This window comes from Rutilus rutilus (assembly GCF_951802725.1).
Source record: "Rutilus rutilus genome assembly, chromosome: 12".
NCBI classification, from domain to species: domain Eukaryota; kingdom Metazoa; phylum Chordata; class Actinopteri; order Cypriniformes; family Leuciscidae; genus Rutilus; species Rutilus rutilus.
The window spans coordinates 4,279,122-4,423,300 of record NC_140217.1 but is presented as its reverse complement, the minus strand read 5'-3'; the positions used below and the strand labels follow the sequence as shown (position 1 = coordinate 4,423,300).

The window sequence follows — 144,179 nt, the reverse complement described above, 5'->3', positions numbered from 1 at the left end:
AACGATGACTTGAAGTTAGCCGATTTGCAGAGCCTGGTAGCCTCAGTTCTCCTAGGTTGTCAGTGAGATAATCAATCTCTTTGTGACTGACTGAATGAGAATGCAGAGGGTCTCCTCGTGAATCTACAGGCAGTGCCCTCATGGGCTGAGGAAGATCGTCTTGATCTCTAGGCAGAACTGGCCTGCCCTCAGTGGCTGCTGTATATGGACTTGAGGAACGAACTCTCTGTTCTGCATCAATTATTCGCCTTGGAGAAGTCAGAGTACGGGGCCTTGGTTGTGGCGGTGACTGCGGCAAATCTTGATATGTCTCCACAAATGAGCTCCTTTCACTTGATCCAGTGCTCATACTTTTCGTTGGTTCTGGTCCTCTTTCAGTACATGGGAACTCTTTAAAGGCAGGCCTTTTACCTGGTTCAGGTCCAGCTGCACCATTTGTAGGCTGTTCATCAGAATGAAGTAGCTGACATGGCATTGTGTAGTCAACATAGAAGTCATCTAAGTATCTTGGTGGGATGACTTGTCGACGTGGTCGAACCGCTGGTAAATCTGAGGTAGCCTGTCTTTCTGTTCTGGACATGGTGATACTGTAGTAGCAGTCAGATCCGGCTCGAAGGACCAAATTTTGTATGAAAGTTGTTGAGGTGCGGATCTTAAACTAGGTGACAACCGTTACAGATTGTTCAGGCAGAACAATAAATCACTTGGTCCATGTCCACAATAAAGTTTTTTACTGTTGTCTTTGCTTCATACATCAGTATGAGTGTGGTTCTATAAATGAACAACAATAACAATAATGAATATACAGTATACAATGAGGCAGAAACAGTACTGAACAAAATAAAAGTAATGCAATAGCATAAAGATAAGGACATATTATAGAGTCCAGCAGCTGTGCATTTACCTCAGGTTTATACACATATTAACTTTAAATAAACTATCACCTAATATTACATCACATAATATTCAAAAGGTAACATTCGAAGTCTAATTCAGCGTGTTTTAGGCTGAACTGAATGTGCGATCGAGCTTGTGTGCATTGACTACCTCAAAGGAATAAACAAACTTTTTAGAAATGCAATATAACGTAGCAGCAACTAAATCTACCAAAATATACGTGAAAGAGAATTTAACTACTTACTTTTAAGATGTACGCACACAGTATGAGCAAAAATCTGCAAGAAATCGGACCAAATCAGCACGGAGATCACTACAAAACTGCCGCGACATTTAGCAACATTACATGTCTCGGCATGAACACATTTTGATTGACATTCAGTTCTCCCGATCTAAACCAATGAAATTACAGGAATGACAGTCAGGTGATTCAGAAATAATATAAAGTGCAACAAATTAAATGTCCAGCAGAGGGCACCAGCGTCATTAAAGCTTAGCCTTTTGTACAGAACTTACTAACAAATAAATGGAAAGAGAGTGTGTAACATTTGTTTTCTTTATTATTATTATTTTATTATTATTTTATTATTTATTATTTTATTATTATTATTATTATTATTTTTTAGCAAGTATTTCTAAAAGCTGAAGGAATCTTTCCTCTCTCTCGTCGCTCTTTCTTTTCTTTCCTCCCTTTCATTAGCCACTCTCCACTCTATAAGAACACAGGTGTGTTCATCAGCCCCCTGCAAAATCAACACAGAATTTAACATTAGAGATGAACCATGGTCAATCTATATTATTACATTAATATTAATGTTACATGGACAAGTTGAGGTACGTTACACTTGAAACAGTAGCTTGCTATACGTAGCCAACACATATTACATATCAACACTGGTAAAGGAGAAATAAAATCGTTGTAAAATAAAAAAATAAAAGTTTTGTAACTCTCTCATTTAACTGAGAAACAACGTCGTTGTTTAAATAAAACAGTGTTAACTAACTTAGCTGACAGGCATTAACTTAGCTCGTTCTGTTCGGTAATAATAATAATGATAAAATTGTCATTTTGCAGCCAATTCACAAACTTGTACCCTCGATTTACATTATTTAAACTTTTAACAAGTCAATCGTTTACTTATATGTTAAACGAATACAATTTAACCACAAATAAACAAAAAGTGTTTTGTAAAGTACTTACACTTGAAAACCATAGACAGTATAAGAAGTTGAAAACAGCCGCATCTTCGTTTTCCACCATTTTCAAATATAACGACGACAACTCCTCTCCCGTGGCATCATGGGATAGTAAAGTGTCCATCGTATGCGCACTTCAGAATCTCGTCGGATGTAGTAGGTCATCCGGGTACTTTTCGCCTACTGTTTTTCGAATTCTATGGGTGTTTCCAGAGAATGTCTAATAGGAAGAGAATTGGCACTCTCTGCTTACTTCCGGTTTCTGGACTGGCTGCAGTAACACGTCTCTGTCCATGCGGGGGCGCTCGCAGGCGAGTGCAGAATGAATGGAGGTCTATGGCGAAAAACCCTCAAAATCCCCTTTTCTCAGGATATAATTTTTTGTCTAGTAATTTGAATGTTGTATTCGAAAGGAGATGCAAAGAAATTACACATTGCTGGGTGTTAGATTTTTTAGAGTCTCTTATTTGGTTTAAAAAGTCTTTTAAAATGTCAATGACGTCAGAATGCTGACGTCATTAGCAGAATGCTAGCGTGTTATGGGCAACAACAACTCAACCTGTAAGAAATCGAAAGGACATAAGTACTCGTTCATTCAACTTTCGACCTATAACCCATGTTGAACTTGCAAAACCTACAATAAAATCTGAGATTTCTCAACGGCAATCGGGTGAAAGAGACACATTTAGCCGTCTAGCCCCATAGACTCCCATTCATTCTGCACTCGCCCGCGATCACCTCCAGTGGAATTCTAATGGAATTGCAACCAAGATCGATACAATGGGGCTAATAGGAAGTGCCAAGGCTCTCCGTAGACGGGCTCTGGTGTTTCTCAATATGCGTTCTTCAGCGATCTTGCGTCCTTGTGTTCTCGTTTTACGTCATCATTAACCGTCGAAGTTCAGACCCAATTCTCAAGAACGCAAGTACAGAGGACGCATGAAAGAACCCGGATGTGTTCTTGATACCGAGGATGCATCGAATGCAGACTTGAGCTAGTACTCGCCTGGTGTCCCAGAAGTCATTGCGGCCGGTTCCGAGTTCGTTCTTCCAAGGAAGCTTGGCAAGACCGGTCTCCACGAGAACACAAGTCCGTTCTCTGCGTTCTTGGAATTGAGAAACAGCCATTGATTTCGGACATACTACTCTGCTCGCGTACTGTTTTTCGCATACTATAGATCTTATGTAGCCCCGCCCCTTTTCAGTGCTGCGCTCGTTGTCTCTTGACTTCCTGTCTGTATTTTCACAGCGATTTTGCGTGTTTATTAATGAACGGCTCGTTTTAAAATCTTCCCGGTCGAGTGACATTTGTTTAGTCATCTGCTTTAAACATACAGACCTCATGATAACTTTCGTTAACTTTACATTAAGTAAATCCACTTCAAAAGCTAATTACTCCTGGACAGAAGCGCCATAGAGATATACAGAGCGACCGCACAAACGGAAGTTAAAAGACAATATTCTAAAGATGGCGGCGCCCTCGTTTCTCTGGCACATAAGGTCTATATAGTAGGGAAGTATTCGATTTCGGACGCAGCCTAGGTGTTTGCCTTTTTTGCCGTTAGGTTAAAACGTTATTTTGAGCAGGAAAATAATTTGAATAGGAAATGAAACGTACATATGCCAGTGTTTTTTTCGGGGGGAAAACTAAAGATATCAGACAACAAAAGAAAAGCTTTATTCAGTCTAACGTTACCAAAAGTAAGTGACCTCTTTCTTTGGTCCAGCATCTGTAACGTTAACCCTACCGGCGACAGCAGCGGCCGAACCCCCGTCACAGGATGCTAGCCAAAATAAAGATAATCCGTCTTCAACAAACATCAACTTCAAACATCGTTTTTTATTCATTTATGAAGTTCGGTTCAGTGTCAGTCAGACACTTTTTCTTCTTTGCTTTTGTTAAATAATTCAAGTTGAAGGGGATGTTTGAGCTGTTTTTCTTTTTTTTTTTAAGTCAGCCCAGACAGCTGAAAATATAACGTTAGTCTACTGCGCAAATCAATTAAGCAGTGAAGTTGCCCTGCATGAAAGGGCGAGGCTTATTCCAACGTAAAACGCTGTATAATTGTATAGTTTAAATCAAATATGGTTGGATTATTTCTATGTTGAGCTGCCTGTTCATGAAGCTGAAAGTGCACGTAATAAAATAACATACCATTGATGCAAACCAACAGGAATCCTTGCTTTTTCTGCTCTATTATGTTTAAGTTTTATGTGGGTAGGGCCCCATATTAGTTATTGAAACGGGCCCCCAGATGCTTAAGGCCGCCCCTGTTAAGAACTCTAGTAGTGTTAACCACAACAAATGAACGCCCGGTGTTACCATAGACAGTAAAAGAAAGGGTGTTACACTGTTTTTCAAAAGATCTTCAAGTCAACTGCACTGTCTGTTCTTGCTTTGAACACGACGTCCCTCCTTACAGCCTATCAAGCGGAGCTATTAGAGGAGATGGGTCGTCAGCTGGACTCCGGATCTCCCAACCCAGTGCTCTGGGAGGAGATATGCGTCATCGCAGATTTAAACCTGCGCACGTCCCACGGAGCAGTTCAAAGTTGCGGTCGGAGTATGGGCTTAGCAGTTGTGGGGGAGAGATCGCTGTGGCTGGGTTTGTCAGGACTCTCTGACAAAGAGAAAGTGGAGTTTTTGGATGCTCCTATAGATCCAAAGGCCATGTTCGGTGCGACGGTAACGGCAATGCGTCAGCAGTGTGACCTGCGGAAGAAGGAGGGAGAAGCTTTCCAGGTCTGTCTCCCCAGAAAGCCGGCTCCGTCCCATTCTGGATTTACGGGTCCTCAACAGACACCTCAGAAAATACAAATTCAAAATGCTGTCTGTCAAAACGCTGTGTCAAAATATTCGGCAAGGAGACTGGTTCACCTCGGTGGATCTCCAGGACGCATATTTTCACATAGATATTTTTCCTGCGCACAGGAAATATCTGAGGTTCGCCTATCAGGGCACAGCATACGAGTTTATGAGAATACCGTTTGGCCTCGCTTTAGCCCCTCAAGTATTCAGCAAGTGTGTGGAAGGGGCCCTGACTCCATTGAGGAGATTAGGGCTCAGGGTTTCATCATATCTGGATGATCTTCTCATCTGCGCGCCGTGCCAACGGCAGGCAGAGAGCGACACACACACACTAGTGACGCATCTGGAGAGATTAGGTTTCAAAATAAACCAGACGAAGAGTTGTCTATCTCCGTCCCGAAAAATAGTCTACTTGGGTCTCAGGTTGAATTCTGTGACGTTTCGAGCTTTCCTATCAGAGGATCGCATCAAGACGATTCAGGCATTCGCCCCATGAGCCGTCTCAACCGCAGAGTGCGCGTCTCACCAGAATGCGAGAGCGCTCTCTGTCATTGGAGAGCCTCATCCTTTCTCAGGACAGGATGCCCTCTAGGTCCTATTGTACTGAGAAAAGTGGTGACGACGGATGCATCTCTCACAGGCTGGGGCGCAGTGTTCGAGGGCAGAACAGTGAGAGGAGTTTGGTCTCCGGCACTGAGAGAGAGGCACATCAATTTTCTAGAGCTACTGACAGTGTTTCTAGCTCTGAGACATTTTGTGCATTTTCTCAAGAATCATCACGTATTGGTCAGGACAGACAATACAACGGTGATTGCCTACATAAATCGGCAGGGAGGAGTTCGTTCTCACATGCTTCACATGTTAGCGAAGAGACTAATAATGTGGAGCAGCAGGTCTCTCCTCTCATTACGCACGACGCATGTCCCGGGAATAATGAACAGGGGAGCGGATCTACTATCCAGAGGGAGTGCAGGAGACTCCACCCCCAGGTGATCCTCATGTTATGGGAGAGATTCGGCCAGGCTGCCGTAGATCTCTACGCATCGCGCGAAGACACGCACTGTCCCCTGTTCTTCTCCCTGGCCGGCGACGATGCACCATTGGGTGTGGATGCGCTAGCCCACGAGTGGCCAGACGTGTTGCTGTACGCGTTCCCGCCGTTGAGCTTGATCGAGCCGACATTACGGAGGGTTCGGGAATACAGACATGTGATGATTCTGATCGCGCCTTACTGGCCGGGGAGACTGTGGGTGGCGGAGATTGCGCAAAGTTCTGCTCTACGACCGGCCATGGCCGTTACCAGCGCGCAGGGATCTTCTCTCACAAGCACGGGGGGAAATATTCCATCCCTCCCCTCAGAAACTAGCTCTCTGGGCCTGGCCCGTGAGAGGGTGAATCTGAGCGCAGCCGGGTTACCTCCGAGGGTTATTGAGACGATTCAGAACGCGAGGGCTGCCTCGACACGAAAAATTACTGCATCTAGGTGACTGTTGAAGGCCGTATGTAATGCTGAAATCATGACTGTCGAGTTAATAAGTAACTTTAAACCGCAGACACCTAGCAAACACATTTACATTGTGGCAACGTCTGTGGCACGTTGCATTTCCTCTGTGGCAACGTCGCTGTCTACGTGCTCGCAACATTGTAACAACGTAGAATTGTAAGACGCGACAGGGCTGTAGCAACGTTGCTACCCAGGCGGGTAATCCATCGACCGGAAGTTGAAGCCGGCCGCGTGCCGCCATCTTGTAGCAGAACTTCACTTGCGTTAGCATTCCATTGTCTCCCATTCATTTTGGCGTCACTTTGACAGCGAATAACTTTACATCTGAGGCGTTTAAAGACATTTGTCCATTATTTATTTCTAAAGAAACACGACAATGTATAAAGGGCTCCATTACCTTCTATGTTACATTATGGCCCCGTAGAAACAGTTTTTGTAAAAATAGGCTAACGATTGCGTCATAACCACTCGACTCTCTGTCGCACAGTAGAGAAATTACCGTACAGACAGGAGGAGAAGCTCGCAGGCAATCGGGGGGACGTCAAGGGAGAAGCCCTGGCGTTACATTTTAAAATAAATACTAGGCTATACAAAATAATTAATCAGAATACTTACTCCTGCTTACTCACGCCAAAGAACTCTTTGCTCAAGCTCGCCGTCTCTGCAAGATTAACGTTGGCAGTTTGCACGCACAGCTACTAGAAGATTTACATCTGTCAGACAGGTTGCTCACGTCATCAAGCTTAGTTTGAGTCGGTTTGAGTCTGCGCGTCAGGAACGGCAGTGCTAAAAAAATTAATTTTAAAAAAAATCGCTAAAAATGAGCTTCACTTGTCTCAATTGAGTTCCAATGAGATGGCTCTGTCCACTTCTTATACTGTCTATGGTTGCTACACGACATTCAGCAACTGAGAGATGACGTTCTGACAATTAATTTTTTTATGCTAGATAGTCTATAGATATTCCCCATTTAGCATGTTATGTTTTGTGGTTAATTTTTAATTAGTCATATGTTATAAAATTATATACTTTTTAAATATTGTTTATCCTTATTATTATTTATGGGCCTAACAGTAAATTCATTATAATCAACACCTGCAAGTGTACACTTTGAAGAGTAAAAATGACATAGAAGGTTAGCTAATTCAACTTTATTAAAACTGCATATGGTAATCAAATTGCACTTCCAAAAGTCATACATTTGTGAGAAGAAAAACAAACAAACATATTATACAGGGAGTGGACTAAAGCATGAGCAAACATGCGAAAATCTGGCAAAGAAACGAACGAGACGACAAATCAAAGGAAAAAATAAACAGGTGTGCGAGCAGCTACAAACAGGCTTTTTTCTCTGTGCATTTCCAAAAAAAAAAAAAAAAAGTAAAAAACATTAACGTGCAACAAGTAGGCGTTGCTGGCTGTTCAATGAGTGCTGAAATCAATTAACGTTGCATCATTAAAGGCATAAAGTTAAATATTTGTCATACCTGACCAGAAGATGTTCAAAAAAATGTCACATCAGATAAGGAAGTTGTAGGTTGTGTTTGAATAATTACGTATCTTATTTAGCGGAAGTGAATTAAACGCAATACTCACGTATGGATTGCTTGATGAAGAATGAGACGGCCCAACGATCAGTTGAAATTCAAAAGGCTGATTTTTGCGCTTCAGGGCAGTGACGAGTACATATGTTGTCCAGTGGTTGTCCACACTAGGCACAACCTTAAGCAATGGCCCTGAACGGTGGTTTGATGTCAACATTGTGACAACGCTGTAACAACCTTCACCACACAACGTAGTTATAGCAACCTTTTGGCCATGTTGTTAAAACGTTGTTAGAAGGTTGGGTACATTCCCAGATAGCAAACTGACATTGAACCAACATGGAAACGACGTCTCTCCTGACATTGAAACAACATCACTTTGCTCATCGAATTAACGTTGAATCAACGTCAGACACGCCATTCAACCGCATTTCAACATTGAATCAATGTTTTATTTTCAACGTAATAAATAGTAAAGATTGATCCAACGTTGAAATTTGATTGATGATTGATACTAACCTTTACAACTAAGAATCAACGTTGAATCGACGTCTGCCTGCTATCTGGGTTGTGCCAACGTTCTGTGTTTGCTGGGCACCTACTGCATAATATCAAACAGACATTGGATCACAATCTACATCAGCCTTTTTGTTAGTCACCATGAAATCAAAATTGACCATTCTTATTTCTAACCCATATGGCTCTGATCAGAATGACTGGGTTTAATTCCCTCCGTCTTACAAGATTGCGTCCTCAAACACCAGCATCTGAACGCAAGAGAACATGACAGCGTTTATTGTGTTTCGTCTGACGCTCTGAGACGATCTAATTTATGATGGAGGAAAAAAGAGCCACAGTTTCTTCCTCAATTGCAGCAACCATTTTTTTACTGATATTTTGCGCCGATTTCCCAGGAAGTGACGATTTTGTTCTCTTGAACACATTTGAAACGCTGCTTTATTCGTAAATGTTTTATGTGATACTCCAATTTTGCACGTATTTTAAAGGGTTAGTTCACCCAAAAATGAAAATTATCCCATAATTTACTCACCCTCAAACTATCCCAGGTGTATATGACATTAATTAAAAAAATATCCTGGCTCTTCCAAGCTTTACCTGAGATTTTGAAGCCCCAAAAAAGTGCATCCGTCCATCATAAAAGTAATCCATACGACTCCGGGGGGTTAATAAAGGCCTTCTGAAGTGAAGCGATGCATTTTTGTAAGGAAAATATCCATATTTATAACTTTAGTAACTATAATCATCATTTGTGACACTAAATGTCTCTACTGTCGCTTTTAATCAATTGAATGCATATTTGCTGAATAAAAGTATTCTTTTTTTTAAATGTAACCTTACTGATCCCAAAAGTAGCGTATCGTATGTCTCCATGTTACATAATTAAATCAATGTTTTTTTGAATACATTTCTTTATTCAGGCCAGAATTAGAGTTAGGGTTCATTTCAGCAGTGGACCCGGAAAGACAACAATATAATGAGAAAAGGACGAGTTCCCATCCTTGATGACTAATGCAAATGAAGAATGTAAAATGTGCGCAAAACCAAGAACAGACAAATATTTACATTACACTGGAGCTGATGGTGTCATTAAGTCCAGTTAAAGCCTTTCCAACCAAAGTCATCATTCAGGGCAGAGAAAACGAGCAGTGCTCATCTCATACCGACAGACAAGCAAGGAACACGCTTTCAGTGAACCTGTGATGTACTGATTCATTTTAGTTTAATGAATTTGTAAGGCATTCAATTATACAAAATGATACAGATATGAAGAGATGCATTCAAATCCTCATTCAGGCTTCATGAAGCTGCATTGCTTCTATACTGACTGCAAATATTCACGCTTCATTTAAACAGTGAAGAATGATAGAAAGTTATTTGTTTATTAAAGGTGAAGTGTGTAATTTTAGTGCCACTATCTTCACCAAAAGTTAAGCCCAGTTTCAAATAGTTTCTCGGTGTCTATTAATGTCTTTTAGTCATTTTTACATGTTAATCTGATTTAAACATCAAAAATACAGATTAACTCAACACACAATCTCAAGAACGATCAGATGTAAACATTAATGAAATACATTATACTACAGTCTTGTTGTTAGTTTAAAGCATCATCATATCAGCGAAAACACCTGATGGACAATGATCAAATTCTGTGGATGTTTCTGTGGTCACAGATTCTGCGCCGGCCCGTTCATAACTCGCCTACGACTGAACCGTTTGCAGCTCAGAAACACACACAGCTGAATTTCAGTCATCGTGTTTCCTGGTGATTTTTGGTGAGTTTTTGGCTGTGAGCCGTTCCACCTCTCTCATAAAGCGCAGACACATTTCATCCTGCCACGGCAGAGATACACACTGAACTGACACAGGGAGACCTACACCATCCTTCACTGCCTGAAAACACACACACACACACACACACACACACATTTGCATCCCATGACATATTACTGATATTATACCATGGGTTTGACTTTGTAATGCAAAAGTAATGCAAATGCAAAAATGCTAAACTTTTAATTTTGCTTAACTTTTTTTTGTTATTTATTAAAATAGCAGCCAATTAAAGTAAAACAATCTACCTAATTATTGCTTCCCCCCTGCCTGGACACAAATTATTGTTGACAATAAATAATTTGGTTGGTGCAATTACATTTGTTCACTAAGGTTGTTCCTACATTGTCCATTCAACCTGCAAACATTTTAAATTAATTATTAATATTATTTCCCCATGTTATAATGTGTGATATATTTCAAAGCATACCAAAACTAACGTAAAACTACCAGAGTTATCAAATTAACTTATTCAAATTAAATGAATCCCAAACATACTGTGACAAGGTTGAAATAATGGAGTGAATAAGAGTTAGTAAGAAAAAAAAAAGAAAAAAAAACACTCTCAACATATATTTGGAATACTGGGAATAATAGTTTTTTAAAAATGGGCTTATTTTCTGTATTGAAATTAGACATAAAAAATAAATTCTCCATATAAGGGCCCTAAAATATACACAGTCCAAATAGTCCCATATATGGCTTTCCTATTGGTTATGGAGTTAAGTAGAGCTTTACATACATCACATGTCTGTTTTATAAAAGTACTGATCCCAGTCCTGATTCTGTCTTTGTAATCGTGACTATACTGCCGCCTTGTGGTTGTCAGGCATACAACAGCTCACAATTTATCACAACACTTTAAGGTTGACAAAAACAGCCTATGGATTTAACGCAACTTAACTTCAGTGGTCTTGCACTGTGAAAACCTACCTCAACGAAGAGTTTGTCCCACACGTCTCCATAGACACCCGTATACTGACTGAGCTGTGCCTCGTCCTCTTCCGTCACTGTAGACACGGTCACGGTCCCGGCTGGGAAGTTCAGCAGGTTGTACAGGGATGTGTAGCTGAGAGCACCTTCAGGAGTGGAGAAAAATTACTGCATCTAGGTGACTGTTGAAGGCCTTATGTAATGCTGAAATCATGACTGTCGAGTTAATAAGTAACTTTAAACCGCAGACACCTACTGCATAATATCAAACAGACATTGGATCACAATCTACATCAGCCTTTTTGTAAAAGTCACCATGAAATCAAAATTGACCATTCTTATTTCTAATGGAATATTGCAGTATTTGTTATAAATTATATATCTGTGCACATAATTAGGTGAAAATCAAGCTTTTAATGTTGTTTATTTGTCTGTGGTGTTTTTAATATGCTTTAAGACAAGCCATGTGCACATTCATAAGTCAACACCATTGCTGAGTATTTTCTCCTTAAAACTGCAGTGAACCAAAGACAGCCTCAAAAACACGGTTTGAAATCGCTGGTGTTTCTGACGTCACAAATTACCTTGTAACCAATCAGGTCAACGTGTGGATCTCTGAGCTGGTGTGAGTGAGTGGAGGCGGGGCTCATTTGCATATTCATAGAACAGATACGCTGTTATATGAATATGCAAATGACCCCGCCTTCACTCACTCTGACTTACTGAGTCAAGCTATCATAAGGCATGAAGAATTTTTTTTCAAGGAATAAAACTTTAAATATGTAATTTTGGTGATCAAAGATGAGTTTTAAGGGATACAATTATTGACTACAGGGGGACTTTAACCAAAATAACTTTCCCTTCCTCTTGCAGGATCTCTTCTCGTCTCTGATGATGAGGGCGGGGCAACCTGTCACTCACATGAAATCAGCCAATAGCAAACCACAACCATCCAATCAATTCCTCACGGAAAAAATCAAGCCCCGCCCACATTTGTTCTTGTTCCAGAAGCCGTTTCACTCGGGTATACGACAATAGGGAAGAAAAGTCTATCAAAACTTGTTTCAGGCTGACTTTAAGTAAATCATGAAACAGGAAACACTTTTGCTAGTCACAATTAAATTAACTAGCAATAATAAGGGAATTGAAAACTAAAAGCAATGAGACATGGGATGTGGCACAGTGATTAACAAGACAAATTAAATTTCACTTCATGACAAAAAGGTTGCCGACCCCAGGTTTACAGGCACAAAGATAATGTAATAGTAATGTAAATGTGAGGTAAGTACTGGTGATACGGCCGCTGTAATGTAAATTGAAGGCTGGTCCAAGCATAGGGCACAACAAAACGTCCACATTCAGTCTCCTCCACTCTGCTATCACCTCATCAATGTATTCCTACAGATGAGAAAAACGAAAAACCTCAAAATACATACAATCATGTCAGAATAAGAATCACTTTTATACACAGCATGTGCCAGGAAAATTAATTTGCTCATCTGCAGGGAGGCACTGTCACTGTTGGGGGTAACGAATTACAAGTAACGCGAGTTATGTAATCGGATTACTTTTTTCAAGTAACGAATTACTTTTAATTTTACAACAAAATATCTAAGTTACTTTTTCAAATAAGTAACAGGTTTCTTTGTTTTCCCATGTATTGACTGACAGCTCTCCTGTCCCTGGGATTATGGTGCGTTCAAGTCCTCCTGGGAAGTTCGTATTTATGAGATGGGAAGTCGTGTTTACGACGGTATGTGCGTTCAAGTCACTTTCGTCGGAGTAAGATGGCGGTGTATTTTCTCTTAATTAATTACACAAAAATACAGCAAGGTTCTTAAACTCTACTTCTAGAAAATGAAGAACAAAGAAATGTGCATCAGGTGTTTTGCTTTTTTATGTTTTTAATTAATTTATGAAGCCATTGTAAACTTTATCATTACATATTATATTGTTATATTATAATGGCATCATATTCTGTGCACTGTGCAGGCAATTAGCTTACTTCGCTGTAAATAGAAATATCACTGCTAAACACCTTTAAATATTGTGGTATTCTGTCATAAACATCATATGCGTTTCTTTTTTGTTTTTAATGCTGAAGTAAGAGTTGAACTTTCTTCTTCTTCCGGGTCCAGAATCGCAGTACAGCTGAAAGGTTTGTTTGAGCTGCTGTACAGACGTGAATTTGCATTTCCTTCAGCCTGAGGCTTATTCACTTTTGGTGTGAAAGGTCTTTTACATTTGCCAAGAATAGATTTTTTTTCATTTTTTTCATTTTTTTTATTTATTTATAAAAAAACAAAGAAGCAAACCCAGCCCAGGTGTAATATTTTGTTACTCCCTAAAAAAAGTGACTAATTGCATTAATTAGTTACTTTTTATAGACAGTATGTGTTATGTTACGTAAACATTACTGTCTATAAAAAGTGACTAATTAATGCATTTAGTCACTTTTTTAGGGAGTAACACAATATTGTATTACTCTTAAAAGTCTTCTTTTCCCAAAATGAAATGAGGACACATAATAATCTTCTTTTATTTAATTTTTTTTGTCAGGATGGCATTTAAATGTTTCCTAGCAGGGATTATAAATGATTCCAGGAATGAAAATGAACAAACAATGTGATAATTCAGTAATAGGCTTCTATTACACTGTGATAATCATCTCTACAATCTCAGTGGTGTTGATGAAAGACCACGTAATATTAATAAAATCAAAATAATAAAATTCTACCTCAATATTTACATGATGTCTCCATAATTCTGCTATAGACCTTGCAAGAGAAAAAAAAAAGCTATTAAAGGAATGGTATCATTTCAATTCTGCTCAGTTCTATTGTGAAATATTATTACAATTTAAAATGACTGTTTTCTACGTGAATATATGTTAAAATGTAATTTATTCCTGTGATCAAAGCTGAATTTTCAGCATCATTACTCCAGTCTTCAGTGTCACATGATCCTTCAGAAATCATTCTAATATGATGATTTGCTGCTCAAGAAACATTTATGATTATTATCAATGTTGAAAACATTTCAGATTATTGTAGAAAACATGATAGATTTTTGTCAGGATTCTTTAATGCATAGAAAGTTCAAAAATTCACAGTTTGTAATAATGTAGAGGTCTTTACTGTTTAATCGTAACTTAAATTACACTCAAGAACACAAGATTTATCAGCATAATTATATTCATTATGCAAATTAATATTAACAAAAAATGTCTGTAGCTTACCCAACTCCAACACTTGTTTTCAGGCTTGCAGACAACCGCGGATACTGGAGAAAGTAATCCAAATATAAAAGAGTTATTATACATATAGAGTTATAAAACATATTAGCTTGAGTAAAACAGATTGCTTAATAGATGCAAATGAGAAACAGAAACAACATTTACAAACTCACAACAGGCTTCAGAACAACAGAGAGTAACTTCTTTATGAAGCCTGGGATCCGCAACAGGGCGGCCTGATCCCGGATACACGGATCAATGGGGCCTGACTTCCTGAAATCACACACATATGAATACAAACATAATGTGTGATTACTATGAATCTACAGCGTCTTTAATGAGGCCAGAAACACTGGAATAGTGACGTGTGAATGTGCTGATACCAGACGTACAGATGACTGTAGAACGTTCTGCCTCCATCAGCCATGACCCCTTTAAAAACAAACTCAAAGAAGACTTCGTAGAGCCGTAGAGGTGGGAAAGGAACCAGCTGAAATGTGAACAACACACTCAAATTTGGAATTTCTTAAGAACTAATCCATTTAAATTATATTAAGCCTTTAAGTTCTGCATAATTAAGGGCGTGGCCACTTGAGTGACAGGTGGATTGCCGCTGTTGTCACTACTAGCCGTTTGTCTGCTGTCTGTTAGCGTCACGTCACCTCAGATAATCCGCCTCTTTGTCCATTTTTTGGTTATCCACTTTGGGCATCAAAAATGCTCTTCAGAAACCTACGGGTGACGTCATGAACACTACGTCCATATTTTTTTTACAGTCTATTTTGATAATAAAATAATCTGACGATTATTGCTTCAATTAGCAATGTTTTTTGTTTTATTAATTTCTATTATCTGTGCAAAGTCTTGTTTTGCCTTGGACATTTGGATTTGTGGACATTTCTGAGCATTTATTTTCCCAGTTTATCATTTCTGTGTTGTGACACGCGGACTGTTAATCTGTTTATGACTGCTTGTTGACCTTCCTCTGTTTGCTGTCACTCTCTGTTCCTGATGGTTAGCTGACTGTCCTGTCCTTTGCTGGTTGCTGACCCTTGACTGTTTGTTTGATTCTACTGTCTTCAGCTGAATCATCTGGAACATGGATCTCAACCCAAGCTCGTCTGAGTCTGCGTTACAGCTTCCCATTTTTAAACAGAAATTAAAATGACTAAATTAAAAAATGATGAACAAAAGCAAAAAAAAAAGCTAACTTGTACAAGGAATTTATTAACATTTATTCTTTATTAAAAAATCAATTAATTTTAACCCATTATTTAAAATTAAAAAAATATTTCACATCCTGCCCAATGTTGTCCTCCAAACAGTGTGTGATATAATGGATATAAAAACAAATATACATACAGAAACACACTCATTTGAACATAGTTATTAATTATTACATTCATACAACAACAATAGTTCCTGCTCTCATAAAAATACAATTACTGGTGTTACATGTGGAATTTGAAAACTACATTTAAATTCACAAGATAGCTATATGTATATTTTAGTCATAATTATTATTTATTTTAGATCTTAAAAGCCATTCAGACTCATTCAGTCTTTGTCCAGCAAAAAATGGGTGATCTGTATTTTACAAATACATAACTATTTGTTGCGTGTTAATGGTTTGAAAAGGGCATATCCTTTGCTTGCCAACAAACTGCCGATGGCTAATATCAGAACTATTAATGTAGTGTAGTTGTGTACCGTGTGACCCGCTCTCTCCAGCAGGGCTTTAGTCTCCCTGAAGGCCCTGGCCATGCTTGGAGACGGCTGCTGGAAACCATCGTTCTCATAATAACCAATCCTCAGGGGCTCTGAGCTCTCATACACCTGTTTCATAAGAGGAAAGAATCATAGATTCTGTATTTCACCTATTATTGACCCATAAACAAGCATTTGATGTGCTATATTTATACAGGACCTTTTGGTTGAATGGTATAGGAGGAACAGTGGGATCCAACGTGAACATGTCTTGGCAAAGCAGTGCCCGCATAAACAGAGCCACGCTCTCGACGTCTCTTGCCAAAGGGCCAATAGAGGACAACACTGTAATCCAGCACATAGATTATGTCTTATATTTATTTACAGTTCAAAACTAGACCAGCAGTTTGATAAACCTGATCTTACCTGACTTCTGGCCTTTGACAGAAGAACTGATTTCTTGACCACTAAACAAGGATGATATAAAAAATAAAGCAAATCAAAGAACAAGAAAAAACAAATAGATTATATGCACAACATCTCAACAAAAGAGCTACAGGTGAATCTCACAAAAAAAATGTAAATCCAAAATCAAAAGAAAGAAATAAGAAATGCTATTATGACAATATTTACAGAAATTGAGCACATTTACTGTGACTTTTGTGTCCCTCATTAACATATAAACGTTTTTATTTTCAGATATGTTATTATAGGCATTTAGCCCTGTGTTACCAAATTCCCCTTTTTATTTTAGTAAATACGCTCATTTTAATTATGAAAAAAAAACATATGCAAGCAAATTCTAGTATTTTTTTCCTTTCTTTTTAGATTTTTTTTTAGATATTAATAGATATAATGCATTATTCAAAATACTTGAAGTTGTTTTCCTATGTTATGCATCCACCCTGTTGCCATTATAACTATCCCTTAATGACCATAATCATACTCTTGATTATGAGATTATGTGTTCTTAATCATAATTTACACACAAAAAATTATGACGACATCATCATCACTATGAAGTGACACCTGTGAGCTGTAAATGTGTTAACATGTTTTTTCAAATGTTGTTAGATTTGTCTCTTAAATGATCAACTCTGTTGCCTTGATTTTCTATAGTAAACAATATGGCAATATGGGCATTAAATTATATTTATATTAACACCTTTTAGTGTCATGACCTTGAGCACAAGGCTAGTAATGGCTCAACATCATGAAATGTTAACCCTGTTACTGTTTAAACATAGCAAAATCTCAACAACATACATTAATTTACCTTGAGGTGGCACAAGGCATTTTATAAAACACTTATTTGTCTGACAGAATCTTTAAAAGCTTTGTTACACATTTACTGTAGCAAGAACTGCTGTGAACCCTTTGCTTTGGAAAATGAAACTTTTCCTCACCATATACAGTCTCCTCACACAAATGTGACCAAAGACACATACGAACCTTAGCCTCTTCGATGTGGGCTTAAATCCACAAATCCCACAGAAGGCTGATGGGATACGAATGCTCCCTGCAATATCAGCGCCAAAGCCCAGGATAGATCCGCCTCCTCCGATCAGAGCTCCCTCTCCTCCAGATGAACCGCCAGGCGTCTTCTTGAGGTTGCAGGGGTTCAAGGTTTGCCCATAAATGGGGTTACTGCACTCATAACTACAGTACATACAAATACAAAGGGGTTGGGTTGGTTACAATTGAATAGGGGTGTAACAATATATCGTGTCACAATATATCGCAATACAAAAATGCAACAATAGTGACAATAAGTATTGTGTATAGTTCACCCAAAATGAAAATTACTATGTGAGAAAAAATTCAAGTTTACAGCTTTTTAGTGTCAGTACTACATTAAACTACTATATATAATGTTGAATATAATGTATAATAATGCAATGGAGGATCATGTGAGGGTCCTGATAATGCCAAATGTCGTATGTTACCAGTAAAAAAGTATTATTTTTGATATCTAGTCAGTGACAGAGTGCAAGCATATTCGTCTAAAATAATTCTGTTTTTTCAGCTTCAGAATCATGAATATTTGTATTCTGGTGTCACTATTGTCCTGTGCATCGGGTTATCAGCACCAAGTCCAAGCCTATTCATTTCCACCCCCAATATACTGTATAACCAAATTTAGCATTTTAATCAACAGTAAAACATTTTTTTAAACCTTTTACCTTATGTCTTGGAGTATCGCAATAATATCGTAATCCCTACAATTGAACTAATCGAAAAAATCTCAGTGGATACAAAGGTACAAAATCGCTTTCCAGAACCTTCACTCTCTCAGTTCCTCTGTGGTAGAACAAGCTTTCAGCCTCTACCTGATTTCCTGAGACCATCACAACCTTCAAGAGACAACTGAAGACACATTCTCACTTCTGCTCTAGTTTCTGTACTACTCTAGCTGACCCCTGAAACTTGACTTGTCAAATTTCAACTCTCTTAAAATGTTTAATGATTGTGGAGCCCCAGGTGTTTATGACTGAAGATAAACCACTCTTTTACTTATTTTGCTTAAACTTATCTTGAACTTATTGAAAATCATGGTTCAGCATAAGTTAAGCCTTACATATCACACATTTCCCATGTAATTACAGCCCATAATGCCATAATACCATAATTTTAACAGATGCTAATAAGACCTGTCATTTGAAGAGCTCTTTTGTGAATTCTCTGTTATGAATACTGAGGTCTGCAGGAGAGAAATGAAGTACTAGTATATTAGACTAGTCCTTTTAGAAACAGCATACTAGCTTTTTTTTTTTTTTTAAAAGGCTGAAATAGTACCAAATAAATTGCTTTGCGAGGTGAAAAGTTCAATTTCATGAAGAAAGGTCACTGCAAAATGAAAATAAAAATGAGACATTACCTTCATTAAGAAAAAATGAAAGAATGAAAAAAAAAAAAAAACTCATCTTTAGGAGCATTATTATTATTTTTATTTTATTTTATTTTTGCATTGTGACAATGTTGTGACATGCACACCCCGCCCCATTAATAATGTCAGAAAAATACAATTTAACTTTATTGACTAAGCTCCAGTAAAGGAGTTGCTAACTGCACGGTCTCTTCATACTCTCTCATTGGCTTAAGATTCATTCCCATGGCTCGTCTTGCTCTGCAAATCATCTGATATCACCAGGTTTTTCCCACAGGAATGATGTGCAGTGTTTACTCACCTGTGAAGGCCTTGTGGTATGTTGGTCTTGATGAACGGGATGGCACCCTGTTTCTTTAGCACTGTAACCACCACACTGTCCTTGTCCGCAGGCTGATCCAACTTACCCACAACACCACATGAAGAATCATGACCCTGTACACGCAAACAGGAAGTTACGTACACCACAAACAGGAAGTCACCTGTCTTCACCTGCGTAATCCTCTGTTCTCTTATATTGACCTTATATCCAACGTTGTCCTTGATGCTGATCGGCACTCCATACAGAAGACCTTTCTTCTGAGTGTTGATTTCTGTCAGTTGCTCCACAGACTCCATTAAGATCTCAGTGCTGCAGTTCAGATTCTTGTTCACTTCCAGAGCCTTTGAAGTGTGACATTACACATCTCAGTTTGTGATAACAAGTGGTTTCATTCAAACAGACCTCAACAATAAGCACTGAAAATTGCTTAATGTTTGCATTATTTTTTCTGCTGCTTTTCTGCACTTTTTTCTATCATCCCAAAGTAAAAAAAATATATAATACAAAAATATATATAAATTTTTATTTTTTTTATTTTTATTTTTTTTATTATTATATATATATATATATATATATATATATATAAAAGATAATTGCAACTTTTTATCTCCCAATTGCGAGTTTACATCTCGCAATTCTGACATCTTTTCTCAAAATTGTGAGCTATAAACTCGCACATGCAAAAGTGTGATCGCAAATCACACAGCAATACAGTAAAGCATAAAATACCCACAGTCTCTGAAACACAATAGTAAAGAAATACATTTAAAACAGTTCTGGCAAATTGTTTAAAATCGAAACAGAAGTCGGGATAAGAGTTTCTGAGTCTTTTGGACCTGAATCTGGGCATGGAGTACCAACGGCCTGAGGGAAGCATAGCTTAAACTGGCAGGACAAGGGATGGCTAGGGCCAGCTGCAATAGATTGGGCCTTCTTTGCCACTCTGTTGGAGTAGATGTGGGAGAGAGAGGGGAAGTTGATGCCTACAATCTTGCTACATTCTCACAATTCTGACTTTATAACTCATAATTGCGACTATATCACGCAATTGTGAAAAAAAAGTCGTCGTCAGAATTTTGAGATAAAAAGCCGCAATTACCTTTATACATTTTTTATTCTGTGGTGGAAACAAGCTTCCATATATTCTATATATATATATATATATATATATATATATATTAGGGCTGGGAAAAAATTAATCGCGATTAATCGGATCCAAAATAAAAGTTTGTGTTTGCATAATATATGTGTGTGTACTGTGTATAATTATTTTGTATATATAAATACACACATATGCATGTATATATTTAAGATTTTTATTTATTTATATATAAATTATTTATATTTATATATAATATAAATTATGTATACATTTATATACAGTATATACATGCAAATATTTCTAAAATAAATACATGCATATGTGTGTATTTATATATACAAAATAATTATACACAGTACACACACATATAATATGCAAACACAAACTTTTATTTTGGATGCGATTAATCGCGATTAATTTTTTCCCAGCCCTAATATATATATATATATATATATATATATATATATATATATATATATATATATATATATATATATATATATATATTTATATTCTTTGTTTTTGTGTTTTTTTTTATACCACATAAGTATACACTACTGGTGTCAAAAGGTTTAGATCGGTAAGATTTTTTATGTTTTTAAAAGAAGTCTCTTCTGCTCACCAAGGCTGCATTTATTTGATAAAAAACAATAAAAAAAAACAGTAATATTGTGAAATATTATGACAATTTAAAATGACTGTTTTCTATTTTAATATATTTTAAAATGCAATCTATTCCACAGATGAAAGCTGAATTTTCAGCATCATTACTCCAGTCTTCAGTGTCACATGATCCTTCAGAAATCATTCTAATATGCTGATTTTATGCTCTAAAAATATTCATTATTATTATCAATGTTGAAAACAGTTGTGTACAATTTTTTTTCTAAATTCTTTGATGAATAGAAAGTTCAAAAGAACAGCATTTATTTTAAAATAGAATATTTTCTAACATTATAAATGTCTTTACTGTCACTTTTGATCAGTTTAACTCCTCCTTGATGAATAAAAGTATTGATTTATTTTATTTCTTTCCCCCAAAAATAAAAATAAAATTCTTACTGACCCCAAACTTTTGAAGGGTAGTGTTTATTGTTACAAAAGCTTTCCATTTCAGATAAATGCTGTTCTTTTGAACTTTCTATTCATCATAGCATCATGAAATAAAAATGTAAAAAACTGTTTTCAACATTGAAAATAATCATAAAAGTTTCTTGAGCATCAAATCATCATATTAGAATGATTTCTGAAGGATCATGTGACACTGAAGACTGGAGTAATGATGCTGAAAATTCAGCTTTGATCACAGGAATAAATTACATTTTAACATATATTCACGTAGAAAACAGCTGTTTTAAATTGTACTAATATTTCACAATATGACTGTTTTTGTTTGTATTTTTAATCAAATAAATGCAGCCTTGGTGAGCAGAAGATACTTCTTTTAAAAACATTAAAAATCTTACAGATCTAAAACTTTTGACCGGTAGTGTATATGCACGCAGATATATGATTTCAATCATGAAAACTCTCTGAATAGTTTTAGCATGTTACTGAATATGGCAATGTTAATGTATTTGGTCTTGGCGGACTCGATTCTCCTGCTGATATTGCTGCTGCTGCACAGTAAGTATGGACTTGCTACTAATAATAGATACACAGACAAGCTGCTATGAGAATGTAAGATATGCTGCTGCTGCATAAGCAGACATACGCAAATCCCATAGCAGATCTGGGCAGGTGGAGCTGGGGAGGTGGAGGGGTTCAGACTAGCCTACAGCGAACACTGAACCAGGCTATTTAAATGTTGAGCAAGCAATCTCATTGGCTGCAGAATCAGCAGAGACAGAGTCCTGCACGCGGGCCACTGCTAATATTTGATGTAACAGGTAGATTAATATTTACATTGTCATTTGCAGTGCAGGTGCGGGCCGGGAATCAACAGGCACGACGGACTGCGGGTCCAATAGCTCAGACTATTTCAACTCAATCCGGTACCCTCTTATAGGCAGGAAATATAAGATCGGCAGTCTATAAGGTATTATAACGGTCCCGTGCTGGTTTGTGTTCACACTCTCTGTTAGTCTGAAGAAGGCTATGTTCTTTTCATTTATAGAGACTGTAATTTACAAGCGTCTTCATAGCCTGTGATTTATGCACATTTGTTCAAAATAGCCTGTACGGGCAGATTGTTCATATGATCCAGGCAAAAGTTTAGTATTTTTTACACGACGGATACACGCTCTTATCTTTTTTCTGTTAATTATTACTATGTTGGGCTGCATGTCTATTTTTCTTAAATGCATCAACTCAGAATGCCTAATGTTGGATTGATTTCCCACATTATGACCAAATCAATTCAAATTAATTATTTTCCATGTACTATAACTGCAATGTTATATTTTTAGAAATTAGAACTTTTCTTTCTTGAAGAGACATATTTATTTACTTATTTAATGAGATTTATAATTCGAGTAAAAATTTTAACTATTAGTAAATGGCATCTAGAAAAGACAGCAAAAGTATTAAAAGTTAAAAAAAGTTATTTGTAAACCTCTGAAGCTGGGAATAAACTCATAAATCCCTTGAAGAGTTATCGACAGGTAAAATATGGCCGCAGTCACAACCTTTTCCATGTAAGCATGTAGAACAGCATCCGGCTGCAGGGATCCGTCCTCGAGTTTCCCGGTGAGCTCCGACAAAGACAGAGATACTATTGAACTGCTCTCAAAGTCTGGGTTCTGGAAAGATGCAAGAAACAAACATCAGATGTTTACATATTCACCTAGGGGAGACTGGGGCTAGTTGTCACAGTGGCTTGATCTCACTAACTTGAGGAAAAAATCCAGTTACACAAATGCTTATATTCTCTAGAGGTGGTTTTCTGTGTTGGTTTCCAAACATTTAGTCAAAAATATATAGGGAAAGTTTTCCAGTATCATAGCATTTTTTGTAATATAATATCTGTTAAGATGAACACCAAACTCACATACATTAGGTCAAAAGTCAACAATATAGTGAAGATAAATTAAGGGTTGTTCTCCATAAAAGTCAGATGGGGGAAAGTTTTAATTGTATTAATTTATTTAAATTCTATGGATTTATGGATTGATTACTTAATTTAATAAATAATTTAATTGTATTTAATTTGCTTTAAATGTATTAATTATTATATCATAGAAAAAACAATGGATTTTTGTCACGCTTCCACTTTTACAGTAACATAAATTTTGCTAAAAAATTCTATTCAGCAGTGGCAGGTTCAGCTGTGACAACTTACACAATATAGTGACAACATGATCATTTCAGAGTTTCAAAAGCCGTGAGAACCATGACTTCTAAATGCATGACATGCATATTCATAAACACTTACTCTATACATAATGCATATTTCATTAATAATTGATGCATGTTAGATTTTTATTACCTGTATTTTAAATTGTTGCACCGCTTGTTCAGCCTGTTGAAGTGATTTATCACGTCTCTTCTGTGCGTTTAGTATTTTCTTCTGAATCTTCTGGTTATTTCTCCATTTCCAGAAGAGAATTAACGCACCTGTACCGCAAACTATGGCTGCAAACATCGGCGTCCAGTTAATATTCATATCTGAGGTAAGTTGTTGCAAATTAAAACTCTCCATAACTGTTGCTCAATGTTGTTGTGACCTGTTGAGACAGTGTGTAGTCTGTCTCTGGGTCTGTAAGAACCAGAGGCGGCCTTACTTATGTTTCACCCGTTTCAATTGAAACAGGCCCCGCCCTCCAACAGACCAGCAAAATCCCATTCATTTTCGCTGTAGGATATTGATTTTCAGCCATAATGTCTAAACCATCCAAGTTAGATTGACCACGAGCTACGGGGGTTGTGAAACGAACGTGTCTGCTCCTATAAAAGCCACAAGGTATAAAAATCAACCTTGTTATTTGCGATCTTCTGGAGAAATACTACACTACCCATAATTCTAAGCAAAACACTGACGTCTCTCTTACCACGGTCGACCTCGCGCCTCGGTTACCATGGCGACGTTTACCGCCTCCGCGAGCGGTGATCGGTAGTTTAGGGCTGCGTCCGAAATCGCGTACTATGTGAGTAGGTACTACATTTAAATTACGGTCACATCAGCGCGAAAATTTAAAGAGCCCGTTCCACTGACTGCAATGTTTTTAGTTCTTCTTTCCGCTTTCGCTGCGTTTTTATGTCGTTCGTGCTCACAATTCAGAGTCGTCGGTCAGTTGCTCGCACACACACACACCTGTGAACAATGACAGATGTTGATTTTTGGTAAGGAAAAAGTAATTTATTTGCTTGTGATATTACCATCAATGAATAAACATGAATGAATCAATAGTATGCGTGTGTTTATCTCTGTTGATTCATTCATGGATGGCAATATCACAGTGTGTGTGTGTGTATATATGTATGTACTATGTAATATATATACATATATACACACACACAAACACACAGTGAACAGTAGAGTAACACACTGAGGTCAGATACACACACACACATTCATATACATGTGTATATATGAAGACTTCAGACGTAAAAGAAAAAAAATTCTTCTAAAATGAGCATTTTTATAAAGCTTGTATTATTTAGGTTCAGTAATTTCACTTTAATGACAATTAATAGGTCCTTTTCATTGCCATTAAAGTGAAATAACTGAACATAAACATACAAGCTTGATAAAAATAATCAAACTAGAAGAAAATTTCAGATGGCACAGAGGCTTTTACATCTTAAGTATTCATATATGTGTGTGTGTGTGTGTGTGTGTGTGTGTGTGTATATATATATATATTACATACACACACACATAAGAAATGGATCATATACATATAATACATAGATACATATTATATTTATAAATAATCCAACACAGAAAACAAGTATCTTGTCGATTCAAATTGTATTATAAAATAAACTATAAACACGTTTACAGATTGTGAGCCCGGAGCTGACCTCCACCCCGACCTCCGACTTTCACGGTAGTCCATCCAGTCACTGACTGCAACCATGGGTGGAAAAAATAGGACATCGAGGTGCTGGTGTTCTAGCTACATATCACATATTCAAGCTTTTTTTTTTTTTTTTTACAAATTATTTACTTTAAATTTGGGTAGGAAAAATTTAAGTGGAAATCCAAAAATTACCCAGGGTGTAAAGTCCTCATCTTGTACACATGCTTTTAAAGAAACAGATTTTGAATTATTTTAAAGTGATGCCCAACAAATGAGATTGTTAGTAAGAAAGTCCCTTTAGATCTTTTAGAAGGTTACCTTACTGAAGCTGCTGAAGTTCATTTTCTTCCCTCAAGATGACACTTTAATTTAAAAAAAAGTTTTAAAACTTTTGCTTTTGGTGGTGCTTTAAGCTCTATTATACTACTTTGTGCCAAAGTTTTGTGATTTTGTTTTAAGCTTTGTATTCTGTATCCATTTAAAAGTTAAATAATATACAAAAATAAAGCATTTTAAAGGTGTCTGGAGTGTGGGTATTTCTCTTCAGTGTGGCACTCATATTTTTCAGATGTACCTGCAATTTGCTTGTTTCAAAAAACATCTGTAATCTGCCAATAAATAAGTGCACACACAACACCCTTTAAAAATATGAATTACTCAATGCCACATATTAAACACTTTACAACTGACAATCTAACTAAATCCCTGGGAATTAAGTGTTTTGTAATAAAACTTGCTAAAACAGCATTACAAAATGAACTTGTATGAAAGTTGTTGAGGTGCGGATCTTAAACTAGGTGACAACCGTTACAGATTGTTCAGGCAGAACAATAAATCACTTGGTCCATGTCCACAATAAAGTTTTTTACTGTTGTCTTTGCTTCATACATCAGTATGAGTGTGGTTCTATAAATGAACAATAATAACAATAATGAATATACAGTATACAATGAGGCAGAAACAGTACTGAACAAAATAAAAGTAATGCAATAGCATAAAGATAAGGACATATTATAGAGTCCAGCAGCTGTGCATTTACCTCAGGTTTATACACATATTAACTTTAAATAAACTATCACCTAATATTACATCACATAATATTCAAAAGGTAACATTCGAAGTCTAATTCAGCGTGTTTTAGGCTGAACTGAATGTGCGATCGAGCTTGTGTGCATTGACTACCTCAAAGGAATAAACAAACTTTTTAGAAATGCAATATAACGTAGCAGCAACTAAATCTACCAAAATATACGTGAAAGAGAATTTAACTACTTACTTTTAAGATGTACGCACACAGTATGAGCAAAAATCTGCAAGAAATCGGACCAAATCAGCACGGAGATCACTACAAAACTGCCGCGACATTTAGCAACATTACATGTCTCGGCATGAACACATTTTGATTGACATTCAGTTCTCCCGATCTAAACCAATGAAATTACAGGAATGACAGTCAGGTGATTCAGAAATAATATAAAGTGCAACAAATTAAATGTCCAGCAGAGGGCACCAGCGTCATTAAAGCGTAGCCTTTTGTACAGCCGCCCCCAAATTTGTTTAACAAATTTGTAAATAAAGAAAAGGCTCATTAATCTTTGTTGGTGTCATCAGGTAGGGCAGGCAGTTTAATCAGACGAGCCACAGGTCTTGTGTAACTTTTGTCTTTGACATTCACTACAGCTGTGCGGACTCGTCCATCTTGTCCAGGAATTACTTTGGCTACAGTACCTATTTGCCATAGGGCTCTGGGTGCTTGCTGGTCCACAATCATCACAACTTCACCAGTTTGAAGGTTTTCTGATTCTCCTTGCCATTTTTGTCGTCGTTGCAATTCTGGGAGGTAATGCCGTATGAAACATTTCCAGAAGTTTTCAGTTAGAATCTGGCTGTGACGCCATCTCCTACGACTGAGCATTTCTGATTCCGGATAGACAACTTGTGGTAAGGCAGAATTTGGACGTCCCATGAGGAGGGAATTAGGTGTCACTGGGTCTATATCTGCTATGTCTGAGGAAACATATCCCAATGGTCTGGAGTTTAATATTCCCTCTATTTCCACAAGTACCGTGTTCAGTACTTCTTCTGGAACAGATTGAGAACCAAGAGAGGTACGTAGTGCTGTCTTGATAGACCTAACCTCTCTCTCCCACGATCCACCAAAATGCGGTGCATTTGGTGGGTTTAGACGGAAATTAATCTGTTGAGAAGCCAGATTCACTTTCAAGGTTGGGTGAAGTGCATTGAAGGCATTCTGAAGTTCTGTAATACCTCCTTTGAAATTTGTGCCATTATCAGAGAGCACTTCATATGGTTTCCCTCTGCGAGCTATGAACCTTCTTAACGACATAAGAAAGGAGTCTGTGTCAATGCTCGATAGAAGTTCAATATGAACAGCTTTGGTAGTAAGGCACTTGTACAGTATTCCCCAACGTTTTTCACATCTGCGTCCAAGCTTAACCTGGAAGGGGCCAAAACAGTCAATGCCTGTCGAATAGAAAGCTGGACGAAACAGTCTAAGGTTGGACTGGGGGAGATCCGCCATCATGGGAATTTCTGGTTTCCCTCGCCATTTCTTACACTCAAAGCAACTGCGCTGGTGTCTTTTTACTGCCTCTCTGCCTCTTATGATCCAATATTTCCGTCTCAGTTCTGCGAACACGCGTTCAGGTCCAGGATGTAACTGTAGGTTGTCGTAATGTTGAATCAGAAGCTTTACAAGAGGGTGAGCAGGATCTAAGACAATGGGGTGGAGAGTGTTTGCGTCCAAGTGCTTACATCTGCGGAGGCGTCCACCTACTCTGACTAATTTGGCTTTGTGATCATACTCTGGGGCTAGAGTTAGAAGACGACTAGAGCGAGATACAGGTTTACCTAACTGGAGTTGGGCTGTTTCTTCTGGGAAGCTTTCAACTTGAGCACGTCTCAGAAGTTCCTGTTCAGCTTGTGTATAGTCGTCAGCAGAGAGTTCACTTTCGTCTGCCGCCCCATGAAGGTAAATAGCAGTAGCCTTAATCAGATCTTGAAGTGAATTGTATTGAGAGATATCTGGAATATCAGTTTGGCTGGAGGATAGCGCTCCACAGAAAGTAGAACTGCGGTGTTCTTGGATATCATCGACTGCAGCATCAAGTGGCTGTTTGGGCCAAATACTAACTGGTTGAGTTAAGAACTGTGGACCTTGATTCCAGCGGCTTTGTGTTGTGAGTTTAGAGAGAGTGAGTCCTCTGGTAATGTCGTCTGCTGGGTTCAACTCTGAATTGACATAACGCCAGGCTTTTGGGTCTGTAAGGTCTTGTATCTCAGCCACACGCGTTCCGACAAACACCTTATAGTTGCATGAGTCTGATTGAAGCCAAGTCAATACAGTTGTGGAGTCAGTCCAGTATAGTTCTTGATCAATCTTGATGTTCAGTTCTTTTCTCAAAGTAGCAGCCAGCTGAGCACCAATGAAGGCAGCACAGAGTTCAAGCCGCGGTATAGACTGTTGTCGTTTGGGTGCTACTCTCGATCTCGCAGCAACAAATGAAATCTGTGTTTCACCATGTTTATCACATGTACTGATATATGCAACCGATCCATATGCACGTTCTGATGCATCACAGAATATATGCATGGTTCGTTTGCAAACTGATAGTTCAGTAGTTACTTTGGTGTAACATCTTGGGAATGTGACATGTGGTAGTTGTATCAGCTCACTCTGCCAAGTCAACCAAGCCTGAAGTAGATCTTTGGGAAGATCTGGGTCATCCCATTCACGTTTCTTGTCCCATAAACGCTGGATAATTATTTTGGCTCTTGTTGTGAAAGGAATTAGGAAGCCTAGTGGGTCATATTGGCTTGCAAGGGTTTTGTAGATGTTCCTCAATGTTGGTACAGAATTTTCCTGTTGTTTGTATCTGTAACCAAGAACATCTGAAGAGCACTGCCAGCGTAGGCCCAGAGTCATCTCTTGTGGGTCTGCTCCACTTTGAGTGAACCAAAGGTGACTGTTTGCAGATTTCAGCTCATCCGGGAAATGAGCAATGACTGATGGAGTGTTAGTGGCCCACTGCCTCAATTCAAAGCCACCTTCTGATAGAAGTTTCTGCATCTTAGTTACAAGAGTCTGAGCTTCATCAACCGATGGGAAACTTTGCAGCCAGTTGTCTACATAAAAGTTGTGCTCTACTGAGGAATGTACATCTTCTTCTGGAGTGCTGTGGTCATAAACGTGTTTCTGCAAAGCGAAGGTTGCACAACAGGGGCTACAAACTGTCCCAAAAGGCAATACCTGCCACTCATAAACAGTAGGGGCTCTTTGCTGGTCCAAGTTTCTCCAAAGGAAACGGAGAAATGGTTTGTCCTCCGGCAGCAGACACACCTGGTGGAACATTCCTTTTATATCGCTGCTAACAGCGACAGCATTTTCTCTGAAGCGCAAAAGTACTCCTAAGAGGGTTGGTCCAAGTGTAGGACCAGGCAGGAGATGGTCATTTAAGCTTGTTCCTTTGTGCTTAAATGAGCAGTTGAAGACAATTCTGTGTTTTTCATTGTGTTGAACAATGTGGTGTGGTATGTACCATGCGCGATGGCTTCTATCTGTCTCCTCTGGTGTCAGTTTTGAGATATAGCTTGTATTCTCAAGTTTCTGCACTTCTTTAATGTACACTGACGCAAGATCTGTGTTCTGCAGAAGGCGTTTTTCTGTGCTTCTTAAATGAGCTGTTACTGCTTCTTTAGTTGATTGCAAAGGTGGAAGATTTATTTTCCAGAGGAGGGGTGTTGCATACCTTTGAATGTCTCCGACTGTCACCCTGACTGTTTTCTCCTCAAGAATTTGCACTGCTTCTGTGTCTTGCCTTGATCTCGTGATCAATTTCTCACTCCTATATGGAAGTGTGTCCATTTGCCACAATTTCTGTACATTGTTGAACAGTTCGGCTTCTGGTGACAAAGTGGAGGTTAATAGACACTGCTGTGGTGAGAGCTGACTGGAAAGGAATTTTGAGGGGCCCTGCAGAGTCCACCCAAGTCTGGTTTTCACAGCGGCAGGACCACCAGGAGGTCCGAGACGTACTGGCTCTGTGGCTGTGATTAGATGCGGGTAATCTGAGCCAATGAGTAAGAGTGGTTGAGCCTGCTGTATTGGGGGAATAGGCAGACCTTGTAGATGTCTGTATTTCTTTTGCAGCAACTTAACAGGGTAAGTGTGTTTTGCGAGGCTCAGTTCTTTGGCTGTGAAAGCTCTTTCAATGGTGAAGGGTTTGTTTGGCTGAAACACAGAAGCTACTGAGAATGAAACAGCCGCCCCATGAACGATCCGTATGTCTTGTCTCACAGTACGGAGGGCTATATCTTCGGGAAGTCCTTGAAGATCAAGTTGCTGTGCTGCTTCATACAGTAACATTGTCCTCTCCGAGCCGTCATCCAGTATGGCGTATGTGTCAAGTTCCTTCTCACCATTTCTCAAGATCACTCGGCTGACCTTCAAAAGAACTTTACTGCTTGCAGTTGGTCTGTCCAGATACAAAGTCTCTACTTCTGAGTTCACAAGACAACTGTTTTCTGCTGAAGCTTGTGTTTCATGTTTAGCTTTAGCATTGAAGTCATGCAGTATTTCTAAATGTCTCTTTTCACATTTTTTGCATTTGGCTTTAAGATTACATTGTGAGATCTGGTGATCACGGCCACACTTAAAGCACTTCTTATTTGACTTTATCCAGGACTCCACTTGATCTTGATTCAGCAGTTTGAAATTAGCGCACTGGTTGAAGTAATGCTGCACAGTGTTGCAAAAGGGGCAGTACTTTGTGGGTTTCTCCTTCTTGACTGCTGTAGCACTTGCCGGTTTACTCTGTTCACCACCATGCAAGACAGTAGCAAATCGTTGAACTGGTTTGAAGTTCCTTTGCTGATCTCTCTGTGGCTGAGAGTAGGCTCTGCTTACATTACTAGCATACTGTGTTTCATCGTCTTGTATTCTGAGCTCATATTCAAGCCAGTCGCTGAGTTCTATCAGTGTTGGAACTGGGATTTGAATGGGGTTAACAAACCTTCTGAAGTTTGCTTTAAGATCATGAGGCAGTTTGGCAAGAAGACGTGAAACATGTGACCCACATTTGAGTTCTGTCCATCCTTTAGCTCCAAGTTGGTCCAGCATTCCAACTAATGCACGCACTTTGAGGGCAAACATTCTAAAAGATTTAATGTCACCACTCCTGATTTTTGGGCCATCCATCAATTCTGCAATTCTTTGTAGTGCGAGTTGATGTGGTTGACCATAAAGTGCAGTTAGAGACTTCATGGTGTTGGTGTATGGGTACCTGCTGTTGACATACGAGTCTGCAATGAGCAAAGCATTCTCCTGTTTCAGATGATCAACAAGTATTTGGTACTTGAAACGTTCTGTAGCCTCAACAGGTAGCAAATTCTCCAGTGCAATTTTGAGTCGTGCAAACTCTCTGGGATCCTCACTGCAAAAATTAGGAATAGTGGGAATGGGACCTCTGTAGGTGGGCTCTACATGAGGATATGGAGGAGAAGGAGGACGCACTGGGTGGTATGGCTGATATGTTTCAGGCTGAGCATAATCTGCATACTGTCGTGGGGTCAAGAATCTTGATTTGTCTGCAGGAGTAGGAGCTGATCGACCATAGCAGTCTGAGTGTCTCTCATAGCGTGCGTGGTGAGCAAATGTATCCCTCGGAGTAAGTCTCTCATCTTGGTAGACTGGACTTGTAGCTGAATTACCATGATGAGGTTGTTGATAACCGTGTGGTTCAGTGGAAGGGAAATAGCTGACGGGTCTACTGTTCAGACTATGATCTTTATAAGTCCCATAAGTAGCTGCTGTCTCTTGGCTGTAGTCCTGAGGCATAAACTGAACAGCTGAGGGAGATTGGCTGTGCTCTCTTTGGTCAGTGGACAGATAGTTATAGCCTCTGTGGTCTGTGTTGTAATAACCACGTGGTCTGTATACATGCCTAATACCAAGTTGAGGATATGTTGCATCTTCTTGATGAGCTAACTTGTACTGGGCTTGAGTTGGTTCATAAGGAGAGAAACGATGACTTGAAGTTAGCCGATTTGCAGAGCCTGGTAGCCTCAGTTCTCCTAGGTTGTCAGTGAGATAATCAATCTCTTTGTGACTGACTGAATGAGAATGCAGAGGGTCTCCTCGTGAATCTACAGGCAGTGCCCTCATGGGCTGAGGAAGATCGTCTTGATCTCTAGGCAGAACTGGCCTGCCCTCAGTGGCTGCTGTATATGGACTTGAGGAACGAACTCTCTGTTCTGCATCAATTATTCGCCTTGGAGAAGTCAGAGTACGGGGCCTTGGTTGTGGCGGTGACTGCGGCAAATCTTGATATGTCTCCACAAATGAGCTCCTTTCACTTGATCCAGTGCTCATACTTTTCGTTGGTTCTGGTCCTCTTTCAGTACATGGGAACTCTTTAAAGGCAGGCCTTTTACCTGGTTCAGGTCCAGCTGCACCATTTGTAGGCTGTTCATCAGAATGAAGTAGCTGACATGGCATTGTGTAGTCAACATAGAAGTCATCTAAGTATCTTGGTGGGATGACTTGTCGACGTGGTCGAACCGCTGGTAAATCTGAGGTAGCCTGTCTTTCTGTTCTGGACATGGTGATACTGTAGTAGCAGTCAGATCCGGCTCGAAGGACCAAATTTTGTATGAAAGTTGTTGAGGTGCGGATCTTAAACTAGGTGACAACCGTTACAGATTGTTCAGGCAGAACAATAAATCACTTGGTCCATGTCCACAATAAAGTTTTTTACTGTTGTCTTTGCTTCATACATCAGTATGAGTGTGGTTCTATAAATGAACAACAATAACAATAATGAATATACAGTATACAATGAGGCAGAAACAGTACTGAACAAAATAAAAGTAATGCAATAGCATAAAGATAAGGACATATTATAGAGTCCAGCAGCTGTGCATTTACCTCAGGTTTATACACATATTAACTTTAAATAAACTATCACCTAATATTACATCACATAATATTCAAAAGGTAACATTCGAAGTCTAATTCAGCGTGTTTTAGGCTGAACTGAATGTGCGATCGAGCTTGTGTGCATTGACTACCTCAAAGGAATAAACAAACTTTTTATAAATGCAATATAACGTAGCAGCAACTAAATCTACCAAAATATACGTGAAAGAGAATTTAACTACTTACTTTTAAGATGTACGCACACAGTATGAGCAAAAATCTGCAAGAAATCAGACCAAATCAGCACGGAGATCACTACAAAACTGCCGCGACATTTAGCAACATTACATGTCTCGGCATGAACACATTTTGATTGACATTCAGTTCTCCCGATCTAAACCAATGAAATTACAGGAATGACAGTCAGGTGATTCAGAAATAATATAAAGTGCAACAAATTAAATGTCCAGCAGAGGGCACCAGCGTCATTAAAGCTTAGCCTTTTGTACAGAACTTACTAACAAATAAATGGAAAGAGAGTGTGTAACATTTGTTTTCTTTATTATTATTATTTTATTATTATTTTATTATTTATTATTTTATTATTATTAAGCAAGTATTTCTAAAAGCTGAAGGAATCTTTCCTCTCTCTCGTCGCTCTTTCTTTTCTTTCCTCCCTTTCATTAGCCACTCTCCACTCTATAAGAACACAGGTGTGTTCATCAGCCCCCTGCAAAATCAACACAGAATTTAACATTAGAGATGAACCATGGTCAATCTATATTATTACATTAATATTAATGTTACATGGACAAGTTGAGGTACGTTACACTTGAAACAGTAGCTTGCTATACGTAGCCAACACATATTACATATCAACACTGGTAAAGGAGAAATAAAATCGTTGTAAAATAAAAAAATAAAAGTTTTGTAACTCTCTCATTTAACTGAGAAACAACGTCGTTGTTTAAATAAAACAGTGTTAACTAACTTAGCTGACAGGCATTAACTTAGCTCGTTCTGTTCGGTAATAATAATAATGATAAAATTGTCATTTTGCAGCCAATTCACAAACTTGTACCCTCGATTTACATTATTTAAACTTTTAACAAGTCAATCGTTTACTTATATGTTAAACGAATACAATTTAACCACAAATAAACAAAAAGTGTTTTGTAAAGTACTTACACTTGAAAACCATAGACAGTATAAGAAGTTGAAAACAGCCGCATCTTCGTTTTCCACCATTTTCAAATATAACGACGACAACTCCTCTCCCGTGGCATCATGGGATAGTAAAGTGTCCATCGTATGCGCACTTCAGAATCTCGTCGGATGTAGTAGGTCATCCGGGTACTTTTCGCCTACTGTTTTTCGAATTCTATGGGTGTTTCCAGAGAATGTCTAATAGGAAGAGAATTGGCACTCTCTGCTTACTTCCGGTTTCTGGACTGGCTGCAGTAACACGTCTCTGTCCATGCAGGGGCGCTCGCAGGCGAGTGCAGAATGAATGGAGGTCTATGGCGAAAAACCCTCAAAATCCCCTTTTCTCAGGATATAATTTTTTGTCTAGTAATTTGAATGTTGTATTCGAAAGGAGATGCAAAGAAATTACACATTGCTGGGTGTTAGATTTTTTAGAGTCTCTTATTTGGTTTAAAAAGTCTTTTAAAATGTCAATGACGTCAGAATGCTGACGTCATTAGCAGAATGCTAGCGTGTTATGGGCAACAACAACTCAACCTGTAAGAAATCGAAAGGACATAAGTACTCGTTCATTCAACTTTCGACCTATAACCCATGTTGAACTTGCAAAACCTACAATAAAATCTGAGATTTCTCAACGGCAATCGGGTGAAAGAGACACATTTAGCCGTCTAGCCCCATAGACTCCCATTCATTCTGCACTCGCCCGCGATCACCTCCAGTGGAATTCTAATGGAACTGCAACCAAGATCGATACAATGGGGCTAATAGGAAGTGCCAAGGCTCTCCGTAGACGGGCTCTGGTGTTTCTCAATATGCGTTCTTCAGCGATCTTGCGTCCTTGTGTTCTCGTTTTACGTCATCATTAACCGTCGAAGTTCAGACCCAATTCTCAAGAACGCAAGTACAGAGGACGCATGAAAGAACCCGGATGTGTTCTTGATACCGAGGATGCATCGAATGCAGACTTGAGCTAGTACTCGCCTGGTGTCCCAGAAGTCATTGCGGCCGGTTCCGAGTTCGTTCTTCCAAGGAAGCTTGGCAAGACCGGTCTCCACGAGAACACAAGTCCGTTCTCTGCGTTCTTGGAATTGAGAAACAGCCATTGATTTCGGACATACTACTCTGCTCGCGTACTGTTTTTCGCATACTATAGATCTTATGTAGCCCCGCCCCTTTTCAGTGCTGCGCTCGTTGTCTCTTGACTTCCTGTCTGTATTTTCACAGCGATTTTGCGTGTTTATTAATGAACGGCTCGTTTTAAAATCTTCCCGGTCGAGTGACATTTGTTTAGTCATCTGCTTTAAACATACAGACCTCATGATAACTTTCGTTAACTTTACATTAAGTAAATCCACTTCAAAAGCTAATTACTCCTGGACAGAAGCGCCATAGAGATATACAGAGCGACCGCACAAACGGAAGTTAAAAGACAATATTCTAAAGATGGCGGCGCCCTCGTTTCTCTGGCACATAAGGTCTATATAGTAGGGAAGTATTCGATTTCGGACGCAGCCTAGGTGTTTGCCTTTTTTGCCGTTAGGTTAAAACGTTATTTTGAGCAGGAAAATAATTTGAATAGGAAATGAAACGTACATATGCCAGTGTTTTTTTCGGGGGGAAAACTAAAGATATCAGACAACAAAAGAAAAGCTTTATTCAGTCTAACGTTACCAAAAGTAAGTGACCTCTTTCTTTGGTCCAGCATCTGTAACGTTAACCCTACCGGCGACAGCAGCGGCCGAACCCCCGTCACAGGATGCTAGCCAAAATAAAGATAATCCGTCTTCAACAAACATCAACTTCAAACATCGTTTTTTATTCATTTATGAAGTTCGGTTCAGTGTCAGTCAGACACTTTTTCTTCTTTGCTTTTGTTAAATAATTCAAGTTGAAGGGGATGTTTGAGCTGTTTTTCTTTTTTTTTTTAAGTCAGCCCAGACAGCTGAAAATATAACGTTAGTCTACTGCGCAAATCAATTAAGCAGTGAAGTTGCCCTGCATGAAAGGGCGAGGCTTATTCCAACGTAAAACGCTGTATAATTGTATAGTTTAAATCAAATATGGTTGGATTATTTCTATGTTGAGCTGCCTGTTCATGAAGCTGAAAGTGCACGTAATAAAATAACATACCATTGATGCAAACCAACAGGAATCCTTGCTTTTTCTGCTCTATTATGTTTAAGTTTTATGTGGGTAGGGCCCCATATTAGTTATTGAAACGGGCCCCCAGATGCTTAAGGCCGCCCCTGTTAAGAACTCTAGTAGTGTTAACCACAACAAATGAACGCCCGGTGTTACCATAGACAGTAAAAGAAAGGGTGTTACACTGTTTTTCAAAAGATCTTCAAGTCAACTGCACTGTCTGTTCTTGCTTTGAACACGACGTCCCTCCTTACAGCCTATCAAGCGGAGCTATTAGAGGAGATGGGTCGTCAGCTGGACTCCGGATCTCCCAACCCAGTGCTCTGGGAGGAGATATGCGTCATCGCAGATTTAAACCTGCGCACGTCCCACGGAGCAGTTCAAAGTTGCGGTCGGAGTATGGGCTTAGCAGTTGTGGGGGAGAGATCGCTGTGGCTGGGTTTGTCAGGACTCTCTGACAAAGAGAAAGTGGAGTTTTTGGATGCTCCTATAGATCCAAAGGCCATGTTCGGTGCGACGGTAACGGCAATGCGTCAGCAGTGTGACCTGCGGAAGAAGGAGGGAGAAGCTTTCCAGGTCTGTCTCCCCAGAAAGCCGGCTCCGTCCCATTCTGGATTTACGGGTCCTCAACAGACACCTCAGAAAATACAAATTCAAAATGCTGTCTGTCAAAACGCTGTGTCAAAATATTCGGCAAGGAGACTGGTTCACCTCGGTGGATCTCCAGGACGCATATTTTCACATAGATATTTTTCCTGCGCACAGGAAATATCTGAGGTTCGCCTATCAGGGCACAGCATACGAGTTTATGAGAATACCGTTTGGCCTCGCTTTAGCCCCTCAAGTATTCAGCAAGTGTGTGGAAGGGGCCCTGACTCCATTGAGGAGATTAGGGCTCAGGGTTTCATCATATCTGGATGATCTTCTCATCTGCGCGCCGTGCCAACGGCAGGCAGAGAGCGACACACACACACTAGTGACGCATCTGGAGAGATTAGGTTTCAAAATAAACCAGACGAAGAGTTGTCTATCTCCGTCCCGAAAAATAGTCTACTTGGGTCTCAGGTTGAATTCTGTGACGTTTCGAGCTTTCCTATCAGAGGATCGCATCAAGACGATTCAGGCATTCGCCCCATGAGCCGTCTCAACCGCAGAGTGCGCGTCTCACCAGAATGCGAGAGCGCTCTCTGTCATTGGAGAGCCTCATCCTTTCTCAGGACAGGATGCCCTCTAGGTCCTATTGTACTGAGAAAAGTGGTGACGACGGATGCATCTCTCACAGGCTGGGGCGCAGTGTTCGAGGGCAGAACAGTGAGAGGAGTTTGGTCTCCGGCACTGAGAGAGAGGCACATCAATTTTCTAGAGCTACTGACAGTGTTTCTAGCTCTGAGACATTTTGTGCATTTTCTCAAGAATCATCACGTATTGGTCAGGACAGACAATACAACGGTGATTGCCTACATAAATCGGCAGGGAGGAGTTCGTTCTCACATGCTTCACATGTTAGCGAAGAGACTAATAATGTGGAGCAGCAGGTCTCTCCTCTCATTACGCACGACGCATGTCCCGGGAATAATGAACAGGGGAGCGGATCTACTATCCAGAGGGAGTGCAGGAGACTCCACCCCCAGGTGATCCTCATGTTATGGGAGAGATTCGGCCAGGCTGCCGTAGATCTCTACGCATCGCGCGAAGACACGCACTGTCCCCTGTTCTTCTCCCTGGCCGGCGACGATGCACCATTGGGTGTGGATGCGCTAGCCCACGAGTGGCCAGACGTGTTGCTGTACGCGTTCCCGCCGTTGAGCTTGATCGAGCCGACATTACGGAGGGTTCGGGAATACAGACATGTGATGATTCTGATCGCGCCTTACTGGCCGGGGAGACTGTGGGTGGCGGAGATTGCGCAAAGTTCTGCTCTACGACCGGCCATGGCCGTTACCAGCGCGCAGGGATCTTCTCTCACAAGCACGGGGGGAAATATTCCATCCCTCCCCTCAGAAACTAGCTCTCTGGGCCTGGCCCGTGAGAGGGTGAATCTGAGCGCAGCCGGGTTACCTCCGAGGGTTATTGAGACGATTCAGAACGCGAGGGCTGCCTCGACACGAAAAATTACTGCATCTAGGTGACTGTTGAAGGCCGTATGTAATGCTGAAATCATGACTGTCGAGTTAATAAGTAACTTTAAACCGCAGACACCTAGCAAACACATTTACATTGTGGCAACGTCTGTGGCACGTTGCATTTCCTCTGTGGCAACGTCGCTGTCTACGTGCTCGCAACATTGTAACAACGTAGAATTGTAAGACGCGACAGGGCTGTAGCAACGTTGCTACCCAGGCGGGTAATCCATCGACCGGAAGTTGAAGCCGGCCGCGTGCCGCCATCTTGTAGCAGAACTTCACTTGCGTTAGCATTCCATTGACTCCCATTCATTTTGGCGTCACTTTGACAGCGAATAACTTTACATCTGAGGCGTTTAAAGACATTTGTCCATTATTTATTTCTAAAGAAACACGACAATGTATAAAGGGCTCCATTACCTTCTATGTTACATTATGGCCCCGTAGAAACAGTTTTTGTAAAAATAGGCTAACGATTGCGTCATAACCACTCGACTCTCTGTCGCACAGTAGAGAAATTACCGTACAGACAGGAGGAGAAGCTCGCAGGCAATCGGGGGGACGTCAAGGGAGAAGCCCTGGCGTTACATTTTAAAATAAATACTAGGCTATACAAAATAATTAATCAGAATACTTACTCCTGCTTACTCACGCCAAAGAACTCTTTGCTCAAGCTCGCCGTCTCTGCAAGATTAACGTTGGCAGTTTGCACGCACAGCTACTAGAAGATTTACATCTGTCAGACAGGTTGCTCACGTCATCAAGCTTAGTTTGAGTCGGTTTGAGTCTGTGCGTCAGGAACGGAAGTGCTAAAAAAATTAATTTAAAAAAAAAATCGCTAAAAATGAGCTTCACTTGTCTCAATTGAGTTCCAATGAGATGGCTCTGTCCACTTCTTATACTGTCTATGGTTGCTACACGACATTCAGCAACTGAGAGATGACGTTCTGACAATTAATTTTTTTATGCTAGATAGTCTATAGATATTCCCCATTTAGCATGTTATGTTTTGTGGTTAATTTTTAATTAGTCATATGTTATAAAATTATATACTTTTTAAATATTGTTTATCCTTATTATTATTTATGGGCCTAACAGTAAATTCATTATAATCAACACCTGCAAGTGTACACTTTGAAGAGTAAAAATGACATAGAAGGTTAGCTAATTCAACTTTATTAAAACTGCATATGGTAATCAAATTGCACTTCCAAAAGTCATACATTTGTGAGAAGAAAAACAAACAAACATATTATACAGGGAGTGGACTAAAGCATGAGCAAACATGCGAAAATCTGGCAAAGAAACGAACGAGACGACAAATCAAAGGAAAAAATAAACAGGTGTGCGAGCAGCTACAAACAGGCTTTTTTCTCTGTGCATTTCCAAAAAAAAAAAAAAAAAGTAAAAAACATTAACGTGCAACAAGTAGGCGTTGCTGGCTGTTCAATGAGTGCTGAAATCAATTAACGTTACTCATCATTAAAGGCATAAAGTTAAATATTTGTCATACCTGACCAGAAGATGTTCAAAAAAATGTCACATCAGATAAGGAAGTTGTAGGTTGTGTTTGAATAATTACGTATCTTATTTAGCGGAAGTGAATTAAACGCAATACTCACGTATGGATTGCTTGATGAAGAATGAGACGGCCCAACGATCAGTTGAAATTCAAAAGGCTGATTTTCGCGCTTCAGGGCAGTGACGAGTACATATGTTGTCCAGTGGTTGTCCACACACCCTAGGCACAACCTTAAGCAATGGCCCTGAACGGTGGTTTGATGTCAACATTGTGACAACGCTGTAACAACCTTCACCACACAACGTAGTTATAGCAACCTTTTGGCCATGTTGTTAAAACGTTGTTAGAAGGTTGGGTACATTCCCAGATAGCAAACTGACATTGAACCAACATGGAAACGACGTCTCTCCTGACATTGAAACAACATCACTTTGCTCATCGAATTAACGTTGAATCAACGTCAGACACGCCATTCAACCGCATTTCAACATTGAATCAATGTTTTATTTTCAACGTAATAAATAGTAAAGATTGATCCAACGTTGAAATTTGATTGATGATTGATACTAACCTTTACAACTAAGAATCAACGTTGAATCGACGTCTGCCTGCTATCTGGGTTGTGCCAACGTTCTGTGTTTGCTGGGCACCTACTGCATAATATCAAACAGACATTGGATCACAATCTACATCAGCCTTTTTGTTAGTCACCATGAAATCAAAATTGACCATTCTTATTTCTAACCCTCTCTATGGCTCTGATCAGAATGACTGGTTCTCTTACGAGAGGTTCTCTCGTATTGCGTAAGCTAGCTTACGCTGCGGGAAAGTCTCCTTTCACGAGATACTGAAGCCAAAAATTATCCTAATTTTTTAAAACTTGTCAACGCAGTGCGGCAGCCTGCAGACCCAGGGCAAGCGAGTCGCGTGCCCATTGGCTGCTCTGCGGCAACTGCAGCAGCCTATGGCTGAGCCTTGCGCGTGACGTCACGTCCAATGAGCGCGCTTGGCGCGCTTAGTGCGTCACAGCCCGTCATTAGGGGTGTGGCTTAGCGTATATAAGCAAGGAACAGAGGCTGCTTCGCTGATTTCTGTCTCTTCAGCGAAGCTCTTCGCATCGCTGATCTCCGAGGAAGCCGCCGTCGAATCCAGCGACCAGCACGCCGAGGATCTCAGCCTGAGGACGCCGGCCGCTCGCCGCCTTCAGCCTTCCCTGCCTGCTGCGCCATCCGGCATATATATCCTTTTCTGCTCTGTGTTTGTGTGTTTGTGTGTCCGCCGCGACACACTTGCATCTAAAAGAGCGCGAGGCGTTGTTTCAAATGCCTCGCACATCCTGTGGCTCGTGCAGAGCCTCGCTCAGCGACGGAGACCGCCACGTGCTGTGCGCTCTCTGCCTGGGTTTTGACCACGCTGTTCGCGCTCTCTCCGAGGGCGGCTGCGAACAGTGTGAGGAGTTACCGATGTCGACCCTACGGGCTCGACTCGCTAACTTTGAAGGAACTCCACCTTCTCCGGCCGCTTCTTCCGGGCCACGAAAGAAGAAACGTCGCTCTCAAAGGCCGCCGGAACTGGACGCTACAGCTGAGCGCTCGCCGGAACCTCTCCCGCGAGCCTCGCTCTCTCCTTCCCCCCCACCCTTCACCGACGCGCAGCGGCCGGCCACTGCCCGCACTGCCGTCGCCCTGGGGGACGATGCAGATGATGCCGCTGACAGCTGCTCTCTGCTCGCGTCCGACAGCGAGGAGTGGTCGGGCTCTCACCGCTCCGCCCCCTCGACTCTGGAGTCTTCTCGAACCCGCGCTAGTGTTGACGCAGAGCTTCTCCGCCTCCTCACTTTAGCGGTCGAGAGAATGGGACTGGATTGGTCCCCACCTAAGGAGCCGGAGCCCAATCGCCTTGACGGGTTTTTTCTGCCTAGCCGCCGCCCTGCGCCTGCCTCTAGGTCAGCACCCTTCCTGCCTGAGCTCCACGCCGAGCTCTCTAAGTCCTGGAACGCTCCGTTCTCCACCAGACTCCGCCCGCCAGTCTCCTCGGCTCTCTCCCAGGTGGACGGAGCCGCCGAGAACGGCTATAACGGCATCCCCGCCGTTGAGGATGCTGTGGCAACGCACCTTTGCCCGCCGTCTGCTAGATGGCGCTCAAAGTCTGCCCTGCCGTCTAAAGCCTGCAGGACCACCTCAGCTCTCGCCGGCCGCGCTTTCGCCGCCTCCGGCCAGGCTGCTTCCGCCCTGCACTCAATGGCTATCCTTCAGATCCTTCAAGCCGACCTCCTCCGTGAACTGGATGAGAAGGGCTCGGATCAGTCTGCCTTTACCGATCTGCGCAGCGCTACGGATCTCGCGCTGCGCGCTACCAAGACCGCTGCTCAAGCCATCGGCAGATCCATGGCCGCGCTCACCGTCATCGACAGACATCTATGGTTGACGCTCGCGGACATGAGTGAGTCAGAGCGCGCTGTGTTTCTGAACGCACCACTCTCGCCCACCGGCCTCTTTGGCCCTGCGGTCAGCGGAATTGTGGATCGGTTCTCTGAAGTGCAGAAGGCGTCGCAGGCGATGGACCTTTTCCTGCCCCGCCGTTCGAGCTCAGCCACAGGCCGCCCTCAAACGCAGCCTCCTGTGCGCAGCTCTAACCAGCGCTCTTCCAGGCCCCCCAGCGCTTCGCAGCGACGCCAGGGCAATCGCCCCAGGTCGCGCTCGACCAGCCGTCACAGACCGCCGCCCCCACGGGGCCCGCGGCCCAAGATCGCGTTGAAGCCCGAGCCCGCGAAGTCCTCCTAGCATCCGCAAGGAGGAAAAGATGGTTGAGTCCCGCTTCGGCCGGACCGCCATCAAAACGCACAGCTCTGTCAGTCCCCTATGTTCAGGCTACTGCAGCAGCACACACCGCAGCCAACGAGCCAGTATTAACACTCGCTCGCCTGCACACAAACGCCGTTTTCACGGCGACCCAGATAAATCTCAAAAAGAGTATAAGTGCTTTAAGTGTAGAAAATGTGCCCACACCCATGTGCTCACTGTCTCACACAAGTACAATCCCCATGGTAACGCGCCCAGAGCGCTCTCTCATAAAGCGGCCTCACACCGCTCGAGTACTAAATGTAGTAAATGTGCCCACACTTCCGTGCTCACAACTACTCGCTGCTCGCTCTGTCACTCAGTTACCTCAAATCGCCACGGCTCAAGCCGCAGGGGTATTAAGTGTAGAAAAAGTGCCCACTCCCGTGTGCTCACTGCCTCACACAGACCAGGTTCCCATGGCAACGCGTCCAGAGCGCTATCTCTTAAAGCGGAAACTTTCCGCTCGAGTATCAAGTGTAGGGAATGTGCCCACAGCCCTGTGCTCGCACCTGCCCACTGCTCGCTCTGCCAGACAGGTTGCAAACCTCATAAAGCCCCCAAACACTGGCCGTGTCATAAGTGCAAATCCCGCGCCAGCTCACGAGCACGCGCGCCCACTTTCAGACACCATAATCCCCACGCCGCTCTCGCGCCTGGGTTGTTTGACAGCAGTTCACGCTCCATCGTCCGAGATCGAGCTACTAAATTCTGCACAGTCGGCCAGCCCTGTTCTTCTGCCCTCGTGTCCGAGCATCGGCGGCGCGCGCGCCGCCCCGTCTTCTCTGATACAGGTTCCCCATCCCGCGCAACGCGGCGATCTGAACCCAGAGACCATTTGACCCCTAGCCATGCATGCAAAAGCATGGGAGGCTATTCAGGGCGCGTCAGAATGGGTGCTCAACACCATAAGACACGGTTATTCGCTCCAATTTGCTCGTCGCCCTCCGCGCTTTCTAGCGCAGACGGAAACGAAAGTGAGTTTGGAAACAGCACATCTGCTTCAAGCAGAGATATCAAAGCTGCTGCGAAAAGGGGCCATAGAACAGGTGCATCCTTCCCTGAGCGAGTCAGGCTTTTACAGCCGTTACTTCCTCGTTCCCAAGAAGGACGGAGCATTAAGACCTATTTTAGATCTGAGACATCTGAACAAGGCTCTCATGAGACGGCCGTTCAGGATGATTACAACCAGACAGATCCTCGCGCAAATTCGCCCAGGAGACTGGTTTATCTCTCTCGATCTGAAAGACGCTTATTTCCAGATCCAGATAACTCCCCGTCACAGGCCATTTTTGAGATTCGCCTTCGACGGTCGAGCTTATCAATACACAGTCCTGCCGTTCGGCCTGTCTTTAGCACCCCGTACATTTACGAAATGCATGGACACGGCTCTCGCTCCCCTGAGGAGTCAGGGAATGCGAATTCTGAACTACTTGGACGATTGGCTCGTTCTAGCGCAGTCAGAGACAGAACTTGTGTCTCACAGAACAGCGCTACTCGACCACCTGGAGGGTCTAGGCCTGGCGGTCAACTGGACCAAGAGCTCGCTCTCGCCCCGGCAGTCGATTTCCTTTCTCGGAATAGATCTGGACTCGGTGGCGATGACGGCCAGATTGTCAGAGCAGCGCGCGCGCCGCATCCAGCGCCTCGCTGCATCCTTCAAAGAAGGCGACCGGGTTCCCCTGAAGGCATTTCAGCGCATTCTGGGGCATATGGCCTCAGCTGCAGCAGTGCTTCAGCTGGGTTTACTGCGCATGCGCCCGCTTCAACGCTGGCTGAGAACGCGCGTATCCCATCGAGCCTGGGCGACCGGCGGCTCGCTAATCAGAGTGACTCAGGTCTGTGTCTCAGCCCTGCAGCCCTGGCTAGCAGCCGAATGGTATCACACGGGAGTGACTATGGGAGTGGTTTCACACCGGAAAGTTGTCTCAACAGACGCGTCCAACCTAGGTTGGGGAGCGCTCTTCGAAGGCAGACCGGTCTTTGGCCACTGGTCAGACCAGGAGAATCTCCTACACATAAACTGTCTAGAGATGCTCGCGGTCGAGAAAGCGCTCATGCACTTCCTCCCTTTCCTCCATGGTCACCATGTTCTAGTCCGCACGGACAACACTTCAGTAGTGGCCTATGTGAACCGCCAGGGCGGTGTCAGATCAAAGCAACTCTGCGCCCTGACGGAACGCCTCCTCGTATGGGCTCAGCACTCTCTGCGCTCTCTGAGAGCATCGCATGTGCCTGGCCATCTGAACGAGGGTCCCGACAGACTGTCCAGGGACAACGTTCCCCCTGGGGAGTGGTCTCTACACCCCCAAACAGTCCAGTCGCTGTGGCGCCGCTTTGGCAGAGCGAAAGTCGACCTCTTTGCGTCAAAAGACAACGCACACTGCCCAGCGTTCTTTTCGAAGAGCGAGGACGCGCTGGCCCAGTCTTGGCCCAGCGGCCCGCTATATGCGTTTCCACCAGTCTCTCTGCTGCCTCAGGTCATCGAGAGAGTCAGGAAAGCGCGCCACACAGTGCTCCTCATAGCCCCGTTCTGGGAGAACCAAGCTTGGTTCCCGGAACTCATACAATTGGCAGACTCAGCCCCTTGGCCGATTCCGGTGCGGAGAGACCTTCTCTCTCAAGCCCGCGGCTCGATTTGGCATCCCCACCCAGAGCACTGGTCTCTGCATGCGTGGAGCCTCAACAATTACATGCTGATCTACCAGAAGGGGTGATGAACACGATCATACAATCTAGAGCCCCCTCCACGAGGCGGCTCTACACGTCTAAATGGTCTGTGTTTAACAAATGGTGCACTACCAAAGGGCTCAATCCACAGACATGTGGGGTCTCGCAAGTATTGTGCTTCCTTCAGAGCTACTGGACGCGGGCAGGTCCCCCTCCACGCTCAAAGTTTATGTCGCGGCCATTTCAGCGCTCTCTGTTTCAGAGCCGGGCCGCGCATTAGGAAGGAACGAGTTTGTCATCCGCTTCCTTAGAGGAGCAAGGAGGATGAACCCCCCGCGACCCCCTTCGGTTCCTATGTGGGATCTTTCACTGGTCTTAGACGCACTGAAAGCACATCCCTTTGAACCCTTAGAAACTGTGGATATGAAATACCTCACGCTCAAAACCGTTTTTCTGATAGCACTGTCTTCAGTAAAACGTGTGGGAGACCTTCACGCGTTATCCACTAACGCTGCGTGCCTCGAGTTCGGACCCTATGACTCTAAAGTTATTCTCAGACCGAGGCATGGGTACGTCCCAAAAATTTTGGGCACTCCCTTCAGAGCGCAGGTCATTTCCCTTTCAGCCCTGCCGAATACTGGCTGCGAGGCAGATAGTCACCTCCTCTGCCCAGTTAGGGCGCTGAGAAGCTATATTTCGCGCTCCGCCGCCTTCAGGCGTTCAGAGCAGCTTTTTGTTTCGTTTGGCGGGTGCACCAAGGGTCTCGCCGCCTCGAAACACACCCTGTCCAGATGGATAGTCGATGCTATCGCAGCTGCTTACGCATCTAAAAACCTGCAGTGCCCCTTGGGCATTCGGGCACACTCCACCAGAGGCATGGCCTCATCGTGGGCGTGGTCCAGTGGGATTCCCATTCATGACATTTGTGCAGCGGCAGGCTGGGCCTCCCCCTCCACATTTGTTAGGTTTTACAACCTGGAAGTCCCCGCTTTGCAGGCCAAAGTGCTATCAGTCTAAGTCTCGCGTAAGCCAGCCCACTGTCTGTGCGCGGGCTACGCTGCTGATTTAGCTCTACTGGTTGAGCTACACTATATGGAAGTGTTAGTTGGACCGGCTGTGCCGCTCCCTGCCCCATATTATGTGCTTATGTACTGTGGTATCTTGGCCGCCCAGCTCCGCTTCGCGTCCCCTGGGCTCCCCATGGGAATTCATTCAGGATGCTGGGCGCGCGCACGGCGTTGACAAAGGTGTTCCCGCAGCGTAAGCTAGCTTACGCAATACGAGAGAACCTCTCGTAAGAGAACGTACTCGGTTACTAACGTAACCTCTGTTCTCTCTAGAGAGGGAACGAGTATTGCGTAACCCGCCGTGCTCTCGCCACGAGCTCATTTTCGCTTCATGCGACAGAAACCAGCGAAGCAGCCTCTGTTCCTTGCTTATATACGCTAAGCCACACCCCTAATGACGGGCTGTGACGCACTAAGCGCGCCAAGCGCGCTCATTGGACGTGACGTCACGCGCAAGGCTCAGCCATAGGCTGCTGCAGTTGCCGCAGAGCAGCCAATGGGCACGCGACTCGCTTGCCCTAGGTCTGCAGGCTGCCGCACTGCGTTGACAAGTTTTAAAAAATTAGGATAATTTTTGGCTTCAGTATCTCGTGAAAGGAGACTTTCCCGCAGCGTAAGCTAGCTTACGCAATACTCGTTCCCTCTCTAGAGAGAACAGAGGTTACGTTAGTAACCGAGTACGGTTTAATTCCCTCCGTCTTACAAGATTGCGTCCTCAAACACCAGCATCTGAACGCAAGAGAACATGACAGCGTTTATTGTGTTTCGTCTGACGCTCTGAGACGATCTAATTTATGATGGAGGAAAAAAGAGCCACAGTTTCTTCCTCAATTGCAGCAACCATTTTTTTACTGATATTTTGCGCCGATTTCCCAGGAAGTGACGATTTTGTTCTCTTGAACACATTTGAAACGCTGCTTTATTCGTAAATGTTTTATGTGATACTCCAATTTTGCACGTATTTTAAAGGGTTAGTTCACCCAAAAATGAAAATTATCCCATAATTTACTCACCCTCAAACTATCCCAGGTGTATATGACATTAATTAAAAAAATATCCTGGCTCTTCCAAGCTTTACCTGAGATTTTGAAGCCCCAAAAAAGTGCATCCGTCCATCATAAAAGTAATCCATACGACTCCGGGGGGTTAATAAAGGCCTTCTGAAGTGAAGCGATGCATTTTTGTAAGGAAAATATCCATATTTATAACTTTAGTAACTATAATCATCATTTGTGACACTAAATGTCTCTACTATCGCTTTTAATCAATTGAATGCATATTTGCTGAATAAAAGTATTCTTTTTTTTAAATGTAACCTTACTGATCCCAAAAGTAGCGTATCGTATGTCTCCATGTTACATAATTAAATCAATGTTTTTTTGAATACATTTCTTTATTCAGGCCAGAATTAGAGTTAGGGTTCATTTCAGCAGTGGACCCGGAAAGACAACAATATAATGAGAAAAGGACGAGTTCCCATCCTTGATGACTAATGCAAATGAAGAATGTAAAATGTGCGCAAAACCAAGAACAGACAAATATTTACATTACACTGGAGCTGATGGTGTCATGTGTCATTAAGTCCAGTTAAAGCCTTTCCAACCAAAGTCATCATTCAGGGCAGAGAAAACGAGCAGTGCTCATCTCATACCGACAGACAAGCAAGGAACACGCTTTCAGTGAACCTGTGATGTACTGATTCATTTTAGTTTAATGAATTTGTAAGGCATTCAATTATACAAAATGATACAGATATGAAGAGATGCATTCAAATCCTCATTCAGGCTTCATGAAGCTGCATTGCTTCTATACTGACTGCAAATATTCACGCTTCATTTAAACAGTGAAGAATGATAGAAAGTTATTTGTTTATTAAAGGTGAAGTGTGTAATTTTAGTGCCACTATCTTCACCAAAAGTTAAGCCCAGTTTCAAATAGTTTCTCGGTGTCTATTAATGTCTTTTAGTCATTTTTACATGTTAATCTGATTTAAACATCAAAAATACAGATTAACTCAACACACAATCTCAAGAACGATCAGATGTAAACATTAATGAAATACATTATACTACAGTCTTGTTGTTAGTTTAAAGCATCATCATATCAGCTAAAACACCTGATGGACAATGATCAAATTCTGTGGATGTTTCTGTGGTCACAGATTCTGCGCCGGCCCGTTCATAACTCGCCTACGACTGAACCGTTTGCAGCTCAGAAACACACGCAGCTGAATTTCAGTCATCGTGTTTCCTGGTGAGTTTTGGTGAGTTTTTGGCTGTGAGCCGTTCCACCTCTCTCATAAAGCGCAGACACATTTCATCCTGCCACGGCAGAGATACACACTGAACTGACACAGGGAGACCTACGCCATCCTTCACTGCCTGAAAACACACACACACACACACACACACACACATTTGCATCCCATGACATATTACTGATATTATACCATGGGTTTGACTTTGTAATGCAAAAGTAATGCAAATGCAAAAATGCTAAACTTTTAATTTTGCTTAACTTTTTTTTGTTATTTATTAAAATAGCAGCCAATTAAAGTAAAACAATCTACCTAATTATTGCTTCCCCCCTGCCTGGACACAAATTATTGTTGACAATAAATAATTTGGTTGGTGCAATTACATTTGTTCACTAAGGTTGTTCCTACATTGTCCATTCAACCTGCAAACATTTTAAATTAATTATTAATATTATTTCCCCATGTTATAATGTGTGATATATTTCAAAGCATACCAAAACTAACGTAAAACTACCAGAGTTATCAAATTAACTTATTCAAATTAAATGAATCCCAAACATACTGTGACAAGGTTGAAATAATGGAGTGAATAAGAGTTAGTAAGAAAAAAAAAAGAAAAAAAAACACTCTCAACATATATTTGGAATACTGGGAATAATAGTTTTTTAAAAATGGGCTTATTTTCTGTATTGAAATTAGACATAAAAAATAAATTCTCCATATAAGGGCCCTAAAATATACACAGTCCAAATAGTCCCATATATGGCTTTCCTATTGGTTATGGAGTTAAGTAGAGCTTTACATACATCACATGTCTGTTTTATAAAAGAACTGATCCCAGTCCTGATTCTGTATTTGTAATCGTGACTATACTGCCGCCTTGTGGTTGTCAGGCATACAACTCACAATTTATTACAACACTTTAAGGTTGACAAAAACAGCCTATGGATTTAATGCAACTTAACTTCAGTGGTCTTGCACTGTGAAAACCTACCTCAACGAAGAGTTTGTCCCACACGTCTCCATAGACACCCGTATACTGACTGAGCTGTGCCTCGTCCTCTTCCGTCACTGTAGACACGGTCACGGTCCCGGCTGGGAAGTTCAGCAGGTTGTACAGGGATGTGTAGCTGAGAGCACCTTCAGGAGTGGAGAAAAATTACTGCATCTAGGTGACTGTTGAAGGCCTTATGTAATGCTGAAATCATGACTGTCGAGTTAATAAGTAACTTTAAACCGCAGACACCTACTGCATAATATCAAACAGACATTGGATCACAATCTACATCAGCCTTTTTGTAAAAGTCACCATGAAATCAAAATTGACCATTCTTATTTCTAATGGAATATTGCAGTATTTGTTATAAATTATATATCTGTGCACATAATTAGGTGAAAATCAAGCTTTTAATGTTGTTTATTTGTCTGTGGTGTTTTTAATATGCTTTAAGACCAGCCATGTGCACATTCATAAGTCAACACCATTGCTGAGTATTTTCTCCTTAAAACTGCAGTGAACCAAAGACAGCCTCAAAAACACGGTTTGAAATCGCTGGTGTTTCTGACGTCACAAATTACCTTGTAACCAATCAGGTCAACGTGTGGATCTCTGAGCTGGTGTGAGTGAGTGGAGGCGGGGCTCATTTGCATATTCATAGAACAGATACGCTGTTATATGAATATGCAAATGACCCCGCCTTCACTCACTCTGACTTACTGAGTCAAGCTATCATAAGGCATGAAGAATTTTTTTTCAAGGAATAAAACTTTAAATATGTAATTTTGGTGATCAAAGATGAGTTTTAAGGGATACAATTATTGACTACAGGGGGACTTTAACCAAAATAACTTTCCCTTCCTCTTGCAGGATCTCTTCTCGTCTCTGATGATGAGGGCGGGGCAACCTGTCACTCACATGAAATCAGCCAATAGCAAACCACAACCATCCAATCAATTCCTCACGGAAAAAATCAAGCCCCGCCCACATTTGTTCTTGTTCCAGAAGCCGTTTCACTCGGGTATACGACAATAGGGAAGAAAAGTCTATCAAAACTTGTTTCAGGCTGACTTTAAGTAAATCATGAAACAGGAAACACTTTTGCTAGTCACAATTAAATTAACTAGCAATAATAAGGGAATTGAAAACTAAAAGCAATGAGACATGGGATGTGGCACAGTGATTAACAACACAAATTAAATTTCACTTCATGACAAAAAGGTTGCCGACCCCAGGTTTACAGGCACAAAGATAATGTAATAGTAATGTAAATGTGAGGTAAGTACTGGTGATACGGCCGCTGTAATGTAAATTGAAGGCTGGTCCAAGCATAGGGCACAACAAAACGTCCACATTCAGTCTCCTCCACTCTGCTATCACCTCATCAATGTATTCCTACAGATGAGAAAAACGAAAAACCTCAAAATACATACAATCATGTCAGAATAAGAATCACTTTTATACACAGCATGTGCCAGGAAAATTAATTTGCTCATCTGCAGGGAGGCACTGTCACTGTTGGGGGTAACGAATTACAAGTAACGCGAGTTATGTAATCGGATTACTTTTTTCAAGTAACGAATTACTTTTAATTTTACAACAAAATATCTAAGTTACTTTTTCAAATAAGTAACAGGTTTCTTTGTTTTCCCATGTATTGACTGACAGCTCTCCTGTCCCTGGGATTATGGTGCGTTCAAGTCCTCCTGGGAAGTTCGTATTTATGAGATGGGAAGTCGTGTTTACGACGGTATGTGCGTTCAAGTCACTTTCGTCGGAGTAAGATGGCGGTGTATTTTCTCTTAATTAATTACACAAAAATACAGCAAGGTTCTTAAACTCTACTTCTAGAAAATGAAGAACAAAGAAATGTGCATCAGGTGTTTTGCTTTTTTATGTTTTTAATTAATTTATGAAGCCATTGTAAACTTTATCATTACATATTATATTGTTATATTATAATGGCATCATATTCTGTGCACTGTGCAGGCAATTAGCTTACTTCGCTGTAAATAGAAATATCACTGCTAAACACCTTTAAATATTGTGGTATTCTGTCATAAACATCATATGCGTTTCTTTTTTGTTTTTAATGCTGAAGTAAGAGTTGAACTTTCTTCTTCTTCCGGGTCCAGAATCGCAGTACAGCTGAAAGGTTTGTTTGAGCTGCTGTACAGACGTGAATTTGCATTTCCTTCAGCCTGAGGCTTATTCACTTTTGGTGTGAAAGGTCTTTTACATTTGCCAAGAATAGATTTTTTTTCATTTTTTTCATTTTTTTTATTTATTTATAAAAAAACAAAGAAGCAAACCCAGCCCAGGTGTAATATTTTGTTACTCCCTAAAAAAAGTGACTAATTGCATTAATTAGTTACTTTTTATAGACAGTATGTGTTATGTTACGTAAACATTACTGTCTATAAAAAGTGACTAATTAATGCATTTAGTCACTTTTTTAGGGAGTAACACAATATTGTATTACTCTTAAAAGTCTTCTTTTCCCAAAATGAAATGAGGACACATAATAATCTTCTTTTATTTAATTTTTTTGTCAGGATGGCATTTAAATGTTTCCTAGCAGGGATTATAAATGATTCCAGGAATGAAAATGAACAAACAATGTGATAATTCAGTAATAGGCTTCTATTACACTGTGATAATCATCTCTACAATCTCAGTGGTGTTGATGAAAGACCACGTAATATTAATAAAATCAAAATAATACAATTCTACCTCAATATTTACATGATGTCTCCATAATTCTGCTATAGACCTTGCAAGAGAAAAAAAAAAGCTATTAAAGGAATGGTATCATTTCAATTCTGCTCAGTTCTATTGTGAAATATTATTACAATTTAAAATGACTGTTTTCTACGTGAATATATGTTAAAATGTAATTTATTCCTGTGATCAAAGCTGAATTTTCAGCATCATTACTCCAGTCTTCAGTGTCACATGATCCTTCAGAAATCATTCTAATATGATGATTTGATGCTCAAGAAACATTTATGATTATTATCAATGTTGAAAACATTTCAGATTATTGTAGAAAACATGATAGATTTTTGTCAGGATTCTTTAATGCATAGAAAGTTCAAAAATTCACAGTTTGTAATAATGTAGAGGTCTTTACTGTTTAATCGTAACTTAAATTACACTCAAGAACACAAGATTTATCAGCATAATTATATTCATTATGCAAATTAATATTAACAAAAAATGTCTGTAGCTTACCCAACTCCAACACTTGTTTTCAGGCTTGCAGACAACCGCGGATACTGGAGAAAGTAATCCAAACATAAAGAGTTATTATACATATAGAGTTATAAAACATATTAGCTTGAGTAAAACAGATTGCTTAATAGATGCAAATGAGAAACAGAAACAACATTTACAAACTCACAACAGGCTTCAGAACAACAGAGAGTAACTTCTTTATGAAGCCTGGGATCCGCAACAGGGCGGCCTGATCCCGGATACACGGATCAATGGGGCCTGACTTCCTGAAATCACACACATATGAATACAAACATAATGTGTGATTACTATGAATCTACAGCGTCTTTAATGAGGCCAGAAACACTGGAATAGTGACGTGTGAATGTGCTGATACCAGACGTACAGATGACTGTAGAACGTTCTGCCTCCATCAGCCATGACCCCTTTAAAAACAAACTCAAAGAAGACTTCGTAGAGCCGTAGAGGTGGGAAAGGAACCAGCTGAAATGTGAACAACACACTCAAATTTGGAATTTCTTAAGAACTAATCCATTTAAATTATATTAAGCCTTTAAGTTCTGCATAATTAAGGGCGTGGCCACTTGAGTGACAGGTGGATTGCCGCTGTTGTCACTACTAGCCGTTTGTCTGCTGTCTGTTAGCGTCACGTCACCTCAGATAATCCGCCTCTTTGTCCATTTTTTGGTTATCCACTTTGGGCATCAAAAATGCTCTTCAGAAACCTACGGGTGACGTCATGAACACTACGTCCATATTTTTTTTACAGTCTATTTTGATAATAAAATAATCTGACGATTATTGCTTCAATTAGCAATGTTTTTTTGTTTTATTAATTTCTATTATCTGTGCAAAGTCTTGTTTTGCCTTGGACATTTGGATTTGTGGACATTTCTGAGCATTTATTTTCCCAGTTTATCATTTCTGTGTTGTGACACGCGGACTGTTAATCTGTTTATGACTGCTTGTTGACCTTCCTCTGTTTGCTGTCACTCTCTGTTCCTGATGGTTAGCTGACTGTCCTGTCCTGTCCTTGGCTGGTTGCTGACCCTTGACTGTTTGTTTGATTCTACTGTCTTCAGCTGAATCATCTGGAACATGGATCTATTAACCCATTAACCCATTATTTAAAATTAAAAAAATATTTCACATCCTGCCCAATGTTGTCCTCCAAACAGTGTGTGATATAATGGATATAAAAACAAATATACATACAGAAACACACTCATTTGAACATAGTTATTAATTATTACATTCATACAACAACAATAGTTCCTGCTCTCATAAAAATACAAGTACTGGTGTTACATGTGGAATTTGAAAACTACATTTAAATTCACAAGATAGCTATATGTATATTTTAGTCATAATTATTATTTATTTTAGATCTTAAAAGCCATTCAGACTCACAGTCTTTGTCCAGCAAAAAATGGGTGATCTGTATTTTACAAATACATAACTATTTGTTGCGTGTTAATGGTTTGAAAAGGGCATATCCTTTGCTTGCCAACAAACTGCCGATGGCTAATATCAGAACTATTAATGTAGTGTAGTTGTGTACCGTGTGACCCGCTCTCTCCAGCAGGGCTTTAGTCTCCCTGAAGGCCCTGGCCATGCTTGGAGACGGCTGCTGGAAACCATCGTTCTCATAATAACCAATCCTCAGGGGCTCTGAGCTCTCATACACCTGTTTCATAAGAGGAAAGTATCATAGATTCTGTATTTCACCTATAATTGACCCATAAACAAGCATTTGATGTGCTATATTTATACAGGACCTTTTGGTTGAATGGTATAGGAGGAACAGTGGGATCCAACGTGAACATGTCTTGGCAAAGCAGTGCCTGCATAAACAGAGCCACGCTCTCGACGTCTCTTGCCAAAGGGCCAATAGAGGACAACACTGTAATCCAGCACATAGATTATGTCTTATATTTATTTACAGTTCAAAACTAGACCAGCAGTTTGATAAACCTGATCTTACCTGACTTCTGGCCTTTGACAGAAGAACTGATTTCTTGACCACTAAACAAGGATGATATAAAAAATAAAGCAAATCAAAGAACAAGAAAAAACAAGTAGATTATATGCACAACATCTCAACAAAAGAGCTACAGGTGAATCTCACAAAAAAAATGTAAATCCAAAATCAAAAGAAAGAAATAAGAAATGCTATTATGACAATATTTACAGAAATTGAGCACATTTACTGTGACTTTTGTGTCCCTCATTAACATATAAACGTTTTTATATTCAGATACGTTATTATAGGCATTTAGCCCTGTGTTACCAAATTCCCCTTTTTATATTAGTAAATACGCTCATTTTAATTATGAAAAAAACATATGCAAGCAAATTCTAGTATTTTTTTTTTCTTTCTTTTTTGATTTTTTTTTAGATATTAATAGATATAATGCATTATTCAAAATACTTGAAGTTGTTTTCCTATGTTATGCATCCACCCTGTTGCCATTATAACTATCCCTTAATGACCATAATCATACTCTTGATTATGAGATTATGTGTTCTTAATCATAATCAGAATTTACACACAAAAAATTATGACGACATCATCATCACTATGAAGTGACACCTGTACGCTGTAAATGTGTTAACATGTTTTTTCAAATGTTGTTAGATTTGTCTCTTAAATGATCAACTCCGTTACCTTGATAGTAAACTATAGTAAACAATATGGCAAATATGGGCATTAAATTATATTTATATTAACACCTTGTAGTGTCATGACCTTGAGCACAAGGCTAGTAATGGCTCAACATCATGAAACGTTAACCCTGTTACTGTTTAAACATAGCAAAATCTCAACATACATTAATTTACCTTGAGGTGGCACAAGGCATTTTATAAAACACTTGTCTGACAGAATCTTTAAAAGCTTTGTTACACATTTACTGTAGCAAGAACTGCTGTGAACCCTTTGCTTTGGAAAATGAAACTTTTCCTCACCATATACAGTCTCCTCACACAAATGTGACCAAAGACACATACGAACCTTAGCCTCTTCGATGTGGGCTTAAATCCACAAATCCCACAGAAGGCTGATGGGATACGAATGCTCCCTGCAAGATCAGTGCCAAAGCCCAGGATAGATCCGCCTCCTCCGATCAGAGCTCCCTCTCCTCCAGATGAACCGCCAGGCGTCTTCTTGAGGTTGCAGGGGTTCAAGGTTTGCCCATAAATGGGGTTACTGCACTCATAACTACAGTACATACAAATACAAAGGGGTTGGGTTGGTTACAATTGAATAGGGGTGTAACAATATATCGTGTCACAATATATCGCAATACAAAAATGCAACAATAGTGACAATAAGTATTGTGTATAGTTCACCCAAAATGAAAATTACTATGTGAGAAAAAAAAGGTTTACAGCTTTTTAGTGTCAGAACTACATTAAACTACTATATATAATGTTGAATATAATGTATAATAATGCAATGGAGGATCATGTGAGGGTCCTGATAATGCCAAATGTCGTATGTTACCAGTAAAAAAGTATTATTTTTGATATCTAGTCAGTGACAGAGTGCAAGCATATTCGTCTAAAATAATTCTGTTTTTTCAGCTTCAGAATCATGAATATTTGTATTCTGGTGTCACTATTGTCCTGTGCATTGGGTTATCAGCACCAAGTCCAAGCCTATTCATTTCCACCCCAATATACTGTATAACCAAATTTAGCATTTTAATCAACAGTTAATTTTTTTTAACCTTTTACCTTATGTCTTGGAGTATCGCAATAATATCGTATCCCTACAATTGAACTAATCGAAAAAGTCTCAGTGGATACAAAGGTACAAAATCGCTTTCCAGAACCTTCACTCTCTCAGTTCCTCTGTGGTAGAACGAGCTTTCAGCCTCTACCTGATTTCCTGAGACCATCACAACCTTCAAGAGACAACTGAAGACACATTCTCACTTCTGCTCTAGTTTCTGTACTACTCTAGCTGACCCCTGAAACTTGACTTGTCAAATTTCAACTCTCTTAAAATGTTTAATGATTGTGGAGCCCCAGGTGTTTATGACTGAAGATAAACCACTCTTGAATTTGTTTTTCAGTACAAAGGTCTTATCTTGAAAATCATGGGTCAGCATAAGTTAAGCCTTACATATCACACATTTCCCATGTAATAGCAGCCCATAATGCCATAATACCATCATTTTAACAGATGCTAATAAGACCTGTCATTTGAAGAGCTCTTTTGTGAATTCTCTGTTATGAATACTGAGGTCTGCAGGAGAGAAATGAAGTACTAGTATATTAGACTAGTCCTTTTAGAAACAGCATACTAGCTTTTTTAAAAAAAAAAGGCTGAACAGAGGGCTTGCATGTCTCTGTTCTATAGAAAATAGTACCAAATAAATTGCTTTGCGAGGTGAAAAGTTCAATTTCATGAAGAAAGGTCACTGCAAAATGAAAATAAAAATGAGACATTACCTTCATTAAGAAAAAATGAAAGAATGAAAAAAAAAAAAAAAAACTCATCTTTAGGAGCATTATTATTATTATTATTTTATTTTATTTTTGCATTGTGACAATGTTGTGACATGCACACCCGCCCCATTAATAATGTCAGAAAAATACATATTAACTTTATTGACTAAGCTCCAGTAAAAGAGTTGCTAACTGCACGGTCTCTTCATACTCTCTCATTGGCTTAAGATTCATTCCCATGGCTCGTCTTGCTCTGCAAATCATCTGATATCAGCAGGTTTTTCCCACAGGAATGATGTGCAGTGTTTACTCACCTGAGAAGGCCTTGTGGTATGTTGGTCTTGATGAACGGGATGGCGCCCTGTTTCTTTAGCACTGTAACCACCACACTGTCCTTGTCCGCAGGCTGATCCAACTTACCCACAACACCACATGAAGAATCATGACCCTGCACACGCAAACAGGAAGTTACGTAGACCACAAACAGGAAGTCACCTCTCTTCACCTGCGTAATCCTCTGTTCTCATATTGACCTTATATCCAACGTTGTCCTTGATGCTGATCGGCACTCCATACAGAAGACCTTTCTTTTGAGTGTTGATTTCTGTCAGTTGCTCCACAGACTCCATTAAGATCTCAGTGCTGCAGTTCAGATTCTTGTTCACTTCCAGAGCCTTTGAAGTGTGACATTACACATCTCAGTTTGTGATAACAAGTGGTTTCATTCAAACAGACCTCAACAATAAGCACTGAAAATTGCTTAATGTTTGCATTAGTTTTTCTGCTGCTTTTCTGCACTTTTTTCTATCATCCCAAAGTTAAAAAAATATATAATAATAATACAAAAATATATATATATATATATTTATATATATATATATATATATATATATATATATATATATGGAAGCTTGTTTCCGCCACATTATAAAACATTTTAAAAGATAATTGCAACTTTTTATCTCCCAATTGCGAGTTTACATCTCGCAATTCTGACATCTTTTCTCAAAATTGTGAGCTATAAACTCGCACATGCAAAAGTGTGATCGCAAATCACACAGCAATACAGCAAAACATAAAATACCCACAGTCTCTGAAACACAATAGTAAAGAAATACATTTAAAACAGTTCTGGCAAATTGTTTAAAATCGAAACAGAAGTCGGGATAAGAGTTTCTGAGTCTTTTGGACCTGAATCTGGGCATGGAGTTCCAACGGCCTGAGGGAAGCATAGCTTAAACTGGCAGGACAAGGGATGGCTAGGGCCAGCTGCAATAGATTGGGCCTTCTTTGCCACTCTGTTGGAGTAGATGTGGGAGAGAGAGGGGAAGTTGATGCCTACAATCTTGCTACATTCTCACAATTCTGACTTTATAACTCATAATTGCGACTATATCACGCAATTGTGAAAAAAAAGAAGTCGTCAGAATTGTGAGATAAAAAGCCGCAATTACCTTTATACATTTTTTATTCTGTGGTGGAAACAAGCTTCCATATATTATATATATATATATTCATATTCTGTTTTTGTGTTTGTTTTTTTACCACATAAGTATACACTACTGGTCAAAAGGTTTAGATCGGTAAGATTTTTTATGTTTTTAAAAGAAGTCTCTTCTGCTCACCAAGGCTGCATTTATTTGATAAAAAACAATAAAAAAAAAAAAACAGTAATATTGTGAAATATTATGACAATTTAAAATGACTGTTTTCTATTTTAATATATTTTAAAATGCAATTTATTCCACAGATGAAAGCTGAATTTTCAGCATCATTACTCCAGTCTTCAGTGTCACATGATCCTTCAGAAATCATTCTAATATGCTGATTTTATGCTCTAAAAACATTCATTATTATTATCAATGTTGAAAACAGTTGTGTACAATTTTTTTTCTAAATTCTTTGATGAATAGAAAGTTCAAAAGAACAGCATTTATTTTAAAATAGAATATTTTCTAACATTATAAATGTCTTTACTGTCACTTTTGATCAGTTTAACTCCTCCTTGATGAATAAAAGTATTGATTTATTTTATTTCTTTCCCCCAAAAATAAAAATAAAATTCTTACTGACCCCAAACTTTTGAAGGGTAGTGTTTATTGTTACAAAAGCTTTCCATTTCAGATAAATGCTGTTCTTTTGAACTTTCTATTCATCATAGCATCATGAAATAAAAATGTCTACAATAATCTGAAATGTTTTCAACATTGAAAATAATCATAAAAGTTTCTTGAGCATCAAATCATCATATTAGAATGATTTCTGAAGGATCATGTGACACTGAAGACTGGAGTAATGATGCTGAAAATTCAGCTTTGATCACAGGAATAAATTACATTTTAACATATATTCACGTAGAAAACAGCTGTTTTAAATTGTAATAATATTTCACAATATGACTGTTTTTGTTTGTATTTTTAATCAAATAAATGCAGCCTTGGTGAGCAGAAGATACTTCTTTTAAAAACATTAAAAATCTTACAGATCTAAAACTTTTGACCGGTAGTGTATATGCACGCAGATATATGATTTCAATCATGAAAACTCTCTGAATAGTTTTAGCATGTTACTGAATATGGCAATGTTAATGTATTTGGTCTTGGCGGACTCGATTCTCCTGCTGATATTGCTGCTGCTGCACAGTAAGTATGGACTTGCTACTAATAATAGATACACAGACAAGCTGCTATGAGAATGTAAGATATGCTGCTGCTGCATAAGCAGACATACGCAAATCCCATAGCAGATCTGGGCAGGTGGAGCTGGGGAGGTGGAGGGGTTCAGACTAGCCTACAGCGAACACTGAACCAGGCTATTTAAATGTTGAGCAAGCAATCTCATTGGCTGCAGAATCAGCAGAGACAGAGTCCTGCACGCGGGCCACTGCTAATATTTGATGTAACAGGTAGATTAATATTTACATTGTCATTTGCAGTGCAGGTGCGGGCCGGGAATCAACAGGCACGACGGACTGCGGGTCCAATAGCTCAGACTATTTCAACTCAATCCGGTACCTTCTTATAACCAGGCAACCAGCTGCTTTCAAACGGTCCTGTGCTGGTTTGTGCTCACACTCTCTGTTAGTCTGAAGAAGGCTATGTTCTTTTCATTTATAGAGACTGTAATTTACAAGCGTCTTCATAGCCTGTGATTTATGCACATTTGTTCAAAATAGCCTGTATGGGCAGATTGTTCATATGATCCAGGCAAAAGTTTAGTATTTTTTACACGACGGATACACGCTCTTATCTTTTTTCTGTTAATTATTACTATGTTGGGCTGCATGTCTATTTTTCTTAAATGCATCAACTCAGAATGCCTAATGTTGGATTGATTTCCCACATTATGACCAAATCAATTCAAATTAATTATTTTCCATGTACTATAACTGCAATGTTATATTTTTAGAAATTAGAACTTTTCTTTCTTGAAGAGACATATTTATTTACTTATTTAATGAGATTTATAATTCGAGTAAAATTTTTAACTATTAGTAAATGGCATCTAGAAAAGACAGCAAAAGTATTAAAAGTTAAAAAAAGTTATTTGTAAACCTCTGAAGCTGGGAATAAACTCATAAATCCCATGAAGAGTTATCGACAGGTAAAATATGGCCGCAGTCACAACCTTTTCCATGTAAGCATGTAGAACAGCATCCGGTTGCAGGGATCCGTCCTCGAGTTTCCCGGTGAGTTCCGACAAAGACAGAGATACTATTGAACTGCTCTCAAAGTCTGGGTTCTGGAAAGATGCAGGAAACAAACATCAGATGTTTACATATTCACCTAGGGGAGACTGGGGCTAGTTGTCACAGTGGCTTGATCTCACTAACTTGAGGAAAAAATCCAGTTACACAAATGCTTATATTCTCTAGAGGTGGTTTTCTGTGTTGGTTTCCAAACATTTAGTCAAAAATATATAGGGAAAGTTTTCCAGTATCATAGCATTTTTTGTAATATAATATCTGTTAAGATGAACACCAAACTCACATACATTAGGTCAAAAGTCAACAATATAGTGAAGATAAATTAAGGGTTGTTCTCCATAAAAGTCAGATGGGGGAAAGTTTTAATTGTATTAATTTATTTAAATTCTATGGATTTATGGATTGATTACTTAATTTAATAAATAATTTAATTGTATTTAATTTGCTTTAAATGTATTAATTATTATATCATAGAAAAAACAATGGATTTTTGTTACCGCTTCCACTTTTACAGTAACATAAATTTTGCTAAAAAATTCTATTCAGCAGTGGCAGGTTCAGCTGTGACAACTTACACAATATAGTGACAACATGATCATTTCAGAGTTTCAAAAGCCGTGAGAACCATGACTTCTAAATGCATGACATGCATATTCATAAACACTTACTCTATACATAATGCATATTTCATTAACCCTCTGATGGTCCTCGGTCATTTCTGACCGAATAATTTTCTGTTTTGAATTTCTAAAAATCACAGCTTCATCGGAAGGTTATGATACTTGGTGACTTTTTTGGCATTTGGTATGTGAATACAAAAAAATATTGAGGTCATGAATCATGATCCGAGCATGCTAAGTGGTCGTAAACAAAAAGAGTCACACTCGTGGTCTTCGGTCAAAAATGACCGACCCATAGGAAATGAATGGGAAATTTACAAAAACACAAAAATTCTCAGAATTTTTGTCTGTACAATCTACAAATCAGCCACGATTCTAAAAAAAAGTACACCGCAGTAAAGGGGTGACACTCTACAACATCAAGAGTGCAAAAAATTCACACCCACCCACACACACACACACACATACAAACACACTTTTATACACACCAATAAATTCAGATTACAAAAAATCTGTTTTGAATTTTTTTAAATCACAGCTTCATTGGAATGTTACGAAACTTGGTGACTTTTCTGGCATTAGGTATGTGAACACAAAAAAAAAATTGACGTCATGATTCGAGCATGCTAAGTGGTCGTAAAAAAAATAGTCACACTCATGGTCTTCGGTCAAAAATGACCCCCATAGGAAATGAATGGGAAATTGACAAAAAACACAAAAATTCATAAAAAAGAAAGAAAAAAAGTGCTCAGCAATGAAGGGGTGAAACTCTAAAACATCAAGAATGAAAAACATAACATAATTAATTATTATAATTAATATATATATAATTAATATAATAATTATTAAAATTATTAAAATAATAATTAATAATATGTTATAAACCTTGGCAAAAAGTATTATTTGAGAATTTAAAAAAAAATACATTCAATCCACATCTTAAAAGTAAGTAATTTGGTCCAAAAACAACTAGAATTCACAAGCATCTCCATTTAGAGCTATTACAGGCATCTAGTGGTAAACCCATGCAATAACATGATTTATTTAATTTTATGTTTAATAAATTGATTTTTTTTTCTTTTCTTTTTTCTGAAAGCCTAGTCTCTATTTTAACCGAAAATACCGCATAGAAAAATAATAATAATAATAAAAAAAACATTATTTTCAATGGCAAAAAATGGACTATAAATATTGCATAAATATTAATAAGTTCAATCAAATTGTCTCAAAATACTAAATTAAAAAGAATAAATATTATAGAACAAAAATAAATTGCATTGGTTTTTACTGGGATGGAGGAAGTTTCATTTTTAGGTGTCCGGTCACTTCTGACCGGTAAAGGCCCCAGTGTGACTGATAAACGAAGACCATCAGAGGGTTAATAATTGATGCATGTTAGATTTTTATTACCTGTATTTTAAATTGTTGCACCGCTTGTTCAGCCCGTTGAAGTGATTCATCACGTCTCTTCCGTGCGTTTAGTATTTTCTTCTGAATCTTCTGGTTATTTCTCCATTTCCAGAAGAGAATTAACGCACCTGTACCGCAAACTATGGCTGCAAACATCGGCGTCCAGTTAATATTCATATCTGAGGTAAGTTGTTGCAAATTAAAACTCTCCATAACTGTTGCTCAATGTTGTTGTGACCTGTTGAGACAGTGTGTAGTCTGTCTCTGGGTCTGTAAGAACCAGAGGCGGCCTTACTTATGTTTCACCCGTTTCAATTGAAACAGGCCCCGCCCTCCAACAGACCAGCAAAATCCCATTCATTTTCGCTGTAGGATATTGATTTTCAGCCATAATGTCTAAACCATCCAAGTTAGATTGACCACGAGCTACGAGGTTGTGAAACGAACGTGTCTGCTCCTATAAAAGCCACAAGGTATAAAAATCAACCTTGTTATTTGCGATCTTCTGGAGAAATACTACACTACCCATAATTCTAAGCAAAACACTGACGTCTCTCTTACCACGGTCGACCTCGCGCCTCGGTTACCATGGCGACGTTTACCGCCTCCGCGAGCGGTGATCGGTAGTTTAGGGCTGCGTCCGAAATCGCGTACTATGTGAGTAGGTACTACATTTAAATTACGGTCACATCAGCGCGAAAATTTAAAGAGCCCGTTCCACTGACTGCAATGTTTTTAGTTCTTCTTTCCGCTTTCGCTGCGTTTTTATGTCGTTCGTGCTCACAATTCAGAGTCGTCGGTCAGTTGCTCGCACACACACACACACACACACACACACACACACCTGTGAACAATGACAGATGTTGATTTTTGGTAAGGAAAAAGTAATTTATTTGCTTGTGATATTACCATCAATGAATAAACATGAATGAATCAATAGTATGCGTGTGTTTATCTCTGTTGATTCATTCATGGATGGCAATATCACAGTGTGTGTGTGTGTATATATGTATGTACTATGTAATATATATATATATACACACACACACACAAACACACAGTGAACAGTAGAGTAACACACTGAGGTCAGATACACACACACACATTCATATACATGTGTATATATGAAGACTTCAGACGTAAAAGAAAAAAATTCTTCTAAAATGAGCATTTTTATAAAGCTTGTATTATTTAGGTTCAGTAATTTCACTTTAATGACAATTAATAGGTCCTTTTCATTGCCATTAAAGTGAAATAACTGAACATAAACATACAAGCTTGATAAAAATAATCAAACTAGAAGAAAAGTTCAGATGGCACTTAGAGGCTTTTACATCTTAAGTATTCATATATGTGTGTGTGTGTGTGTGTGTGTATATATATATATATATTACATACACACACACACACATAAGAAATGGATCATATACATATAATACATACATACATATTATATTTATAAATAATCCAACACAGAAAACAAGTATCTTGTCGATTCAAATTGTATTATAAAATAAACTATAAACACGTTTACAGATTGTGAGCCCGGAGCTGACCTCCACCCCGACCTCCGACTTTCACGGTAGTCCATCCAGTCACTGATTGCAACCATGGGTGGAAAAAATAGGACATCGAGGTGCTGGTGTTCTAGCTACATATCACATATTCAAGCTTTTTTTTTTTTTTTACAAATTATTTACTTTAAATTTGGGTAGGAAAAATTTAAGTGGAAATCCAAAAATTACCCAGGGTGTAAAGTCCTCATCTTGTACACATGCTTTTAAAGAAACAGATTTTGAATTATTTTAAAGTGATGCCCAACAAATGAGATTGTTAGTAAGAAAGTCCCTTTAGATCTTTTAGAAGGTTACCTTACTGAAGCTGCTGAAGTTCATTTTCTTCCCTCAAGATGACACTTTAATAAAAAAAGTTTTAAAACTTTTGCTTTTGGTGGTGCTTTAAGCTCTATTATACTACTTTGTGCCAAAGTTTTGTGATTTTGTTTTAAGCTTTGTATTCTGTATCCATTTAAAAGTTAAATAATATACAAAAATAAAGCATTTTAAAGGTGTCTGGAGTGTGGGTATTTCTCTTCAGTGTGGCACTCATATTTTTCAGATATACCTGCAATTTGCTTGTTTCAAAAAACATCTGTAATCTGCCACTAAATAAGTGCACACACAACACCCTTTAAAAATATGAATTACTCAATGCCACATATTAAACACTTTACAACTGACAATCTAACTAAATCCCTGGGAATTAAGTGTTTTGTAATAAAACTTGCTAAAACAGCATTACAAAATGAACTTACTAACAAATAAATGGAAAGAGAGTGTGTAACATTTGTTTTCTTTATTATTATTATTTTTTTAGCAAGTATTTCTAAAAGCTGAAGGAATCTTTCCTCTCTCTCGTCGCTCTTTCTTTTCTTTCCTCCCTTTCATTAGCCACTCTCCACTCTATAAGAACACAGGTGTGTCCATCAGCCCCCTGTAAAATCAACACAGAATTTAACATTAGAGATGAACCATGGTCAATCTATATTATTACATTAATATTAATGTTACATGGACAAGTTGAGGTACGTTACACTTGAAACAGTAGCTTGCTATACGTAGCCAACACATATTACACATCAACACTGGTAAAGGAGAAATAAAATCGTTGTAAAATAAAAAAATAAAAGTTTTGTAACTCTCTCATTTAACTGAGAAACAACGTCGTTGTTTAAACAAAACAGTGTTAACTAACTTAGCTGACAGGCATTAACTTAGCTCGTTCTGTTCGGTAATAATAATAATGATAAAATTGTCATGTTGCAGCCAATTCACAAACTTGTACCCTCGATTTACATTATTTAAACTTTTAACAAGTCAATCGTTTACTTATATGATGTTAAACGAATACAATTTAACCACAAATAAACAAAAAGTGTTTGTAAAGTACTTACACTTGAAAACCATAGACAGTATAAGAAGTTGAAAACAGCCGCATCTTCGTTTTCCACCATTTTCAAATATAACGACAACTCCTCTCCCGTGGCATCATGGGATAGTAAAGTGTCCATCGTATGCGCACTTCAGAATCTCGCCGGATGTAGTAGGTCATCCGGGTACTTTTCGCCTACTGTTTTTTCGAATTCTATGATTTCGGACATACTACTCTGCTCGCGTACTGTTTTTCGCATACTATAGACCTTATGTAGCCCCGCCCCTTTTCAGCGCTGCGCTCGTTGTCTTTTGACTTCCTGTTTGTATTTTCACAGCGATTTTGCGTGTTTATTAATGAACGGCTCGTTTTAAAATCTTCCCGGTCGAGTGACATTTCCCACTAAAAATCAGACGTCTATTGGACAGGCAGATCATGTCTATATTGCGTCAGTCGGTCCAAGACCAATTTTTGACCTTTATGCAACGTGCAATCTAGGTCTGCTATTTGGACATCTAACCATGACCCCACCTGGACGTCAATATAATGTTCAATATTTGAACGCCGGAATAGGTAATTTTCTGGATGTTATGTGGACGTCTGAGACAGGTGCAGGAAATTGACATGATCTAGGTTTGCAAAGTTACCTCCAAATGAGGTCTTTTCTACGTCATGTGGAAGTCAGATTTTGGTTCCCTGAAGGTGCAGACTGTGACGCCATGTGGACGTCTAAGACAGGTGCAGGAAATTGACATGAATATTTTTTATTTTATTTACAAATATCAACATTGTTATCATCAACATGATTAATATATATGAATACAGATTATTTATATTTATTTAAGATCATTTTCCAAAAACTCTATTTGATCGTCTCAGCATCAGGTGATAACTGGAGACGCGTACAAAGGTATGATACTGTAGCTCAAACAGTAGAGCGTTGGCGCTTGTAACGCTAAGATCACGAGTTCGAGTCCCAGGGAAAGCAAGAATAAGGTGTGTGTGTGTGTGTGTGTGTGTGTGTGTGTGTGTGTGTGTGTGTGTGTGTGTGTGTGTGTGTGTGTGTGTGTGTGTGTGTGTGTGTGTGTGTGTGTGTTGTTTGGAAAAGACGCACAGTATCTAATAAAACACACGATCCACAGCAAGCCGACCCCGCCTTCTTCCCACAAACGAACTTTTGTGGATGGACAGCAAGCCGACCCCGCCTTCTTCCCACAAACGAACTTTTGTGGACGGACGTCAACATTAGACGTGCGGAAGACGTCGGAAAAAGACGTCATCTGGCGTCACAGTCTGCACCTTCAAGGGGAGCAAAATTGGACGTGCAAAAACGGCGTAGAAAATACGTCGTTTTGACGGGTCTATGCGCAGTGGGTTGTTTAGTCATCTGCTTTAAACATACAGACCTCATGATAACTTTCGTTAACTTTACATTAAGTAAATCCACTTCAAAAGCTAATTACTCCTGGACAGAAGCGCCATAGAGATATACAGAGCGACCGCACAAACGGAAGTTAAAAGACAATATTCTAAAGATGGCGGCGCCCTCGTTTCTCTGGCACATAAGGTCTATATAGTAGGGAAGTATTCGATTTCGGACGCAGCCTAGGTGTTTATACTTTGCCTTTTTTGCCGTTAGGTTAAAACGTTATTTTGAGCAGGAAAATAATTTTAATAGGAAATGAAACGTACATATGCCAGTGTTTTTTTCGGGGGGAAAACTAAAGATATCAGACAACAAAAGAAAAGCTTTATTCAGTCTAACGTTACCAAAAGTAAGTGACCTCTTTCTTTGGTCCAGCATCTGTAACGTTAACCCTACCGGCGACAGCAGCGGCCGAACCCCTGTCACAGGATGCTAGCCAAAATAAAGATAATCCGTCTTCAACAAACATCAACTTCAAACATCGTTTTTTATTTATTTATGAAGTTCGGTTCAGTGTCAGTCAGACACTTTTTCTTCTTTGCTTAAGGCTTATTCCAACGTAAAACGCTGTATAATTGTATAGTTTAAATCAAATATGGTTGGATTATTTCTATGTTGAGCTGCCTGTTCATGAAGCTGAAAGTGCACGTAATAAAATAACATACCATTGATGCAAACCAACAGGAATCCTTGCTTTTTCTGCTCTATTATGTTTAAGTTTTATGTGGGTAGGGCCCCATATTAGTTATTGAAACGGGCCCCCAGATGCTTAAGGCCGCCCCTGTTAAGAACTCTAGTAGTGTTAACCACAACAAATGAATGCCCGGTGTTACCATAGACAGTAAAAGAAAGGGTGTTACACTGTTTTTCAAAAGATCTTCAAGTCAACTGCGCTGTCTGTTCTTGCTTTGAACACGACGTCCCTCCTTACAGCCTATCAAGCGGAGCTATTAGAGGAGATGGGTCGTCAGCTGGACTCCGGATCTCCCAACCCAGTGCTCTGGGAGGAGATATCCGTCATCGCAGATTTAAACCCGCGCACGTCCCACGGAGCAGTTCAAAGTTGCGGTCGGAGTATGGGCTTAGCAGTTGTGGGGGAGAGATCGCTGTGGCTGGGTTTGTCAGGACTCTCTGACAAAGAGAAAGTGGAGTTTTTGGATGCTCCTATAGATCCAAAGGCCATGTTCGGTGCGACGGTAACGGCAATGCGTCAGCAGTGTGACCTGCGGAAGAAGGAGGGAGAAGCTTTCCAGGTCTGTCTCCCCAGAAAGCCGGCTCCGTCCCATTCTGGATTTACGGGTCCTCAACAGACACCTCAGAAAATACAAATTCAAAATGCTGTCTGTCAAAACGCTGTGTCAAAATATTCGGCAAGGAGACTGGTTCACCTCGGTGGATCTCCAGGACGCATATTTTCACATAGATATTTTTCCTGCGCACAGGAAATATCTGAGGTTCGCCTATCAGGGCACAGCATACGAGTTTATGAGAATACTGTTTGGCCTCGCTTTAGCCCCTCAAGTATTCAGCAAGTGTGTGGAAGGGGCCCTGACTCCATTGAGGAGATTAGGGCTTAGGGTTTCATCATATCTGGATGATCTTCTCATCTGCACGCCGTGCCAACGGCAGGCAGAGAGCGACACACACACACTAGTGACGCATCTGGAGAGATTAGGTTTCAAAATAAACCAGACGAAGAGTTGTCTATCTCCGTCCCGAAAAATAGTCTACTTGGGTCTCAGGTTGAATTCTGTGACGTTTCGAGCTTTCCTATCAGAGGATCGCATCAAGACGATTCAGGCATTCGCCCCATGAGCCGTCTCAACCGCAGAGTGCGCGTCTCACCAGAATGCGAGAGCGCTCTCTGTCATTGGAGAGCCTCATCCTTTCTCAGGACAGGATGCCCTCTAGGTCCTATTGTACTGAGAAAAGTGGTGACGACGGATGCATCTCTCACAGGCTGGGGCGCAGTGTTCGAGGGCAGAACAGTGAGAGGAGTTTGGTCTCCGGCACTGAGAGAGAGGCACATCAATTTTCTAGAGCTACTGACAGTGTTTCTAGCTCTGAGACATTTTGAGCATTTTCTCAAGAATCATCACGTATTGGTCAGGACAGACAATACAACGGTGATTGCCTACATAAATCGGCAGGGAGGAGTTCGTTCTCACATGCTTCACATGTTAGCGAAGAGACTAATAATGTGGAGCAGCAGGTCTCTCCTCTCATTACGCACGACGCATGTCCCGGGAATAATGAACAGGGGAGCGGATCTACTATCCAGAGGGAGTGCAGGAGACTCCACCCCCAGGTGATCCTCATGTTATGGGAGAGATTCGGCCAGGCTGCCGTAGATCTCTACGCATCGCGCGAAGACACGCACTGTCCCCTGTTCTTCTCCCTGGCCGGCGACGATGCACCATTGGGTGTGGATGCGCTAGCCCACGAGTGGCCAGACGTGTTGCTGTACGCGTTCCCGCCGTTGAGCTTGATCGAGCCGACATTACGGAGGGTTCGGGAATACAGACATGTGATGATTCTGATCGCGCCTTACTGGCCAGGGAGACTGTGGGTGGCGGAGATTGCGCAAAGTTCTGCTCTACGACCGGCCATGGCCGTTACCAGTGCGCAGGGATCTTCTCTCACAAGCACGGGGGGAAATATTCCATCCCTCCCCTCAGAAACTAGCTCTCTGGGCCTGGCCCGTGAGAGGGTGAATCTGAGCGCAGCCGGGTTACCTCCGAGGGTTATTGAGACGATTCAGAACGCGAGGGCTGCCTCGACACGAAAAATGACTGCATCTAGGTGACTGTTGAAGGCCGTATGTAATGCTGAAATCATGACTGTCGAGTTAATAAGTAACTTTAAACCGCAGACACCCAGCAAAAACATTTATGTTGTGGCAACGTCTGTGGCACGTTGCATTTCTTCTGTGGCAACGTCGCTGTCTACGTGCTCGCAACATTGTAACAACGTAGAATTGTAAGACGCGACAGGGCTGTAGCAACGTTGCTACCCAGGCGGGTAATCCATCGACCGGAAGTTGAAGTCAGCCGCGTGCCGCCATCTTGTAGCAGAACTTCACTTGCTACATTTTAAGATGCTTCAACTTCCCCCTTCATTCCATTGACTCCCATTCATTTTGGCGTCACTTTGACAGCGAATAACTTTACATCTGAGGCATTTAAAGACTCCATTTGTCCATTATTTATTTCTAAAGAAGCACGACAATGTATAAAGGGCTCCATTACCTTCTATGTAACATTATGGCCCCGTAGAAACAGTTTTTTGTAAAAATAGGCTAACGATTGCGTCATAACCACTCGACTCTCTGTCGCACAGTAGAGAAATTACCGTACAGACAGGAGGAGAAGCTCGCAGGCAATCGGGGGGACGTCAAGGGAGCAGCCCTGGCGTTACATTTTAAAATAAATACTACACAAAATAATTAATCAGAATACTTACTCCTGCTTACTCACGCCAAAGAACTCTTTGCTCAAGCTCGCCGTCTCTGCAAGATTAACGTTGGCAGTTTGCACGCACAGCTACTAGAAGATTTACATCTGTCAGACAGGTTGCTCACGTCATCAAGCTTAGTTTGAGTCGGTTTGAGTCTGCGCGTCAGGAACGGAAGTGCTAAAAAAAATTATTAAAAAAAAAAATCGCTAAAAATGGGCTTCACTTGTCTCAATTGAGTTCCAATGAGATGGCTCTGTCCACTTCTTATACTGTCTATGGTTGCTACACGACATTCAGCAACTGAGAGATGACGTTCTGACAATTAATTTTTTTATGCTAGATAGGTCTATAGATATTCCCCATTTAGCATGTTATGTTTTGTGGTTAATTTTTAATTAGTCATATGTTATAAAATTATATACTTTTTAAATATTGTTTATCCTTATTATTATTTATGGGCCTAACAGTAAATTCATTATAATCAACACCTGCAAGTGTACACTTTGAAGAGTAAAAATGACATAGAAGGTTAGCTAATTCAACTTTATTAAAACTGCATATGGTAATCAAATTGCACTTCCAAAAGTCATACATTTGTGAGAAGAAAAACAAACAAACATATTATACAGGGAGTGGACTAACTAGCATGAGCAAACATGCGAAAATCTGGCAAAGAAACGAACGAGACGACAAATCAAAGGAAAAAATAAACAGGTGTGCGAGCAGCTACAAACAGGCTTTTTTCTCTGTAAGTTTCCAAAAAAAAAAAAAAGTAAAAAACATTACCGTGCAACAAGTAGGCGTTGCTGGCTGTTCAATGAGTGCTGAAATCAATTAACGTTACTCATCATTAAAGTCCTTTTGGCATAAAGTTAAATATTTGTCATACCTGACCAGAAGATGTTCAAAAAAATGTCACATCAGATAAGGAAGTTGCAGGTTGTGTTTTGAATAATTACGTATCTTATTTAGCGGAAGTGAATTAAACGCAATACTCACGTATGGATTGCTTGATGAAGAACAGAGACTATATTTATTATAGTCCTAAAAGGACTTTGTGAAGAATGAGACGGCCCAATAATCAGTTGAAATTCAAAAGGCTGATTTTCGCGCTTCAGGGCAGTGACGAGTACATGTTGTCCAGTGGTTGTCCACACACCCTAGGCACAACCTTAAGCAATGGCCCTGAACGGTGGTTTGATGTCAACATTGTGACAACGCTGTAACAACCCCTACCACACAGCGTAGTTATAGCAACCTTTTGGCCATGTTGTTAAAACATTGTTAGAGGGTTGGGTACGTTGTGCCAACGTTCTGTGTTTGCTGGGCACCTACTGCACAATATCAAACAGACATTGGATCACAATCTACATCAGCCTTTATGTTAGTCACCATGAAATCAAAATTTACCATTCTTATTTCTAACCCTCTCTATGGCTCTGATCAGAATGACTGGGTTTAATTCCCTCCGTTTTAGGCTACAAGATTGCGTCCTCAAACACCAGCATCCGAACGCAAGAGAACATGACAGCGTTTATTGTGTTTCGTCTGACGCTCTGAGACGAACTCATTTATGATGGAGGAAAAAAGAGACACAGTTTCTTCCTCAATTGCAGCAACCATTTTTTTACTGATAATTTGCGCCGATTTCCCAGGAAGTGACGATTTTGTTCTCTTGAACACATGGGATTGAAACGCTGCTTTATTCGTAAATGTTTTATGTGATACTCCAATTTTGCACGTATTTTAAAGGGTTAGTTCACCCAAAAATGAAAATTATCCCATAATTTACTCACCCTCAAACTATCCCAGGTGTAGGCTATATGACATTAATTAAAAAAAAATCCTGGCTCTTCCAAGCTTTACCTGAGATTTTGAAGCCCAAAAAAAGTGCATCCGTCCATCATAAAAGTAATCCATACGACTCCGGGGGGTTAATAAAGGCCTTCTGAAGTGAAGCGATGCATTTTTGTAAGGAAAATATCCATATTTATAACTTTAGTAACTATAATCATCTTTTGTGACACTAAATGTCTTTACTATTGCTTTTAATCAATTGAATGCATATTTGCTGAATAAAAGTATTTTTATTTTTTTAAATGTAACCTTACTGATCCCAAAAGTAGCATATCGTATGTCTCCATGTTACATTATTAAATCAATGTTTTTTTGAATACATTTCTTTATTCAGGCCAGAATTAGAGTTAGGGTTCATTTCAGCAGTGGACCCGGAAAGAGAACAATATAATGAGAAAAGGATGAGTTCCCATCCTTGATGACTAATGCAAATGAAGAATGCAAAATGTGCGCAAAACCAAGAACAGACAAATATTTACAATACACTGGAGCCGATGGTGTCATGTGTCATTAAGTCCAGTTAAAGCCTTTCCAACCAAAGTCATCATTCAGGGCAGAGAAAACGAGCAGTGCTCATCTCATACCGACAGACAAGCAAGGAACACGCTTTCAGTGAACCTGTGATGTACTGATTCATTTTAGTTTAATGAATTTGTAAGGCATTCAATTATACAAAATGATACAGATATGAAGAGATGCATTCAAATCCTCATTCAGGCTTCATGAAGCTGCATTGCTTCTATACTGACTGCAAATATTCACGCTTCATTTAAACAGTGCCCGGAAAGTACTGCGTAATTAAAATGAAAGTACAGTGTAACTTTCGGTAATTACAGTGTACCTATAAAGTACTTACGTGTAAGTATAGGGGAACAATATGTAAAGTCTTGGGAATAAAGGTGTAACAACCAGGAAAATACTGCGTTATTAAAACGAAATTACAGTGTAACTTTCGGTAATTACAGTGTAGCCTACCTATAAAGTATTTACGTGTAAGTATAGGGGAACAATATGTAAAGTCTTGGGAATAAAGGTGTAACAACCAGGAAAATACTGCGTTATTAAAACGAAATTACAGTGTAACTTTCGGTAATTACAGTGTACCTATAAAGTGCGTACGTGTAAGTATAGAGGAATAATATGTAAAGTTTGGGGAATAAAGGGGTAACAACCAGGAAAATAACAAATTATTTAGGCAAATTATTTAGACTGTAAGTATTCCATGTAGTTACAGGGTAAGTATGACATTGCGGGCTGTAAATGAAAGTGGTGTTTCTTACCCTCTTGTTTCATATAGTTACAGGGTAAGTATGACATTGCGGGCTGTAAATTAAAGTGGTGCTTCTTACCCTCTTGTTTCATGTAGTTACAGGGTAAGTACAATAAAAAACACATGTACACACACAATCTGACATCACTTGGAAAACCTTTATTTGAAAAACAACTTATTTCAAAACAGATTTACAACATATTACACTTCTTATTTATTTAATTTATTATAATTTTTTTTAAATCAACTTTTCATTTCAAATTCTAAAGTCCTGACAGAAAGTAGCATGTTTTGTCCTTTTTTGTTTCTCTTGCATGGCTTCCTCCTCCTCTTGGTCCTCCTCTTCTTTTTCTATCGTTCCACTGATTAGCCTAATCTTAAGGAGTCTTTTTATTCTGTATTATGTATTAAAAGAAAATACAGTAGCCTACACCCAGAAATGTTCTCATAATTTACTCATCTTTTCGCTACCGACCAACTTTCACCAGCGAGTGCATGAGAGTCGGCTTCATAGGGGCGGCTTGAATGGCTTCGCGTTTGGTGAAGCTTTAAGCGTTCATTGCATTCTCGCGGGAGTTTGATGTGAAACGTGCGCGAGAACTGGTGTCTCTGTTCTTCTGCATGGTTTGTTTTTCATTATTAGTATCTGTTATTGTTTGTATTTTGTTGTGAGCAATAATAAAAACATTTAAAAAAAATAATAATTCAACATTGGTTTTTCGGTGCGCTTACGTCACGCTTTGTTATACTCCAGTTTGGACGCGTACACGACAGCTGCGCACAGCTCGGACGCGGACAACTTGTATTTATACTTTCTCTCAACCCTCTCATGAACGCGCAGGTGACAGTTGGTCGGAAGCGATAGTCTACAGTTTAAAAATTTAAAATATTTGGTATTTTTCTTACAAACGCTTATCGTTTCACTTCAGAAGAAGAGGAACAAGAGGAGGAGGAAACCAAGCAAGAGAAACAAAGTGCTGTAAATCCGTTTTGAAATAAGTTGTTTTTCAAATAAAGTTTTCCGAGTGATATCAGATTGTGTATGTGTACGTGTTTTTATTGTACTTACCCTGTAACTACATGAAACAAGAGGGTAAGAAGCACCACTTTAATTTACAGCCCGCAATGTCATACTTACCCTGTAACTACATGGAACAAGAGGGTAAGAAACACCACTTTAATTTACAGCCCGCAATGTCATACTTACCCTGTAACTACACGGAACAAGAGGGTAAGAAACACCACTTTAATTTACAGCCCGCAATGTCATACTTACCCTGTAACTACATGGAACAAGAGTATATTTTCCCAGCATTTAAAAAAAAAAAAAGTTGCAATAGTTTTACTTGCCTTGAAACTTAATCAGTGCACCTTTGCAATAATAACAAATTAGCCTACTTTATAAATGCATATGTACCCCGTGATTTAAAAAAAGCCTTTATGTATTTTTGTACACTATTATTACCCAAAAGTAAGATTCTAAAATACTTAGTCTAAATAATTTGCCTAAATAATTTGTTATTTTCCTGGTTGTTACCCCTTTATTCCCAAAACTTTACATATTATTCCCTATACTTACACGTACGCACTTTATAGGTACACTGTAATTACCGAAAGTTACACTGTAATTTCGTTTTAATAACGCAGTATTTTCCTGGTTGTTACACCTTTATTCCCAAGACTTTACATATTGTTCCCCTATACTTACACGTAAGTACTTTATAGGTACACTGTAATTACCGAAAGTTACACTGTACTTTCATTTTAATTACGCAGTACTTTCCGGGCTGTAATCTAAAGCGTTACCAAAGTTATTTGTTTATTAAAGGTGAAGTGTGTAATTTTAGTGCCACTATCTTCACCAAAAGTTAAGCCCAGTTTCAAATAGTTTCTCGTTGTCTATTCATGTCTTTTAGTCATTTTTACATGTTAATCTGAGTTAAACATCAAAAATACACATTAACTCAACACACAATCTCAAGAACGATTAGATGTAAACATTAATGACATACATCATACTACAGTCTTGTTGTTAGTTTAAAGCATCATCATATCAGCGAAAACACCTGATCAAATTCTGTGGATGTTTCTGTGGTCACAGATTCTGCGCCGGCCCGTTCATAACTCACGACTGAACCGTTTGCAGCTCAGAAACACACGCAGCTGAATTTCAGTCATCGTGTTTCCTGGTGAGTTTTGGTGAGTTTTTGGCTGTGAGCCGTTCCACCTCTCTCATAAAGCGCAGACACATTTCATCCTGCCACGGCAGAGATACACACTGAACTGACACAGGGAGACCTACACCATCCTTCACTGCCTGAAAACACACACACACACATTTGCATCCCATGACATATTACACGATGGGTTTGACTTTGTAATGCAGAAGTAATGCAAATGCAAAAATGCTCAACTTTTTTATTTTTGTTATTTATTAAAATAGCAGCCAATTAAAGTAAAACAATCTACCTAAATATTGCTTCCCCCCCCTCCCCCTAAAATGCAGCTTTGATTTTTATTTTCTGGGGGGAAAAAGAAGCAAACTTTGTCTGTTTCTACACTTTCTATTGAATCCTGTTATGAAGTGACAATACACCTTTAAGAATAATGCTTTGATTTAAACATTTTTAAATAAATGATAACAAAAACAATATTTTGGTTACACTTATATTAGCCTTGTCAAGCCCTATATATGAAATTAATTATTATTATATAAAATTAATTATTATTGTTATGAGGTGTGGAGGAGATGAACCCAAATGCACACCGTATGCAATAGAACAACGTTTATTGTAGACAAAAAGGGAAAACAAAACCCACAAGGGGCAAAACATAGACAGGACAAAGAGTGACAAAACTAAACTATGACTTGACAGACAACTAGACGATAAACAAACAGCAAATACAGAATCAGAACTTTCTCTAGACAATACTCTTGAGGATACTCACAAGGTTTCATTAAGTATGATAATGAACCAGCACAGGACAGCAAACACAAGAGGATTAAATAGGGAGAAACTGATAATGACAGCAGGTGACACAGATGAAACAATAATGACTAATGAGGAGAACAAGGGGGCGGGGTTAAGTGACGAGACAACACAAGCACATGGCCCAAACAAAAGGCCATGTGCTTGCACACAAAACATGGGTCTGTCATGATCCTGCCTCAAGACTAGCGAAAATCAAGGACAAGGCGGCAGAATCATGGCAGAATCATGACAGAAAGGAGGAAAGAAGTACTGGGGGTCTTAGGTCCACGGGATGAGGGCTGGGGACGAGGAATCTGGGCAGGCTTGGACGGGAACACATGAGGAGAGGTCTTAGGGGAAACAGTCCGGGGCTTAGTGGTGACAGGGGTGGCCGGGGAAACACACGGGGGTACTGCAGAAGTGGGTGCAGCAACAGAAACCGGCACAGAGGATACAGAAGGCGGCAAAACAGGAATCCTGACCGGGGGAACAGCAGGTAATGGAACAGGGCACATGACAGGGGGTCATAGCAGGCGGCTGTGGAGCAGGAACAGGAACTGGGCTCTCAGAAGCAGCTTCAGAACCAGTGCTGCCCAAAGCAGACTCAGAACCTACGCTCCTCATCTCCGATTCGGTAACCGCCGTTGACTCTGGAACAGCGCTCTCAGCCGTAGACTCGGGAACAGCGCTTGCTGACGCAGTGGGCTCGGGACTAGAAGACATGACAGGTTTGACAGTCACTTCAAGGATCTTGACAAGACTAGTAAGATAGTCAGCTAGAGTCTCGGCGGCAACGACAACAGGCATCCTCTTACGAGCTGAAACCGATTGCAGGACTGCTTCTGCAGCTGGCTTGGGATCTGCGCTCTCTGCAGCTGCGGGGGGTTGGGAGGTCAACACGGAGCCAGGGGAAGACAGAGACGGAGGACAAGAGGCTCCCTTTTTCCTGGGTCGCGGAGCAGAGACCGTAGCCGGACTTGTGACCGGTAATGGGGGCGCAGCGGGGGCCGTTGCTGGAACTGGGGAGCCCACCGCAGGCAAGGAAGATTCTGTGGAGGACGACTCCGACGCCGACTCCCATGACAGGCGTCTTCCACGTTTTCCGCGAAGACTGATGGATACGGATGGTGTCTCAGGAGTCGTGGTGGAACAAGCCTGGTCCCCAAGCGTTGCGACGGCTAACATACGACCCTCAGGAATCACTGGTAGTGTGGCAGGTGGTGAAGACATGGTGGGACCCTGCAGCTCCTTCCGAGACAAACAGTCCACCATATCGCGGAACGGGCAGCGGATCAATCTCTCCTGTTCAGCCAGAGGAGGGGGGACATTGAGACCCGCGATGAGGTAGCGATTGAACAGGATCTCCGGCAAGAAAAACCTCCTCTCCTCCACGACCTGGGCTTACCTCCTCAGGGTCAACTCACCCTGGGGAGGGAATGGAAGCTTGCCATTCATACTGTCGGCGATAGCCGACTGCCACCATAGTTCCTGGTCAGTCGACTGTAGTATAGCGGGAAAAGACATACTGTCTGCTGGGTTCTTAGATGGCCGGTTCATTCTGTTATGAGGTGTGGAGGAGATGAACCAAAATGCAGACCGTATGCAATAGAACAGGGGTTCTCAATCCTGGTCCTCGAGGGCCACTTTCCTGCAGAGTTTAGCTCCAACCTTGATCAAACTCACCTGCCTTTAGCTCTCTAGTAAACCTGAAGAGCTTAATTAGCTGGTTCAGGTGTGTTTGATTAGTGTTGGAGCTAAACTCTGCAGGAAAGTGGCCCTCGAGGACCAGGATTGAGAACCCCTGCAATAGAACAACGTTTATTGTAGACAAAAAGGGAAAACAAAACATAGACAGGACAAAGAGTGACAAAACTAAACTATGACTTGACAGATAACTAGACGATAAACAAACAGCAAATACAGAATCAGAACTTTCTCTAGACAATACTCTTGACAGAAGACTAACAAGGTTTCACTAAATATGATAATGAACCAACACAGGACAGCAAACACAAGGGGATTAAATAGGGAGAAACTGATAATGACAGCAGGTGACACAGATGAAACAATAATGACTAACGAGGAGAACAAGGGGGCGGGGTTAAGTGACGAGATATATATATATATATATAAAATATATATATATATATAAAAAAAAATAATAATAAAAAAATCACATCACAAATTTCACAAAAATGTTTCATGGCACAAATTATTGTTGACAATAAATAATGTGGTTGCTGCAATTACATTTGTTCACTAAGGTCGTTTCTACATTGACCATTCAACCTGCAAACATTTTAAATTAATTATTAATATTATTTCCCCATGTTATAATGTGTGATATATTTCAAAGCATACCAAAACTAACGTAAAACTACCAGAGTTATCAAATTAACTTATTCAAATTAAATGAATCCCAAACATACTGTGACAAGGTTGAAATAATGGAGTGTATAAGAGTTAGTAAGAAAAACAAAAAAACACTCTCAACATATATTTGGGATACTGGGGGTAATAGTTTTTTAAAAATGGGCTTATTTTCTGTATTGAAATTAGACATAAAAAATAAATTCTCCATATAAGGGCACCAAAATATTCACAGTCCAAATAGTCCCATATATGGCTTTCCTATTGGTTACTGGAGTTAAGTAGAGCTTTACATATATCACATGTCTGTTTTATAAAAGTACTGATCCCAGTCCTGATTCTGTCTTTGTAATCGTGACTATACTGCCGCCTTGTGGTTGTCAGGCATACAACTCACAATTTATCACAACACTTTAAGGTTGACAAAAACAGCCTATGGATTTAACGCAACTTAACTTCAGTGGTCTTGCACTGTGAAAACCTACCTCAACGAAGAGTTTGTCCCACACGTCTCCATAGACACCCGTATACTGACTGAGCTGTGCCTCGTCCTCTTCCGTCACTGTAGACACGGTCACGGTCCCGGCTGGGAAGTTCAGCAGGTTGTACAGGGATGTGTAGCTGAGAGCACCTTCAGGAGTGGAGAAAAATGACTGCATCTAGGTGACTGTTGAAGGCCTTATGTAATGCTGAAATCATGACTGTCGAATTAATAAGTAACTTTAAACCGCAGACACCTACTGCATAATATCAAACAGACATTGGATCACAATCTACATCAGCCTTTTTGTTAAAGTCACCATGAAATCAAAATTGACCATTCTTATTTCTAATGGAATATTGCAGTATTTGTTATAAATTATATATCTGTGCACATAATTAGGTGAAAATCAAGCTTTTAATGTTGTTTATGTGTCTATGTGGTGTTTTTAATATGCTTTAAGACAAGCCATGTGCACATTCATAAGTCAACACCATTGCTGAGTATTTTCTCCTTAAAACTGCAGTGAACCAAAGACAGTCTCAAAAACACGGTTAGAAATCGCTGGTGTTTCTGACGTCACTACCTTGTAACCAATCAGATCAACGAGTGATCATCAACGAGTGGATCTCTGAGCTGCTGTGAGTGAGTGGAGGCGGGGCTCATTTGCATATTCATAGAACAGCGTATACTTACTGAGGCAAGGGTGTAGAGTTACATTCAAGCTATTTTAAGGCATGAAGAATTTTTTTTCAAGGAAAAAAACTTTAAATTCATTTTGGTGATCAAAGATGAGTTTTAAGGGATAAAATGATTGACTACAGGGGGACTTTAACCAAAATAACTTTCCCTTCCTCTTGCAGGATCTCTTCTCCTCTCTGAGGATGAGGGCGGGGCAACCTGTCACTCACATGAGATCCACCAATAGCAAACCACAACCATCCAATCAATTCCTCACGGACAAAATCAAGCCCGCCCACATTTGTTCTTGTTCCAGAAGCCGTTTCACTCGGGTATACGACACAATAGGGAAGAAAAGTCTATCAAAACTTGTTTCAGGCTGACTTTAAGTAAATCATGAAACAGGAAACACATTTTTGCTAGTCACAATTAAATTAACTAGTATTATTACATGGCTTGGTTGAATTCCAATGTAGAATGCGGTCTGTTATTTCTTGATATCAGACCGCTGGGAAGTATAACACACCATTGCCATGAAAAACAGAGCGTTGCTATGGATGCAGGATTCTAACCGTAGAGACGGAACGGACTATTTTCTTTAGCGGAAGCAATACAATCGTTTTTAAATCAATAAACTCCTTTTTAAATCAATATTTTGTGTCAAATTATTGATTTACTTGGGTAGCCATGTAATAAGCGGGATAATGTAGAGCGAGGCGGTTGTTAGCGAATACAACCCTGACAGGCTGATCAGGAACCTGACGCGAAGAGGAGGTTCGCGTCGCTCTACATTATCCCTTACATAATAAGGGAATTGAAAGCTAAAAGCAATGAGACATGGGATGTGGCACAGTGATTAACACCACAAATTAAATGTGACATGACAAAAAGGTTGCCGACCCCAGGTTTACAGGCACAAAGATAATGTAATAGTAATGTAAATGTGAGGTAAGTACTGGTGATACGGCCGCTGTAATGTAAATTGAAAGCTGGTCCAAGCATAGGGCACAACAAAACGTCCACATTCAGTCTCCTCCACTCTGCTATCACCTCATCAGTGTATTCCTACAGATGAGAAAAACGAAAAACCTCAAAATACAAACAATCATGTCAGAATAAGAATCACTTTTGATACACAGTATGTGCCAGGAAAATTAATTTGCTCATCTGCAGGGAGGCACTGTCACTGTTGGGGGTAACGAATTACAAGTAACGCGAGTTATGTAATCGGATTACTTTTTTCAAGTAACGAATTACTTTTAATTTTACAACAAAATATCTAAGTTACTTTTTCAAATAAGTAACAGGTTTCTTTGTTTTCCCATGTATTGACTGACAGCTCTCCTGTCCCCGGGATTATGGTGCGTTCAAGTCCTCCTGGGAAGTTCGTATTTATGAGGTGGGAAGTCGTGTTCACGACGGTATGTGCGTTCAAGTCACTTTCGTCGGAGTAAGATGGCGGTGTATTTTCTCTTAATTAATTACACAAAAATACAGCAAGGTTCTTAAACTCTACTTCTAGAAAATGAAGAACAAAGAAATGTGCATCAGGTGTTTTGCTTTTTTATGTTTTTAATTAATTTATGAAGCCATTGTAAACTTTATCATTACATATTATATTGTTATATTATAATGGCATCATATTCTGTGCACTGTGCAGGCAATTAGCTTACTTCGCTGTAAATAGAAATATCACTGCTAAACACCTTTAAATATTGTGGTATTCCGTCATAAACATCATATGCGTTTCTTTTTTGTTTTTAATGCTGAAGTAAGAGTTGAACTTTCTTCTTCTTCCGGGTCCAGAATCGCAGTACAGCTGAAAGGTTTGTTTGAGCTGCTGTACAGACGTGAATTTGCATTTCCTTCAGCCTGAGGCTTAATCACTTTTGGTGTGAAAGGTCTTTTACATTTGCCAAGAATAGATTTTTCTTTTCTTTTTTTTTATAAAAAAACAGCAAACCCAGCCCAGGTGAGAAAAAGTAACGTAACCAGGGTTTGAAATTAACTTTGGCGGGTCACGCTGTCAAATCACTAGCCAATTTGCACTTTGCTGGGGAAGTTCGTGTAAGCCAAATCGTCTCCGGTTACTTTCGTAACCTTGGTTCCTTGAAAGCCAAGGAACCAGACATTACGGATGTCGTATATGGGAACTCCTCTCCTCCTTCACTTCCGCTGAAATCTTATAGGCTAACGCCAGCAGAGCTGTCCAATTGACGCAAAATATGCAAATACTGAAACACCGTTGCAGTAATAATGCAAGTGCAGCGTCAATTCCCTTCAGAATCGAACAATCGCTTGAATCAAGCGAACACGGCGGCGAGCGTAATGTCTCGTTCCTTGCCTTTCCGAGGTTACGAAAGTAACCGGAGACGTTCCCTATCAAGCCTACGGAACTTCGACATTACGGATGTATAGAATCCCGCCGTGGCAGCATAACAGACCACTGACAACAGATCCCAATACCAACACCGCCCCCCCAGCATGCGAGCATCTGATAGGCCGAGATTGACCAATAGCGAATCTCTAACCTCTGATAGGTCCACAAGGACCAATCACAAGCTCACAAAACACTGCCCGAATTTGCATATCCCGAGCAGACCGGGGGAAGTTAGCACTGTCGAGCAACAGGGCAACAACAACAGTAAGAAAAGGCCAACGCATAGCGGTGGCACAGTTAAAAACATAACATAATAGCACATAGAACAACTCATGAGCAAAGCGCAGAGCAGCTCCCTAAATGCTATGCAATGCAATCACTCACCGAAAGCACTCGAGTGCGGATTCGCATTCAAATGTGAATCAACCCGCTACACTAACTGGCAGTATAGTAAGATTTAGGATTTTGACCATATACCTCGCAGTCACAGACCGTATCAACGTCAGTGAGCTATACTTATTGTATTTCGCCACAGGGTGTCACTGTGGCCTCAACCATTCGCCTTCGCTTACTCTGAGCTCGATTGCTATGTCTGAGGTAAACCACGCCCTCCTCATTACCCTACGCAGGAAGAAATGTAGGAAGAAATAAATGAAGAAATAAATAAATGTATAAATAAATAAAAGAATAAATAAATATGGAAAAAAATAAATATATACATAAATAAGGAAATAAATGTATAAATAATTACTTATTTTCGTTTTTTTGCTTTTCTATGTATATAGTTCTCTGACTGGGCAAACAGCACTCTGAGCATCCGAACCCTGAGAGGTTGATGGCTCAGCGGACAGTGCAGGCAGAGAAACAATCTGCGCCCTGAACGGGGTATTGAGCGACTTAGGGACATAACCCGGTCTTGGTCTGAGAGTCACATTACAGTTTCCCGGTCCAAAGCGAATACAATCTTCACTTACCGAGAAAGCCTGTAAATCCCCAACCCGCTTCGCCGAAGCGAGAAGCAGAGCCGTTTTTATCGATAGCTCCTTAATGGCGATCGAAGCTAAGGGCTCGAAGGGCGGTCGTGACAAAGCCTCCAAGACCAAAGCCAAATCCCACGGCGGCACCGAAGGCGGTCGTGCAGGGCATATTCTCCTAGCTCCCTTAAGGAACCGTGTCACCAACGCATGTCTACCGATAGACTGCCCATCAACAGAGGGGTGAAACGCGGCGATAGCGGCCACATATACCTTCAGAGTGGATGGTAGGCTCCCTTCCCTTCAGAATATCCGACACAGAACAACTCTCTGGGTCGATGCCGGCATCCTGACACCATTTCGAGAAAACTCCCCACTTCAGGGCATACAAACGCCTGGTAGCTGGGGCTCGCGCTTCCTCGATGGTTCTCAAGGCTCGTGAGTGTAGCGCATCCAGCCCACTCAACGACCCTGCAACGGCCACACATGAAGGCTCCACAGTCCGGGGCTGGGATGCCAGATCGATCCGCTCGCCTGAGACAGTAGGTCCTTCCTGAGCGGAATCTCCCATGAGCGCCCTGCCAGTAACTCCACTAAGTCCGCAAACCATGACTGGTTCGGCCAGTTCGGGGCTACCAGAGTCACCGTCGCCTTCTCCTCCCTGATTTTGCACAACACCATGGCAAACTTTCGGCCATTGCGCGGTCAGCGCGTCCCCCTCCCGGTGGGAACGGGACAGTGAGAAGAACATCCGACAATGCGTGTTCTCGCTCGTTGCAAAGAGGTCGACCTCCGCTCTGCCGAAACGCTTCCATATCAGCTGAACCGTCCCGGGATGAAGCCTCCATTCCCCTTGGGGAATCCCGCTCCTCGAGAGCATGTCCGCCCCGCGGTTCAGAACACCGGGGATGTGAGCCGCTCTCACCGAGAGGAAAAACCAGTCCGCGGAAGAGCAGAAGAGCAGAAGAGATTCAGCAGCAGAAGAGATTCTGCCTGCTTGAATAGGGCTCTGGAATGCACTCCGCCTTGGCGATTTATGTACGAGACCACGGATGTGTTGTTTGTCCGAATCAACACATGCCGCCGTTCCAGCTGAGACCGGAAGGCCGAGGGCTAGAGAAACCGCTTTTAATTCTGAAGAAGACACACTGAAGAAGTCGCTGCCATCCGTCCCAATACCCTCTGAAACTCCTTCAGCGGGACGAGCCTGCCAGGTCTGAAGGGACAGAGAGAAGAACTCAGGGCCTCCGCTCGGGAGAGAGGCGCGCTCTCATTCCCACCGAATCCAGGTGTACTCCCAGGAACGTGGTAGTCTGGCTCGGTGTGAGCACGCTTTTTTGAACGTTCACCCTCAAACCTAGCATTTCTAGGTGTCGCAGTAGGGCTTCCACATGGCTGACCAGCGTCTCTTTCGACTGTGCGAGAACCAGCCAGTCATCCAGATAGTTCAAGATGCGCATCCCGCTCGACCTGAGGGGTGAAAGAGCCGCGTCCACAATTTTTGAAAACGTTCGGGGAGCGAGGGCTAGTCCAAACGGAAGCACCGTGTATTGGTACACCGAATTCTCGAATGCGAACCTCAGGAATCAATCGAACCTTTACAATCTGGTTATGAACGCGTCCTTTAAATCCACTGAAGCAAACCAATCCCCGGGGCGAATTTGCGCCAGGATTTGCTTCAGAGTAGTCATCCTGAAGGCGCGCTTGTGAAGTGCTCTGTTGACAGGTCTCAGATCCAGTATGGGGCGGAGACCTCCACCCTTCTTCGGCACTACAAAGTAGCGGCTGTAGAACCCGCTCTCCCACTCGCTCGGGGAGACCGGTTCTATCGCCTTCTTCTCGAGCAAGTTGCACACTTCCTGCCTTAGCACATGAGCGTTTTGGGGCAAAGTTAATGACTGGATTACGCCGCGGAAGCGGGGTGGTCTGCGTTTGAACTGAAGTGTGTACCCGTGCCGAATCACATTTAACACCCACGGTGAAATGCCTGGAATGGGCTGGGAATGGACACCTCGCGCCCACGAGGTGCCTTTATGGCTACAGACCGTGACTCTCCACTGCTCGCGGGCAGGGCGGGTAACACAGTGTGCGGTGCAAGAGGGGAAAAAAGCTATGTTTGTGAAGTGGTAGTATGCTTTATTGAACACAGTGAACAAGAAACAACATTCACAACACAATTGCACATGTCGCTCGTGGAATGCTGAGGGACTAAGTGCTGTAGAGCGCGGCGCTTTGGAACGGGACCAGCCTGGCGCTCTCTTCCCCTCTTGCCCGGGCGATCAGGACGACTGCTTTGGCCTCGCTGGGGACGCGGCGGCCTTCCTGCGTGGGCTCCTCTGAGCCGTCCTCTTCTTACCCGCTCCCTGCCATTGGCCGACTCGGCCTCTATGAGCATCCGGCTCCGGGTGGGGTGCTGACTGCCTTCTGGCGGCAGCCTGAGGTTGGCAGCCCGAGGCGGAAGACGAGCGCGAGCGAGGCTGCGGTGGCAGCGGCGGCGCCCTGCGAGGGATCACATGACTCATAGCCTTAGCCTTCTTCTGGGTCTTGGAGTATCGCTCGGTGACCTTTTCAACGGAGTCTCCGAACAGGCCTGCTGGGGAGATCGGTGCATTCAGCAGCGTCTTCCTGTCAGCCTCCTGCACGTCCGAAAGGGTGAGCCACAGGTGTCTGTGGAGGACCACCAAAAACCCCATCGAACGGCCTATCGCCTGGGCCGAGCGCTTCGTGGCCAGGAGCGCGAGGTTCGTGGCTGAACGGAGATCCCGGATGGCGTCAGCATCGATAGAGGCGGCGCTATCCAGAGACTTCAGCAGTTTTGCCTGCAGCACTTGGAGAACGGCCATGGCGTGCAGCGCAGATACCGCCTCTCCCGCCGCGCTGTAGGCCTTGTTAGCCTGGTGGGCTACCCACGACTTCACCACGTGCTCGTGCACGTCAGGAAAGAACGGGGTTCCCCTTTTCGAAGCGGCCTGACGGCGGCTCGACTGGAGGAACCACGCGTCGAGTTTTCTCTTGGATGGCTCATCCGGAGCTTTCCAAGAGAGGTCCAGTTCCTCGACGGCCTTGGAGAGGATACGAAAAAGTTCGTCCTGCAGGTCAGCCGGGGTCTCCGCGGCCGCCAGCTCCGGTGCGGCCCGCTCCGTGCCCCAGTCGTTCTCGGAGGTAGACAGAGACATGGAGTCCTCCTCCTCACTCGCCCCGAAGGACACGAAGTCAGCGACTTCACGAGGGGGGTGAAAGGTGGCGTCAGGGAAACTCACCGGGGGTCGAACCTCGACTCCGCGGTTGGGGGGGCACACAAGCGGCTTGGCGGCGGCAGTGTGCCCGATCCCCGCTGCTGCGCGAGCTTCATCCCGCCTGGCCCTGAGAGCTCTTAGGGACATATCCGCGCAGTGCTCGCAGGACCCACCATCCTTGAGGGCTGACTCAGCATGGGCCCGAGCATAAGTTGCAGAAGGTCGCCATCGGATGCAGAAGACAGTTGAAGTATCTTCGGCGCACCTTCGACGACGGCGAATAATCCTTAAAGTTGTAGTGGTTAGTATCAGCTTTCTAGCACACGATTTGAGCGTGAAGAGAGAGATTCTGAAGGGAATTGACGCTGCACTTGCATTATTACTGCAAAGGTGTTTCAGTATTTGCATACTTTGCGTCAATTGGCCAGCTCTGCTGGCGTTAGCCTATAAGATTTCAGCGGAAGTGAAGGAGGAGAGGAGTTCCCATATACGACATCCGTAATGTCGAAGTTCCGTAGCCTTGATAGGGAACTGCGTGGATTTAGCGCAAATACTCAACCCGTGAGTCATCGTGATCTATTAAATACAGCGTATTGCGCAGAATCTGTGCATTTCTGGCATACTTGAACACAGACGTCACTAAGCAACACATAACGGCGTGCTTGTTCACTTGCATTGCAGCAATAGCGAAGATTTAAAAAACATTTGGTTAACAAAAGACATAAAGTTAGCTATTTTCCAACATCCTACATGTTCTTTACATCATCCTACATGTTTCTCCACCTAAAACACGTTTGGTAAAAAAAAAAAGAAGAAAAAAAAAAGAGATGAGAATAAATGAGGAAAGGAGGAGATTGCTGGATGACAGGATTTTGTTTTAATAAGAAATGAATGTATGAAAATATATAAAAGCTGTGATGTAGTTAATCTGGTTAATTTCTTCTTCTTTTTGGCTAGTAGAAGTTCTGAATGGCCGGTAACTTAAACATTTAGTAGCCACATTGTCCGGTGGGTTAAAAAGTTAATTTCAAACCCTGACCGTAACACATTACTGTCTATCAAAAGTAACTAATTAATGGAATTAGTTAATTTTATAGGGAGTAACACAATATTGTATTACTTTTAAAAGTAACTTTCCCCAACACCGGTCACAATAATGCACTGAAATGAGGACACATAGCCTAATAATCTTTTTATATTTTATTTTTTTGTCAGGATGGCATTTAAATGTTTCCTAGCAGGGATTATAAATGGCTCCAGGAATGAAAATGAAGAAACAATGTGCATAATGTGATGCTTCACGTGATTTAATGTGCTACAGCAATGACCAGAGAGAACCGTAGGCCTCTATTACACTGTGATAATAATTTCTACAATCTCAGTGGTGTTGATGAAAGTTGTAGAAGACCACGTAATATTAATAATAAAATCAAAATAATAAAAATACCTCAATATTTACATGTCGTCTCCATAATTCTGCTACAGACCTTGCAAAAAAAAAAAAAGAAGCTTTTAAAGGAATGGTATCATTTCAATTCTGCTCAGTTCTATTGTGAAATATTATTACAATTTAAAATGCCTGTTTCCTACGTGAATATATGTTAAAATGTAATTTATTCCTGTGATCAAAGCAGAATTTTCAGCATCATTACTCCAGTCTTCAGTGTCACATGATCCTTCAGAAATCATTCTACTATGATGATTTGCTGCCCAAGAAACATTTATGATTATTATCAATGTTGAAAACAGTTGTGCTGCATCAGATTATCATAGAAAACATGATAGATTTTTGTCAGGATTCTTTAATGCATAGGAAGTAAAAAAAAAAAAAAATTCACAGTTTGTAATAATGTAGAGGTCTTTACTGTCTTTACTGTTTAATCGTAACTTAAATTACACTCAAGAACACAAGATTTATCAGCATAATTATATTCATTATGCAAATTAATATTAACAAAAAAAATGTGTAGCTTACCCAACTCCAACACTTGCTTTCAGGCTTGCAGACAACCGCGGATACTGGAGAAAGTAATCCAAACATAAGAGTTATTATACATATAGAGTTATAAAACATATTAGCTTGAGTAAAACAGATTGCTTGAGAAACAGAAACAACATTTACAGAACTCACAACAGGCTTCAGAACAACAGAGAGTAACTTCTTTATGAAGCCTGGGATCCGCAACAGGGCGGCCTGATCCCGGATACACGGATCAATGGGGCCTGACTTCCTGAAATCACACACATATGAATACAAACATAATGTGTGATTACTATGAATCAGAGGTGACTACAGCGTCTTTAATGAGGCCAGAAACACTGGAATAGTTCTAATGGATATCAATCATGACGTGTGAATGTGCTGATACCAGACGTACAGATGACTGTAGAGCGTTCTGCCTCCATCAGCCAGGATCCCTTTAAAAGCAAACTCAAAGAAGACTTCATAGAGCCGTAGAGGTGGGAAAGGAACCAGCTGAAATGTGAACAACACATCAGACCTGCTTTTCAAATCTGCAGATCTCAACTTATCACACGTTCTGTATAATGTATAGTGTTTAAACCAAGCGGCAACCTTTCCGGTCTCTCTCTTGAATCCAACACGAAAGTGACTTAAACTGTTAAAATTCATCGACTGGCCACTAGAGAGAGGGTCAATCCCATAGACCCCCCCCCATGTTAATATGCCCAACTTTACAGCAGAAAAAAATATATTTATAGCTGTGTAATACAACTGTGAGGGGGGTGGATATTTTTTTTATAACTCATCCGTTAAATTATATTAAGCCTTAAAGTTCTGCATAATTAAGGGCGTGGCCACTTGAGTGACAGGTGTATTACCGCTGCTGTCACTAGCCATTTGTCTGCTGTCTGTTACCTCAGCTAATCGTTAAAAATAATCGTTAGTTGCCGCCCCAGTGGACCCAATACATTTGAGGTTTAAACCATAGACTGTAAAAAATATGGACGTAGTGTTCGTGACGTCACCCGTTGGTTTCTGAAGAGCATTTTTAAAGCCCAAAGTGGGCGGAGCTGGCTGACGCCATCTTGGCAGCGCATCACTCCAGTATAACTGAAAATGGACAAAGAGGCGGGATTAGCCAATAGGGTCTGGCTGCAGACTTACGAGTCGAGTGGAGCTCCACTCAATAGCGGAAATACGTCACCTCTAGCGAAGTACCACTACAATTGAAAGTTAGCTGGTTGAGGCGGCCAAATATGGATCAGATTCCGGTCAGAGAATCAGGAGTGGAGAAGAGATTCTTGATAATAAGGCGTTTATTTATCTTGTATATGCATCTGGGTTATGCATCTGTGCTTGTATATGGTCTACAGAAAGAAATAAAGAGAAATAATTTACATTAATATTCGTTGAATATACATGTCTCCTTGCATTAATTCCACTCAGAAAATAAACAAACAAAAAATATATTCCAGTTAAATGCCAATATTAATCACAAGGAAGTAAACAAAATACGGTAGTACACAACTGTAAACAACTCGCGCTGTCGGAGAAAAACTCTAACGTGTCTGGTGATGACTCATCAGATTAGTTCGGCAGATTACGGCCGAAATAAATGGTCAAATACAAGCAATATAAACATAAGAAATTACTAATCACATGCACGTCACATACTGATAAGGTATAGATATATATGTGCACTTACAGTTATTGCATGAACGCATTTACACAGAACGAAACCACCAGCATAAACAATGATTCACCGTCATCTTTTACCGGGGTGCGTCGCTAATATAGGAACGTGTAGGAAACAATAAACAAAACATTAGTTCCTAGGACAGGCTTTCTTACACAGCCGCCCCAATTATCTGTCAAGATAATTAAACACTCTAGGAAAGTCTGTCTGCAGTGTCCGTGTCATAATCCTCAAGATGAGGAAGTGGTATCAGTCGGACAACTGGACGGGTGTAGGTTTTCTCTTTAACCTTGACTTTGGCGATACGGATTCTACCATCAGCCCCAGCCAGGGTCTCCATCACAGTGCCGACGGGCCAGAGCGCCCGTGGAAGTTGGGGATCGACAATAAGCACTACTTGACCCACTGTCAGTTCTTTGCCATCCGTCCTCCACTTGTGACGACCTTGTAAGCTTGGGAGGTAATGGCGAATGAAGGCAGTCCAGAAACAGTCAGCCAGCACCTGACTGTGTCGCCATCTCCGTCTTCCTAGCAAGTTGTTAGAGTCGTACAGGACCTGAGGTAGAGAGGCATCACGGCGACCCATAAGAAGCAAGTTCGGTGTCACTGGATCCAAATCTGCGACATCTGAGGATACATAGCCGAGCGGCTTGGCATTTAAGATGCTTTCAACTTCCACTAGAAGGGTTTGTAGTACTGGTTCTGGGACTGACTGCTCTCGCAGGATTACCCGCAGCGCTGTCTTGACTGATTTGACCTCACGCTCCCAGGTTCCCCCGAAGTGAGGAGCACTTGGTGGATTATGGCGGAACCGGATTTTCTGCCCAGCCAGCAGCTCCTGGAGCTTTGGAGACATGGCAGTGAAGGTCTCTTGTAGTTCTCGATTACCTCCGACGAAATTAGTGCCATTATCACAAAGCAGTTCCATGGGCTTGCCTCTTCGTGCTATGAATCGACGCAGAGAGAGCAGGAATGCGTCAGTGTCCAAATGCTCTAATAGATCCAGGTGCACACACCTTGTCGTCATACACTTGTAGATAATCCCCCATCGTTTCTCTTGGCGGCGACCAACTTTGACTGCAAATGGGCCGAAGCAGTCTACACCTGTAGAATGGAAAGGTGGCTTATACAGGTTCAGCCTGCAGGGCGGTAGATCAGCCAATCGTGGGGTTTGAGGCTTAGCACGCCACCGCTGACAGTCTTGACAGTTGCGTTGCTGTTTACGAATTGCTTCTCGGCCTCTAAGTACCCAGTACTGACGACGCAGTTCAGCTAGGACCCTTTCCGAGCCAGGGTGAAGAAGTCGCTGATCGGTCTCCTTGATTAGCAGCTTGGTGATGGGATGGCCAGGATCTAACACAATTGGATGTATAGTATCCAGGTCAAGGTCACCTGCACGACGTAGCCTTCCACCCACTCTAATGAGACCAGTGTGCCCATCATATTCGGGGGCAAGAGAGCTCAAACGGCTGTCAGATGGAACTGACTGTCTAGCCTTTAAAGCCCTGACTTCAATTGGGAATGAATCACTTTGGGCCTGTGCCAGGAGGAGCCTCTCTGCTTCAATATAATCAGAAGCCCCGACAAGAGTGTCATTATCTGTGCCAGCCGCCCCATGCAGGGATCTAACAGTAGCCTGGACAAGCTCTTGCCATGTGTGGAACTGGCTTGGATCAGGAAGGGAACTATTAGGCGCGGAAACAGTGCCAATAAAGGCAGCCTTCTTCAACTCGCTGGAATCTGGCTCTTTTCCAATTTTAGGTGTGGATGGCCACTGATCAACTGACTGGTTCAGGAAGGATGGACCTGAGCTCCACTTATGAGGACCTGTCAACTCGGTTAGTGTAAGACCTCGTGTGATGTGGTCAGCAGGGTTGTTAACCGACTCAACATACCTCCATTCAGCCATATCGGTGAGTGTCTGTATTTCTGCTACACGCGTTCCGACAAACACCTTGTAGCGGCAAGACTCCGATGTCAGCCAGTATAACACAGTGGTGGAGTCAGACCAGAAAGTAACCTTGTGAATAGGAATGGTCAACTCTGTTTGGATCACCTTGGCCAACTGGGCACCAGTCAGCGCTGCACTCAGCTCCAAATGAGGCATGGACAGACATTTCCTCGGTGCTGCTCTAGACCTGGCCAAGACAAAAGTTACAGTGACTTGTCCTTGACTGTCTGTGGTACGCAAGTATGCAACCGAGCCATAAGCTCTTTCCGATGCGTCACTGAAGACATGAAGTTCTCGGATGACAGAACTGTTGTCATTGAAGGCAGAGGTGTATGTACGAGGGAACTGCAACTGAAGGAGAGTCGGTAGTTCTCCTACCCAGGCAAGCCACTGTTCTCTCAAATGCAGAGGTTCAATGGGGTCGTCCCAACCGAGGTTATTCTTCCAAAGGTCTTGGACGAGAACCTTGGCCCTGGTGGTGAATGGGATGATGAACCCCAAAGGGTCGTATTGACTTGCCAATGTCCTATACATATTCCTCATGGTAGGAGCAGCGGTCTCCGTAGAGCGTAAGTTATACCCCAAGGTGTCATTGATACAGTTCCACCGTAGCCCAAGAGTGGGTTCTTGGAGGTCAGTGCTGTTTTGTGCCAACCAGCGCTCGCTATTAGCGGACTTGGCATCTGTGGGAAGGTGTTGGATCACAGATGGTACATTACTTGCCCATTGCCTTATCTCAAAGCCTCCATCGGCGAGCAGCTGGCGCAGTCCATCCACAATTTCTTTTGCTTCGTTTGCAGTTGGTGTGCTGTGAAGGCAGTTGTCAACGTAAAAGGAATGTTCTACTATGTTAACTAGGTCAGCCATGTCATCTTTGTGTCCTTGGGCGTGATTTTGGAGGGCATAAATAGCACAACATGGGCTGCAGGTAGTGCCAAACGGAAGTACCTGCCATTCATATATATCAGGTTCCACGTCTCGACGCATGTCCCTCCAAAGGAACCGCAGCACTGACCTGTCCCTAGGCAGCAAGCGTACCTGATGGAACATACCTTTGATGTCCCCACTGATGGCAACCGTGTGCTGGCGGAATCTCAGGAGGACACCCAGTAAGGAAGGTCCCAAAGTCGGCCCAGGCAGCAGCTGATCGTTCAAGGATTGTCCCTGATGTTTAAAGGAACAGTTAAAGACTATCCTGTCTTTACTGTTGTGATGCACCATATGGTGCGGGATGTACCAAGACTCTTCACTTTTGTTGGCTTCTTCCAGAGTGATCTTAGCCACATAACCAGCCGCCTCCAACTTCTGGATCTCATTGCAGTAAGCTTTAGCCCTCTCAGGATCCCGTACCAGCCTGCGCTCAGTGCTGCGCAAACTGGGAAGCACAGTCTCGGTTGCTACATGGAGTAGACTCATTGACGTTCGTCTCAGCAATGGTGTAGCGTAACGTTGAACACCATCCACGTTGACCCGGATTGTGGCATTTTGCAGCAGGGCGTAAGCCTCTCGATCCTGCTTGGACCTGGTGATCATTTTCTCGTTATAAGGGAGAGTATCAACCTGCCAAAGCCTTTCCACATGATGGATGAGATCATCACGGGTTGGAACTGTCATGATGTGAAGACACTGCTGATTCCCTCTTGATGGTTGCATTGGACTCATCGGGCCCTGTAGAGACCATCCGAGTTGTGTGCTAACAGCAATGGGTCCCCCAATTGGGCCTTTGCGTATGGGCTGGATTGGTGTCAGGAGGTGGGGATTATCTGACCCTATAAGGAGCAATGGCTTTACCCTGTCCACAGGAGGCAGCGGCAGATCCTTCAGGTGTCGATAGGCATTCTGCAGAGCAGACACTGGGTAGGTGTGCTCCGCTAGACACAGACCAGTCGCAGTAAATGCATTACGTATAGTGAACTTTTTCATGGGCTTGGATACTGAAGAGATCTCAAAGGATATCGATGATCCGTCAAGTTCAGTGTGAGACTGCTGAATCGTCTGTAGGGGAAGCAATTCCGGAGTGCCGGTTAACTTGAGCTGCTGTAGCACTGGCTGGAGCACTATTGTTCTCTCTGATCCGTCGTCGAGGACTGCATGGGTTTCCATAGTGTGTCGACCATTGTGGAGAAGGACTTTGACCACTTTCAACATGACCTTTGGAGAACGGTTAGGTCTGTCAAGGTAGATCCTGGTAGGTGGCAGAGTTACCATGAGTACAGCCCTGGAGGTGTCATTAATTGAGTCATGTAGAATTGTGAGATGTAACTCTTTACAGACCTTACAAGGACGTTTGAGGTTACAGGCCTCTACTGCATGTGAACGACCACATCTCCAGCAGCGTTTTCCCTCCTTAATCCAAGTGACAATTTGAGAAGTTGTTAACTTCTTGAATTGGTCACAATAGTTGAGGTAATGGTCCCTGTTGTCACAATGGGGACAATATGGCTTTGGTTTTGAACTGGGTTTCGGGTCAGCAGATTGAGGGGGCCTTATTCCACTCTCATTGGCCAGAAGAACTGGTGTAGGTCGCTCTCTGGGACGAGTGAACGTCGTAGTCTTAACATAGGACTTGGGCGAGTCACTCTGGAACAAAGCTGCAGCTCGGCTGGAGATGCGTTTCGCTTGAGACTTGATCTCCAGCCAAGTGGCCAAATCAGGAAGTGTATAGGTCTTGTCAGTACCCATCTGGAGAATACCCCTACTTAGACAGTATTCGACAAACCCATCACGATAAGCAGATGGTAATTTACTTAGCAGACGATCCACGTGAGAACCACACATGAGCTCGTAACCGTTCTGGCCCTCAAGTGTCCTCAGCATGCCCACCAATGATTGAACGGATAATGCAAAAGAGTCAAAAGCGTTAGCATCACCCATTCTCAGTGGTGGAGTACTCATGATAGCACCCAGCTCTGACTGGACGAGCTGTCTTGGCTGGCCATACTTGTCTTGGAGAGCCTGCAGTGCAGCTGAATAAGGACGCGGATGGTACATATAGGCTTTAGCCAGCTGCTGAGCACTGGGAAGTTTCAAATGGCTAAGCAAGACATGATACTTGTACTGCTCACTGAGATGGCTGTGATTGCTCAACAAGTTGTCCAGTGCTAACTTTAATAAGGCGAAGTCACTCTCATTACCACTTTCGAACACCGGCAACTTGGGTTGTGGGATGCCATAGGCTGATGCAAACAGTAGCTCTGTACCAGGGTATGCTGAATGACCATCATGCTGAAAGGGCAAGAATGAAGGTGGTTGAGCACGGCTAGGGCCAGGAGGTGGCACAGATGGAACCTGATAGCTGGTAACTGGAGGCTGCAGCGGACGTGTGCGCGTTGTCACAGGAGGGATAGCTGTCTGCAGCACAGCGTATGGCATTGTAGATGGGGGCAGTGTTGCTGTTGTAGGTTGATGTGACACTGCTGGCGTGCTTGTACTCAAGAGGTGTGCAGCAGTGGACATGACTGTGGCTCTTGATTGTGGTTGGGGTACCATATTCGATGTCGACAACACAGTACGAGCTGGTGCAGTTATAGGGGTTGTCTGAGATACATTGGAGACGGGTGAGGAGACAGCTTGTGGTAACATGTTGAGCACTGCGTGTGGTGCACTCCCGGATTCGGGTGGTCTAACTGATAGCTGAGCCACCCACGAGTCATCAGGAATAATCTGTTCTGCTGAACAAATTTGTATGGTTGAGGTCACAGCTGGTGACTGAGCAGAGGGCTGCTGGAGAGAGGGTGATTGATGAGATGGACTTAAGGCTGGACTAATATGTACAAACTGAAGTGGAGGTGAAAGGCTGTCCTGTGAGCCTGGAGGCACAGGAGTTGTTTGACCAGAGTCCTTAATAAGCATGGAGGATACGAGCTTCGCCACCTCAAACTCAGTCTCTGCTTGTTGCAGCTTACGCTGTCTATCTAGATGCTTGGATAAGGCCTCCTTAGCTGTGAGAGCTTCCTCTTGAACACGCTGGGCCTGTTTAGCTTGTGCCTGTAGCCGCTGATATTCCACATCGGCCAGTGAGTCCTCCACGACCTGCTGGCGGAGACTTTCTAACTGCCTCTGTTTAATCTTCTCCTCCAACATAGCAGTCTGGACACTAGAGAGTTCTGGTGGAAGATAAACGCCAGTGGAGGTAATAGAGCGCCTACTTGACCTGGAATGAGAGCTCACGCCACTACGAGACGTTTTCCTCGAGCTGCTTCTTGGTTGACTGGGACAGTGGGAAGAAGCTTTAGGAGGAGGGTCCTCAGCGGGTCGATAGCCAACCTCATAATCGTCCAGGTGAGAAGGCAGATTAGTCCTGCGGCGAGGTCTGTCCATTGTCTCTAATGTGTCACTTTCTGCTGAATCCATACTGGTTTGATCTTGCACTCAATCCGGCTCGAAGGACCATAATAATGTAGCGAAGTACCACTACAATTGAAAGTTAGCTGGTTGAGGCGGCCAAATATGGATCAGATTCCGGTCAGAGAATCAGGAGTGGAGAAGAGATTCTTGATAATAAGGCGTTTATTTATCTTGTATATGCATCTGGGTTATGCATCTGTGCTTGTATATGGTCTACAGAAAGAAATAAAGAGAAATAATTTACAATAATATTCGTTGAATATACATGTCTCCTTGCATTAATTCCACTCAGAAAATAAACAAACAAAAAATATATTCCAGTTAAATGCCAATATTAATCACAAGGAAGTAAACAAAATACGGTAGTACACAACTGTAAACAACTCGCGCTGTCGGAGAAAAACGCTAACGTGTCTGGTGATGACTCATCAGATTAGTTCGGCAGATTACGGCCGAAATAAATGGTCAAATACAAGCAATATAAACATAAGAAATTACTAATCACATGCACGTCACATACTGATAAGGTATAGATATATATGTGCACTTACAGTTATTGCATGAACGCATTTACACAGAACGAAACCACCAGCATAAACAATGATTCACCGTCATCTTTTACCGGGGTGCGTCGCTAATATAGGAACGTGTAGGAAACAATAAACAAAACATTAGTTCCTAGGACAGGCTTTCTTACACGTCACCTCCACTGCGCCGGAGCGGATATATAAACGGCCGGCCGACGCCATCTTGGCAGCCGAAAATGCACAAAGAGGCAGTCTTTGTCCATTTTCGGTTATACTGGAGCGATGCGCTACCAAGATGGCGTCGGCCGGCTCCGCCCACTTTGGGCTTCAAAAATGCTCTTCAGAAACCAACGGGTGACGTCACGAACACTACGTCCATATTTTTTTACAGTCTATGGTTTAAACGTCAGATGTATTGGGTCCACTGGGGCGGCAACTAACGATTATTTTGATAATAAAATAATCGGACGAATATTGCTTCGATTAATCGAATGAATGTTTTTTAATTAATTTCTATTATCTGTGCGAAGTCTTGTTTTGCCTTAGTGGGCATTTCTGAGCATTTATTTTCCCAGTTTATCATTTCTGTGTTATGACGCGCGGACTGTTAATCTGTTTATGACTGCTTGTTGACCTTCCTCTGTTTGCTGTCACTCTCTGTTCCTGATGGTTTGCTGCCTGTCCTGTCCGACTACGATTATTGTCCGGCCCACGTTGATGTCTTTTGCTGGTTGCCGACCCTTGACTGTTTGATTCTATTGTCTTCACTAATAAAGCTGCACAAGGATCTCAACCCAAGCTCATCTGAGTCTGCGTTACATGTATATTTGAGTCTGAATTATTATTTTTATTATAATTTTTTTTGATCTTAAAAGCCATTCAGACTCACAGTCTTTGTCCAATAAATAATGGGTCATCTGTATTTTACAAATACATAACTATTTGTGTGTTAATACGCTGATTTCACGCAGCCGTTATTTTGAAATCGAAAGCGAGGCTCCGGTGGGAAGAAAACCGGAAGTGTCGCCTTTAATCATAGGAGAGTCGTGAATGCGATGGCGTATTGTTGTGTTTAATGATGTTGTGTCAATTCTAAAACTGTACATACATTTCTTTCATACTTTAGACTATATACAGTGAAATTCATTTAGAAATAAAATATTTTTTTTATATAATTCAGAAAGTAAAAAAAGAAGCAGGAATGAACTATATACATATCCTATATTGGATATTAACATCCAAAAGTGTAAATCGCGGCAGCAGCTTCACGTTGGTAGTCCAAAGGCATTGTAGTTTATCTTTACTTCCGGGGTTTTTCCCACCGGAGCCTCACTTTCGATTTCAAAATGGCGGCTGCGTGAAATCAGCGTATAGTTTGAAAAGGGCATATCCTTTGCTTGCCAACAAACTGCCGATGGCTAATATAAGAACTATTAATGTAGTGTAGTTGTGTACCGTGTGACCCGCTCTCTCCAGCAGGGCTTTAGTCTCCCTGAAGGCCCTGGCCATGCTTGGAGACGGCTGCTGGAAACCATCGTTCTCATAATAACCAATCCTCAGGGGCTCTGAGCTCTCATACACCTGTTTCATAAGAGGAAAGTATCATAGATTCTGTATTTCACCTATAATTGACCCATAAACAAGCATTTGATGTGCTATATTTATACAGGACCTTTTGGTTGAATGGTATAGGAGGAACAGTGGGATCCAATGTGAACATGTCTTGGCAAAGCAGTGCCCGCATAAACAGAGCCACGCTCTCGACGTCTCTTGCCAAAGGGCCAATAGAGGACAACACTGTAATCCAGCACATAGATTATGTCTTATATTTATTTACAGTTCAAAACTAGACCAGCAAACCTGATCTTACCTGACTTCTGGCCTTTGACACAAGAACTGATTTCTTGACCACTAAACAAGGATGATATAAAAAATAAAGCAAATCAAAGAACAAGAAAAAACAAGTAGATTATATGCACAACATCTCAACAAAAGAGCTACAGGTGAATCTCACAAAACAAAATGTAAATCTAAAATCAAAAGAAAGAAATAAGAAATTATACTATGAATAAAGAAATGTTTGTGCATCATGACAATATTTACAGAAATTGAGCACATTTACTGTGACTTTTGTGTCCCTCATTAACATATAAACGTTTTTATTTACAGACATGTTATTATAGGCATTTAGCCCTGTGTTACCAAATTCCCATTTTTATATTAGTAAATATGCTCATTTTAATTATGAAAAAAACTTATGCAAGCAAATTCTAGTATTTTTTCTTTCTTTTTGTATTTTTTTAAAGATATTAATAGATATAATGCATTATTCAAAATACTTAAAGTTGGTTTCCTATGTTCTGCATCCACCCTGTTGACATTATAACTATCCCTTAATGACCATAATCATACTCTTGATTATGAGATTGTGTTCTTAATCATAATCATAATTTACACAAAAGAAATTATGACATCATCATCACTATGAAGTGACACCTGTACGCTGTAAATGTGTTAACATGTTTTTTCAAATGTTGTTAGATTTGTCTCTTAAATGATCAACTCCGTTACCTTGATTTTCTATAGTAAACAATATGGCAATATGGGCATTAAATTATATTTATATTAACACCTTGTAGTGTCTTGACCTTGAGCACAAGGTAATGGCTCAACATCATGAAACGTTAACCCTGTTACTGTTTAAATATAGCAAAATCTCACCATACATTAATTTACCTTGAGGTGGCACAAGGCATTTTATAAAACACTTATTTGTCTGACAGAATCTTTAAAAGCTTTGTTACACATTTACTGTAGCAAGAACTGCTGTGAACCCTTTGCTTTGGAAAATGAAACTTTTCCTCACCATATACAGTCTCCTCACACAAATGTGACCAAAGACACATACGAACCTTAGCCTCTTCGATGTGGGCTTAAATCCACAAATCCCACAGAAGGCTGATGGGATACGAATGCTCCCTCCAATATCAGTGCCAAAGCCCAGGATAGATCCGCCTCCTCCGATCAGAGCTCCCTCTCCTCCAGATGAACCGCCAGGCGTCTTCTTGAGGTTGCAAGGGTTCAAGGCTTGCCCATAAATGGGGTTACTGCAGTCATAACTACAGTACATACAAATACAGAGGGGTTGGGTTGGTTACATAACAATATATCGTGTCACAATATATTGCAATACAAAAATGCAACAATATGTATCGTGGATAGTGACAATAAGTATTGTGTATAGTTCACCCAAAATGAAAATTACTATGTGAGAAAAACAAGTAATAAAAACTCAGTGAGTGTTTTAGCGCAATTTTCTCACGTCATGGGATCACAACACTAAGAGATAGTAAATGAAAGAGAAAATAAGTTGCTCGAGAATATAACTTTCTCTTGAAATTCAAATGAACTTTCTGAAATCAAATCAGCAATGGATAATAAAAAAGGCACAATCACTTGACTAGTTGAACATCATTTTTTTTATTATCTCATTATTTTTTACATCTTGTGTTCACTCAATATCCTCGATTTTCTCTGTATCAGCTTCCTTTTCTGCTTTGTCCTCTTCAGATTCTTCCTTCTTTTCTGCTTGACTATTGGCTTGTGACTTTGTAAACTCTTCTTCTGCTTTCGAGATATTTGCCAAAACATCCTCTGAAAGCCACGAGTCATCGTAGAAATCAGATACGCCTGATGAGGAAGCCGTTGGTGTGGATGTCGCCATCTTTTGTCGCTTTGCTGAACGTTATTCCATTTATTTTGCAACAACCTCTTGTCGTTTTCTCATATATTCTTGCTCCTTCTCCAAATCTTGATCGATACCTTCATTGATTTCTTGCCGTAATTCAGTGGAATTAATTGTGCTCATGACTCTTGTGAATACCTTCCTTACGTATTTCTGTGGAACAATAGTTTTATAGGTGAAAAGGCAATATTTTTCTTATTTCCCTTCATATAAAGTTTTAATTAATTTTTGAAGCATAAAGGAAAGATTTTTGATCAATTATTTTTTTCTAATATTATTGTAAATTTTAGAAGCTATCGATTGCAATTTGTTTCAACTCGATAGCTATTATGGTTGCCGAGAAATTTGCAAAAAACAGATTTTTTTCTGGAATTTCCAGGAAATCCAAAATCTTTTCCTGGATTTTTTTTGTGCGTTCCCGAGATTAGACCTTCCTTAACATAATGCCGAAAACCCGAAGTCTCTAGGTGGTCTGGTTGAGGAGTAGATAGAAGTGCAAGATTGGTGCGCACAGACAGAACAGAAATCATGAGTTAACAATCGCAATTTTGTCCGGTGGAAAATTGCGCTAAAAATTCAAGTTTACCGAGTTTTAGTGTCAGTACTACATTAAACTACTATATATAATGTTGCATATAATGTATAATAATGCAATGGAGGATCATGTGAGGGTCCTGATGTCACGATCAGCCACGCACTACATTTCCCATAATTCACTGCCTGGACTCATCTTCACTGATTGCATTCACCTGTGTCTCATCACCCTGTTAGTCTCCCTAGCCTATTTGTACCCTGTTCACTCATTCACTCTCTGCGAAGTTTTGTATGTTGTTACATTGCACTCCTGAGCGTTTCTTCATGGTTTCCCATTTCCCGGTTCCTGGATCCCCTGCCTGTGCCTCGGATTATTCTCCTGCCTCTGACCTCTGCCTGTGTTTCCTGGTTTGTTTGTTTGTTCGTTTGGACTGCTTACCTGTGTTTCGACCATTGCCTGTTTCTTGGATTACGTGTCTGGATTAACCCTAATAAATCTGCATTTGGATCTCAACGTCTTGTCTCTGAGCAGTTGCGTAACACCTGATAATGCCAAATGTCGTATGTTACCAGTAAAAAAGTATTATTTTTGATATCTAGTCAGTGACAGAGTGCAAGCATATTCGTCTAAAATAATTCTGTTTTTTCAGCTTCAGAATCATGAATATTTGTATTCTGGTGTCACTACTGTCCTGTGCATTGGGTTATCAGCACCAAGTCCAAGCCTATTAATTTCCACCCCCAATATACTGTATAACCAAATTTAGCATTTTAATCAACAGTTAATTTTTTTTTAACCTTTTACCTTATGTCTTGGAGTATCGCAATAATATCGTATCCCTACAACTGAACTAATCGAAAAAGTCTCAGTGGATACAAAGGTACAAAATCGCTTTCCAGAACCTTCACTCTCTCAGTTCCTCTGTGGTAGAACGAGCTTTCAGCCTCTACCTGATTTCCTGAGACCATCACAACCTTCAAGAGACAACTGAAGACACATTCTCACTTCTGCTCTAGTTTCTGTACTACTCTAGCTGACTCCTGAAACTTGACTTGTCAAATTTCAACTCTCTTAAAATGTTTAATGATTGTGGAGCCCCAGATGTTTATGACTGAAGTTAAACCACTTGTACCATTTGTGCAACCATTTGTTTTTCAGTACAAAGGTCTTATCTTGAAAATCATGGTTCAGCATAAGTTAAGCCTTACATATCACACATTTCCCATATAATAGCAGCCCATAATACCATCATTTTAACAGATGCTAATAAGACCTGTCATTTGAAGAGCTCTTTTGTGAATTCTCTGTTATGAATACTGAGGTCTGCAGGAGAGAAATTAAGTACTAGTATATTAGACATATATTTAAAAAAAAAGAAGAAGAAAAAAAGAAAAAGGCTGAACAGAGGGCTTGCATGTCTCTATTCTATAGAAAAAAGTACAAAATAAATTGCTTTACGAGGTGAAAAGTTCAATTTCATGAAGAAAGGTCACTGCAAAATGAAAATAAAAATTACATTACCTTCATTAAGAAAATATTAAACAATGAAAATAAACCCTCATCTTTAGGAGCATTATTATTATATGTGTAACATGCACATTTCTCCCCAAATTTTTATTTTTATTGTATTAAAAAGAGCTAAATTAAATTCAGTCCAACAAACACTGATATTTTAAACTTACAACTGTACTTTACAATTTAAGTAATTTTTTTTTTTTTTATTGTAATGAAAATAAGTTTTCACATTAACAACTGGAGGATAAAGTTGCTTACTGTCATTAATAATCTCAGAAAAATACATATTAACTTTATTGACTAAGCTCCAGTAAAAGAGTTGCTAACTGCACGGTCTCTTCATACTCTCTCATTGGCTTAAGATTCATTCCCATGGCTCGTCTTGCTCTGCAAATCATCTGATATCAGCAGGTTTTTCCCACAGGAATGATGTGCAGTGTTTACTCACCTGAGAAGGCCTTGTGGTATGTTGGTCTTGATGAACGGGATGGCGCCCTGTTTCTTTAGCACTGTAACCACCACACTGTCCTTGTCCGCAGGCTGATCCAACTTACCCACAACACCACATGAAGAATCATGACCCTGCACACGCAAACAGGAAGTTACGTACACCACAAACAGGAAGTCACCTGTCTTCACCTTCGTAATCTTCTGTTCTCTTATATTGACCTTATATCCAACGTTGTCCTTGATGCTGATCGGCACTCCATACAGAAGACCTTTCTTCTGAGTGTTGATTTCTGTCAGTTGCTCCACAGACTCCATTAAGATCTCAGTGCTGCAGTTCAGATTCTTGTTCACTTCCAGAGCCTTTGAAGTGTGACATTACACATCTCAGTTTGTGATAACAAGTGGTTTCATTCAAACAGATCTCAACAATAAGCACTGAAAATTGCTTAATGTTTGCATTAGTTTTTCTGCTGCTTTTCTGCACTTTTTTCTATCATCCCAAAGTAAAAAAATATATATAATAATAATACAAAAATATATATTTTCTTTATTATATATATATATATATATATATATATATATATATATATATATATATATATATATATATATATATACAGTGCTATGCATAAGTTTAGACACCCATACTAAAGTTGACTAAAAAGAGGAATAAAAAATCATCTTTTGGAAACTGAACTTAATGCCTTAATTTAAAAAATTAGGAAAAATCCAACCTTTAAGGACACCAATTTTCTTTGTGAATGAATAATGCATCGTAAATAAATAAATGTTCTTCCTTAAAATACAGGGTGCATAAGTTTGGACACCCCTATGTTAAATTCCCATAGAGGCAGGCAGATTTTTATTTTTAAAGGCCAGTTACTTCATGGATCCAGGATACTATGCATCCTGATAAAGTTCCCTTGGCCTTTGGAATTAAAATAGCCCCACATCATCACATAGCCTTCACCATACCTAGAGATTGGCATGGTTTTATTTCAGTTAGCCTAATAGCTAGTTTGATTTGCATTGAGAGATGATCTTATGGAAATTACCCCATGCCAATCTCTAGGTATGGTGAAGGCTATGTGATGATGTGGGGCTATTTTAATTCCAAAGGCCAAGGGAACTTTATCAGGATACATAGTATCCTAAACAAAAAATTAAAAAAAATACTTAAAAATAAAAATCTGCCTGCCTCTATGGGAATTTAACATAGGGGTGTCCAAACTTATGCACCCTGTATTTTAAGGAAGAACATTTATTTATTTACGATACATTATTCATTCACAAAGAAAATTGGTGTCCTTAAAGGTAGGATTTTTCCAAATTTTTTAAATTAAGGCATTAAGTTAAATTTCCAAAAGATGATTTTTTATTCCTCTTTTTAGTCAACTTTAGCATGGGTGTCTAAACTTATGCATAGCACTGTATATATATATATATATATATATATATATATATATATATATATATATATATATATATATATATATATATATATATATATATGGAAACTTGTTTCCGCCACATTATAAAACATTTTAAAAGATAATTGCAACTTTTTATCTCCCAATTGCGAGTTTACATCTCGCAATTCTGACATCTTTTCTCAAAATTGTGAGCTATAAACTCGCACATGCAAAAGTGTGATCGCAAATCACACAGCAATACAGCAAAACATAAAATACCCACCGAAATATAAATATAACCGAAATAGAAGTCGGGATAAGAGTTTCTGAGTCTTTTGGACCTGCATCTGGGCATGGAGTACCAACGGCCTGAGGGAAGCATAGCTTAAACTGGCAGGACAAGGGATGGCTAGGGTCAGCTACAATAGATTGGGCCTTCTTTGCCACTCTGTTGGAGTAGATGTGGGAGAGAGAGGGGAAGTTGATGCCTACAATCTTGCTATATTCTCACAATTCTGACTTTATAACTCACAATTGCGACAATATCACGCAATTGTGAGAAAAAAAAAAGGTCAGAATTGTGAGATAAAAAGCCGCAATTAACTTTTTTATTTTTTATTCTGTGGTGGAAACAAGCTTCCATATATTCTATATATATATTCTTTGTTTTTGTGTTTTTTTCTACTACATAAGTATATATGCACGCACATATGATTGCAATCATGAAAACTCTCGGAATAGTTTTAGCATGTTACTGAATATGGCAATGTTAATGTATTTGGTCTTGGCGGACTCGATTCTCCTGCTGATATTGCTGCTGCTGCACAGTAAGTATGGACTTGCTACTAATAATAGATACACAGACACGCTGCTGTGAGAATGTAAGATATGCTGCTGCTGCATAAGAAGACATACGCAAATCCCATAGCAGATCTGGGCAGGTGGAGCTGGGGAGGTGGAGGGGTTCAGAAAACTCTCAGGACTAGCCTACAGCGAACACTGAACCAGGCTATTTAAATGTTGAGCAAGCAATCTCATTGGCTGCAGAATCAGCAGAGACAGAGTCCTGCACGCGGGCAACCGCTAATATTTGATGTAACAGGTAGATTAATATTTATGTTGTCATTTGCAGTGCAGGTGCGGGCCGGGAATCAATAGGCACGACGGACTGCGGGTCCAATAGCTCAGACTATTTCAACTCAATCCGGTACCCTCTTATAGGCAGCTGCTTTCAAACGGTCCCGTGCTGGTTTGTGCTCACACTTTCTGTTAGTCTGAAGACCGTCAAAGGTTTCTAATTACAACGTGATTTGCAGAGATTAGAATTGTAGCCGATCGCACTGCGACTCTTTGCTCACTTTCTGTATGTAATCTATTCATAATTTGAATAAAAGTTTTATTTTTCATGCTGCTAAGAGGACCAACGGCCACATACACACTACAGAGTTGCAGGAGAGACAGCCGTATTTAAATGCAGAGTGAATCTGCTAAAATATCCCCGATAGCCTATTACATGACAGTGAAGGCTCATATTTGGCTATGTTCTCTTTCTAACATTCGTTCGGTATCTCACTATGGGAACACCTCTGGGCGTGACCGATCGCGGAAGCACCAATTACACCACGTCTGCCAACCATGGCAGACCAATCGCTGCAGCGATTAGGGAGTCCCGCCTCCCTGTATATAAACCGCAGCTACCTGCCGTTTCGTCATTCTCGCTCTCTTCTCCGTGGAAGATTTCGGAAGCTGTCCTCAGCAGACTTGGGAATTATTGCTTAACAGTTTCTTGACTTCGTCACTTAAGAGTGCGATAACTAACGTGTCAAGATGAGTTTTCCTGCTCTTAAGTTTTCAATTTAGTTTCCAAGTTTTTCTGGGCGCTCACCACGCTCCAAAAAGATAAGGAAAAAGAAAGCTCTCTAATTGCAGCACAGCTCCGTACTAGTTGTCACGTTGTGGTGTAACATGCTTGTGGAATGCAGATTTCTGCTAGGGCTGCACACAGCCTCTGCATCTCCTGTCTGGGCACTAAACACGCTCAGGCAGCGCTGTCCAACCCCGAGGGCTGCCCGCACTGTGCTACATTCTCGACTAAGATCCGAGAAAGGAGACTCCGCGTGGCAGTCGCGGGAAAATCGGACCCATGCCTCTCTGCTCAACCCAGAGAGGAACCCATGGATTGTCCTCAGACCAGCTCATGGGCAGAGATGATGGAGAAGGTGTCACCCGTCCTTCCCCCGCTGTTTGTTGACCCGTTAGCGGGAGAGGAAGATGACGATGATGAGGTATTGTCGAACATCCTCGAGGACGAGGATGATGACGAGGAAGATGCCATTCTTCCCCCGAACCAGTCCCGGCCACCGAGTGCACAGGATGAGAGTTCACCCTCCCCTGTAAAGGTGGACGCTGATCTAATCGAGGTCTGTCGCAGGGCCGCGGCTAGATTGTCTATCGACTGGCCTTCTCAACAAGCAGGTCAAGGGGCTGAAAGAGACCTGTATGATGGAAAGAGACTCCCGTCACGTCTCCCGCCAGCCAGGCAGTTTATTCCGACCGTCCCGGCCTGTGTGACTGAGATGAAAAAGTTTTGGGACAAGCCTTTTTCATATCGAGTGCCCGTTAAGGGTTTCTCAAGGCTAGATGTTCAGGGAATGGACGATCTAGGGATGGCAGATCCTCCCCCTGTGGAAACATCAGTAGCGAATCATTTGCACCCGAGCCGCAGGGCGGCGCTCTCTTCAACCGGAGCCTCGCTGCCAGGAAAGACAGAGCGCTTCGCCGCCTCTGTTTTTCAAAAGATCTACAAGTCAACTGCGCTGTCTGTTCGTGCTTTGAACGCGATGTCCCTCCTTACAGCCTATCAAGCAGAGCTATTAGAGGAGATGGGTCGTCAGCTGGACTCCGGATCTCCCAACCCAGTGCTCTGGGAGGAGATATGCGTCATCGCAGATTTAAACCTGCGCACGTCCCACGGAGCAGTTCAAAGTTGCGGTCGGAGTATGGGCTTAGCAGTTGTGGGGGAGAGATCGCTGTGGCTGGGTTTGTCAGGACTCTCTGACAAAGAGAAAGTGGAGTTTTTGGATGCTCCTATAGATCCAAAGGCCATGTTCGGTGCGACGGTAACGGCAATGCGTCAGCAGTGTGACCTGCGGAAGAAGGAGGGAGAAGCTTTCCAGGTCTGTCTCCCCAGAAAGCCGGCTGCTCGGCCTTATCACCCGAGCCGGCCGAATTTCAAACCCTCAGGGAGAGGAGGGCACTCAGATTATCAGCCTTCCTGCCCCGCGCCACCGCAACAGCAGGGCAACGCGGCTCCACAGTCAAAGCCCGGTTTCGTTCGGCCGAAACAGTCGTTCGCGGCCGCAGCTGCGAAACACCGATCGGCTGCCCCTCAGGGGAATAAGAAGAGGCGGTCTACCTGATACGTCAGTTCGGCGTCAGGAAGGGTTGGGAGACAGCACCCAGGGTTTATCTGTCCCATCCCTTCAGAACGATTCCTCTCTCCCTCCCGCGGGGAAAAGGAATGCAGAAATAAAATGTGTTCGTGTGGACAGTTCAGAGTTCAGCGTGTGCGGGAATGTGGCCAGTGTTCTACTAGTGCCCCCCAAGAGTTTGTCTCCCCCTCCACCTTCGAGGTCTGTTATGAGGGGAGAAGGTCTAACGTTCACAAGCATCCCATCAAAAATAAAGTGTTCTCTGACGCATCCAGGTCAAGGACCGAGGGCGCAGAGTGGGAGAAAAAAAAAAAAAAAAAAAAAAAAATCACAAATGAATACCACTATAACTATGCTGCGGCACCTCTAGTGAACAAAGATGGGAAAGACCCACTCGCTGCTCAGGCAGTGAACTGCCGCGCAAGCGCAGTTCATCCCTGGGTGCTAACCACTATAGAGAGGGGATACAGGCTTCAATTCGCTGTAAAACCTCCTCTGTTCAATGGAGTGGTAATTTCAGTGGCCAAAGGGGAAGCAGCTCTGGTTTTAGAGGAAGAAATAGCCTCTTTAATGAGAAAAGGAGTGATAAGAGTGATTCCAACGGTAGAGAGCCGGAAGGGTTTCTACTCCCGTTATTTTGTGATTCCCAAGAGAGTGGGGGGGTCCAGGGACGGACTGGGGCTAAAAAACAGCCCTGGACTTTCTCCCAAATAGGCCCATCATCCGGCCATTCGCCTCTAGCCGTGTGCGACAGACACTAGCCAGGATGTCCTGATACTAGGCTATGCCACAATACTGTAGCCTATCAGACAGGTATTCACAGCAAGTAACATCTCAAAACCAATGATGATAATTGGGGTTGTGTTTATTAATGAAGCCTCAGCCTTCAAATAAAAACAAAAAATGTACAATGCCATAAAATACAAATAATGAAATGTCACTGGCTACAGTAACCCAAATTACACAAACTTGTAATTATAAAACATATAGTTAGGCTACTGTATACCAGGGATCTCCAACCTTTTTGTGTGCAAGGGCTACATCTAGAAGGAATTTTTATTTGTTATACTCCAATATTTATTATACATAACATGGTGAAGCTTGAACGTGTTATCAAAAACAGTAGCCCAAACATTTAGTATAAATATAAATGAAAAAAATAAAAAAATAAAAAAAAATAAACTGCCATAACTTCTAAACAAAAACATTAGGCTACTGCATTACATTTAATACATTTATACATAACTGTATTAATATAACAGCATTTTTAATAGTTAATTCATAGGTTTTGGTGTGTAATGTCTTCTAACTGGTTTGTTCTCGGAACAATGTTTCGCCTGTTTTATTTATTTATTTATTTATTTATTTTTTGCGTCAATATGTTGAGAATATCAGCGCTGTTTCATCTGGCTTTTTACAAGCTTAAATCACATAGTCATTTGTGGTTTATAATAGAGAGAGAGAATTCTGCGCTGAATTGAAATGCTTCTCAGTGGATCGCGCAGCTCTGTGTAATAATGTTCGCGTGATCGAGATCAGCTTTGTCCGCGATCGCTGTTTTTTGGGCCGAGCTGATAATGCGCTGCTCAGATCAAACAAGTTTTGTTCCGCTTTTTAAGCGTTTGCCATTTGATTTTTCTCATACGCAACGCAAATGACAGCGTACAATCAAAGAGAGTTGGGTAATTTTGTAGAGGCAAAAGTTCAAATTGAAACGTTTAGTTGAAAAGGTTGCAAAATTATACCATTTATTCGAAGTCTGGAACCCCGACGGCAAGTTGGGGCTATTTATAGAATGTGTTTAGCGGGCAACTCACAGGCACCACGTTGGAGACCACAGCAATTCAAATATAATGTAAGCAAATTTAAAAGTGCAGCCTTATAAAATGTCAGTGGCTATAGGCCGACTCTTCTTCCTCAGTTGTTGTTTTTTACACGTAGCATAAGTGATCATATTAGTGCCCCTGCTGTTGGCTGTTAATACTGCTTTATTAGACTTTTTTTTTTTTGTGCCGACGGCCCTCGGTTGGACGGCCGTTCTGGACTTTTCCAGAACGCACAGATTGTCAATCCGTCCCTGGGGGGGTCTCCGTCCCATTCTGGATTTACGGGTCCTCAACAGACACCTCAGAAAATACAAATTAAAAATGCTGTCTGTCAAAATGCTGGGTCAAAATATTCAGCAAGGAGACTGGTTCACCTTGGTGGATCTCCAGGACGCATATTTTCACATAGATATTTTTCCTGCGCAGAGGAAATATCTGAGGTTCGCCTATCAGGGCACAGCATACGAGTTTATGAGAATACCGTTTGGCCTCGCTTTAGCCCCTCGAGTATTCAGCAAATGTGTGGAAGGGGCCCTGACTCCATTGAGGAGATTAGGGCTCAGGGTTTCATCATATCAGGACGATCTTCTCATCTCCATCTCCATGCACGACGCATGTCCCGGGAATAATGAACAGGGGAGCGGATCTACTATCCAGAGGGAATCCCCTGTACGGGGAGTGGAGACTCCACCCCCAGGTGATCCTCATGTTATGGGAGAGATTCGGCCAGGCTGCCGTAGATCTCTGCGAAGACGCGCACTGTCCCCTGTTCTTCTCCCTGGCCGGCGACGATGCACCATTGGGTGTGGATGCGCTAGCCCACGAGTGGCCAGACGTGTTGCTGTACGCGTTCCCGCCGTTGAGCTTGATCGAGCCGACATTACGGAGGGTTCGAGAAAACAGACATGTGATGATTCTGATCGCGCCTTACTGGCCGGGGAGACTGTGGGTGGCGGAGATTGCGCAACTGCTCTACGACCGGCCATGGCCGTTACCAGCGCGCAGGGATCTTCTCTCACAAGCACGGGGGGAAATATTCCATCCCTCCCCTCAGAAACTAGCTCTCTGGGCCTGGCCCGTGAAAGGGCAAATCTGAGCGCAGCCAGGTTACCTCCGAGGGTTATTGAGACGATTCAGAACGTGAGGGCTGCCTCGACACGTTCTTTATATAATCTCAAATGGGGAGTTTTTGAGGAATGGTGCGCAGATAAGAACATTGTTCCTTTCCTGTGTTCTGTTTCGGACGTGCTGTGTTTCCTTCAGGACCTCCTGGATAAAGGCAAAGCTTTTTCCACGGTTAAGGGTTATCTGTCCGCTATCTCGGCATGTCATGTGGGTATTGATTCAGGCACTATGGGCCAACACCCCCTGGTCTGTAGATTCATGAGAGGTGCACGCAGATTGCACCCAGTATCAAAGCCACTGGTCCCACTATGGGATTTGTCTGTGGTCCTGAACGCGCTCTCTAAACCCCCTTTCGAGCCCATTGAAAAGATGGACTTAAAGCTGCTCGCTTTAAAGACGGCTCTACTACTCGCTCTTACAACAGCAAAGAGGGTGAGGGAACTGCATGCTTTATCAGTTCACCCCTCATGTATGAGGTTCGCTCCGGGTGGTCAAAGAGTACTTTTTAGAACTAACCCGGCGTTCGTGCCCAAGGTATACAATCACGCGGATAGAGTAAGATCAGTGGACTTGTTGGCTTTTCATCCACCTCCTTTTTCATCTCCAGATGAGGAAAGGCTAAACATGTTTATGTCCGGTTCGTACGCTGTATATGTATGTACAGAGAACCCGCACATTGCGTAAGAGCAACCAGCTGTTTGTTACCACTGGGTGGTAGAGGCTATCGTGTTATGTTACAATAGCATGAATTTAGAGCCCCCAGTAGGTCTACGAGCGCATTCTACTAGAGGTATGTCTACATCCTGGGCTCTATTTAAAGGCATTTCGATTCAAGAAATTTGCGCGGCAGCCAGCTGGTCCTCTCCGCACACATTTATTTGTTTCTATAGACTGGATGTGACAGAACCCTCTCTGGCCCACTCAGTTCTGGGAGTGAGTAGTCAGGTGGTATAAGGTGGTTCTATAAGGGCGGATTTCTCAGATTATTCTGTTCTCCGTCTGGGTCAGTGATGCAGTTTTTATACTTTAACCCTCTCGTCTTCAGTCTGCTTCGTCAGCATATCGGCAATACGTCTATATCCCATAGTGAGATACCGAACGAATGTTAGAAAGAGAACGATTAGGTTACTGACGTAACCCAGGTTCTCTGATAACATGAAGTGAGGTATTTTTCAACATGGTTGGCAGACGTGGTGTAATTGGTGCTTCCACGATCGGTCACGCCCAGAGGCATTCCCATAGTGAGATACCTCACTTCATGTTATCAGAGAACCTGGGTTACGTCAGTAACCTAATCGTTCTTTTCATTTACAGAGACTGTAATTTACAAGCGTCTTCATAGCCTGTGATTTATGCACATTTGTTCAAAATAGCCTGTATGGGCAGATTGTTCATATGATCCAGGCAAAAGTTTTGTATTTTTTACACGACGGATACACGCTCTTATCTTTTTTCTGTTAATTATTACTATGTTGGGCTGCATGTCTATTTTTCTTAAATGCATCAACTCAGAATGCCCGATGTTGGTTTGATTTCCCACATTATGACCAAATCAATTCAAATGAATTATTTGCCATATACCATAACTGCAATGTTATATTTTTAGAAATTAGAACTTTTCTTTCTTGAAGAAGAGACATATTTATTTACTTATTTAATGAGATTTAAATATGAGTAAAAATTTAAACTATTAGTAAATGGCATCTAGAAAAGACAGCAAAAGATGGATCAATGTTTAAAAAGATTTACAATAAACCTTTGTAAACCTCTGAAGCTGGGAATAAACTCATAAATCCCATGAAGAGTTATCGACAGGTAAAATATGGCCGCAGTCACAACCTTTTCCATGTAAGCATGTAGAACAGCATCCGGCTGCAGGGATCCGTCCTCGAGTTTCCCGGTGAGTTCCGACAAAGACAGAGATACTATTGAACTGCTCTCAAAGTCTGGGTTCTGGAAAGATGCAAGAAACAAACATCAGATGTTTACATATTCACCTAGGGGAGACTGGGGCTAGTTGTCACAGTGGCTTGATCTCACTAACTTGAGGAAAAAAATACAGTTACACAAATGCTTATTTTCTCTAGAGGTGGTTTTCTGTGTGGGTTTCCAAACATTTAGTCAAAAATATATAGGGAAAGTTTTCCAGTATCATAATATTTTTTGTAATATAATATATGTTAAGATGAACACAATAACACCACACTCACATACATTAAGTCAAAAGTAAACTATCTACTGAAGATAAACTGAGGGTTGTTCTCCATAAAAGTCAGATGGAGGAAAGTTTTAATTGTATTAATTTATTTAAAGTTTATGGATTGATTACTTTAATAAATTATTTAATTGTATTTAATTTGCTTTAAATGTATTAATTATTATATCATAGAAAAAACAATGGATTTTTGTCACCGCTTCCACTTTTACAGTAACATAAATTTAGCTAAAAAATTCTATTCAGCAGTGGCAGGTTCAGCTGTGACAACTTACACAATATAGTGACATGATCATTTCAGAGTTTCAATAGCCGTGAGAACCATGACTTCTAAATGCATGACATGCATATTCATAAACATAAACACTTACTCTATACATAATGCATGTTGCATTAATAACTGATGCATGTTAGATTTTTATTACCTGTATTTTAAATTGTTGCACCGCTTGTTCAGCCCGTTGAAGTGATTTATCACGTCTCTTCTGTGCGTTTAGTATTTTCTTCTGAATCTTCTGGTTATTTCTCCATTTCCAGAAGAGAATTAACGCACCTGTACCGCAAACTATGGCTGCAAACATCGGCGTCCAGTTAATATTCATATCTGAGGTAAGTTGTTGCAAATTAAAACTCTCCATAACTGTTGCTCAATGTGTTGTGACCGGTTGAGACAGTGTGTAGTCTGTCTCTGGGTCTTTAATAACTCTAGAAGTGTTAAAATGAACGCCCGGTGTTACAACTCTTAACCAATTTCCTGCGCGAATGGAGATCAGAGCCCTTCGATAAAGAAGGAGACTACAAACTGCGCTCAAAATGGCCGATTAGTTTGGGAGAAAGGCTGTTCGTTTGAATGGAAGGCAATGGCTACGTTTACATGTAAAACACAAGCGTATTACCAATAAAAAGATTAAGGAATTGCCATTATTTCAATTGTTCAAATATTTTCAAAAGAAATCCTTTTTTCTTCACCTTTATTTTTGACAAGAGTTTTCTATCTCCATGTCTATAACTCATGAATATTAATTAGGCCATGCTGATCTAACCTTACTAGTAAAAATGTGCCTTATAATTATTATTATTATACATATAATTATTGCCATAAAGAGCATTTAAACAGTCTATATTTAACTTTTTTATTGCATTAACAAGAACCTTAACACAATATACACTTCACAATGATCACAATGTATTCAACTGTTATATTCATAATAACAAAAAGAGAAAAAAAGGAGGAAAATCTAATTTACAAGAAATTAGAGAAAAGGATTCTAAAATTCTAAATATCCGTTTTCCTTTTAGGGCCTCAATATAGCCTATAAGTTCAGTTTAAAAAAACATACTATGCAGGTTTATTTTTTGTCCATTTTTGTTTATGTATATGGTATTTTCCATACATAATTATTAAATTAATCACCAAATTTTGCTCCAAACACTTACTCTTATACAATAAGAATATATCTTTACCAGATAGCTGAATCTTTAATTTTGTGAGTTTAAATATCAGATATGGATTCTTCCTCTAAAAGACACACATGTACAGTAGTCTCCATGTCTCACTGGGTAAATCAAATGAATAACTTTATATGTAACTTTCATAACTATACTGGTGAGACAGTAACTAAACTCCAGACCTCTTTCCATTCAATTTGGTTACATTGAATTCCAAAATGGTTTGCATTTAGGCAAGTGACATTTTTCTGCATAATGTTTTCATATAAAAGTTTTTTTTTTTTTTTATCTTTAATCTTCACACTGTTAATACTTAACTGAGATAGACTCAGAGGATATATGACCTAATAAAAAGTTGAATAAGGCAACTAGGAATGGCATCAAATACTATTGCAAACTCTTTAGCAATTACAGGGATCTTATAATAATTAAGGAATCACAGTAATTAAATAGATGTCTTTTATTCTTAAATAGACTAACTGTCTCACCAATATTATACCATTATCACCAGTTTCTGTAGAATAAGGACTTGTTTTTAAACGTAATATATTTGTTGTGGAGAAAAGTTGTTTTAAAATAAGCATCTGTAATAATAAAAAAATAAAAAAATAAAATTGAAAACAAGAAAGCTTTACCGGAACCTTATTTATATTAAAATTACATTTTTTTTTTTTTTTTTTTTTTTAACTTTTCAACAATCAATTCAGGGAAAATATAGGCCTATATACACAACAAATGGTCATGAAATTATGAAATTAAACAAAATATGATCCACTTCTATTATGACTGATTGTGGAACATCTAATACAAGAGCTGTATACACTAAACCTGATAACCCTTCAGTTTTGGATGATAATATTCTACCCTTTAAGACTTCGTTCAACTGACGTTCATTCTCCGAGCCAACATATGGCAGCAAAGCATTTACAATGTAACGTAGATCAACGCTAGTCGTATTTAAATGTGGAAATATGTCATATTTTACACTTTTTTCAATATTAGTGTCGCATACACAATTATAGCCTACACAAATATTGGTGTTTGCATGACATGAACGCGGTGAACCGGAAGTTGGCAGAGGTGGACGTCTCTCTTTGCCATAGATATATAGCCAACACAGAGAATGTCTAATATGGCTACACTAGATGCATACGCAAATATACATATATAACATACGATATATATCAATCACAGTCATTTAATTATTCATTTAAAAGAGTGAAATTATTATTTGGAATTTTTAAAATGTAATATTAAGGTGAATCTCATGAAAAGTTATGTCCAGGTAATTTCACCCCCAAATCAAATACAACTGCAAGAGTCCATAATGTGTGTGGAAAACATGGCTAAAAATAAAAAAAATAAAAAAAAAATACAAATATCCTGTGGATGCCTTTGATTTTGTGAGGATTTCCTCGATCACAGCTGTGCAGTGTTGAGGATGTTGAGGTTATAGCGCCCTCTATCGTAACTGAAACAAATTTGACATGTATCCTTCGTGTTCTTGCATACCAAATCCTATTCACTTTGGATATTGAAGTCCCAAGTTACAGAACATTGTCTCATATATATCTTATATCAGTCAACCCTTTAGGCTTGTGTCTGGATGATATGCACAATTTACAATTAATCATTTAGCAGACGCTTTTATCCAAAATGACTTACCAATGAAGAGAGCAATAGAAGCAATCAGACCAACAAGAGGGCAACAGTATACAAGTGCTGTAACAAGTCTCAGTTAGTCCATGCACCAAGTTTGATGAAGAATCTTGTTTGATATGTGCTCTGCAGGACCCTCTAGAGGTCGTGAGGGAGAAGTGTGCGCAGTCGGAGCATTGTGTTCACGCACACGAGCGCCTGGAGGCGTGCGAGTCCCGGGTCGGCTCGCGCTCAGAGACCACAGAAGACTGTACAGAGGAGCTCTTCGACTTCCTACACGCTCGTGACCACTGTGTAAGAGTGCTCGTGGCTGTTGGATGCCATTAGCTATTATTCCGTCCACCTTATTTTTATGTGCATTGTGGGATATCACATTAAAAAAAACCACTAAGATGTGCATAAATTCTAAAAACGCTCATAAATCGAGGCCGATAATTTTTTAAAATCCGATTAGAAGACATGCGCATAATCTACGATGGAAACACATTTACTAAATAAATATAAACTCAGGTGACTTTGCCTCAGCAGAGGCTGTGATTGGATAACTGGACTAACCAGCGGACCAGTCGCATCACAGCATCTCAGATGTTGGTTTGGTGGCTCTGAAACGCCTGTAAAGTCTGTCATCAGAATGATTTGGTTTAATTCCCTCCGTTTTACAAGATTGCGTCCTCAAACACCAGCATCCGAACGCAAGAGAACATGACAGCGTTTATTGTGTTTCGTCTGACGCTCTGAGACGAACTCATTTATGATGGAGGAAAAAAGAGACACAGTTTCTTCAATTGCAGCAACCATTTTTTTACTGATATTTTGCGCCGATTTCCCAGGAAGTGACGATTTTGTTCTCTTGAACACATGGGATTGAAACGCTGCTTTATTCGTAAATGTTTTATGTGATACTCCAATTTTGCACGCATTTTAAAGGGTTAGTTCACCCCAAAATTAAACTGATCCCATAATTTACTCACCCTCAAGCTATTGAATGCATATTTGCTGAATAAAAGTATTATTATTATTTTAACCTCACTGATCCCTATCGTATGTCTCCGTGTTACATTATTAAATCAATGTTTTTTTGAATACATTCTTTATTCAGGCCAGAATTAGAGTTAGGGTTCATTTCAGCAGTGGACCCGGAAAGAGAACAATATAATGAGAAAAGGACGAGTTCCCATCCTTGATGACTAATGCAAATGAAGAATGCAAAATGTGCGCAAAACCAAGAACAGACAAATATTTACATTACACTGGAGCTGATGGTGTCATGTGTCATTAAGTCCAGTTAAAGCCTTTCCAACCAAAGTCATCATTCAGGGCAGAGAAAACGAGCAGTGCTCATCTCATACTGACAGACAAGCAAGGAACACGCTTTCAGTGAACCTGTGATGTACTGATTAATTTTAGTTTAATGAATTTGTAAGGCATTCAATTATACAAAATGATACAGATATGAAGAGATGCATTCAAATCCTCATTCAGGCTTCATGAAGCTGCATTGCTTCTATACTGACTGCAAATATTCACGCTTCATTTAAACAGTGAAGAATGATTGAAAGTTATTTGTTTATTAAAGGTGAAGTGTGTAATTTTAGTGCCACTATCTTCACCAAAAGTTAAGCCCAGTTTCAAATAGTTTCTCGTTGTCTATTCATGTCTTTTAGTCATTTTTACATGTTAATCTGATTTAAACATCAAAAATAAAGATTAACTCAACACACAATCTCAAGAACGATTAGATGTAAACATTAATGAAATACATTATACTACAGTCTTGTTGTTAGTTTAAAGCATCATCATATCAGCTAAAACACCTGATGGACAATGATCAAATTCTGTGGATGTTTCTGTGGTCACAGATTCTGCGCCGGCCCGTTCATAACTCACCTACGACTGAACCGTTTGCAGCTCAGAAACACACGCAGCTGAATTTCAGTCATCGTGTTTCCTGGTGAGTTTTGGTGAGTTTTTGCCTGTGAGCCGTTCCACCTCTCTCATAAAGCGCAGACACATTTCATCCTGCCACGGCAGAGATACACACTGAACTGACACAGGGAGACCTACACCATCCTTCACTGCCTGAAAACACACACACACACACACATTTGCATCCCATGACATAATACTGATATTATACGATGGGTTTGACTTTGTAATGCAAAAGTAATGCAAAAATGCTAAACTTTTAAGTTTTAGTTTTTTAATTAAAATAGCAGCCATTTAAAGTAAAAAAATCTACCTAAATATTGGGTTTAGGTATAATAATTAACCAAGGCTGCAAAGCCGACTCTGTGTTATAAATATGTTAGACCTATCACTTCTGCCACTAAAGATTGCTTTATCAATAATCTTCCTAATAATTTTCATCATCTCAGCATCCCAGATAGCTTAGAAGAACTTGATATTGCAACAGAAACTTTTAACTCTCTCTTTTCCAGCACTTTAGACACAGTTGCTCCTTTGCGCTTAAAGAAGATTAAAGGAAATAGTCCAACGCCGTGGTACAACAAGCACACTCAGGCCCTTAAGAGAGCAGCCAGAAAAATGGAGCGCAACTGGAAGAAAACAAAATTAGAGGTATTTCGGATTTCATGGAAGGAGAGCTCGATTACTTACAGAGAGGCCTTAAAAGCTGCTAGATCTGCTTATTTTTCAACACTATTAGAAGAAAATAAACATAATCCTAGGTATTTATTTGAAACAGTGGCTAAACTAACGAAAAAGAAAGCTTCAAGCCCAGAAGTTTCCAAGCAACACAGCAGTAATGACTTTATGAACTTCTTCACTTATAAGATTGATAATATCAGGGACAAAATGATAACTATGCAACCGTCTACTACAGTATCGCATCAGGCAGTGCATTTTAGTCTCCCTGAGGAAAAATTTGATTCATTTATTGCTATAGGAGAAGAAGAATTTACTAAATTCATTAAATCATCTAAATCGACAACATGTATGTTAGACCCTATACCGACTAAGCTACTGAAAGAGATGCTCCCAGAGGTCATAGATCCTCTTCTTAATATCATTAATTCGTCTTTGTCTCTAGGATACGTACCAAAAAACTTTAAGCTGGCTTTGATTAAACCGCTTGTTAAAAAAACGCAACTTGATCCTACAGAATTAGTCAATTACAGGCCGATCTCGAATCTGCCTTTTCTGTCAAAGATACTAGAAAAAGCAGTATCCTCACAACTGTGTTCCTTTCTTGAAAGAAATTACATCTGCGAGGATTTTCAGTCCGGATTTAGACCGTACCATAGTACCGAGACAGCTCTCAGAGTCACAAATGATTTGCTCTTATCATCCGATCGTGGTTGTATCTCTCTATTAGTGTTACTCGATCTTAGTGTCGCATTTGACACCATTGACCACAACATTCTTTTAAATAGACTAGAAAACTATGTTGGCATTAGTGGAATTGCACTAGCATGGTTTAAATCATACTTATCTGACCGTTATCAGTTTGTAGCAGTAAATGAAGAGATGTCTTATCGATCACAAGTTCAGTATGGCGTACCACAAGGCTCTGTACTAGGACCGCTGCTGTTCACTCTGTACATGCTACCATTAGGAGATATCATTAGGAAACATGGAATTAGCTTTCACTGTTACGCTGACGATACTCAGCTCTATATTTCTTAAAAACCTAACGAAACTTACCAATTCACAAAATTAACGGAATGCATAGCTGATATAAAAAATTGGATGACTAGTAATTTCCTACTTCTAAATTCGGAAAAAAACAGAGATTAATTATTGGACAAAAAACTCCCACACGTAATAATCTAGAATACTGTCTAACACTTGATGGCTGCTCTGTTAAGTCTTCGTCGTCGGTTAGGAACCTGGGTGTGCTCTTTCATACCAATCTTTCATTTGAAAGTCACGTGTCTAGTATCTGTAAAACCGCATTTTTCCATCTTAAAAATATATCTAAATTATGCCACATGCTCTCATTGACAAATGCGGAACAATTAGTTAATGCGTTCATGACCTCAAAGCTAGATTATTGTAATGCTCTACTGGGTGGTTGCCCTGCACGCTTAATAAACAAACTACAGCTAGTTCAAAACGCAGCAGCTTGAGTTCTTATCAGAACCAGGAAGTATGACCATATTAGCCCGGTTCTGTCAACACTACATTGGCTGCCTATTAAACATCGCATAAATTTTAAAATATTGCTGATTACTTACAAAGCACTAAATGGTTTAGCTCCGCAGTACTTGAGCGAGCTCTTAACGCATTATACTCCTTCACATCTATTGCGATCTCAAAATTCCGGCCAGTTAATAATACCTAGAATATCAAAATCGACTGCTGGCGGTAGATCCTTCTCCTATTTAGCACCAAAACTTTGGAACAGTCTTCCTAACATTGTCCGGGAAGCAGACACACTCTGTCAGTTCAAAGCTAGATTAAAGACACATCTCTTTGACCTAGCATTCACATAATACATTATAGAGTTCTATAATTCAATGTTAGGCTGCATAGATTAGGTCAGCCGGAACCGGGAACACATCCCATAAATCCTGATGTACTCGTTACATCATAAGAAGAATGGCATCTACGCTAATTTTAGTGTCTTTGTTTATACCGAGGTTTTCCCGCAGCCTGCCGGATCCAGGCCGTATCCAGATCTGACGAAGGACCTTCGCCTGGACCCGATGACAACGCAGTGCCAACTAGTCTCTCCCTATGGAGGATCCCTTTACCACTCTACAGATAAAGCGTTGTCGGGAAAATTAGTTTCGTGTACCTACCCCAAAGGGACAAAATAAAATACTGTATCAAAATTTATAATTAAAGACCAGTACTTTGTTTAGGCTTGGTCTGTAGGGAATACAAACCTATGCACATATATTCAAACGCACATAACTATAGAACCAATTCTTAATGCGCATGTGAACGCCATCAGCGTTTATCACAGGTTCGTGTTTAAAGTCTGTGTAGAGAGAATGGTGTCGTCTTAGCGGCCCCTAATTTAATAACAAATGTTTGTTGCGACGGAAGCGAATCAATCAAAACTAACTTTAGCTGGAAAATAACTTAATTATTAGAACCGCTATAAAGCCAAAACAATCTCTGTTACCTTAAATTATACGTTTGTCTCTGTAAAGCTGCTTTGAAACAATCTATATTGTTAAAAGCGCTATATAAATGAAGATGACCTTTAAGAATAATGGTTTGATTTAAACATCTTTAAATAAATGATAACAAAAACAATATTTTGGTAACACTTATATTAGCCTTGTCAAGCCCAATATATATATATATATATATATATATATATATATATATATATATATATATTTTTTTTTTTTAAATCACATAACACAAATTTCACCAAAATGTTTCATGGCACAAAATACAAAATTGTTTACAATAAATAATGTGGTCTGTGCAATTACATTTGTTCGCCAAGGTCGTTTCTACATTGACCATTCAACCTCCAAACATTTTAAATTAATTATTAATATTTTTTCCCCATGTTATAATGTGTGATATATTTCAAAGCATACCAAAACTAAAGTAAAACTACCAGAGTTATCCCATTTATTTATTCAAATTAAATGAATCCCAAACATACTGTGACAAGGTTGAAATAATGGAGTGTTTAAGAGTTAGTAAGAAAAAAAAGAAAAAAACACTCTCTCACCATATATTTGGGATACTGGGGGTAATAGTTAAAAAAAAAAAGGGCTTATTTTTTGTAATGAAATGAATAGACATTTAAAAAAAGAAAAGAAATTCTCCATATAAGGGCCCAAAAATATTCACAGTCCAAATAGTCCCATATATGGCTTTCCTATTGGTTACTGGAGTTAAGTAGAGCTTTACATATATCACATGTCTGTTTTATAAAAGTACTGATCCCAGTCCTGATTCTGTCTTTGTAATCGTGACTATACTGCCGCCTTGTGGTTGTCAGGCATACAACTCACAATTTATCACAACACTTTAAGGTTGACAAAAACAGCCTATGGATTTAATACGACTTAACTTCAGTGGTCTTGCACTGTGAAAACCTACCTCAACGAAGAGTTTGTCCCACACGTCTCCATAGACACCCGTATACTGACTGAGCTGTGCCTCGTCCTCTTCCGTCACTGTAGACACGGTCACGGTCCCGGCTGGGAAGTTCAGCAGGTTGTACAGGGATGTGTAGCTGAGAGCACCTTCAGGAGTGGAGAAAAATGACTGCATCTAGGTGACTGTTGAAGGCCTTATGTAATGCTGAAATCATGACTGTCGAGTTAATAAGTAACTTTAAACCGCAGACACCTACTGCATAATATATCAAACAGACATTGGATCACAATCTACATCAGCCTTTTTGTTAAAGTCACCATGAAATCAAAATTGACCATTCTTATTTCTAATGGAATATTGCAGTATTTGTTATAAATTATATATCTGTGCACATAATTAGGTAAAAATCAAGCTTTTAATGTTGTTTTTGTGTCTATGTGGTGTTTTTAATATGCTTTAAGACAAGCCATGTGCACATTCATAAGTCAACACCATTGCTGAGTATTTTCTCCTTAAAACTGCAGTGAACCAAAGACAGCCTCAAAAACACGGCTTGAAATCGCTGGTGTTTCTGACGTCACAACCTTGTAACCAATCAGATCAACGTGTGATTGTCAACGAGTGGATCTCTGAGCTGCTGTGAGTGAGTGGAGGCGGGGCTCATTTGCATATTCATAGAACAGTGTATACTTACTGGGGCAAGGGTGTAGAGTTACATTCAAGCTTAACTGTACGTTAAAAATTCGCTCTCGCCACCCTGCCAACGACGCCAGAGAAAGATTCGGAGACGCTCTGATGTATATCGAAGTAGACCAGTGTTTACAGGATTGCATTCTCTGGAATCCTCTCAGGCGGAGGACTTCTACATTCTGATTGGTTGCCGCCGAACCGCGTCAGAGCTTATTACCATAAAGTTGACCTGACTTCAACTCTTCTCGCCGCTCTCACCGTCCAAGACGCGCCGCGCCACCCTCGCCGGAGCTCGCAAAGTAAGGCATGAAGAATTTTTTTCAAGGAAAAGATGAGTTGTAAGGGATAAAATCATTGACTACAGGGGGACTTTAACCAAAATAACTTTCCCTTCCTCTTGCAGGATCTCTTCTCTGATGATGAGGGCGGGACAACCTGTCACTCACATGAGATCCACCAATAGCAAACCACAACCATCCAATCAATTCCTCACGGACAAAATCAAGCCCCGCCCACATTTGTTCTTGTTCCAGAAGTCACAATAGGGAAGAAAAGTCTATCAAAACTTGTTTCAGGCTGACTTTAAGTAAATCATGAAACAGGAAACACTTTTGCTAGTCAGAATTAAATTAACTAGTAATAATAAGGGAATTGAAAGCTAAAAGCAATGAGACATGGGATGTGGCACAGTGATTAACAAGACAAATTAAAATATTGCACTTCATGACAAAAAGGTTGCCGACCCCAGGTTTACAGGCACAAAGATAATGTAATAGTATGTAAATGTGAGGTAAGTACTGGTGATACGGCCGCAGTAATGTAAATTGAAGGCTGGTCCAATCATAGGGCACAACAAAACGTCCACATTCAGTCTCCTCCACTCTGCTATCACCTCATCAATGTATTCCTACAGATGAGAAAAACGAAAAACCTTTCACACATTCTCAAAATACATACAATCATGTCAGAATAAGAATCACTTTTGATACAAAGTATGTGCCAGGAAAATTAATTTGCTCATCTGCAGGGAGGCACTGTCACTGTTGGGGGTAACGAATTACAAGTAACGCGAGTTATGTAATCGGATTACTTTTTTCAAGTAACAAATTCCTTTTAATTTTACAACAAAATATCTGTTACTTTTTCAAATAAGTAACAGGTTTCTTTGTTTTCCCATGTATTGACTGACAGCTCTCCTGTCCCGTGTCAAAAATACAGCAAGGTTCTTAAACTCTACTTCTAGAAAATGAAGAACAAAGAAATGTGCATCAGGTGTTTTGCTTTTTTATGTTTTTAATAAATGTATGAAGCCACTGTAAACTTTATCATTACATCATTACGCTGTAAATAGAAATATCACTGCTAAACACCTTTAAATATTGTATTCCGTCATAAACATCATATGCGTTTCTTTTTTGTTTTTAATGCTGAAGTAAGAGTTGAACTTTCTTCTTCTTCCGGGGTCCAGAATCGCAGCACAGCTGAAAGGTTTGTTTGAGTTGCTGTACAGACGTGAATTTGCATTTCCTTCAGCCTGAGGCTTATTCACTTTTGGTGTGAAAGGTCTTTTACATTTGCCAAGAATAGATTTTTTTTCTTTTTTTTTATAATTTTTTTTTATTTATAAAAAAACAAAGAAGCAAACCCAGCCCAGGTGAGAAAAAGTAACGTAACCAGGGTTTGAAATTAACGCTTTAATGCTAACGCTGTCAAATCACTAGCCAATTTGCACTTTGCTGGGGAAGTTCATCTAAGCCAAATCTGTGCGGATTTAGCGCAAATACTCATCGTGAGTCATCGTGATCTATTAAATACAGCGTATTGCGCAGAATCTGTGCATTTCTGGCATACTTGAACACAGACGTCACTAAGCAACACATAACGGCGCGCTTGTTCACTTGCATTGCAGCAATAGCGAAGATTAAAAAAAACATTTGGTTAACAGAAAAGACATAAAGTTAGCTATTTCCCAACATCCTACATGTTCTTTACATCATCCTACATGTTTCTCCACCTAAAACACGTTTGGTAAAAAAACACACAAAAAAAAAACACATGTTTGGTACAAAAAAAGAGATGAGAATAAATGAGGAAAGGAGGAGATTGCTGGATGACAGGATTTTGTTTTAATAAGAAATTAATGTATGAAAATAAAAGCTGTGACGTAGTTAATCTGGTTAATTTCTTCTTCTTTTTGGCTAGTAGAAGTTCTGAATGGCCGGTAACTTAAACATTTAGTAGCCAAATTGGCCGGTGGGTTAAAAAGTTAATTTCAAACCCTGACCGTAACACATTACTGTCTATCAAAAGTAACTAATTAATGGAATTAGTTACTTTTATAGGGAGTAACACAATATTGTATTAGTAACTTTCCCCAACACCGGTCACAATAATACACTGAAATGAGGACACATAATAATCTTTATTATTATTTATTTTTTTGTCAGGATGGCATTTAAATGTTTCCTAGCAGGGATTATAATGTATATATATATTATATATATATATATAAATATAAAATATATTATATATATAATGGTTCCAGGAATGAAAATGAAGAAACAATGTGCATAATGTGATGCTTCACGTGATTTAATGTGTTACAGCAATGACCAGAGAGAACCATAGGCCTCTATTACACTGTGTGTAATCATTTCTACAATCTCAGTGGTGTTGATGAAAGACCATGTAATATTAATAATAAAATAAAAATAATAAAATTCTACCTCAATATTTACATGATGTCTCCATAATTCTGCTATAGACCTTGCAAGAGAGAAAAAAAAGCTATTAAAGGAATGGTATCATTTCAATTCTGCTCAGTTCTATTGTGAAATATTATTACAATTTAAAATGACTGTTTTCTATGTGAATATATGTTAAAATGTTATTTATTCCTGTGATCAAAGCAGAATTTTCAGCATCATTACTCCAGTCTTCAGTGTCACATGATCCTTCAGAAATCATTCTAATATGATGATTTGCTGCCCAAGAAACATTTATGATTATTATCAATGTTGAAAACATTTCAGATTATTGTAGAAAACATGATAGATTTTTGTCAGGATTCTTTAATGCATAGAAAGTTCAAAAATTCACAGTTTGTAATAATGTAGAGGTCTTTACTGCCACTTTATCGATTTCATTCATCCTTGCTGAATAAAAGTATTAATTTGATTCAAATAAATCTTACTGACACCCCCTCCCCCTTTTTTTATTTTTTTATTTAAAAAAAAAAAGATCGTAACTTACATTACACTCAAGAACACAAGATTTATCAGCATAATTATATTCATTATGCAAAGTAATATGAACAAAAAATGTCTGTAGCTTACCCAACTCCAACACTTGCTTTCAGGCTTGCAGACAACCGCGGATACTGGAGAAAGTAATCCAAACATAAAAGAGTTTAAAAACATATTAGCTTGAGTAAAACAGATTGCTTAATTAGATGCAAATGAGAAACAGAAACAACATTTACAGAACTCACAACAGGCTTCAGAACAACAGAGAGTAACTTCTTTATGAAGTCTGGGATCCGCAACAGAGCGACCTGATCCCGGATACACGGATCAATGGGGCCTGACTTCCTGAAATCACACACATATGAATACAAACATAATGTGTGATTACTATGAATCTACAGCGTCTTTAATGAGGCCAGAAACACTGGAATAGTTCTAATGGATATCAATCATGACGTGTGAATGTGCTGATACCAGACGTACAGATGACTGTAGAGCGTTCTGCCTCTATCAGCCAGGACTCCTTTAAAAGCAAACTCAAAGAAGACTTCGTAGAGCCGTAGAGGTGGGAAAGGAACCAGCTGAAATGTGAACAACACATCAGACCTGCTTTTCAAATCTGCAGATCTCAACTTTTCACACGTTCTGTATAATGTATAGTGTTTAAACCAAGCTGCAACCTTTCCGGTCTCTCTCTTGAATCCAACACGAAAGTGACTTAAACTGTTAAAATTCATCGACTGGCCGCTAGAGAGAGAGTCAATCCCATAGACCCCCCCATGTTAATATGCCCAACTTTACAGCAAAAACAATTTGTTTACAGCCTGGTACAAAAATTGTTTTTTGTCTATATAGCTAAATTTGCCCTTCATGACAACTGTGAGGGGGGTGATTATTTTTTATAACTCATCCGTTTAAATTATATTAAGCCTTAAAGTTCTGCATAATTAAGGGCGTGGCCACTTGAGTGACAGGTGGATTGCCGCAGCTATCACTACTAGCCGTTTGTCTGCTGTCTGTTACCTCAGCTAATCCCGCCTCCATTTTCGGTTATACTGGAGCGATGCGCTACCAAGATGGCGTCGGCCAGCTCCGCCCACTTTGGGCTTCAAAAATGCTCTTCAGAAACCAACGGGTGACGTCACGAACACTGTGTCCATATTTGTTTTACAGTCTATGGTTCCTGTTTGCTGTCACTCTCTGTTCCTGATGGTTTGCTGCCTGTCCTGTCCGACTACGATTATTGTCCGGCCCTCGTTGATGTCTTTTGCTGGTTGCCGACCCTTGACTGTTTGATTCTATTGTCTTCACTAATAAAGCTGGATCTCAACCCAAGCTCGTCCGAGTCTGCGTTACAGCTTCCCATTTTTAAACGGAAATTAAAATGACTAAATTAAAAAATGATAAACAAAAGCAAAAAAAAAAAAGCAGTAACATTTAGTAACATTTATTATTTATTAAAAGATGAATTAATTTTAACCCATTATTTATTTATTTTCTATTTCACATCCTGCCCAATGTTGTCCTCCAAACAATGTGTGATATAATGGAAATACATTTACTCATTTGAACATAGTTATTCATGGGCTACTACAACAATAGTCCCTGCTCTCATAAAAATACAATTACTGGTGTTACATGTGGAATTTGAAAACTACATTTAAATTCAAAAAAAAAAAAAGATCTTTATTTTAGATCTTAAAAGCCATTCAGACTGTGATGTTACATCCAGTAAAAAATGGGTGATCTGTATTTTGCAAATACATAACTATTTGCGTGTTAATGGTTTGAAAAGGGCATATCCTTTGCTTGCCAACAAACTGCCGATGGCTAATATAAGAACTATTAATGTAGTGTAGTTGTGTACCGTGTGACCCGCTCTCTCCAGCAGGGCTTTAGTCTCCCTGAAGGCCCTGGCCATGCTTGGAGACGGCTGCTGGAAACCATCGTTCTCATAATAACCAATCCTCAGGGGCTCTGAGCTCTCATACACCTGTTTCATAAGAGGAAAGTATCATAGATTCTGTATTTCACCTATAATTGACCCATAAACAAGCATTTGATGTGCTATATTTATACAGGACCTTTTGGTTGAATGGTATAGGAGGAACAGTGGGATCCAAAGTGAACATATCTTGGCAAAGCAGTGCCCGCATAAACAGAGCCACGCTCTCGACGTCTCTTGCCAAAGGGCCAATAGAGGACAACACTGTAATCCAGCACATAGCACATCTTATATTTCGGCTTGTTTACAGTTCAAAACTAGACCAGCAAACCTGATCTTACCTGACTTCTGGCCTTTGACACAAGAATTGATTTCTTGACCACTAAACAAGGATGATATAAAAAAATAAAGCAAATCAAAGAACAAGAATAAACAAATAGATTATATGCACAACATCTCAACAAAAGAGCTACAGGTGAATCTCACAAAAAATGTCAATCTAAAATCAAAAGAAAGAAATAAGAAATGCTATTATGACAATATTTACAGAAATTGAGCACATTTACTGTGACCTTTGTGTCCCTCATTAACAAATAAACATTTTTATTTACAGATATGTTATTATAGGCATTTAGCCCTGTGTTACCAAATTTTTTATATTAGTAAATACGCTCATTTTAATTATGAAAAAACATATGCAAGCAAATTCTAGTATTTTTTCTTTCTTTTTAAGATATTAATAGATATAATGCATTATTCAAATACTTGAAGTTGTTTTCCTATGTTATGCATCCACCCTGTTGCCATTATAACTATCCCTTAATGACCATAATCATACTCTTGATTATGAGATTATGTGTTTCTTAATCAGAATTTACACACAAAAAATTATGACGACATCATCATGAAGTGACACCTGTACGCTGTAAATGTGTTAACATGTTTTTTCAAATGTTGTTAGATTTGTCTCTTAAATGATCAACTCTGTTGCCTTGATTTTCTATAGTAAACAATATGGCAATATGGGCATTAAATTATATTTATATTAACACCTTGTAGTGTCTTGACCTTGAGCACAAGGCTAGTAATGGCTCAACATCATGAAATGTTAACCCTGTTACTGTTTAAACAGCAAAATATCAACATACATTAATTTACCTTGAGGTGGCACTTTATTAAACACTTATTTGTCTGGCAGAATCTTTAAAAGCTTTGTTGTCATTTACTGTAGCAAGAACTGCTGTGAACCCTTTGCTTTGGAAAATGAAACTTTTCCTCACCATATACAGTCTCCTCACACAAATGTGACCAAAGACACATACGAACCTTAGCCTCTTCGATGTGGGCTTAAATCCACAAATCCCACAGAAGGCTGATGGGATACGAATGCTCCCTCCAATATCAGTGCCAATGCCCAGGATAGATCCGCCTCCTCCGATCAGAGCTCCCTCTCCTCCAGATGAACCGCCAGGCGTCTTCTTGAGGTTGCAGGGGTTCAAGGCTTGCCCATAAATGGGGTTACTGCAGTCATAACTACAGTACATACAAATACAGAGGGGTTGGGTTGGTTACATAACAATATATCACGTCACAATATATCGCAATACAAAAATGCAACAATATGTATCGTGGATAGTGACAATAAGTATTGTGTATAGTTCACCCAAAATGAAAATTACTATGCGAGAAAAAAATTCAAGTTTACAGAGTTTTAGTGTCAGTACTACATTAAACTACTATATAATGTTGAATATAATGTATAATAATGCAATGGAGGAACATGTGTGGGTCCTGATAATGCCAAATGTCTTGTTACCAGTAAAAAGTATTATTTTTGATATCTAGTCAGTGACAGAGTGCAAGCACATTCGTCTAAAATAATTCAAATTTTCAGCTTCAGAATCATGAATATTTTTATTATGGTGTCACTATTGTCCTGTGCATTGGGTTATCAGCACCAAGTCCAAGCCTATTCATTTCCACCCCCAATGTACTGTATAACCAAATTTAGCATTTTAATCAACAGTAAAACATTTTTTTAAACCTTTTACCTTATGTCTTGGAGTATCGCAATAATATCGTATCCCTACAATTGAACTAATCGAAAAAGTCTCAGTGGATACAAAGGTACAAAATCGCTTTCCAGAACCTTCACTCTCTCAGTTCCTCTGTGGTAGAACGAGCTTTCAGCCTCTACCTGATTTCCTGAGACCATCACAACCTTCAAGAGACAACTGAAGACACATTCTCACTTCTGCTCTAGTTTCTGTACTACTCTAGCTGACCCCTGAAACTTTCATAAAATGTTTAATGATTGTGGAGCACCAGGTGTTTATGACAGAAGATAAACCACTCCTGAACTTATTTTTCAGTAAAAAGGTATTATCTTGAAAAATGTATTCATATTATCATGGTTCAGCATAAGTTAAGCCTTACATATCACACATTTCCCATGTAATAGAACCCCATAATGCCATTATACCATCATTTTAACAGATGCTAATAAGACCTGTCATTTGAAGAGCTCTTTTGTGAATTCTCTGTTATGAATACTGAGGTCTGCAGGAGAGAAATTAACTACTAGTATATTAGACTAGTCCTTTTAGAAACAGCATACTAGCTTTAGAAAAAAAGAAAGAAAGAAAAAGCCTGAACAGAGGGCTTGCATGCCTCTGTTCTATTGAAAATAGTACCAAATAAATTGCTTTGCGAGGTGAAAAGTTCAATTTCATGAAGAAAGGTCACTGCAAAATGAAAATAAAAATGATACATTACCTTCTTCTTTAAGAAAAAATGAAAGAATAAAAAAACAACTCATCTTTAGGAGCAGCATTATTATTATTATTTATTTATTTATTTTTTGCATTGTGACAATGTTGTAACATGCATATTTCCCCCCAAATTCTCACAATGTTTTATTTTTATTTTATTAAAAAGAGCTAAATTAAATTCAGTACAAACACTGACATTTTAAACTTACAACTGTACTTTACAATCTAAGTAATATATAATTTTTTCCAATTGAAATGAAAATAAGTTTTCACATTAACAACTGGAGGATAAAGATGCTTAATTGTCATTAATAATGTCAGAAAAATACATTTTAACTTTATTGACTAAGCTCCAGTAAAGGAGTTGCTAACTGCACGGTCTCTTCATACTCTCTCATTGGCTTAAGATTCATTCCCATGGCTCGTCTTGCTCTGCAAATCATCTGATATCAGCAGGTTTTTCCCACAGGAATGATGTGCAGTGTTTACTCACCTGAGAAGGCCTTGTGGTATGTTGGTCTTGATGAACGGGATGGCGCCCTGTTTCTTTAGCACTGTAACCACCACACTGTCCTTGTCCGCAGGCTGATCCAACTTACCCACAACACCACATGAAGAATCATGACCCTGCACACGCAAACAGGAAGTTACGTACACCACAAACAGGAAGTCACCTCTCTTCACCTGCGTAATCCTCTGTTCTCTTATATTGACCTTATATCCAACGTTGTCCTTGATGCTGATCGGCACTCCATACAGAAGACCTTTCTTCTGAGTGTTGATTTCTGTCAGTTGCTCCACGGACTCCATTAAGATCTCAGTGCTGCAGTTCAGATTCTTGTTCACTTCCAGAGCCTTTGAAGTGTGACATTACACATCTCAGTTTGTGATAACAAGTGGTTTCATTCAAACAGACCTCAACAATAAGCAATGATAATTGCTTAATGTTTGCATTATTTTTTCTGCTGCTTTTCTGCACTTTTTTCTATCATCCCAAAGTAAAAAAAAAAGAAAAAAGAATATATAAATATAAATATAGTAATAAATATATATATTCTTATGGAAGCTTGTTTCCGCCACATAATAAAACATTTGAGAAGATAATTGTAACTTTTTATCTCCCAATTCTGACATCTTTTCTCAAAATTATGAGCTATAAACTCGCAAATGCTAAGGAAAAAAAAGACTGGCTTTTTTTCTCAGAATTGTGAGTTTATATCTCACTATTCTGACTTTATTACACACAATTGCGACTTTATATCACGCAATTCTGACTTTATAACACACAATTCCGACTTTATATCTCACGGTCAAGGTAACTTTATTGTCCCCAAAGGGCCAATTATTTGTCCAGCCAGCAGATAAACACAAAGACAAAACACACAGCAATACAGTAAAGCATAAAATACCCACAGTCTCTGAAACACAATAGTAAAGAAATACATTTAAAACAGTTCTGGCAAATTGTTTAAAATCGAAATAGAAGTCGGGATAAGAGAGTTCCCTTTCAGTCGGGTAATGTTCAACTTAGTCGATCGTACCGACTGATGGGATCACGCCAGGGAGTCAGATGTCTTCGATATAGTATACAAATCAAGCCAAATGAGCTTTGGCAGGTGCGCAATCCACGCCCCGCCCTGCAGCGCAGGTATAACAGGGAAGTGGATGCACCCACCCTTCATTCTTTTCGCTTCGGAGCTGATCGGTTATGTCGATAACTCTGAAAGTGTACTTTAATAACAAGCCTGTGTGTGTTGGCACTTCTGTTGGAAGCTCTCCCAGTGCTGACATTACAGCGTGTGGCAGCGGTGATTGCGAGCTTCTGAATCTCTTAACTGCTGTTCTCACAGCAACCTTTGTGTTTGTTGGCTGATGGTCGGTTTAAGGGCAAGGAAAGTGAGTGCTTCGTCAGTGTCGCCGCGGACATCCCTGTGTGCTCCAGCACTGGTGAAGGGCGTTATTCCAAGGAAGTAAACAAGGGTGAGTTTTTCATCTTCCTTCTCCGGAAGAAGGATGTCTTTCCACCTGTGCGCTGCTGGATGTGGTCGTTCCCTAGCCCTTTGTGATGGTCACAATTTCTGTGTCGCGTGTTTGGGCATACAACACGCTGAGGCAGCTTTTGTGGATGGTGCATGTTTTCTGTGTGAAAATATGCCCATCTCGGTGTTGAGATCTAGACTCTCGTTCGCTCGCGAATGTAGAGTCCCTGATTTTGCGCCACTCCCTCGCGGGTGGTGTGAGTCAGGTGATCGCAGAGTTGTGTTTGAGACTCTGCCCGGAGATTATTCCCCGTGGACTCATCACAAATCCTTCACATCGATACCTTTGGATTCTAGTGTTGAGCGCACTGATTCATCTGTAATGGGTGAATTAGACGTTCCATTGGAAATGTAGCGACAATCACTTCTCAAATGATATAGGAAATCAATAATAATGAATCAGGGGTATGATTCATGTTTCGCATATACAGTTACATTAAATTATCGAAGCTGAAAATAGATTGATTGTATATATGAATAATCACAACGAATTATAATTCATCATTCATATATCAATAGTCTTATTACAGATCGATTATATGAGATAACCCTTAATGGAATTAATTTAGTTATCAAACAGACCGTTTGTCCCGCAAACTGGCCGTAAGATCCCTCTATCAATTCTCAGGAAAAGTCACCCTTTTATAGACTCTCACGAAAAATAACTTCTCTGTTCTATAAAAACTAATTAAATTATCAACAAAGGTAAAGCTTGTAGCTTGGATCAAACATTTAAGGGACTTCGTAATGTGAGCAGCAGACAGAGCCAACCAAGAATATAATGGGTTTTAATAGGCTAAATGAAACTACGAATACATGACTACATGTGACTACAGTTAAACACGGAATATATATATATATATATATATATATATATATATATATATATATATATATATATATATATACAACAGAATAATGGCAGTACGATGAAAGAGAAGGAGGATGAGAGAGTGAGAGGAATAGGGAGAGATCACAGAATGATCACAGTATGGCAAAAATCACAGACAAGGTAACCTTTGAGAGACAACAAGAAATCAAATCACCTTAAAGGAGAACTCCGGTCAATTTTAACATTGAGCTAATTTTTTTGTACATTTGGAGTGCTGTCAGTACAGAGAACAACGACAAAACTCGGTGTTGCCTACACCGTGTTATCCTCTTTTTAAAATTTGCACCCTGTTGACTTCAATGGGGCAAGTTTTAAACCTGCTTTTAGCCTCTTAACATCCTTGATGTGTCATTACAAGTGCACAGGTCATGTGAGTGATTCCTTCGGGGTGAACGCGGGTTAATCTGACTGCAGTAGATGTGAAAGATATGAATAAAAATGATATTTATTCAGCCAGCGCAAATGAGCGATAAGCTGATACTTGCATATAGTCTTTTGTGTTGCTGAGGAAAGAAGGCGCGCGTGTCGGTCTTTCGGAGCTGGGCGTGTTCTCTCGTTGCTTCTGGGGCGAGCGGAGTCACAGGGAATTTAAAGGTCCTTTGAAAGTGAAGTTACTAAAGAAATAATTCAGGCTAAGTTCATTTTCCCTCGTAGGTGGAAATGAACAAAGGAGAATATGAAAAACAAAGACAAAAGACTAAAACTGAAGCTAAAAAGAAACTGAAGTTGAAGAACTGAGGTGAAACTGAAATGAAACTGAAGTGGTGAGGAACTGGATGCCCCGTTCTCTAAAGGAAATCCTCGTTCACGCCTCCTTTTGCGTGAAGGGCAAATCACCTTCAGAGATTTTTGAGCGGGAAGAAGTTCCTTTGTCCTGTCAGGACGGTTCATCTGCATATTTAATGACGGTGTCAGAATTCGTAATTTCTACTCCAGAAAGATGGTACACATAGAATAATACATTTTACTGTAATCTCCTATATCTGAGTAGCTCAGTCAGGCCGAAACGGTTCACGAGATACCAAGAACGGCAGGTAAAGAAGGTGGGAATACAAAGTTATATTCGTCTGCATGAATATGAGCACTTATAGTTCACTCCTTCAACTAGAAAATCATAAACTATGCTAATATGAACTGGGAAGCACACAGGAGTATATTGTATACATTTGACAGGCTTATATTCTAAGTTTAATGTTCAAAGTTCGTGTATGTGTGTAATTATCTGTGTGTGTGTGTGGTGCATTTGGAGTGCCCGTCAGGAGAACGTTCCGTTATCTCTCTTGCTGAGAGGAGGGGGATTGGAATTCTTTTGAAGCTCGCAAAGCCAGGAGAACGTCCTGCGTCGTGTTGTCTGTTAACACTCAAGGTGCCATAAAAGTCGTGACCAAGACAATCTAGTGGAGACTGGCTGGAGCCTAACGCATGATTTGCATTCATGAGTTCAGAGGCTAAAAGCTTTGGATTTCAGAAGGAATGTGCATTATTTGCTATAACGAACAAATCATGATTTCTTAGCCCATAGTCAATACGCTACAGAAATTCACCAGGGGGATAGGATGCCGACCACTACATTTGAGGGCGAGCTGTATACTGTCGGGGACGATTCCCCCCATGCTGTCCCCCCTGGGTTGTACAGCATGGCCTGAGTCAGATCCACAGTCGTCAGCTATGCTGAAACGGGCCGCCGAGGCTGTCGGGCTCGAGTGGAATCCTCCGCCCGGGCCTGCTCAGTCTCGGCTGGATGATTGGTTTCTCGGAGCAGGTTGGGCTCTGCCCACCGCTCCAGTACCTTTCTTTCCCGAGATGCATGGGGAGCTAACCAGGTCATGGAAGGCACCCTTTACTGCCTTAAGTGACCAGGATGGCTCCTCCCCCCTTGCTACCCTTGAGTGCGGTGCGATGAGTGGTTATACGGCGATCCCTCCGGTGGAGCGGTCTGTTCTGGCACACCTGTGCCTCTATGCACAGCTTGGCCTTGTTACAGCTTTTTCAGGCTAAAACACTCCAGGACGTGCAAAAGGGTAGGCCAGACTGTCAGCTCATGGGTGAGCTCTGTAAGGCAACCGACTTGGCTCTTCGGAGCACAAGTCTGGCAACCTGCACGATCGGTCTGGCAATGTCCACTCTGGTGGTTCAGCAGCGCGATCATTGGCTCAGTCTGGTTGATATGGAGGATGTGGACAAGGTTCGGATCCTGGACTCCCCAATTTCCCAGACGGGGTTGTTCGGCGACGCTACAGTGGGTGGTGCCCAACAGCCTTCTGTAGCTCAGTCGCAGGTGGAGGAAGCCTGACACACCCTGCCGCGACGGCCTGCTGTGCCTCTCACCCCGTTGCCGCTAGCAGTCACTCCACCAGCACGTCACCGAGGGCACCCCACTAAGGCAGCTCAGCCTGTTAGGCCCCCGCCACAGCTTGGGCCTCAGCATAGAGCTAGCCGTAGGCAGGCTGCCCAGCCTGTGTCAGATCTTGCCAGTCCAGGAGGCAAGAGTAAGCGTCCCTGATACAGGCCACGCAAGGTTGGGGACGAAAGTTTCTCTGGTGGTTGTTGTTCCACCATTGTCTCTCCGGAGTACAGTGGTTTCCGAATCACCAAAGGGACAGAAATTCTCAAACCCTGGGTTTCAAGAGATTCAGATTATCAGACAGCCCAGATCAGTCTGGCCTGCCTCAATCCCCTCGTGTCGCCAGTTGGCAGATGAGTACGGTTCAAGGTTTGGTTTGCCTCCTCCCGTACTCAATGCCACCAAGTGGAGGCAGGTTCGTGCGATACGTACACAGACCCCCCTCCGGACCGCCTTAGGGCCCTCCGGGTTGGGTCCCTGCCCTCCACTTCGCTGCCCTCCTCCTGGTACGTCAGCGGTGCCACGAGCCCCCCGGTACGGTTTCTGCAAGCCTGGAACGACCTCTGCAGACCATCCAGCTGGCTCCTGAGCACCACAGCACGCGGCTACACGATTCAGTTCCACCGGCACCCACCCAGATTCGCTGGCGTTCGCTCCACGGTTGTGAAGAGCAGATCTGCCCCAATCTTGCGTGCGGAAATTGCTGTCCTACTGGCGAAGGATGCAATAGAGCCCTTTACAAGCTCCCGTTCAAGATGATAGTACTCAAGGACATATGCAGATGTGTCCGTCCAGGAGATTGGTTTGCAGCGGTAGACCTGAAGGACACGAAGCTCGCGGAGGCGGCCATTTCTCCCTTGAGAGAACAGGGTGTTTGTGTCCTCAACTACCTCGATGACTGGCTGATACTGGCTCAGTCGCGGGAACAGTTGTGTGAACACAGAGACTTGCTGCTCCAGCATATCAGTCTATTGGGTCTTCAGGTCAACTGGGAAAAGAGCAAGCTCACCCCCGGTCAGAGCATCTCTTTTCTCGGTATGGAGTTGGACTCGGTCAAACAGACGGCACGTCTAACGGAGGATCGTGCCCAGTTGATGCTGAACTGCTTGGATACGTTCAAAAGCAGGAAGGTGGTTCCACTGAAATACTTTCAGAGGCTCCTGGGGCATATGGCTTCCGCAGCGGCAGTCACGCTGCTGGGGTTGTTACATATGAGACTACTTCAGCATTGGCTTCTTGGCGGCAGGTTCACGGTTGCGATTTCTCGAACTTGCCGGAAAACCTTCCAACCTTGGTCAGATGCTGTGTTTCTCCGGTCCGGTGTGTCCATGATACAAGCGTCCAGGCATGTGGTGGTGTTCACAGATGCCTCCAAGACAGGTTGGGGGGCCACGCATGACGGGTATGCAGTAGCAGGACGCTGGACAGGTCCTCAGCTGCATTGGCATATCAATTGCCTCGAGTTGTTAGCGGTACTACTTACTTTGAGACACCTCAAAACGCCGCTGCTATTGCCGAGCATGTACTGGTCAGATCGGACAATACCACGAACAAGCAAGTTGGTGCACGTTCATGTCATTTGACACAACTCGCCCGGCTCCTCCTTTGGTGGAGTCAGAAGCATCTGAGGTTGCTTCGTGCCATTCATATTCCAGGTCTGCTCAATCGTGCCGCCGACAGGCTCTCACGACAGCAAATAAAGCCTATGGAATGGCGACTCCACCCTCAGTCGGTTCAGCTGATCTGGGATCGTTTCGGGGCCGCACAGGTAGACCTGTTTGCCTCTCCAGAAATGACCCACTGCCAGTTGTTTTATTCACTAACCAAGGACTCTCTCGGTGTGGATGCACTGGCACACAGCTGGCCGACGTCCAGACCTGTTGAGACTCCAGATCTGGTCCCTGGACGGGAAGTGGAGGTTCTGAGGGGTCTACCACAAACTGTCGTAGACACTATCACCTCTGCTAGAGCCCCCTCCACGATACTGGCTTATGCATCAAGGTGGAACCAGTTCGTCGTTTGGTGTTCTTCTCATGGAGAAAACCCCAGAGTTTGTTCGGTCGGATTGGTGCTTTCTCTCCTGCAAGAGGGGTTGGAGCGAGGGCTGTCTCCCTCCACCCTCAAAGTGTATGTTGCCTCTATTGCCGCACATCACGATGCAGTTGGTGAGAAATCCCTGGGGAAGCACGATCTGATCGTCAGGTTCCTTAAGGGAGCAAGGAGGTTGAACCCTCCTCGCATCTCTTCTATACCCTCTTGGGACCTATCTCTGGTGTTAACAGCACTTCAGAGACCTCCCTTACGGACTTATCTGGACAGAACACAAAGCTTTAGAACCTCAGATCAGCTCTTCATCTGTTTCGGAGGCCTGCAGAAAGGGAAGGCAGTCTCTAAGCAAAGGCTGGCCCACTGGATAGTGGATGCCATCATCTTGGCGTACGATACCCAAGGTGTACCTTGTCCCCCAGGGTTGCGTGCCCACTCCACCCGGAGTGTTGCTACTTCCTGGGCGCTGGCACAGGGTGCCTCGCTGGCAGATGTTTGTAGCGCTGTGGGTTGGGCGACACCTGATACGTTTGCTAGGTTTTATAGCTTACGTGTTGAGCCAGTAGTTTCTCAGGTGCTCTCTTCAAATAGAGGGCACCCTTGAGTCAAGCACGCACATGTCGGCTTGCTTGCTACGGAGAGAGAGGGGAAGCTGATGCTGTTTTTAAAAGAAGTCTCTTCTGCTCACCAAGGCTGCATTTATTTGATAAAAAAAAAAAAAAAAAAAACAGTAATATTGTGAAATATTATGACAATTTAAAATGACTGTTTTCTATTTTAATATATTTTAAAATGTAATTTATTCCACAGATGAAAGCTGAATTTTCAGCATCACTACTCCAGTCTTCAGTGTCACATGATCCTTCAGAAATCATTCTAATATGATGATTTTATGCTCAAAAAACATTCATTATTATTTTCAATATTGAAAACAGTTGTGTACAATTTTTTTTCTAAATTCTTTGATGAATAGAAAGTTCAAAAGATACTTATTTTAAAAAACATAAAAAATCATACCGATCTAAAACTTTTGACCGGTAGTGTATATGCATGCAGATATATGATTTCAATCATGAAAACTCTCTGAATAGTTTTAGCATGTTACTGAATATGGCAATGTTAATGTATTTGGTCTTGGTGGACTCGATTCTCCTGCTGATATTGCTGCTGCTGCACAGTAAGTATGGACTTGCTACTAATAATAGATACACAGACAAGCTGCTATGAGAATGTAAGATATGCTGCTACTGCATAAAGCAGACATACGCAAATCCCATAGCAGATCTGGGCAGGTGGAGCTGGGGAGGTGGAGGGGTTCAGAAAACTCTCAGGACTAGCCTACAGCGAACACTGAACTAGGCTATTTAAATGTTGAGCAAGCAATCTCATTGGCTACAGAATCAGCAGAGACAGAGTCCTGCACGCGGGCAACCGCTAATATTTGATGTAACGGGTAGATTCATATTTACGTTGTCATTTGCAGTGCAGGTGCGGGCCGGGAATCAACAGGCACGACGGACTGCGGGTCCAATAGCTCAGACTATTTCAACTCAATCCGGTACCCTCTTATAGGCAGCTGCTTTCAAACGGTCCTGTGCTGGTTTGTGCTCACACTCTCTGTTAGTCTGAAGACCGTCAAAGGTTTCTAATTACAACGTGATTTGCAGAGATGAGAATTGTAGCCGATCGCGCTGCGACTCTTTGCTCACACTTTCTGTATATAATCTATTCATAATTTGAATAAAAGTTTTATTTTTCATGCTGCTAAGAGGACAAACGGCCACATAAACACTCTAGGAGAGACAACCGCATTTAAATGCAGAGTAAATCTGCTCAAATATCCCAGATAGCCTATTACATGACAGTGAAGGCTCATATATGGCTATGTTCTTTTCATTTATAGAGACTGTAATTTACAAGCGTCTTCATAGCCTGTGATTTATGCACATTTGTTCAAAATAGCCTGTATGGGCAGATTGTTCATATGATCCAGGCAAAAGTTTAGTATTTTTTACACGACGGATACACGCTCTTATCTTTTTCTGTTAATTATTACTAATGTTGGGCTGCATGTCTATTTTTCTTAAATGCATCAACTCAGAATGCCTAATGTTGGTTTGATTTCCCACATTATGACCAAATCAATTCAAATTAATTATTTTCCATGTACTATATAACTGCAATGTTATATTTTTAGAAATTAGAACTTTTCTTTCTTGAAGAGACATATTTATTTACTTATTTAATGAGATTTATAATTCGAGTAAAAATTTAAACTATTAGTAAATGGCATCTAGAAAAGACAGCAAAAGATGGATCAATGTTTAAAAAGATTTACAATAAACCTTTGTAAACCTCTGAAGCTGGGAATAAACTCATAAATCCCATGAAGAGTTAAAATATGGCCGCAGTCACAACCTTTTCCATGTAAGCATGTAGAACAGCATCCGGCTGCAGGGATCCGTCCTCGAGTTTCCCGGTGAGCTCCGACAAAGACAGAGATACTATTGAACTGCTCTCAAAGTCTGGGTTCTGGAAAGATGCAAGAAACAAACATCAGATGTTTACATATTCACCTAGGGGAGACTGGGGCTAGTTGTCACAGTGGCTTGATCTCACTAACTTGAGGAAAAAATCCAGTTACACAAATGCTTATTTTCTCTAGAGGTGGTTTTCTGTGTTGGTTTCCAAACATTTAGTCAAAAACATATAGGGGAAGTTTTCCAGTATCATAATTTTGTAATATAATTTCTGTTAATATGAACACAATAACACCACACTCACATACATTAGGTCAAAAGTAAACTATCTAGTGAAGATAAACTGAGGGTTGTTCTCCATAAAAGTCAGATGGGGGAAAGTTGACATTTACTTTGTTTTAATTGTATTAATTTATTTAAATTGTACGGATTGATTACTTAATTTAATAAATTATTTAATTGTATTTAATTTGCTTTAAATGTATTCATTATAATATAATAGAAAAAACAATGGATTTTTGTGGACAACTTACACAATATAGTGACAACATGATATTTTCAGAGTTTCAATAGCCCTGAGAACCATGACTTCTAAATGCATGACATGCATATTCATAAACATAAACACTTACTCTATACATAATGCATGTTGCATTAATAACTGATGCATGTTAGATTTTTATTACCTGTATTTTAAATTGTTGCACCGCTTGTTCAGCCCGTTGAAGTGATTTATCACGTCTCTTCCGTGCGTTTAGTATTTTCTTCTGAATCTTCTGGTTATTTCTCCATTTCCAGAAGAGAATTAACGCTCCTGTACCGCAAACTATGGCTGCAAACATCGGCGTCCAGTTAATATTCATATCTGAGGTAAGTTGTTGCAAATTAAAACTCTCCATAACTGTTGCTCAATGTGTTGTGACCGGTTGAGACAGTGTGTAGTCTGTCTCTGGGTCTTTAATAACTCTAGAAGTGTTAACCACAACAAATGAACGCCCGGTGTTACAACTCTTAACCAATTTCCTGGGCGAATGGAGACAGAGCCCTTCGATAAAGAAGGAGACTACAAACTGCGCTCAAAATGGCCGATCCTGACTGGGAGAAAGGCTGTTCGTTTGAATGGAAGGCAATGGCTACGTTTACATGTAAAACACAAGCGTATTGCTAATAAAAAGATTAAGGAATTGCCATAATTTCAATTGTTCGCTAAGAAATCCTTTTTTCTTCACCTTTATTTTTGACAAGAGTTTTCTATCTCCATATGTCTATAACTCATGAATATGAATTAGGCCATGCTGATCTAACCTTCCTAGTAAAAATGTGCCTTATAATTATTATTATACATATAATTATTGCCATAACGTGCATTTAAACAGTCTATATTTAACTTTTGTATTGCATTAACAAGAACCTTAACACAATATACACTTCATAGTGATCACAATGTATTAAACTGTTATATTCATTATAGCATTAAGGAAACAACAAAAAGAGAGAGGAAAAAGGAGGAAAAACTAATTTACAAGAAATTACCAAGAGAAAAGGATTCTAAAATTCTAAATATCCGTTTTCCTTTTAGGGCCTCAATATAGCCTATACGTTTTAAAAAATATAATAATATAAAATAAAATATAAAATAAAATAAAATAAAATATAAATAATATAAGCCTATAAGTTTAAAAAAATGCAGTGCAGGTTTATTATTTGTCCATTTTTGTTTAGGGACTGTTCGGTATTTATGGAATGGACCACCGGACAGCTAAATGTCAAAGTGGCTTGTTTTGTGCATATTTTTCCATCGCTAGCAGATGGGTCTGACCCAACAAAAATCCAGTTTGGTGCTGTGTGAAAGTGGGCGCTTCGGGGCGTACACGCTCAGATAAAGTGCATCATGTCAGAACAGAATGCCAATGAAATGTTTACGCGGCAAAGCTTTAAAGCACAAGCAAATAATTAACTTTTGTGATTGTGAATAAGTGCAGTGTCCTGTGAGTGTAACTCTACCGCTGCATTAACATGTGATGTGAATGTACGTCGAGTTTTACAGAATTTGGGACTGAGGCTCGGAGTTGTAGGCTATAGTCCAGGGGTCAGAAAGTAAAAGTCCTGTCATATGTTTATTCCACCCATGAACTCAGTCAGCTGATTTCACTAATTAGTTCTCTCTCCT

The 144,179-nt window shown here is 40.7% G+C and overlaps 4 protein-coding genes across 5 annotated transcripts; all 4 read right to left on the bottom strand.

The window, feature by feature from the left end:
- Positions 1–9,292: 9,292 nt before the first annotated feature.
- Positions 9,293–24,198, bottom strand: LOC311301494 (fatty-acid amide hydrolase 1-like). Its single transcript, XM_084426674.1, has 15 exons — positions 23,917–24,198; positions 23,117–23,230; positions 19,588–19,728; positions 19,367–19,500; positions 17,631–17,837; positions 16,605–16,645; positions 16,399–16,523; positions 16,182–16,307; positions 14,864–14,961; positions 14,645–14,744; positions 14,475–14,518; positions 13,974–14,013; positions 12,526–12,634; positions 11,237–11,382; positions 9,293–10,363 (listed from the first exon to the last, which is right to left on the bottom strand). Exons 1-15 carry the CDS (start codon positions 24,127–24,129, stop codon positions 10,217–10,219), a joined length of 1,785 nt encoding a protein of 594 aa, XP_084282800.1. The 5' UTR covers positions 24,130–24,198; the 3' UTR covers positions 9,293–10,216.
- Positions 24,199–48,232: 24,034 nt separating this feature from the next.
- Positions 48,233–63,932, bottom strand: LOC311301049 (fatty-acid amide hydrolase 1-like). The gene is made up of 15 exons (XM_084425884.1): positions 63,645–63,932; positions 61,536–61,649; positions 58,442–58,582; positions 58,223–58,356; positions 56,467–56,673; positions 55,438–55,478; positions 55,232–55,356; positions 55,015–55,140; positions 53,839–53,936; positions 53,620–53,719; positions 53,451–53,494; positions 52,950–52,989; positions 51,503–51,611; positions 50,214–50,359; positions 48,233–49,343 (listed from the first exon to the last, which is right to left on the bottom strand). The coding sequence occupies exons 1-15, from the start codon at positions 63,855–63,857 to the stop codon at positions 49,197–49,199; spliced, it is 1,785 nt and encodes a 594-aa protein (XP_084282010.1). The 5' UTR covers positions 63,858–63,932; the 3' UTR covers positions 48,233–49,196.
- Positions 63,933–73,831: 9,899 nt separating this feature from the next.
- Positions 73,832–115,176, bottom strand: LOC311301047 (fatty-acid amide hydrolase 1-like). Its single transcript, XM_084425881.1, has 16 exons — positions 114,842–115,176; positions 114,041–114,154; positions 104,627–104,767; positions 104,406–104,539; positions 101,075–101,281; positions 100,033–100,073; positions 99,835–99,959; positions 99,618–99,743; positions 90,057–90,154; positions 89,810–89,909; positions 89,654–89,697; positions 89,126–89,165; positions 82,045–82,153; positions 80,412–80,557; positions 76,391–76,901; positions 73,832–74,104 (listed from the first exon to the last, which is right to left on the bottom strand). The coding sequence occupies exons 1-15, from the start codon at positions 115,052–115,054 to the stop codon at positions 76,755–76,757; spliced, it is 1,785 nt and encodes a 594-aa protein (XP_084282007.1). The 5' UTR covers positions 115,055–115,176; the 3' UTR covers positions 73,832–74,104; positions 76,391–76,754.
- Positions 115,177–118,901: 3,725 nt separating this feature from the next.
- Positions 118,902–143,102, bottom strand: LOC311301046 (fatty-acid amide hydrolase 1-like). 2 transcript variants are annotated; one of them, XM_084425880.1, is made up of 15 exons: positions 142,696–143,102; positions 141,948–142,061; positions 132,923–133,063; positions 132,702–132,835; positions 130,764–130,970; positions 129,779–129,819; positions 129,577–129,701; positions 129,360–129,485; positions 127,976–128,073; positions 127,738–127,837; positions 127,583–127,626; positions 126,974–127,013; positions 125,046–125,154; positions 123,558–123,703; positions 118,902–119,603 (listed from the first exon to the last, which is right to left on the bottom strand). In XM_084425880.1, the coding sequence occupies exons 1-15, from the start codon at positions 142,906–142,908 to the stop codon at positions 119,457–119,459; spliced, it is 1,785 nt and encodes a 594-aa protein (XP_084282006.1). In that variant the 5' UTR covers positions 142,909–143,102; the 3' UTR covers positions 118,902–119,456. The 2 variants fall into 2 exon arrangements, with proteins under 2 accessions (XP_084282006.1, XP_084282005.1); XM_084425879.1 differs by having other exon boundaries at positions 127,729–127,837; positions 142,696–143,010.
- Between the last annotated feature and the right edge of the window lie 1,077 nt (positions 143,103–144,179).

Coding starts and splice junctions, on each gene's coding strand:
- LOC311301494 (XM_084426674.1), bottom strand. CDS start 24,129: ATGGAGAGTTTTAATTTGCAACAACTTACCTCAGATATGAATATTAAC. Junction 14,519..14,644: donor CTGTTGTTCTGAAGCCTGTT/GTGAGTTTGTAA, acceptor TACTTTCTCCAG/TATCCGCGGTTGTCTGCAAG. Junction 10,364..11,236: donor GGGACAAACTCTTCGTTGAG/GTAGGTTTTCAC, acceptor GTGTGTTTTCAG/GCAGTGAAGGATGGTGTAGG.
- LOC311301049 (XM_084425884.1), bottom strand. CDS start 63,857: ATGGAGAGTTTTAATTTGCAACAACTTACCTCAGATATGAATATTAAC. Junction 56,674..58,222: donor ATACCACAAGGCCTTCTCAG/GTGAGTAAACAC, acceptor TATGTACTGTAG/TTATGAGTGCAGTAACCCCA. Junction 53,495..53,619: donor CTGTTGTTCTGAAGCCTGTT/GTGAGTTTGTAA, acceptor TACTTTCTCCAG/TATCCGCGGTTGTCTGCAAG.
- LOC311301047 (XM_084425881.1), bottom strand. CDS start 115,054: ATGGAGAGTTTTAATTTGCAACAACTTACCTCAGATATGAATATTAAC. Junction 104,540..104,626: donor AGGACAACGTTGGATATAAG/GTCAATATAAGA, acceptor TTGCGTGTGCAG/GGTCATGATTCTTCATGTGG. Junction 90,155..99,617: donor TGGAGAGAGCGGGTCACACG/GTACACAACTAC, acceptor TTCACATTTCAG/CTGGTTCCTTTCCCACCTCT.
- LOC311301046 (XM_084425879.1), bottom strand. CDS start 142,908: ATGGAGAGTTTTAATTTGCAACAACTTACCTCAGATATGAATATTAAC. Junction 133,064..141,947: donor TACATGCTTACATGGAAAAG/GTTGTGACTGCG, acceptor CACACTTCAAAG/GCTCTGGAAGTGAACAAGAA. Junction 129,486..129,576: donor CTATACCATTCAACCAAAAG/GTCCTGTATAAA, acceptor CTTATGAAACAG/GTGTATGAGAGCTCAGAGCC.